General features: G+C 38.2%; 3 protein-coding genes across 8 annotated transcripts; 2 read left to right on the forward strand and 1 right to left on the reverse strand.

Annotated features, from left to right (window-relative positions):
- The first annotated feature begins 7,828 nt into the window (after positions 1-7,828).
- RALGPS1 (Ral GEF with PH domain and SH3 binding motif 1) lies at positions 7,829-104,313 on the forward strand. Of its 6 annotated transcripts, none has more exons than XM_074161348.1 (19): positions 7,829-7,949; positions 8,866-8,973; positions 11,313-11,363; positions 16,307-16,390; positions 16,882-16,971; positions 19,358-19,450; positions 21,396-21,522; positions 67,360-67,497; positions 69,063-69,156; positions 78,362-78,429; positions 91,813-91,939; positions 92,799-92,950; positions 94,175-94,226; positions 94,507-94,587; positions 96,809-96,914; positions 97,743-97,835; positions 98,009-98,114; positions 99,198-99,288; positions 101,420-101,465. In XM_074161348.1, exons 1-19 carry the CDS (start codon positions 7,893-7,895, stop codon positions 101,463-101,465), a joined length of 1,764 nt encoding a protein of 587 aa, XP_074017449.1. In that variant the 5' UTR covers positions 7,829-7,892. The 6 variants fall into 6 exon arrangements, with proteins under 6 accessions (XP_074017449.1, XP_074017445.1, XP_074017444.1 ...); XM_074161344.1 differs by having other exon boundaries at positions 7,886-7,949; positions 97,743-97,839; positions 98,034-98,114; positions 99,198-99,289; positions 100,501-104,313; XM_074161343.1 differs by having other exon boundaries at positions 7,886-7,949; positions 99,198-99,289; positions 100,501-104,313.
- Positions 28,803-50,215, reverse strand: ANGPTL2 (angiopoietin like 2). Its single transcript, XM_074161349.1, has 5 exons — positions 49,835-50,215; positions 40,808-41,663; positions 31,473-31,666; positions 30,960-31,230; positions 28,803-30,497 (listed from the first exon to the last, which is right to left on the reverse strand). The coding sequence occupies exons 2-5, from the start codon at positions 41,613-41,615 to the stop codon at positions 30,298-30,300; spliced, it is 1,473 nt and encodes a 490-aa protein (XP_074017450.1). The 5' UTR covers positions 41,616-41,663; positions 49,835-50,215; the 3' UTR covers positions 28,803-30,297.
- Positions 104,314-111,593: 7,280 nt separating the features above from the next.
- On the forward strand, positions 111,594-112,826 carry LOC141473791 (beta-1,4-galactosyltransferase galt-1-like). The gene has a single exon (XM_074161397.1). The coding sequence runs from the start codon at positions 111,594-111,596 to the stop codon at positions 112,824-112,826; it is 1,233 nt and encodes a 410-aa protein (XP_074017498.1).
- The last annotated feature ends 2,510 nt before the right edge of the window (positions 112,827-115,336 follow it).

The following is a 115,336-nucleotide window of genomic DNA, read 5'->3' on the forward strand; positions in this document are numbered from 1 at the left end:
AGCCTAATTGTTGTTTTACTACTAAACTGTTAGTAGGCAATTGTTATTTAAATCCAAGCTTTTGAATACTTTAGAATTTTTCATGTTGTACAAAATGGCCATCAAGGTCTAATGTTGAATTATTTCAAAAGAACTTTTGAAACGAAAAGAGCTTTTTCACATAAGGCATTGTGACTATTTAGACAACTCAACTGTCCAGTCTCACCCCTGTGTTTGTGCGTGCATTGTACATCATGGAAGGGCTCAGAAGGCATACAAAAGACTGCTGTTCTCTGAAGGAAGTGGGGTTCACATGGATCATTTCTGCCTTTACTGTGGGAGATGTGGTCCTTTTCCCTCTGTTTTGCTTTGGAAGAGATGAGATGGTGCTTTGAGAGGTGACACTTGACTGGACAGGGCCACTCAGAAAGTGAAGATGTAGTGTTTGAATGTACTAAGTTTTTGGGAGGGGATGCTGTCAGTCAGGAATAAAATGGTTTTACACCAGCGTTGCTCAGTGATTCTGAGATTTGTGCATTAATTTAGCAAGTATCTACAGAGCACTCAGCAGCTGCTTCTTTGATGGATTTAAAGAAATTCTCCTCTAGAAATCCATCCGGACTGGCTTGCTCTGTCACTGCAATGACAAAACAGCTGTAAATTGCTTAGACAGATTTTGAAATTTTACTTTTTTTCTGTTTTTAATATTTAAACGATGATACTAAACAAAAGAAACTTAGGGAGGTATGTAAATATCTAGATATGGAGAACAGGCAACCTATGGTTCTGGATACTGTGGTGCTAATGGCTTTTTTCTCTTCATTTAGCAACAACACAAAAAGATGGGACTTTTTCCGCCCCCTCTTACAACTCTCTGGGCTGAAGCTGCATGTGACCTAGGTGGTGATACAAGTTTCACATCAGTGGCTGAATACAAACACAGGGGCACAAGTATAACCACATTATTGTTTCATCCTGTTCTCATAATATAGTCCCATTTTCCTCTTCCAGTACAGTAACTGTGCTAACGTGTTCTGATTTGTACCATACGCCCACAGCATCCGAGGATGACTTTGTTCATGGTTCATCAAGGAAAGAAACATTCTAATGATGAACATCTGGAGGAATAGTTTTGGAACAAAGAAAGAGGAAAATGAGTGCAATGATGAAAAACAATTCAGAATTGGAGCTCTAGATGGTCTATTGTAAATGTGTCCGTAGGTTGTGGCAATTGAAGTGGAAGTGGCCAAAGTGAAGTGGAATAGTAAATTGTTGATCTTGCTGGATGTAGAAAGCAAGATTCTTTAAGTATTCTTCATTCCCTTATCTTGGTTGATGACAGCTAACCATTCTGATGTTTGATAGCAAATTCTGGAAGGTGTGTCCTCTGAGGAGTGGCTGAGGGCTCTGGGTTTATCTGGTTTGGAGAGAAGGACGCTGAGGGGCGACCTCATTGCTCTACAGCTTCCTGAGGAGGGATGTGCTGAGCTCTTCTCCATGGGATCCAGGGACAGGACATGTGGGAATGAGCAAGCAATGTGCCCTTATGGCCAAGAGGGCCAATAGTCTCCTGAGGGGTTTTAAAAAGAGCATGGCCAGCAGGTTGAGGGAGGTCATCCTCCCCATCTGTTCTGCTGTGGTAAGACCACATCTGGAGTATTGGGTACAGTTCTGGGCCCCCCAGTTCAAGAAGGGCAGGGAACTACTGGAGAAGGTCCAGCAGAGGCTACGAAGATGATGAGGGACTGGAGCATCTCCCTGCTGAGGAAAGGCTGAGAGCCCTGGGGCTGTTCGGCCTGGAGAAGACAGAGGGGGGGATCTTGTCAGTGCTTATCAAGATCTAAAGGGTAGATGTCAAGAGGATGGGGCCAGACTCTTCTCAGTGCCTGGTGACAGGACACAAGGCAACAGGCACAAACTGGAACATGGGAAGTTCCATCTCAACATGAGGAGGAACTTCTTTCCTTTGAGGGTCCCAGAGCCCTGGAACAGGCTGCCCAGAGAGGGTGTGGGGTCTCCTTCTGTGGAGATCTTCAAAACTCGCCTGGATACATCCTTGTGTGACCTGTTCTGGGTGACCCTGCTTTGACAGGGGGTTGGACTAGATGATCTCTGAAGGTCCCTTCCAAACCCTACCAATCTGTAATTGGTTCCAACATTGAGTCAAGGGAGGTTCAGACTAGCTATTAGGAAACATTTATTTACAAAGAGGGTGGTTGAACCCTGGCACAGGTGTCCTGGAGAGGTGGTCAATGCCCCACGCCTGGCATTTGGACAATGCCCTTAATACCTTACTTTAACTTTTGGTCAGCCCTAAAGTGGTCAGGCAGTTGGACCGGATGGTCCTTGTAGGTCCCTTCCAACTGAAGTACTCTATTCTAAATTTATTAAAAAAACCAACAAACAATTAAACTTGGTTGGAACCAACAAAAGTTACTATCAGTGCCCAAACAGGGCCCTAATGTTCTTAATTGTCTATGCTGAAGCAGTTGTGCAGCTAATTTAAGCTTAAGAAAGAACAGTTATCTTTTGGTAGAATACTGAAGTATGTTTTCTTAAAAGCATGGTGCAGCTGCCAGCTCATGAATTAGTGATATTTAGGAAAACCATAATGAACTAGTGAAAATAGTAAGTAAACGGGGTTTGAAATCAGCTAAGACAGTTAACTTTTGGAGCCCAGAATGGCTGCACCAGGTTTGATCAAAAGCCTGTCTAGCTTGATATTTTTTCCTCCAGCAAGAAAATCAATAAGAACAGTGGTCATCAGTGGTTGCTGACACGTTTATCCTCATATTTGCTGAGAGCAGTGTGAACAGTTAGTAACTTCTCTAGTTTGCTCTGCTAGCATTGAGAAATGAAGGCACAGGGACTTCCTTGGCCAGAGGTGGTCTCTGTACCTAAGAGTCTAAAGTGACTTTGTTGAGAGTTGGATAACTAGTAATGGGAATAAATTTATGGTCATTGTAACTGGTTATGTGCATGTTACTAACAGAAATGTAAAATTTGCGTTTCTGCTTTAGAAAATGTCACTTCTGTGCCATAGATGACAAAATTTAACAAATGCTGGTAAAATAATGGCTACAATAGTTCCTTTTGTTCTCAGTTTTGATGGTGGTGTTTTGGTTTTTGTTTCTTCCAGTTTGGTGGTTTTGCACTGTCTTCAGTTTTGCTTCAGAGAGAACTACAGGTCTAAATGGGTTTGTTAAGTTGGCAAATTGGAACAGACAGCCTCTGATGATATGTATGTTTCCATGCTGATTTATCCACTTTGTTTCTGGCCATCTATGAATGAGATGTACTGCAATGTACTTGTGAACCTTCCCTACAAGCAGATAAGGCGTTTTCTTTTTTTTAGCACTGTTTGTATAGTGCATCATTTTAATGATAAACCTGAGCGAGCTGAAAGAATTTTTAAGAAGCTAAAGCTATGACAAGAAATTATATGTCATTTTGGTGACTTTTAACCTTTTATTGCCAACATATTGAACCTTTGATGACCTTCAGAGTTTAAAAATTTTCTTTTTAATCCTACTAGAGTGAAATACTGCAAGTATGGGGGAGCAGCTTTTATATTATTTTTAATGTCTTTCTGTATGTAGTCTGACAGCCTTTTGTTAGAGTAGGCTTAGTAGTAGCTCCAGTGTTACTTAATTTGCAGGGTAATACTTTTTGCAATAGCAGGTGTGGAAATACTTCAAATCACCAGGTGATTTCATAAGACTAAAAACTGTTTCTTAGATCTGACTTGTAGGGATAATTGCTCCCTATGGCTTTTCTCAAGGCAGCGAAACAAATGGGTGTGTAGAGAAATATTTTTTCATAGTTGTGAACCTTGGAGAAACCTATGCATGTAGAAATAAACAGTGCATTTTTAACGCTTGTGTTATATTTGAAACATTTGTGGAAAAATCTATTTTGGTCCTTTTTAGAATGAAAGTGTCTAGTCTTGAAAGCTTTTTCTGCATGCTGAATGTTGAAAGGCAAACGTATGTTAGTGCTTTTAGTTACAGATATTAAAGCACTTTCATCTCTCTTTGGTTTAGTGAACTTTAAAACTTGGACTAAAACTGAGCTTGGATGGGATACAAGATCACATATGGGATTTTTCTTTCCCCTTTCAGAGCATTTTTGAGCCCCCACACGCTGGAAAGCCTAGTCAGAAAGGCGGAGAAGGAGGAGATGAGAATATTTTTGCGGCCTTGATGTACATGCCACGTTTTAAAGAAATTACATCATGAAAATTGGTTTCCACTTCAGTACCTCTAAGGACTATTAACAGGAGCAACTCCAGACCTAGAAATACTTGGCAGTCTGTTAGTGCTCAAAATATCAGTTAATTTTATCAGGACACAAGATAAAGGAAATTGCTTCTTGACTAGTTTAACTGAGGAGATTCTGGTGTTATTTGAAGCAGTTACTGGGTTTGTGTGTGCCCTTGAGCTGGTGGGAGAGTTGTTGCTGTTTGTCACGTAAGGCCTTGTAGGGTTGGCAGTGGGGTGAAGGCCTCGTCTTTCTCAAGGAAGTAAAATAAGAGGTTGGTTTTGTTCTCTGCTGCTTTTCCGGCATTTCCCAGTTTGTGTGATCAGGACAAGGTGGCCGTATCCCCGGCAGTTTGCCTGTGCCTGCTGCAGGGAGTGACGAAACAGCCCTGATCTTTGTTGTCTCCATTTTAAGGGATGGGAGCTTGAGCGGAGCTGGTGGTTCTGTGGGTGCATGGGTGGATACATGTGCAGAGGCGAACAGTTCTGCTCTCGGTGTGTATGCACATGCTGTATCTCAATAATTTTGACTAGCTGTCTGCTAGCAGCGTGCCTGAAGTGTGTGTAAGCTTTCTGCAGTGTTGCCGGTTCTTTGCACAGTGAAACAGGGGTGTGTGGCGTCTGTATTTTAACCTGTCCCAAGCAGCCAACTGAGGTTTAGTAATTAGAAATAGTCATGTAGTTTACTTCTCACCCCATAGGCGTAATATTGATTATTGAATTTGGGAGGAAAAGTTGTTCTTTCTTTTGATGACAGGTGCTTGGATTCAGCAGCCTCTTCCGCGCAGTCCTGCAGGTCTGAACCGTGTTAGCATTTTTATGCCCATCTTGGCAAGTTTTCTCTTAAGGTTCCATTTGGAGTCTCAGATCTGAATCTTGCCAGGCATCATCTACCTGGCAAAGGGAGAGGCAGATCCTGTACGAAGACTGTCTCTGTAAAGGGTAGCGGTGGATGGTGTTGAACACCGTCACCTCAGTAAGGCTTGTAAACACCCATCGCTGTCCCCTTGTCACTGAATCGGCCATTTCACTGTAGCCCTAAGGTCTGTTAATGTGTCCCTGTAAGGTCATTTACAAGGTAAGAGCAGTCTGAGATTTAAGATTATGTGCACTGTGATGATTCAATGAACATAAACTTCAAATGTATCATTATGATGTATTAGCTGACAAAATTTTCAGTGATTAAGAGCATAATGTGTTACATTGTATGTTTAACTGAAGGACTTTGGCAGGTACTGTGTCATTGGACTAATTGTCATTGGACCATTAATGAAAGTGCAGCTTTAACCTTTTAAGCTAGTAGTTAGAATGGGTGCCCAAAATGCGCCGAATACAGTATCTATGTGAAGTGTGTTTTCGCTGTGTTTGAGAGTAGAACTTGAATTTTGGTATTAGCTTTTACTTCATTACAGATAAATTCAGAGAAAGCTTGTCTCCAAACAGTATCTTCTATAGGAACAATGAATTAATTATTAAGTTTTGCAGAAATAACCAGAGGTCCAGTGTGAGGAAGGGATCAGACATATCCATTGGTGACAATTTTTTAAGTGACATGAAAAAGCCTTCTGAGCAATTTTCTGAGTTAGCCAATCTTATGGTCAAATTTTTCTTTGCTGTGTAGATTTGAAAATAAAGTCGCTTAGGATTCCCTTTGCTTCTCCTTACATAATATTTTGACCAAAAGGAACGTTTTTGTGCCTGAAAGTATCTTTTGTCATTGGGTAAGTGGTATTATTTAAAAATGTGTATGTAATTCTTTTATGAGCACCCTTGCTATCTGAATTAAGGCTATGATCTTGTCAGTTATTCATAGATTCATAGAGTGGTCCAGGCCGGAAAGGACCTCCAAAGGTCATCTAGTCCGACCTCCCCGCAGTCAGCAGGGACACCCCCAACTAGACCAGGTTGCCCAGGGCCTCGTCGAGCTTCACCTTGAATATCTCAAGGGAAGGGGCCTCAACCACCTCCCTGGGCAACCTGTTCCAGTGTTCCACCACTCTCATGGTAAAGAATTTTTTCCTAATATCCAATCTAAATCTCCCCTTCTCCAGCTTAAAACCATTGCCCCTCGTCCTGTCGCTGCAGGCCTTTGTAAACAGACCCTCCCCAGCCTTCCTGTAGGCCCCCCTCAGGTACTGGAAGGCCGCTATGAGGTCTCCCCGGAGCCTCCTTTTCTCCAAGCTAAACAACCCCAGCTCCCTCAGTCTGTCCTCATAGGAGAGGTGCTCCAGCCCCCTGATCATTTTGGTGGCCCTCCTCTGGACCCGCTCCATCAGGTCCATGTCCTTTCTATATTGAGGGCTCCAGACCTGCACACAGTACTCCAGGTGAGGTCTCACCAGAGCAGAGCAAAGTGGCAGAATCACCTCTCTGGATCTGCTGAGTTGTTCTCATTGTAGTTGTTCCTCTTTATGTACAAATTTTATTTTTCTGAATGAGATGCAACTTAATTAGATTTGTGGAATTACATATCCACCTGGGTCTATATGGTGCTTATCCTTTAGTGTATAATAATTATCACATGTCCAAGAACATGAAATCTGATTTCCTGGTACCAGGGAGATAAATATTTATAAATATTTAATAATTATCTTTGTTTAATATTCAGGAATATGCTGTCTCATAATTATTTGTGCTTTATTTCAAGATTGATGGTTCTTGTAGGTACAAGTATTACTGTTGTGATCAATGGCTTTGTTAATTCAGAACTGCAATATTGGGGGTTTTTTGATTTTTTTTTTTCTTAGTTTTTGTTAAATACTTTGTAATTTTGGAAAGGATTCTTTGATCCAAACAGGTAGAGACAGCTTCTTCGTGGTACCAGATACGCAGATTTTTTTGCAGTCCAGTCTTTTGGTTCCTGGAGAAAGCTTAAGGTATATTATGTATGTGGAGTCTGAAACCAATTTGGAATTGCATATGTCTGCTTAATCCAGTTTGGAAAAAAGTCTCACTTCAGACAGTGCTGGATTAGCCGAGATCCTTGAGGTTCATCCTTCCAACTAAGAAGGATGATGTTGGCTGATTCTCTTTTCTGGAAAACTTATGTTCTTTGGGGCTTGACACAAAATCCTTTCAGGGGCACCTGTCCGTATAGGTATTAGTGGAGGCCTAAGCAGCTGCAAATAGGATTTGCCCATTAGAAAGGTACGGTGGAACTTAAATCATCAGTTATGAGACTAATTCAAGCAATGAGCAGGGCAAAGTGAGGAAGCACCATTTTTTCAGTCAGTCAATAGCTTGGATTTCTTAAATATGTCACAGTAACCGGCAGTTTCTGGATGAATACTGCCTATCATGGACTTTATAAAAAAAAAAACTAATTTAGCATAAATGACACATAGTACACTTTTTTTCCTCCTGCATTTCTTGAGTTGATTGGAAGTGGGGGGAATAAGGACTTGGCACGACTTTAGTGATATTCAGTTATACTCCTTCACAGTTGGTACCTGAAAGAAAAGTTAGCTCCTAAGATCATCTTGTTTCTGAAGTTCTTTTCTCTGAGAAAGAACAATGAAATCTCTTGTATTGTTGGGTTTTTAAAATTTTATTTATTTATTTGCACAAATACATTTGCTTTGCAGGAATTCTGTTTTCATCATGTTGTCTCACTGGTGCTGGATGAGCTGAAACTTCCTGTGTCTTGGGGAGAGCATGTACAAAAGGAATGACCTCATGGCCAATGTGATGGTCACCTCTGCCACTCCAGAGGTACAGTTCCTTGGGTTTTGTTAGCTCCTGTATCAAAATGGAAATTTTGGCTTGTTTCAACTTTCACAGGGGCCCTTTCCACTACCAGTCATTTCAGTACTTTTTCTTATGAATGGTGCAGTATTTGACAACCAAGTAATTTTAGAACACTCCATGGTTCCGAGTGTTCAAACCTATTTTTTCATTGCTGTTGATCATGATTACTCATTTAGATTAGTTTAAAGAGCATTTTTGACCTCTAAACTCCCTAACTTAAAGCAGCTGTTTATTATTGAGTAAAGAGCAATGTAGTGTACCATCTAAATGGAGCCAGTCAGAAATATTCCAGTTGAATTTTTTATTAAATCACATTATTCCTGAAGAAAGGAAAATAAGCCACAAGTGCCTGCATCTGAGCCCTAGGACAGAAACTTCAAAAGGAAGGCAAGGCACCAATTTTTAAGGCAAGACACAGTACTGTTCTAAAGTACCCTGCAACTAACATTGGGTTAAATTTCAGGATGTGTCAGTTTTTCCTTTTTTATAATGCTATGGATAGAGCAGCATGATTTGGATCTAGCCACTCTTTACCTTGCACATTTAATTTAAAAATTTCCATTGAATATGAATCTTCAAAATCCCAACACGTTTCCTTTTGTGTGACAGCTATTTTATCTAGTCTATAATTTTAAAAATGGCTTTCCAAAGCTGGAAATTTCATAGAGCTAAAATTGTGCGTCACTATGGTTTTAGCAGAAGAGAGTTAGTTGGAAACATTCATGAACTGTGCTGAACTAAATTTTATAACGTGGCGTCTGAAGCTTTTTGAAGTTCATACATTTTCTTGTAATTTCTTAATGTTTTTACACATATTTATTTTCTGAATTTTACATGAAATTCATCATTCTGCAGATAAGCCAACTTTTTTTCTTTGCAGGGTAGTAGCAGCTCAGATTCTCTGGAAGGGCGAAGTTCAGATTATGCCAATAAAAGCTACGATGCAGTTGTATTTGATGTGTTGAAAGTAACTCCTGAGGAGTTTGCTGTAAGTAGAAATGTTATTTTTGCATTTAAGCTTGTATAATATTCAGGGCTTGCAGAATATTAAACAATACATAAGTGGTTTTTCTTAAAATATTTTAAATAAACTTCCAATGTTCTTGAAAACAAATTTCTGATCATATAAACTTTAACAAAGTAAACATGCCTTGGGATTTAATCATTCAGTACTGACCTGACACAGCATATTTGTTTTTCTGTGTAAAGCCATTTGAATTTTTTCTAGTGTTTTAGAAGCCCCTCGCATAGGTTTAAAGATATTAGTTATCCACAGTCTGATTCTTTTTTTTTTTGTAATTGAAACCACAAATTCTTATCTTTTCTGCTGAGACATCAGTTTCTCAGAAAGTTCAGTTTTTTAAAAGCAGGAAAGAAGCTTGTAGAGAGGAAACAATTTGCATTCCTTAATAACAACTTTTCAGGACTAAACTGAAAGCAGAACTGCTGTTTTGGCAAAAGTCCAATACAGTTCTTGTGCTTGGCCCCTTGTTTTTAATTTACATGTTAACTTGATGGGGCACAGGAATGAGCAAGAATGAAACCTATTGAACCAAGTTCAACGTTTTCATTAATATTCTGGGTATCAAAATGATGTTTCCCTCATTTGGCATACGGTCATTTAATACCCATTCATGAAAAAGTCTTGGAGATGTGTCTGCATTATTCCTATAAGTTTGTGACTTTGAGACACATTCTGATGATTCTTTTTCAACACTAATACAGAGTACACAGGTGAGAGCTGTTGGTAAAAATATACAAATAGATGGTTGGCAAATCTGCATCAACTCAGTTGAAAAAATGGCCTGATGCTTTTGCTCCTATTCGTCCAAGTTTGGATGATCCGTGGCCAAGGACTACCTTCAGAAATGAACAGAGCCACAATTTAGACAGGTCTGTAAAATCACACAAAAATATAGAGATGTCTTATTTTACCAGGGCAGACTGAATATTAAGTCCAAAGACAGCCCAGAATATAGTGTGCAATCTACACCATCAAAAATGAATTTGTGGTGATTTCAGAACTGTATTTATAAAGTTACCAAGTCAAGGTAAGGTTGCTTGTAACATATCAGTTACATCTCGTCAGTTTTCTATTACATTCATAATTCCTACTGCTGTTGGTTTGAGACAGATGCTTGTTGATGAGGGTCTTGATTTAATGGTACACTTTAAAAACACACACATCATTATAATAAATCTTTTAACTCTATAAAGTCCAGACTTCTAGAAGTTGCTTTTCTCTCTCCCGTTCCACTTCTAAACAAACAAACAAAAAACCCACTGACCCCCAAAGAAACCAAAAAACGAAACGTGTGTCTGTGGGACTGGTAGTGAGGCATGAAAAAGACTGAGTATAAACCCTAGTGGTGGGGCTGTTTGTTTGGCATTGATTTGTCTGTTGATGTTGATTTTAATATGGTCACACAAATTTCTAACACCAAGGCTTTCTTAGCCAGAGTAGCTATTCTCCTTGTGCCACATTAAAAGCTTTTCATTGGTTTACACTGATCCTCCTTTTTTTGTTAACGGCTCAAGTAACATTTACTACTTCTGTTCCATCCAGAGAAGCAGATAATTTCTTTTTTCAGTAAATAATAGCAACCAGTAAATTATACTTATCATTTCTTGTTACTCAAGACTGTAGTAGCCTGTTTCAGACAACTTGAAACAGTTCAGCTGGGGAGAATGAAAAAAACCCCAGGTCTGGGTTTACTGTAGTTAGTACAATTTCGTTATTGGACATCAGGGCAGAAATCTGTAGAAGATGGAATTGTTGTGTTGAATATAAATATTTAGAGAAAGGGAACGGGGCCAAGTTAAGGTCACTTCCAAATTTAGTGTGTTGTGTTCCTTTTTTAAAATTTAGGAGCAGCAGAGGAGAAATTCCCTAGTGGTAATCACCTATATAACGAAAAGACCAGCAGCTTGTCAATATTACTGAATTTTGTTTTAACCTTTTTAGTGATTTTTTTTTTTTTTTAATTGAACCCATATATTGTGAAACGAATATTAGTTCTCACACTGAAATCTTTTTGATATTTATGTCACATAATATGGCTTATAGTCAGCATTTTGAAACCTCTGCTGTGAATCTTACTAGAAGACAGTCAAGAAGTTGCAAGCAGGCATTTGTGACTGCAGCAAAAGTAAGAGAATGTGATGACGTGCTGCCACGTGGGGTGGTGGAGCTCCTCACACCAGGACTGGTCAGGTCTGGTCTAAGGGAGAAGGTGATGGTGTGGTTTGTAGTTAGTAAAGGGCGATGTAAATACATGATTGTTAGCTCTTTGTATTACATTATTTAAAATTTTATCTTTGTTGCAGAGCCAGATTACGTTGATGGATATGCCAGTGTTTAAAGCTATACAGCCTGAGGTAGGTTTTCTTAAACTATCTATTTACCTCTTTGGAGTTCAGTGCTTGAGGAAATTTAAAAAAAACATTTAAATAATGATTTTTCATTCAAAAATGCTCAACTTCCTGCACTGCACTAATATTCTTCTAGGCTTATTCCATGTTAGCACTGCAAATCTGTATCACAGCCTGATTCACTTTGACTCGTCATCTATTGCCAGAAGAGATGACTATGCTTTTCTGGAAGTCTTCCTGTCCTGCTTTGTGTTGAGTATTTCTTCAGGATAAATTTCTCATGTCAAAAATCTCTACTCTCCCTTCTGCTCCTGTTTTTCAGTTCACATCTGATTTCAGAGTTTGACTTAATGCCTCTAGTCATAACGTGTATTTTAGACTGCATCAGCTGCTTAGTAAACTTCTTAATTTGTGCTATCATGTTTAAGGTTCAGTTCTGAGGGAATAAATGAGCTCAAGCCCTTAAAAATTAATGTATTAGTGTCCTTTAATTTTTTAACCTTTTAAGAACAACACAGAAAGAACCTTGAGGCCTGTTGAGAAAAAGCAATCAAAGTTAACATAGAGATTTGAAAATCAGAAATAAGAACTTCAAAAATAAAAAATGAATGTAGTTATCAGAATATGTTAAATTTGCAGAAAAGTGATACGTTATTTCAGTGCTTTGATGAAATAAATTTATTTTTTGCAAAAGGAGCAAGAATTGCATGTTTTCAGCTTCAAGTTCTTTAGTATAAGACCATGTGCTTAGATCCATTATGGTTTATTGTCTTGTGCATAATGATGGAGTATCATTAATAAATAAAGGGAAAAAAAAAACCTGTAATATTAGTGGAACTGAATTTTTGTCAACATCAGAAAGGGCAGTCCAGTTTAGAAGATTCTTAGTAGAAGCTCAGTCCATCTATTTTGGTCACTAACAAAACAACTCGTATATTACAGTGGTTCAGAGAGATTAGCAGCTTTCTATTTTGAGGAAGTATAGGAAGGAAAATAAGAATTCATCTATCTGGTGCCTGGACTTCCTGTCAGATAAGTTAATTTTTTTTTAAGAACAGCAAGACAGCTTTGTACTGAAAACACTTTTATGCTTCTGAAATTACATGTGTTCTCCAGGCAGTCCGGGAGTCTTGTTTACCGTGGGGAATAATGGCAAATGAACAATGCAATAATAAACCAGCAATACTCATAGAAAAAAATCTGTTCACACAAAAATGTCAGTATTTACAAATAAATATCATACATACTTTTTCATGAGGAAATTTTGCTAAGAAAAACAAAATGGAGGTTTTGCCAAAAGCAGAGGTAGTATGATACCCTGAGGAGATGAGTGAATACAAAATAAAATACAAAACTGTAGATGTTCATATTTAAAGTGAATTTTGCATTTGCTTTAATTGCTATGAAATAATTGTGCCATAGAATTTTATAGCAGAACAAAATACTGATTTGCCGTTCTTTTTCTTTTCCTTTGTCATTGCTTCGTTTCACCTTTTGCAAATTTCCTGAAGTGCTACTTGGATTGATTGGCAGATAGACGTAACTTAGTGAGAAATGATCAGAAAAAAACTAATGTTGTGTTTTCAACTTCTGCTAGAATACAGTTCTGTGTATAAATAGCAGTTACCATAAACTATTAGTTTTTAACTGTATTTTCTGACTGCCATCTTATTGGAATTACCAATATAATTTAATTGTTTGTTTGCCAAAAATGAACAACTGTTTCTATTCTGAAACTCTGGTGGCTGTTGGACTATGTTTTAAAGCAAGAGTTTTAAGTCTTTTTTTTAAAGAGTTTTAAAGTCTGTGTATTTGTCAGCTACCTGCATCTTGTTATTAGGTAAGTTATTAGACTAAGAAGGAGGTTGAAATTTTCCAGTGGGGTCAAATATTGATGTGTAGTCTGTAACTGTTTGCCTTTGTTTGAGGCCTCGCAGCTGTCCCAGTTGGGTTGTTGTGTTTGTAGTTCTGTGTCCGTAACCCGGGCACCCCTTCGCCGCCTTCGAGGCCTGCAGGGTTTCAGGCAGTGGCTGGTGGCCAGGCCAGCATCTGCCATCTTACAGCGGGACTTTGCCCACCCGGGTTCCTCCTGCGCTCTCCTTGTGCTGCGCAGAAGAAGGAACAGCCAATATTCCAGTTGAAGTCTGTTTCATGACATACTTGTTTTGTTACCTCACTGAGTATGATGAAGGCAGTTACAGTCCCTGCTTTTCCTTTCATACTCGCTTGTGCAAGGTGGTCACAGTTGCTCCGCAGAATCGGCTTTTGTGTGTGGGAGCAGAGGTAAATACATGGTAGGTGAATAAGACTGAATACCTCCCGTTTCCTCCGCCAGAAAGGGGGTGTGAAAAAGCATGCAGAGGTTGAAGCAGTTTGCTGGGTGTTGCGTAGTGACACCCTCCAGGGCACAACTGCGCACGGAGGAGTCCCCTCAGGCAGTAGCCATTGTGCTGGCTGCTTCGGTGAGGTATCTGTTGCTGAATTTTGTGTTTGGGGGAAGAGCGTTATACTGGTTTTTCTTTGGGTTTTAGTCTTTAACATGAACTCATGCATGGATGAAAAGACTTACAGTTTTTGAGTACTGGTTGCCAAGTGTTTTCTCAAACACACAAACATTCTTTAAACCTAGCACTTGCTGAGACTTGTTTCTGCTTATCGATTGAGCTATTACTAAAAAATACATCTGCACATTACTTTGCAGGAGTTCAGTAAGAGGATGTCTGAGTAACAGTTCTTTGTTCTCCAGCAGAAATAACTATGCTTACATTCTAGATGTCTATGCAATTTTATTTAGTTTTTTTATTTCCAAAGTCCTGGAAATTGTCATCTCCACAAATTGCAGAGTTTTCTTGCACACTTGGTTGGAAAGTTTCTTGTGACTGAGCATTGAGGAAATTGTCTGCATCCTTCCATACAAAAAGATTAATTGTAATACTAGAACATGGTATATTTTAGCAGTATAAAAAACATTCAGCAGGGGCATGTTGGATCACTTACTCTTATCAGCCTTCCTATTCAGTCCAAATTTTAAACCTAGTTCAATGATTTTACCATGCACAAGATTTTCCATTGTTGCTCGCTAGCCTTCTGGCAACTGCTTAATATCCTTACGTTGCTGAACTCTTCCACTTTTCTGACAAATGTAAATTTTGCTGTCCCTAGTAGAGTGACTGAGATTTTTCCACATAAACATCTAATTTCCAGACTCTTAAGACCAGATGTGCACCAATCATGTGGAGGATTGGTGTCTTGACAGATGTAAATTGGCATTTTTATCTGCAGAAGGCTTAACTGCTGGAAGATTGGGATAAAAAATATGTTTGGAACTGGAAATGCTTTTCCTGGTGCTCACACAGGAACATGCAGACCTCCACACCTCGAGAGTGTGTTCCGTTTATCAGAACGTACAAAGTGCTTTTCAGAGGCAGAATTCTCTTTGGCTGACTCTGCCTTTTAGTGTGAAGGCATCTAAAGTTAATAGCGTACATTTGGAAAGTTGAACAGCATTTTGATTGAAACTGAATTCTGTGGTTCTAAAAACAGAAGAGTGATGTAGAACTGGTGTTATGGAGAACTCATTTCCAGTATGTATGCATCTACCTCTTGTCAGATCTGAATATAAAGACTGTACAGATACGGGGTAACTTGAATCTGTAGTTAAAAAGGGCCAGGCTGTCTAAATATATTTGAAACTGTCTGAAGTAACTATTGGAAAATGGACACGTTCTTTCTGGCTAGATCAAATTTGTATTTATAATTTCAAATTTCTTTTGATGCATAATTTAATACAGTTTATTTAAAGAGAAAATCATTAATCTGCTTTTTGGCTCTGCTGTTTATTTTGTACTTCCCACAGGGATTTCTACTATTTATTTTGCAGTTTAGGTGAGAGATTGTTTTGCCATAAAGCACTGGGATTTTATTATGCACTGAAATTGATTGGTTGTGGTTATGGGTATACTACAGAATTTGTGATTTTTCTTACTATTTTGAACTGGGTTGATTTTGAAGTAGTAACTGTAATGAAAGAGCATTTAAAAACTTGTTCCATATACTGTGACTGAACTATGCAGCCTACTGGCAACTTTTTGCTTTATTAGCACCAAAGTACTGATCTATATTTTCAAGTACATGCCACATTTCAGTCAAGTCTGGCTAAACTTACAGCTTAAAAAACAGCCAAAAAAGTTATCAAACCCCAAAATAAAACAAAGAGTTCTAACTCCAGCCTTCCGACCAGAAGTCCTTCAGACTTAAGACTGTTACACTCCAGCCTTTTTCAAATGATAGATTCTCTTGGTCTGAGTATTATGTACAGAGATTTTAGGTTTTTTAAAATTAGTTTGTAACTACTGTAAACAGTAACATTACAGTTCCAAAATTGTGTGCTTCCAATGCTTTAGGTCTCACATTTTAATTAAAAAATAAGTTAGAGGTTGAATATGCCAAACTGTGGTGTGTTCATGGAAGTTTTACTACTGTAATAATGAAGAAGAAGGTTACTGCCTCCAGTTGCACAGCTCAATTTTGTACTTCTAATATCGTGTATTGATATGTTTAGATTTAGCTTCAGTTTTTCGCCAGATAAGATTATATACTAGCAAGTCTCTACTCCCGTGTATGCGGATTTGCTCATACGAGGAAACCCTGGGCCAAAACAGTCAATGCAGAATGAAACTTCAGAGACATCAGTTGTGGCTGATCGCTCAGTCTCTCTGCATCTGAATATTAATAATGATGTCTATATCAGGAGAATATACAAATCACATCATTTATGTACATCTGGAAAACACAGAAGTGTTTGTTTAGACTAGTTGTCATTGAATTGGTGCCTTGGATTGATTTTAGCATTTATCTGATAGATGTTTCTGTCATGTATCAGTTTTGACACTTTAAAATGTTTTTAAACATTACTGATTTCTAAGGTAATTTTCAAACGTGTTTCCTAGGAACTAGCCAGCTGTGGATGGAATAAAAAAGAAAAACATATCCTTGCTCCAAATATTGTTGCCTTTACTAGGAGGTTTAACCAGGTAAATGATTTGATTACTGTGATGAACAGGTACTGTTTGACAGTTGTCTTTTAGTATGAAGTTAAATAGAACTACTCGTGTGAATTAGAATTTAAGAATATTTTTCTGAATGAAGATTAAGATTTTAAAATGGCAGTTCCTGTTTTCACTTGCTTTCTCCACATTTTTGTGTTGTTCGTCTAGACCATTGGCTCCTAAATATTAGTTCCTAATAATTTTTGCTGATGTGTCATTCTTTTCCTTCTTTTTCAGTGTTTCACCTGCTCATTTAGTCATCTTAGTGTTGTCTCACTTCTCTACCCACTTCTTATATCCCATGGTAATGCTTTTGGGTAATTGCAGCTATACAGATGAGAATTCATGGGATCAGAACTCTTTTCTGTCCTTACCCCATTTTCTCCCTGGAGCATCACAAAAGTTTACAAATATTTCATCTAATAAAGTAATTTTTTTTTTGTAAATAAATTCAGTTATATGTGTTTATTTTATAGGTCAGTTTTTGGGTTGTACGAGAAATATTAACAGCACAGACCTTAAAAATAAGGGCAGAAATATTGAGCCATTTTGTGAAAATAGCTAAAGTAAGTGCAAATTTCTTGTACTATCATTCAAAATCTTACTTCCTTTTTGTTTGTTTCTGTACTACTCCTGTGAACCGTTGTTGGATTACAGAGGGTAATGTTCTTTTTTAGCATATGTGCTATGTTGTATACCAGATGAATAAGATAAAGATATGACATCTGTTGTTTTGACTTGGTTAAATAAAACTACCCAGTTCAGTGTTACTCGTCTTGTACCTTTGTCCAAGTTTAAAAGTGGTTTGTCTTGTTGATGGCCAGCTTCGTGTTGTCAACACTGAACATGGTGGTTGTCCTGGTTTGAGGTAAAACAGAACCAATTTTCGTAATTTTACTTTTCCAGTTATTTTACTTTTCATTTAAGCCTCTTCTAACTGACTGAAATTAAGAGCACATTTTTCAGACAGTGTCCACTTCTAGCAGATAAGGTCTGATGTTTATAGTTAATCCCAAGAGATGGTTATGCAGAGAGGCTCCTACTTACAGCTATAACAACCAAGGCCAGCTCACTTTGTTATTTGCACTGTGGGAGGGTCAGGAGCGGAGAAGTGCGGAGGGGTGGCCCCTGTGGGGAGAAGCAGACAGGAGAGGTGACCCCAAACTGACCAACAGGGTGTTCCATCCCATCTGCATCGTGCTCAGTATAAACACTGAGGGGTCAAAGGGTCAGTCTCTTTCTTCAGTGGCCCATGTCCGAAGAGGACTCTGTCTGTTCTTCTGCCCTTGATCCCAATCCATGCATTCCTGAACCCAGATCTGGAATCCAGTTCCTGTCTGTTGCTGTGTCCCGTCTGGGACTTTCCCAGTGCTGCCAGTGACGTGATTGTCATCCTGGGAACTTGATACGGGTTTTGTATACATTGTACATGTTTCATTATTTTCTTAATAAAAAGGAAATGTATTAATACCAGTATTTCATTGAAGTAGTTTTAGTTTTCTTTTCAACTGATAAGTCTCTCCCTTATTTTCTCTCCCTCCTCTTCTGGGAAGGGAGAGGTTAAAGAGAGCATCTGTCATTCCTTTAGTGCCCAGCCCAGCCCAAACCATGACAGTTGTAAACTGTTCTGGTTTTTGTCTCCCCCCATTTTAACTTATCTTTTATGAGAAAAAGTCTCTTGCTTCTAAAACAGCTATTGTGAGACTTGTATTCTCACTTGTAATATGTAATTGCTGGTAGAAAGTACCACTGTTAAAGGTCAGTTATTTTTATGAGCTTGAGCACTGCATTTTACAAGTCATACTTAACTTTTTAAAGGATATATTTATTTGAAAAAATATTTTTCTATTTCATGACCTGTGGTCATTCTATTTTGTATGACCCTGTGTGACACTAATATTAGTAAGAAGACAACACTGGGATCAAAGGCCTTAGTGCCAATCTTATATGTGTGAAATTGTGTTTGTGTAGGTAATTAGAATAATATTTTCCATGTAATAAAGAATAATTTTTTTTTTGTATTGTGAATATTTCCAATCTGTTTACTTCGCATTTTTGTGCTTACGCAGAAGAGAATGTATCTGAATAAGTTCCTGGCACAAACGCGTAGTCCAAGTTCTAGGAGAATGGTCGGCTTGGAGTTGCTAGGTTGTTCTTAGAAATAGGAAAGTTGGGGTTTTTTTCCCATGCAAAAGGAAAGCACTGCCCTCTTTCTCTCTTTCCTTTTTTCTTTTTTTTTTTCTTTCCTTCTCTTCCCTCAATAAAATCCAAATCTTCCTCAAATGCTCCTAAGCAATGAGTAAATCAATCACTCAAGGATGAATCTAGCCTCTTTCTAAGATTTATGAAGAAGCTACGTGACAGCAGTTCTCATTTTTCTATCTTTATGAACTATGTTGTAGGAAACTTTATCATCTAAGATAGCTTTATTCCAAAGTAGTTTCTCTTTTAAGTATTTTTGAGTAATTGTCAACACAGTGAATTTAAAGTACATTGAGGTGAGAAAAATATATCCTGTAAAAGAGATTACAAAATAGAAAGTTATATTCATTCAGAAAGGGTCATCAGCATCTTTGATATTTTTGGTTTGATTAAATTTTTAATTTCCACAATTACACTAATTTTCAAGAACAACGCATCAGATAATGTTTTTATATTTCCTGTTCCTTGAAGGAACAGCCTTAGAAAATAACAAATTCAAATTAAATACAGTTTGCATTCTCACAACTGAAGTGCCTATTGTTTTGAGGGGTATATTTGGAAAATCTGCAACTTTTAAAGGGGCCTTAAGAATTTTTCACATTGGCAGGGTTGGATAATGTTGTCTGAAGTAATTTATTAAAATTTTTTTAGTTTATTAATGAAAAAATGTATTTTATTAATGCAGCTTTGAGATTAATTAATCCTGCTTCCCTTTTCAATATGCTAAAAGTTGTTATTCCCTTTTTTCAGAAGCTTTTAGAACTGAATAACCTTCATTCTCTTATGTCCGTGGTGTCGGCACTGCAAAGTGCGCCTATCTTCAGACTGACCAAAACCTGGGCTGTAAGTTACTTCTTGACCATTTGTCTTTTCTGTCTTGTTTGAATTCTGACGTTTTCTGAACTCCTCTGAATTGTCAAACTGGATGCTCTGGAAGAAGATGCTTTTATATTCTTGTTTTTATGGTACCATCATATTAGAAGCAGTGATCTGTTCTGTGAAAGCATATTTTTAAACAATCTTTTTTCCTATAAGAGTTTCCTGTTTTCCTGTCTGTTCTAGACCCCGCTGATTATATGCTCAAGAGGACTTTAGTTGATAAGTAATCTTAGAAGACTCTCGTATAGTGAGTGTATCAGTATCCCGTTATTCAAGTCATTAATACATTGCCTAAAAGGAAAGGAAGGAAAAACACCTATTACAAATACGGAAGCATTAGTTTCGTGATTATTGTACAATGCATTTCAGTTTTCATTTCTTTTAGAAATTAAAAGCATTGATCATTTAATTTTCAGAAATTTGGTCTCTTGAGGGCAGAATTTCTCATTTAAATTTAGTGTAAAATTTTCTACGTCTTTAAAGTGGAATACACAATTATAATGTAGTCCAGCTGTTTGTAACCTTTAAATATACAAAGGATTAGGTAATTCTCATTAATTTAGTATTCCATCCAACATGGATCACATTAACTGTTTGGAACTGATAAATAAAGATGGCTATACTGAACTCTTTCACCTAAGTTTGTTATGTCTTTAAAATGCCTGTAACTTCTTTATGGTTTGATTGCTCAGAATTATGCTATAGTCTAATAAAACCAGAAGTGTCTGCCATTTCAAGCAGCTTGATGAAGTTGGAACTGAAGTAGGGAAAATTGCTCACGTGTGAAACTGTGCAAGTAATTCATTGCAGGAGGTAGACCTAGAGAGGCTGAGCTCTCTGTAGGCACAGTAGTTCAGAAATACAGTGCAGTGCAGAGTTAGGGCCTCAAGGAGTTCTCAGGGCTGTTCAGAAAGAAAGGAGCAAAGCCATTCTAAAATCTTTTCGCTGTTGTACCTTTTATGTTACTTTTTATTATCTGCTGTTATTTGACTATGCTGTGGTGCACGCTGTTGCAGAGTTGCGAAGGGCCTGAGGGCTCCCATTCACAATGCTGGTTTACTGATGACTCCTGTCAAGCCTATCTGGAATGAGGCAGTTAACTCATGCAAATCCATTGCAGTATTTATTATAACAACGGGCAGACTGACAGTTCTCTAGAAACAGAAGAGCTGGGCTTATAAGCTCTGTACGAGAGTTGGAATTTTTCACAAGGAAGAGGTGTATTAAGAAATGTGCTGTGGAACAGCTGTCTGTTGTCAGAAAGTACAACTGCAAGAAGCCAGTTTACAGTGCCGTAATTCTCCACTCATTCTGACTCAGTAGGCTTTTAAAATCATCTCAAAAATATTGGTGGTGTTTCCAAGACCAGCTGAAATACAGAGTGTGTTTTTATAGCTACAGTTGCGTATTTTGTGTTTACTTTTCAGTCTGCTGTCACTATAGGATCTTTTGCATTGCTAAATATTTTTTCTGATTTTTCTCTAGTAAGTCCAGTAATAGAAAACAGAGATTTGAGTTTCATAGTGATTTACTCCCCTTACACTTTTTTCCAAAAAATTTTATTATACTTCTAATAAGTCACTGTCGAAATGGCACAATATGCATTTATGTAGAGCATTTTTCATTGCTATTTCTACTTTCAAATTCAAGAGGATTTTTAGCAATTCTGATAAACTATGAGAATGTTGGTGACTATGTAATAACATATGTTTTTCCTCTAAAAATTTAATATTGCTGAGGTTATTTAAAACTCTGAGTGATATGTGGATCCTTGATAAACTATTCAGTAATCATATTTGTTCATAGCTTAATACTTACACCGAATTGCTTTTGGTTTTTTTTTCTTAACTGGTAATGTTTACAAATATTAAAATTTTATGATCTCCTTCATTTTTTTTTTTCTATATAGCTTTTGAATCGCAAAGACAAGACCACCTTTGAGAAGTTAGACTATTTACTATCTAAGGAAGATAATTATAAAAGGACACGAGACTACATCAGAAGCTTAAAAATGGTTCCTACTATTCCATATTTAGGTGAGTGTGTACAATTACCTTATTTATCTCTAGCTCATTTTGACTGGCAAACACTAATGTGCACCTGGAGAACACTATGTATAGAAGCTATGGTTCACTTCAGTTCATATTTAGAAAAATTAGATCTGGTGGAGTTTTTTAACCTATACATTGTCAGGAATCTCTGACGTGTAGAAGTGTTGTGCATTACTGACATCTTTAATGACAAGTATGTCTTTGTTTACTGTCCTTTTGAGGTCTTCAGAATTTATAAGAGTATTGGGTTTCAGAAGTGTCTTTGAGTGCAGCATCATTTAAGACCTCGTTACTGTAGCTTTCATTTTTGCTGGACTGTGTTTTCAGATACCTTATAACTTGGTGTTTCTAAGCTGTAGTTGTTGGTTTGTGTTGGTTTCTTGTAAGTGCTTTGAAAAGAGATACAAACTGAACAGTCAGTTCAGATTATTGACTTCTCTTTTCGGAGAGAAAATTTGCTTGCATTATTCAGAGACACACTATATCATTTTCCCAATGGCTCTTTCAACTTGCAGTTCGTGCCCATTACTGAACTGTGCTAGTATTCCTGAGGGACACTGCAAAAACCTGATTCCTGTTAAGCAAGAAACATTCAGACTCAATAATGTCTTTCTAGTGATGTTTTTTTTTTTTTAAAAGAGTTAATCTAAGACATATTTAACCGTGTCTTCTGAAAGTGATATAATAGAAAAAAAAATTTACTGTAATTATTTTCTAGTGCCCAAGAAAAGGCAAATACAATGCTTTTTCTGTAGTAGTCCGCGTATGCAAAGTATGGTCCTGGTGAAGTACTTGTTTTCAACATCCTGTAAATACAACTTCCAGGAAAACATCTCTTTTAAAAAAATCAGACTAAGTCTGGAATTTCCATCACAGATAGTCAGCACAAGTCACTTATATTTGACAAAGTTATAAGCAATAGACTACACCACAAAGAGATGTCTTAAACATTTTAAACTATTGGTATAACCACAAACTGCACTTCTAATGCAACTTTTTTTTTGTCATCTAACTTCAACTAGCTTGTGCTTCAGCCACATGAACTCCACAAAATCAAATATGAAATACACTTTTATGTAAAGTAAGTAGGAATGGCTGTTATTCCTGATACAGGAATTCCAGTCAATGATCTACAATCATAGCCACACATACGAGAAGAAAATGTAAGTATTCTGGGAATGATATGTAACAGTTCTTAGAGAACTGTGTTGTGTTCCTAGAAGGCTTTTCATCATTGTGATACTTCTTACTTAACATGAGCAAACTTGACACATTCATAGAATTTCAAAAAAATATATGAGAAAAATTTTTACTTAGGCTTTTTAGCACCACAAGCTTATTTGTAGTCTTAAAGTATTCGAGGGACTACAGAAAAACCCCATCCCTTTATGTGGATGTGTAAGCACTCAAACCAATCAGTACCTTAATCTATTTTGCACTAGGCTTTTTAGACTCTTCATCCCTTTGGCTTTTTCGTTGTTTATTCTGTTGATTTAGTGCATATGCTTCAGAAGAAATCCATGGCACGTGATATTGTGTTTATTTTAAGTGGTTTGGAGATAGTTTGCTTGGGTTTTTTGTATGCCGCGCCCCCCCAAGCAAGAGGTATAGATCCATAAAGGTAAGATCCTTTCCAAATTGTCATTTGCAGAACTACTTTTATTCTTTACCAAGAGACTGTTAGAGAAGAAGAAAGATGTGCCAAACTTTGTTCACAAGTATGTTGTCATGGACAGCCTGATTTAAAAGCTGAAAATGCAGTATATTAGGTGAGGATGTAGAGGATATGAACAATTGCTGGAAATGTTTTACTTTGCTGTATTTTTATTTATGAAGTGAAAGACTGGCATAAATTCAGGACTGTAAAATTTTTATGCATTTATATACTATTTGTATGCAGCTGTCCTGCCAGTTAGTCTATTAAGCTGCCTTCATCCTTCTTTGAAGGAATGAACTTTGAGTTCAGGCTTAATTTGTTTCTGGTCGAGGTTAAAATCATAAAATTCTGTATCTTTTCTGCTAATCTTCTCTAAGGTTGTTTGCATAGGTCTGAAAACATACATGGTATGTCATGTATGCCTACATGACATACCAGAGCTCACCTCCATTAATTTCAAGCATGTTCAAAATTGTCATCTGGACACACTTCCCATATCGTGCAGCCTCTTTGCGTTCAGCCTTCCTGCGTCACAGTGTTTTTTCTAGTGGTTAGAGTTGATGGTTGCTTCTGTATTGGTTTTGTGTTTATGCTGCTTTTTGTCAGGGTTTTTTTGGCTGAAGAATAGAAGTCTTGGTAGCTTTAATGATCACTGAAAGCAGAACTTTGTTTCTTTCCTGTGAGGCTTTCTCATTACATGTGCATAAAATATACCTTATTCTTTATCTGCGTCTGTAAAGAACAATGTGTAAGTCTGGGGAGCATCTAGCTGGAGGTATGAGGGGAAACAAGGTCGTGGTTTTTCTGATGACTGTTAATGAATTTATATAGCGATAGGGACCATATGTTTTGCATGGAAAAGAAACATGCCAATAAGAATTGTCCCAGGCAGCTTCAGCATCAACTATAGTGCTGCTGTGAGCATTCCAGTTGGCTCTGAGATGTAACGTGTTCTGTTTATGTTGTGCAGCTAGGGTACTCTTGGATCCCTGAGGATTCCAGGACCCAGATTAGGTGGTGTTGTGGCCTGAGGGAAGATTTTAGAAAGCTTTTATGGTAGCTAAGCTAGGTCTTAAGCCCCAGACTTTATTACACAACATGAACATGCAGTGGGAGAATTTTAAACACTTTTCCTGAATAAAGTTGGAACAATTGCTTAAAATTTGTGCTTTGTCTGCAAGAAATATATGAGAATTAAAAAAAAAGAGTATTTGTTTCATAAAATTAAAAAATTGTATCGATATGCTTTTGGTGAAGAAAATTTTTGTAATATCCAACCTAAACCTCCAAGTGGTTTTGAGATTTTGTGTGTTCTTTGGCTTGCTTGGTCTCCACAGGCAGCACCAGTCCTACTCTCCTGTTAGAGTGGGGCATTTGTGACTTTAAGGTTTACCAGTGGGAAAACTGAGGTTTTGCTTGTGTCAAATCTTTCATTTAGCTACTAAGATGGGAAACAAAGGACTCCAGAAGTAGCAAGATCTTTTCAAATCGGACACCTGGGCATCCATAGATTACATACACTTGCTGCACTGCATTTTTCTTTTATCATGGAAGTTCTGATTCAGATTCAATTTGAATTCACACAAAAAAAACCCCAAAAAACCCAAACCAAAACAGGGAAAAAAATCAGAATTCAGAAAAGATTTAAAAAAAATATTAGAAGAGCTCAGGAAGTTTTTGGGTTGTTTTGTGAAGAAACTATGTTACATATTCATATAATGAACTATATTCTGGCTTTATTAGTAATTTAAGAGGATTCTAAGGTGAAGCTAAAAAGGGTAGCCTTTTTTAATTCACTGAACCTGAATAACTAGAATAATTAACTGCATAGACTTCCTGGGTCAGAGTCGCTGTCTTTGTATTAATGAGCCGCAACGGATTCCTCTTCCAGGAACTCATGCACTCTCTCGTCAAGCACTGCAAACTCCTTGTATCCACAGCACCCAGATCAAAAGGATTTCCTCCGCTCCATCCAGTACCACCTTCTTTTGCTAGATTTGAAGGCATTTTCTGCCTTCACTAGATAAATCCTACCTTGTTCCTTATTCAACTTCTTGAGGCTACTTCTGAGATTATGGACTTCAATCAGTATCTCTGTTGTCTTCACACTAAATCTTCAGTTATCTCTTTTCGAAAAGGAAGAGCCCTTGGATTACTTGATCATGCCTTGTACAGATGCCACTTGGCATCCTTGACAACCTTCTGTGACAGCATTTCAGTTCCATATCCTTTTTTAGGGGAAGAGAGTACACGTGTACTGCACGTAAAATTCAAGGGAAAAGTGCATGTTAGATTTATAGAGTGAGTTCAGAGAGTTTTTTGTGTTCTGTGTAATAATTCCTAAACATTCTGTTAGCCCAAAGTTTAGTAGCAATCAAAAAAGGAAGTTTTCAGGAACTGTTTATTGTAATCCCAAGATCTTGCCTTTATTTGCAATTATTTGCTCTTTTTGTTTTATATGGAAAGTTGGGACTTTGTTTTTTTACCCCTGTATGTATCACTGTCTGTGGATTTTTCATCTTCTCTCTTACTGTCCAGGCAGTCTGTCTCATAAATTCTTCTGCAGATTCTCTCAGTCAGCCCTCCTCTTTCCTTCCCTCAATTAATTAATATCAGCAGATTTTTGCTCCATTGTTCACTCCCATTTTTGGGTCACTTATGAATATGTTGAACAGCTTGAGTCCCAGTACAAATTCTTGTGAACAGTCAGCACTGCTTATGTAAAATATTTTTTTATTAAACAGAGTTGACGGCCATCACCAACAGCCATACTTAAAAAAATGTGTTGAAAAATTGATAAGAGTTATTGAAACTTCTTTGAAAGCAATTTCAGGTTTGAAGGCATGTTTAGCTTATCAAAAGAGAATATTCAAAAGGGATTTGTTTCAGAGAATAAATATCTTCTTGGAGGAGACAATATTAGGTATGGAAAAGCTTCTTTAATCTGTCTTCTTAAACAATCAAGTAGACTGATAGATCTATGTTAGGAGTAAATAGTGAATTTACAACACTGAATGAGAGCGATGCAGTCTCTGAAGATTTGCAGCGTTCTCGGGGCCTCTTGTCTCTTAGTGAAAGGCAGTCACTTAGTTATGGGGTATCAGTTCTCATTCCATCTGGGGCAGCTTGAGGTTACGTGTGAGATGTGCTGGGGAGTTAAACATCTGCTTAAGTTGACCACATACTCTGGTTTATAGAACTGGCTCACAGCCTTGTGTAAGAAATGCTTTAGTACTATCCAGTTATTGGGATATCTCTCCAAGCCAGTTTTAATTAAATTTAAAATTAAAATCTATCTGAAATGGACAAAAGTCTTACAAGCCTCATAAAAGACATAGGTAATGACAGCAAAAGGAAAAAATCTGCATGTTACTGAGTGACAGGGTTGAATCTGAAATTCCTGCGAGTGTCTAGCCAACTTCCTTCAGACTTCTTATCCTCTTGCACATGTTGTACCTCAGGTTTGGTACCTCACAGAGAGCCTCTTCCTGGTGATTGCAAAGACTATGCAGTGTTGCTGTTCCTTTAAAGTAAGGTTTTCCCTGCTTCGTAAGAGGTGCAGTTGAACCTTTGTGTAACCAGATGAGTAGAGGAGACAACTACTGGTATGTTTACAACCTCAAGCTATAATATGAGATATTAATATATTCCTTACTATGTTTTAAACTACTGTGTTAAAACATCAAGCAGTTGTTTTCTTTTCAGATAGATCTTCCAAGTTTAAAAAGAAAGAAAGAGAGAATAGCAAGGCTATGATCTGGACTGTTGGAAGCATTCAGCCACAGTGTGATCTAAGAAAAAATAGCAGTCACGTTGTTTTGAAAATTTATGGGTGCAGTGACTATCTACAGCTTTTTCCTGTCTTCACTGTAGGTAGATCATTCAGCCTCTTCAGATCGAGGCAACTTCAGCACTCTCAGTCTGTTTCTCTGTATCTCATTTCTCTTACTCAGGAAAGAGAAAGAGCCATCTTGAGCTTATGAGAGAAGTGACTGTTTTTAGATGAAGACTTTAAATTAAAATTTCTTTGTAAAGTACACCAGAGATATTTTTTTTTTTTTTTTTTTTTTGCTACTTTGGTTTTGGTCCACCCTAAGGCTATGTCTATCCTTCACCTACCTTTAGATAAGAATTCGGTGGTTTCTAATGATGCTAGTTGTGGTTTTTCTCTACCTATCTACTGTATTTCTCAGTGGTATTTAATTCTGATGCTTATTTTCCTTACAGGTTAACTATTTGAGCCTACCATTATATGGTCTGTCCTTCACCTTTCATGGAAAATAGCATCCATGAGTGCTATCATTTTAGCTGGAAGTGTGGGGAAGAGCCAAGTGCCTATGACCAGGCATTCTTTAAAAGGCTTTTTCTTGCTCATATCCTTTGCCAGGAAGGAGGGGTGCAGCACAGCTAGCTAGTCTCATTTAAGAACTTAGCTTACCTAAGTTCTTTTCTCAGATGTGGTATCTCCAGAGTTAAAACAGGTCTTCATACACTGACTTCTGTGCTTTTTCTTTTTTTAATTAAAAGGACAAGACTCTAGGTAAATCATTTGCCGTTCGGTAGAAAGGTTAAGGAATATGGTTGTTTTAGCAAAAGACTGTCAGCCTGGACATGTTGATAGGCCTGTCATGAGTGTATACCAAGGAGATACATGAAGATGTACCTGTAGCTATATCTCCTGCTAGAGAAAAGCACCTGTAATAGCTTTTCTAGGTAATGCCCCATTCTTGAGATCTGCATAATCGATACCTGAAGTTCTCTACATTCCCTCACCAAGCCAAGCATGAAGTAGCACTTAGAAGAGTATCTTGAATTTGCTGTCTTCATGCAGCCTGTGAGGTGACGTTCATAGTTGACCCATGCTTTAAAAGTGGGCAAACACCCCAGAGTAGGTAGTTACCAGTAGGATGTAGTTGTTCCAAACTAATTCATATATGGCTAATGCGTTGTTTGGCTTTCTGCCCCTGTATCTTAGCCCATTTATGTGTTGTGCTCTACCAGGATGTGCTGGGGTACATGTTACCACAGGTGGAGTATGAGCGTCACTTGAGGATATTGCTGTGCTAAAGTATTTTCAGGAAGGTTTGATTACTTAGTTATAGCACCGGTTGAATGTGCGTACACACCACACACATTGAAGAGCTCCTCTAAGGTAGATGTGAGTCTACTGTGTGTGCTTTTTTCTGACAAAACTAGTGGTTAGTTGTAGATGTCAGCAGGTATTTTACTGCCTTAATGCTACAACCCTAATTGTTAGAGCACTGTGGCCAGGCTGTAGATGCATTTAATATTTCTTACCTAAAACTTGTTTCCAGGAGTTCAGTAGATAAAAACATTGGAAGATGAAGCTTGAATACTGTTTTGAAAATTTTGCAGTTTTCATATGACCTACAAAAAGTTCTTCCTCCTTGAGATGTATGGAAATTTAGTATTTTTCTCAGTTGAAAATTGCTTTGCTTTTGATATTGCAATATTTAGACACTTCACACATGTTAATAGTAGTTGGCATATCAGAGTTGATTTGAGTCATGAAGCAGAGTGGTGTGAAATGAATTATCTATTCTTTGCTATGATTAATCTGAACTGAAACAGGATGAAATCTGAACATGTCAAAATAACATTTGTTGCTTTATTAAAGGATTACAACATTACAGGGGTAATTAATATATTAAAAACCCTACTTTCAGTTATATACAACACATGCTACATGACACGTCAGTTTAATGCACATCATACTGTAGTAAAGAAGTGATGAGGTAATAAAGGAAAAAGTGTGCAAGCATACGCACACGAATGCACAGTAAGTATCTTACAGGCCTACTGAAAAATATATTGAACTTCTAGAGGCTTTTGCTCTCCCTCTTATTATTGCATTCTTTATTTTCTTTATTCATTATATTACTGCATTCTTTAACTTATATTTTTCGTAGTAGTTGCTGTTTTGAAATGGGTGTTACAACAATCTGTTCTAGAAACATACCTCAGAAGAATATTAGAATTATCACAGTCAGAATTTCATAATTGTGATTGACCTCTAAATATAGATGAGTAAACCTATTTAATAATTTGACAGTAATATGTTATAATTGTGAAATATGGTAAATACAACTTCTCTTGGCTACAGGTAACTTCTTTATATAGTTTTCATCTACTGGCTAAGGATATTAAATAGCTTATGTATTGGTATCCATCATTTGCCTGCAAAGTTGGACAGTCCCTTTCGTTTATATCCAGACATTTCTGATTACAGAGGCTACACAGCAGGTAATGACTGAAGTCAGGTACAAAATACCATGGCAGTCGTAGTGTAGGATAACATGTTGGCTATATAGCACATTATATGGTTTAGATATGGATTATTTTCCATATGCATGTAGCTACTTCATTTTGGTAAGAAAAATCATTAGTGTTTTTAATCTAAAATATTTGAATCAGCTGTGAATTCTAATTTATAGGAGCAGATTATTAAAATGCTCAAAGTGAAGGGGAAAGACTGGGTTTATCACTACAGTAATTGTTTCAGTATCTGCTCTCAAAATCAAATTATATAGTACTAACTTTATTCATGGCAGTTAACAAAGATTAAATTAGAATTATCACACTAATGTACATATATACCAGCTACACAGTTCAAAGGATATGATTTCCTGTGTCAAATGATTGCTCATAACAATAATAATAATCATAAAACTCTTGCTGTACAGTTTGTAATATTTCCTGTATTTGAGAATATTTATACATAATATAACATACAAAAATATTTAAATGCTGTGGCAGTATTTTTACCATCCAAACTTAATTTACAGGGAAAAAAAACAGAAAGTTTATCTACAGTCCATCTAAACTGCCAGTTCTAAAAGGCTTAATATAACTACTTTTAGTACCAAGAGGTGTTATGAATGTTATGTCATTTCAGTTCCTTTTTTTCTTCAGCTTTTTTTTCCTGGAATGATTCTTGAAAATACAATATACAAGCCCTCACATCTCAGCAATAAATGTACAATATCTTACATTCCTCATTTTTGAAAAGATAATTCCAGATAATAACATCATAGATTTATGTGATTTTTAGAACAAGAAAGCAAACCAAGAGAAGAATTATTTCAGTGGAATGTATTGGGATTAGGTCTTATCATCATAACGACTTTCTTTAGTGAATACGACCCTCCCCGGAATTCAGCCCAGTACACACCATCCTGATACCGACTGCGGTAGTGTCCTCCACGGTACCAAACTCCGTTGAGATTTGAATGAGCACATGCATTGTACCACCATCCTCCCTTCTGGTAATGAGCACAATTACCTGCAAAAGAAAGCTCCAGTTCAGTCTTAGGAGCCAATGAAAAACCTCACAGCAAGCAAGCTAAGCACAAAACAATTTAATGTTTTTAACGGTGTGTTTAACATGTAGATGCCATGAGGTACAAGGTGAATTAGGCTTCTTCAGGAACCAGCTTTGTAGTTAGATTCTACTCATTAGTGTTACTCTCCCTTGCTGGAAAATTTGTTTGCATTACTGTCTCAAATAACCCTCTATAGCATATTTTACAGTTTAGTGTAAATGATAAATATTTCAATGAGAATTTGTGTTTCAGTGTTAGTACATATATGGGTTGGCATATAACTTCATAACTGACAAATCTCTGAAAATGTAATTTCTTTGTGTGTGTATCACCACAAATACTTTTCCTTTTTAAAAAAAGCAAAAAAAAAAGGGAGGGGGGAAGGGCAAAAAAAGCAAGACAACTGAAAGGGCCCCCTGTACCTGTGTATACATCGTGGTCCCGGTCCAGCGTGGTGAACTGTTTACCATTGTGCCAAGTGAAGGAATCTCCCGCATTGCCATTGTAGCGTCCCAGTCTCAACTTGTAATACTCGCTTTCTGGCTCCAGTCTGAAGCTCGCGTACTCAGCAAACACTTTGCGACCTGACCAGTCTTCCATTGTTATGAGCAGTTTGTAGTTGCCTTGATTTGTTAACCAATAAATATTTTCTAATCCGAGCCAGTATTCTCCATCTATATTACCAAATCCTTGCTGTAAAGGAAGCAAGAGAAGCATCTTAATATTGTGCATCTGTTTTAGTGGTAAATCTCGAATGCATTCTTAAGTAGAAAACCACAGTAACTTATTTTATATAGACTTCCTTTTCTGGAAGGGTGAACACACAGATTCCTTTTCAAGTAAGCTGTGGGTCAGACTCTAAAATCACCCTTTAAATTAAATGTACCAATAATTTTTAGAGGGTAAAAAACATGAAACTGCTCACTTGTCCTAACCTTGTATGTCTCCCAGTTCCTGAAAAAATTGACAGACCCATCCAGCCGTCTCTGAATGACTGTCCAGCCACCAGGGTCATGCCGTTGGTCACACCAGACCTGCATCAGCCGGTTTGTGTTCTCTGGTTTTACAAGATAGATGGAGCTTGTATCATGGCCATCTTCTAATGCTTGTAGACAGTCTCTCCAGGGCCCTGTATCAAAACAGAAGGACCACACATCAAAATGCAATTGAGGATATCTTTAACACAGGATGGTATTTGAATTGGTAGTTTTTCACAGTAGATTTGCTTCTCCTGAGTAGTGCATTTGTTTTTCCTCTTAGTGAAGGTACAGTGTCCACTAAGTGTTTTCAAACAGATTCATTTGTAACTTAACTTCTGGAACATTTCACAATGAATTACTGATAAAGGTAGATTATTTTTTTTTTACTGTTTATTTTATTGAAGGCAACTGCACTTATTACATTGATTATATCTTCAAGGAAACTAAATATGAATGACTTCATAGATATGTATCAATATTAATAATTTCCTTTTGAAAACAAAATGGTAAGTTTGACTTCAATTCTGTCTTTGAGAAATTCAGCTTTTTAGATCTACAAAAATGTCATTGGTATGGACATTAACAATGGAACCAGCAACATAAATTAAGAATGTAGGTGTTACTGTTGTCACCTTAATAAATGATAACACAAAACAGAAATTAAGATTTGTAACACAGAGTGTCCACTTATATAGTGAGAGAAACTGTAGCTAAACAGAAAGATTTTTAAAATACTTTGCATTTACAGAAATTACAGATAATGCTCTACTGTTTTCAGAAGGAGAATGCATTTTTCCTTGAGTTTAATAGAATCTATAAAGAGCTTACTCTTTTTGAAAGTATCTTTTATTCATGATTTTTAAAGAAATTTTCTCAAAGAGGAAGCTAGTTAGATTGCATTTTAATTAGTCTGAGAAATTTAGTTCTAAACAATTCAGGAGTCTGTGTGGAGATCTGCTGACAGACTCCCCCAGATTTGCTGCTGTCCTTGTGTCTTAGCAGAAGAGTGGAGTCAAGAATCCTCAGGACTAGAGACCCTTGACTTGACTTGTACACGCGCACCCTGAGGGAGGAAGGCTTGTCACATCTCCTGAGGAGAACTACTGAAGCATATGGTGCTATCAAGCGTAATTTCTCTTTGAAATTATTTCATCTACCTTTTTCATAATTCTCTGTCCAACACTGGTAATGGTAGAGCCATTACCAGTAAATGAGTTAGGGATAAATTACTTTTATAGAAGTAGCCTCAGTGTTTTGAGGGGTTGAGGTTTTTTGGGTCTTTTTAACTAGTTAATCGAAGTCAGCGTACCAGGAGGCAATCTAAGTTTTTGCTCAGTGGCCACACTGTGTTGTTCTTGTTTCCTTAGTCACATTCACTGACTGTACCTAGAGTGCTCCTTCTAAGCCCCTTCTCCATTTCTCTTGTGGCTAACTGTTCAGATTTCTGGCAATTTAGATGTAGAGAGGTGGAAAAAGACAAGTGTAATGAATGCTGGTAATTTACATTGCTCTTGTTTATCACAATGTGTATGTAGTGGCAGTTACTAAAACCAAAGAAGAGCATGTCAGTTCAAAGTCGTCATTATTGAAGAAATTCCTAAAATAGGCAAGCACAGATCTATGATCTTGTCTTCATAAAAATAAATATATAGCAGTATATGATGTAGTATTTACAGCTTTCTAATCCTGCAGCTTCTTTCTAGGCCACATGGCAATAGGGCTCTACTGCATGGTTCTTTTCTCTTGAAAGTGCTTTAAGATGAAGATAAACTATTACAAATACTTCAAAGCAGAGTTTGCTACTACTTTTCCATGACAGGTGGTTTTTTTGTCAGATACTAACTTTCCAAAATTTTGACTAAGGTGTGTAGTCCGAGATTTGTCGTCTAGCATCACAAATGAAAGTGAACACAGGACTTATGAAGAGGACTGGCCCCAGCACAGATCTCTATAGGACACCATGATTAACACTGCCTAATGAAAAAAATACTTAATAAGAGATTTTTATGGTTTATTTATGTCAGGCTCTTTCTTTGCACTCTGTAGCAGCTTAATTTAAACACCTTTGATAAGAAACCTGGTTCAGTGCTTTCTGGAAATAAATACTGATTGTGTATCAACCAGAATTCCGCCTGCATGGGCACTGAGCCCGTAAAATTTCTCTAAAAATGGTACAAAATTGGCATTACAAAAAACAAGTTGATTCTTACTCAACCCGATTGGATGATGATACATGATTCAGATTTGTTTGCTGCTTGTTCTGCTGTTCTTAGCATGTTTTCTGTCAATTACTGGAATTTTTTTCTTTTTTTGCAATGTCACATTTGCCACCTTTCATTCCTCACATACTAAGGCAATTTTTGGTGAGAGATTACACAGTAGTTAATTTTTTCATATTCCGCTTCTTTTAGAACTCGGGGAGTGTGCTTTACTTTTTGCAGTTTGATAGTATTCACTTCTTTCATTGGCTTTATAACCTCTTCCACCAACATTTCAGTTTGAGATAAATCCTCCACAGTATCCTCCTTGTCACTAACGTGTCACACAGGAACCTCAAAGTGTCCCCTCATTGAATTATCAAAATTAATTTTAGATTTTTCTACTGTTGCTTTAATTTCTCTGAGTGTATCTTTTTACCTTTCCCTATTAACTTTTAGGCTTTCTGTTCTTGATGTGTTAGAAATCAGATTTATTATGCCTTTTTTTCCTTTTGCAATTTGTTCTTAAGATTTTTAATGTGTATTTATGTTTAACCTGACTATGTTCAATACTGCTCTTTTACCGAGCTGCTCAACCATGGCAAAATTTTCTGGTCCTCTCAGTGTCTTTTTTTTTTTTTTTTTTCTTTTCTTTTGATGGATGGATAGTTCTGTATTTCCAATACAGTATCTTTATATAGTCTCTGTGGTACTTGAAAACATTTTACCTTTCCAGTTAACACTTCTAATTTGTGCATTGGTGTTGCAATATTCTGCTCTTTTGTGTCCTTTGTGTCTCCAAGTTTCTGATAGGCTATTATATCAAATCTTGTAAAGCCCCCAGCTTTCAAGGTCTTGTGGTTTTTTTGGTTTTGTTTGAGTAGTAATATTTTAGAAGCATGTATTTGTTCGGCTTGCCCTCGCACATATATATATTGACCTAACATTTCTGTGCCCTCTTTAAACAATCTGTTTTTCAGCATTTCTTACTTGAATTTTGTCCACTGCTCCTATCCGAAGATTTTATTTGCTGGTACAAAACCTGCATCACGGCACCTAAAGGATATATCAGTTCAAACTATCTGCCTCATTAAGCCATAATTATCAGTATGAATATATTGTCTGTCTTACTTATGTTATTACACATGGGTTTTTTTTGTATACTACTAATGCCTTTTTTGGAAAAAGTGTGTGGCCGTATAGAATTAGTGTACACTGTATGTTAATACTGCATTAATCTTAGCATTACTGTTTGCTGTTTATTAATTATTTATTTTTTATAATGTGCATGGGTTAAAATGTTTACCTGCAAGTTTTATCTGGTAGAGTATAATAAACTGGTTTGTGTGCATGTTTTTCTAGGAATAGTATTTTCTATAACAATTGCACAAGAAAACATACATTTCGTAATTGGTATAATTGGCTACTAAATGTTTTGTTCCCAGAAAAAGATTTGTTGGGTAAGGATGATGAATCAAATTCATTCATTTTTCGAGTTCAGCTTTCATTTGTCTTGAGTATAGTAATCTTCCAATGTCGCACTAGGAAATTTATACAAAGCAGAGTATTTTGATAGGCTATTCGTGCCAGTCCGTTTTATATAGAAAATGTAGCAGTGCTTCATATAATAGTGTTTGTCCTGTTGTGTGTAGAATTCTACGCTCTAATAAATTATTTCAGATCTACTTGAATTATTGACCCTGTAGGCTAAACTTTTTGATGTTATAAACTAAACTCTATTGTATATAAACCACATCTGCTTTTTGCATTGGCATATTAAAGCTTGTAGTTGTTACACCTTAATGCATGCAAAGTTGTTGGGGTTTGGTGTGTCACAGCCCTATATCCTACTCCAAACCTTGGGGCAGTACCTCCAAGAGAGGAATTGTTAGCGTCTCAACTAAACCATTTCATCCTGAAGTCTTTTATTAGGCTTTTAGTCTTTCAAGCTAGTCTAAGGAGAAATGTTCCTAAATAGGACTACAGAAATTTTACTTGGAATTCATATTTTGCTTAGTGAAATGGAGTTAAATACAAATGTAGTTAGTTTGAACAATCTCTGGTGTTGACATTAGGTGACTTCCTGGCTGTTTACTGACTTTTTTATTTTATTTTATTTTATTTTTTATTTTTCTGTAGAATTTCAGTGTTGTGCACATGTTCAGTGTTATGCGGGCAGAATTACACTTACACAAATTATTCTTTTGGGCATGAGCAGGAAGCAAGAATGCACAAATAAGAAGTTGAAGTAAATGATTTATGGATAAAATTGCAAATTCTTCTCCTCAGAATCAAAACCAAGTATTTTTTAAGTTTTCCTTTATTTTTGCAAAGAACCAGCAACAGGAACATTGGGGTGTTTTTTATGCATCAGAGAATAAGACTTCCTGGGAAATGCATGGATCAAAGCATGACACTTACTCATGCAGAGAAATTAACTTGTCTATTATAAAGTGTCTATCTCTCAAATTACTTTACATACAGTGATGATGCCCACATTTTGCAATGCATTCTTTCAGTTTCTTTTCTCTAGAACATTTTACTATGAGACCGGGGTTCTTTAATTTATCTACATCATGTTTTTATAATTTACTGCCAATGTTGATGTTACGCAGTCATCAGCTTTTATCATCTTAGAGGCAATAGACTGTGATTTCTCTGTTGAAATATCCAGTGCTTCAAATATTCCTAATATATTTTTAACAGGGCACTATTCTTCTATGCCTTGCCTCTCATACCTGTCACGTTATTTTGGCTAGTCGTTTCGGCTTACCTTTATGAATATGGAGAAAATCACAATACACAGTAAATCTATAATAGCAGGTAGGGAAAGACACTTCAAACGTGACAGAGAAATACTTCTAAATGGGTCTCTTGTTTTAAATCATAGTGGTAATAATGTTTTGTTCTGAAGTGCCTTGCTCTTGAGTGTCAGTGTAGGGGTATAGTGTCCTAGTACTGAATAAAGTCATTACAGAATGGGTCACTGCTCTGAAGATTTTAAATTAAAAGTGACTTATGAAGTAGGTTGTTTCAAAAATACTCACATAGAAAAAAGATGAGCACTTTATGACAAGTGATGCGTATAGAACTCGCTATAAGTTGATTAATTTCTGTGGCAGTTCTTAGGATCTCCAATTCAGATGCCTGGATTTTGACTCTGGTAAATGAGATTGTGCCATTCATATTATTGGCTGGCCAGCAATAACAGATACTGCCCTTTTTACGCCAAAAAAATCCTGGGCAGCAACTTTGTAAACTTCCTCTATAGCATATGTCCTGCTGTTACGAGAAAAGGACAGTTCTTTTACTAGATCTGTCTGGTAATTCGTGTTTTTATAATAATAAAATGTAGAACTTCTTTCTGAAATATTAGCATGCTTTACAAACAAGGCTCATCTTACCTTCCTTTGAAAAAGTGGGAGCATCCTGACTTTCAGATAGGTAGTTTTAATAAAATCACCTCTAGGGAGTCAAGCAGCCCTTGGAGGAGCAGTACCTTTGTCATCGGAACAGTGCCTGCCTGGTCCCTGCCACAAACACATGTAACCACAAATGTGCTTTAGGAGTATTGGGTGTACAGGATGGAGACGCAGCTCTATAATGAGGAGACCACACATTTACGTTATATAAATACCAGAATAGGCTTTAACTGATTGTGTGAGATGTATTATATTGCTTTGGCCTTGCACCCATCTGTGCCAAGTCGGAGAATGTGAAATAAGCTTTTAAAACTGTGTCTGTAATTTTGCTAACCCAAACCATGTAATTATTCTTCCCAACCCTGTCTTTCTGTCTTGCATCTCCTTAATTTCTGTCTTCCATCTCCTTAATTTCTGTCTTCCACAGTCATTAATTCTGTTTGGATTCTTAACAAGATTTCTCTAATCATATTTTATTTGTTGACCTTAACTTGAACAATTAAGTTGTACTAAAAAAATATTTTGTCAAGTGGGTTTTTTTAACATGTAATTAAGAAAAAGGGGGGGGACACACACATGACAGGATGGAGGACACAGGCTAGAATTCTAGAATTATCATAGAACGGTTTGGGTTGGAAGAGACCTTTAAAGGCCATCTAGTCCAACCCCCTGCAGTGAGCAGGGATGTCTTCAACTAGACCATGTTGCTGAGAGCACCGTCCAACCTGGCCTGGAATGTTTCCAGGATGGGGCAGCCACAGTTTCTCTGGGCAATCTAGGCCAGCGTCTCACTTACCACTCTCAAAATAAAGAATTTCTTCCTTGTACCTATTCTGAATCTCCCCTCTTTTAGTTCAAAACCATTACCCCTTGTGTTATCACTATGGGCCCTATTGAAAAGTCTATATCTCTCCTGTAGCACCTTTAGAGACTGGAAGGGGCTCTAAGGTCTCCCTGGAGCTTTCTCTTCTCCAGGCTGAACCCCCCCAACTCTCACAGCAGGTCTGCAGCCCTCGCAGCATCTCTGTGGCCTCCTCTGGCCCCGCTCCAACAGGTCCATGTAATTGCTCTTATGAATTGGAGGTTCACCTAATTCTGCTTTGCACTGATATTTTCACACTGCATTATATTTTACAGAAACGAGATGTCCTATTTCAAGCTCTTGCATGTCTTTTATGGATTTGGTGAGACTCAGTAGTTATACATAGTGCTTCATGGGGAACTGTAATCTTGGATCCACATAGCTTTTAATTAATTTAAAATAAGTAATACAAATCAAAGGGAAATATGAGATTTGTTGTAGAAGTGAAGTAACCTAAGTCTCACTTTCTACGCAGTTTATGTGCGTAATGAACTTAAACGTTTGGTTTTTGACACGTGTTGCCTACCTCTTCCAATGAGCTACCAACTTCCAACTATCTATCTGTTGGGAGAAGAATACAGCAGATAAAAAATATATGACAAGTTTTTGGAATTTGTTAGGGATAGGTTTTTCATAGATACTTAACATATAGACAGCAAAAAACCACAGGATTTGAATATAGGGACGAACTGATTGAAAATGTGAAATGGAAAGCAGCATAGGTGATCTTGATAGTGGAATAATAAGAGGCTGCAATTCTTAGGAAAGTGAAAAGCAAAACAAAGGAAATGAACTTAAATATAACAGGCTTCAGCAAATTCAGAGAGCATGCAGAGAAAATGCTTCCCACAGTCCAAGTGAAGAGTTTACAAGTTTGTTGAAGAGTCTCTGAGGACATTGCAATTGATTTTGCTATTGCAGAAGCCAGCTCAGGAAAATGGTAACAAACTGACCTGGCTAGATCATGACCTTTCCAGTAGCTTTGAAAGCATGAAGGAAGCTCAGACAAAGCAAATGCTAGCTCAAAATATTAGGCATAGCTGGTTGTTTGTGGGGTTTGTTGGTTTGCTTTTAGCAAAACAACATCAACAAAAAAACCCAAAACCAACAGTGTGGACAAAATGTACAAAATGAAATAAGGCTACTGGTCTGCTACTTTTTGAGGAAGGAGCGCTGTCAACAGATGAAATGGAGAAGACATTTAATATTTTTCTTCCATTTTGCTTCAGTTTTCATTGCACAGGTTGGCTATGATCAGATGATTGGTACAGCCAGGAGCTTTGGCAAAGGTTGAGAACTCAAGACAGTACAGAAAGGAGTAGATAAAATACAGGTGGATTTTTTCCAGTGGCTGGGCAGTTGTGGTGGTGGTGGGTTTTGTTTGTTTTGTGGGGTGTTGGTTGTGGGTATGAGGGGGTGGAGGGATGTTTACGTGGGTTTTTCTTAATTCACTGCAGACACCTGGCTGAAGCATCATTTATGGCATTAATTGTGGTGAGGGATTGTGTTTGAGATGTGCTTTGTGAGTGGAGAATGTTCTGGAGGATGAGGAAAAAAGTATTAAATGTTCTTTCCCAAAAAGGGGAAGAGGATACCCTGGAAATGAAAGGTTAAATAGCTTAACTTCAGTTGTTGGAAAATTACTTGAACAAATCAAACTGCTGCAAATGAGAAAACGAGAAATTAATATTAATGGATTTGTGCAGAAGAAATGTGGAACTGCTTTTTCTGATAAGTGATGTGGATAAGGGAGAAGCAGCAGATCTTATCTTAGAATCAGGGAAGGGACCTCTTGAGACGGAAACTGTCCGGAAAAGCAGCATTTTCTCAGGGTACTTCATCTAGAGGTTCTACAGGGCTGCAGGTTGGTCATGAGTCAGTGTTTTACTTTGCAAGATAGCCTTGAAATATATCCTGAGTGCAGTTCATGTGCCTTGCTCCATTTCAAGTCTTAGTTTCAGATGTCTATGGGTCCCCTATCTTTTTTCTGAAGCAAGGACATGTTGCCCACACACTGACAGACTTCTCTTGTATATGGGACACGTAATACTTGAACTATTCTTTTTAAAATATATGGGACCATGGGTGATACTGGATTCTTTACCTGTTATTTCTTTATCATGTAGATCAATTGATGTCTATATGGGATTTCAGATACCTTTCATCTTGCTTACAGCAGGATTTCTAAGACTCTCAATGAGGGCTGTATATATCCCTTACTATTCCACCACTTGCTTCCCTTTGCTCATCTCAGAGCGTAAGTGCCCTGTGTGAGGTACAGAGCAGATACGTATTACTTTTTTAGTTATGCAAGCACAAAAGTTATGCCATGCTAGATCAACAACTTGTAATAACTTCATAAATGTTTACACAAAAAGTGTCAAACCCCTTTAGATGTCATGAAATGTAGCAGTTAGGTCTTGGGCACAGGTAAATAAACTTTAGATGACTGTTGATTAGCAGGATTTTTCTGCAGCACCTTTATCTCATGCATCTCATAAATGGTGGGTTTGTCTTGGCAAAGTAACATGAGAAAAGTCTGTGGGGCTAGTGTATCTGATTCTTAGACATTCAGAATTCATTTTTTTTTGCTTTCTTTTTGTGCTTGTACTACAACATGTATATTAAAAATACACAAGATGGATACACAGACAATGTCAGAGCTAAAAAATCTCAATTAGTTCAAAATAATTCTTTTGCATTTATTTTTCTAAATAAATTCTGTCTGCATTTTTGATATTACAGTTAAAATGTTGCCTACTGCATATTAGCATAAACTAATGTAGACACGTCAATAATATTACTTACCAGACGGTTTATCTGTTGAAGTCGGAATACTAGTAACTGCAGGCATGGTTGGTAAGGTAGGTGGCAAAACCTTTAAGTTCTGATCACTCTGAATCTCATTAGTAGATATCTGGTTAGTAATGCGATTGTAAGTAGGAGGCTGGTACACTTTATTTGGTGGCTGTGGAGTTTGTGGCAGTGGCTTTATGGATGGCATTCTTTGACAGTGTTCTTCCAGTTGGGCAATTATTTGTGACTGATTATTGGCAATTGACATCAAATGTTGGTATTTGTGCTCTAAGTCTTTGTATTTGTTTGCAAGCTGCAACATATCTGCAGTTTGGTTCAAAATCTTATTCTCAAGTTGAGAAAGTTCTAAGGCGTTGTCACGTTTTCGGATAATTTCATGTAGTAACTGCATATAGAGTTGTGTGACACGAGAATTCATATTTCTGCTCTCTTTTCTTAAGAGTTTAACCTCATTAACAATCCCGCCATCCACCTCTACCAGTTGCTGGAGAGTTTCTATTTGTCTCTTTTGTTTAAGAAGTTCATTGTTAAGTAACTGTAATTCTTGTTTATTTACCCTGTTTTCAAGTAGAACTTCAGGCTCCTTAGAATTAACACAAATGGCACCTGTCACTCTCTGCTGAGGTACAATAAAGGTGTAAGTGCATTTGTCCTGCGTGTCACTGGAGCGCTTATATCTGTTCATATAAATGAATTCTTGTTCTGTTTCCTCGTCATTGCCTTCAAATTCCTGTGTTTTGCTTGCAGTAGCTCCCACAACAGCCATTAGCATTAAACAGATGAATCTTCTTGTCATCATGATCCTCTAGTTCTGGTCAAATATTCTTCTGCAAAGAACTTTTAAAATCTGTTTTAAAGTAAATTTAACAGTAAGTGACAAATAGGAATAGGAAATCAGTGCAAACTTATAACTGATAATCTTTTCTAAAACTTACAAAATATTACATAGTAACTAGTATGTCTGTGTACAAATGAGGTATTTTTCCAGTCCAGCATGAACTTAATTGGCTGAAGGGGACATCATGGGGAACAGCTGTATCATTCTATGGCCAGAACTCTATTTACTAGTTGCTAGTTTATCTAAAGCCTGCTAAGAGCCAGAAGAAACTAAGTAATAAATACCATGATTTGAAGAGTCCTTTCTTCCAGGCCAACTACCACAAAGTTTCAAAGATTGGTATTTTCATGTAAATATTAATTACATTTTCATTTCTTACAGTTACAAATCTAACCTTTAAATATAAACAGAATGTAAGTTCATATGTGCTGTTAAAAATTCTAAAAGTATCAAATAGCTCATTTGCAATATTTTGTAACTGCATGTATATTGCAGGAGATACAGCTTAGATGAAATGTATTATAATAATTATAAATTAAAAACTCTACTGCCCAGTTATCATAGGCAGTAAGATCTGTTGGTTTTCCAGACTAGTAGAATTTACAACTGGCTTATTTATTGTGACTCTCACTGGAGACATTGTCTTTTCGCTCAGCCTGGTCATTTCCCTTCATAATCCCTTCTTGGAAGGGGAGGACACATGTATGTGTGTGGTGCACAGAGATGTCCTCCAGCTATTGGAATTAGCTACGGGTGTTTACTGACACACTGCAACAGTACCCTTCTGGTGAAACAAGGCTAACTTAATTCTCAGAGCAGATTCATATTCAATGTCGAAATTTGAGGCCATAACAATCTCTTGAATCACAGAATCACAGAATCTTCTTGGTTGGAAAAATAAGTCATTACCAGAACTTTGTAGGTAACGATCATCTTGGAAACGTGAGTTTAGCATTGTCCCTGCTGCCAGCAAAGCCCTTGTCACAAGTCACTCTCTTACCAGCTGCTTCAACAGGTCTTTGGTATTGTATATTTCATAACAGCTTTTTGTTGTTGAATTTTAATAGGCGTGTATACATAACCTAATTTTCTTGAAGAAAATGCAGTATGGAGCTTTTTCAGTGTATAAAGCCTGCCTGATACCTTTTAAAACCAAGGTGGTGTTACCATCATATTTTTCTTTGCTTATGAAACATTTCACTTGGAATAACCACTCGGTGTTTAAATAACTGTCACCTTACTGCTTGGTCATCTTTGGTACAATGAAATGTTCTAAATGACATGAAATGATGATAGTAACAGCCGTGAGAAACTGGAATGAGTCCAGCGGAGCGCCGGCCACATGGATAGCTGGAGGCTGGCAGACACCATGTAGGAGGAGCAGCAGAAAGAGCTGGGTTTGTTTAGCCTCTGGGTGAGAAGGAGAAGGCTTTCTGCTGTCTTCAGCTACTGAGTGGCTGTTTGTAGAGAAGATGGATTCTTTTGGGAAGTGCACCGTGAGAGTATAATGGTCAATGGATACAAATTGCCTCAGGAAAAAATCATTTTGGGTTTTAGAAAAAAAGAATTTCACAATGAGGGTGACCAAAGACTGAAACAGTCACCCAAAGAGGTGGTGGAATCTCCATTCCCGGAAATACATAAAGTTTTATTTAGGCAAGGCTCTGAGCAGCTTAATCTAATGTTGAAATCAGCCTTGCCTTGTAAGACTCATCCGCTCTCAATTGTTCTGTGATTCTAGGCAGCTGCTGACTTTCAAGAAAATTTTTTTAGAGTGTCAAGATAATGATGGATATGCATGTTTAAATAATTATTCATACTGAGAAGAGATATGGTTGTCAGTCATTCCCATTTTTCTGTTGTTTTGAAATAAATCATAGAAGTTTCTGTAAATGCTTCTGCAAATTATTCAAACAAATGTGACCAGGACTTGATCCTTCTTAAAGTTTTTGGATATACATTTTTGCCTCAGTTTCATATTTGGAATAAACTAATTTTCATTTTGCAAATGGAAAGGAATTGGGCTTTACAGGACTTTTAAAAGAACCTTGAAAACTTGTCAGATAAGAGGTTGGAGTTTGACGTGGTTTCTGTAAGTAAAAGAACGTTATTTGGAGCCCTGGAAAATAAGGAACATAAATTCACCCCAGACAGCTTTAACTTGCATAATCAGCATTTGCACAGCAGGTCACACTTGGAAACCCTGGCAGTTTTCCAGGCCTCGTATTTCTGCACAGATGGACTGTTTTTGCAAATGTCTCTCACAAATAGGTGTAAAATGGGTTTTATTTCACTGTTTGAATTGAAATATCTTTTTCTTCTCCCTCAAAAACTTGTAATTATTGTGATCCCTGAAAAGAAACTAATTTTTTCCTCAGAGTTCACCTGTGTCTTTTTTTACAACATCTCATGTCTTTAATTGAGCACAGGATTTGGGGTGCACATCCTTTTCCAGGCTGAAGAAATATAGAGCAACTTATAACAGTTTGATTTTTCTCCGTTTTTTTAAGAACTGTTTAAGAAAAAATGGAATAGGGTTCACCAGCTTATTTTAACATATCAATTCAAACATCTTTCAAAATAGAATAGCATAGCGTATTTCTGTTGGAAGGGACCTACAAGGACCATCTGGTCCAACTGCCTGACCACTTCAGGGCTGACCAAAAGTTCAAGCAAGGTATTAAGGGCATTGTCCAAATGCCTCTAAACACTGCCAGCCATGGGGCATCAACCACCTCTCCAGGAAGCCTGTGCCAGGGTTGACCACTGTTTGTAGAAGGTGCCATCAGAGAACGACACCAGCATTTAGACCATGCTGAAATGCTCCTCTCTCATGATCCTGCCTGCATGTCACCTTTTCTAAGCTGTTTTTCCTACAAGAAAAAACATTGGAAGGAAAAGTACATTGGTGAGAGAATGCTGCTGTACAAATAGAAACAAGAACCATGCTGTCTCCAGCTGTCCATCTTCCTCTAGTCTGGTTATGCAGTGATCTCTTAAGTCTTTTATTGGCTGTATTTGTTCAGTTAAAAAAAAAAAAAAGTGTTCAGAATGAGGCCTATCTATTGCATATTGTGATGGACAACATAAACATAAGTGGCATTTCTTCTTTTCTGCAGTTGGATTCAAGTGAGGTTCATAACCAATGTGCTTGTTTGAACAACTCTCAATGATTAATCTTTCAGGAAGAAAAAAGCTTGCTGGAGAAAGTGGGGAGGGAAGCCAGAGAAACAACTTTAAGGAAAGATTTAATGCTTTTTAATATCTTCCTCTTCTTTTTCAGTAGGAGAACATCAAATTCTTAGGACATCAGAATTCCCTACCATGTGAGAGAAAGATCTTATTTATTTGATGTCTAGCACACTAGCTTTACGTTTTCTTCTGTTGTACTTTTGCCAAATAATCGCTCATACTCTTTGTACTTAATTAGTGCTGTTGCTTGCTGATTGCTCAGTTCTTCCTGGTTTGCTGGCTCAGCCCCCCACTTCCTCACTCTTTCTCCCGGTAGCTCTTCGGCAGTGGACTGGGAGGGAACTATATTCTGGGGCCATGTTTGTCCCCAGTGCAAACTTTCTCTTGGGCAGCTATAGCCTTTTCAACCTTACCATTGCACAAAACTACATTATATAAAAGCATGCTTGTAGGTTTGGTGCAAATTCTCTTAATTACTGGAAGTAGTGGATGTCTGTCTTTTATCCTCGTGCACATTCATAAAACTTAAACAAGCATACAAACAAAAAATGGGAGAAGTGAAAGAAGCCCACTTAAAAAGACAGATATGTGTCATTTTGATTAAAAATCAAATAGAACTTCTAATTAGAAAAAGTGTGGAAGTCTGAAGTAATTTCATTTCTAGATTCTGGCTGTTCGGGACTTGTGAACTCATAAAAGCACTCGTCATGGGAGTTGAGTTGGCACAAACTTTCCCTAGTGCAGATGCACCTAAACCTATGTTTACCCTAATTGGCAGTGTATATATTACTTTATTTGGGCAAAATAGTATTTTTTTCTGTTTGTCTTTTGCCAGTGTAGCTGCATCTGCATGAAGACTTTTGGCAGCATTTTTATGTGGATTATAATCATAGTATTTTTCATAGTCCTCGCCAGCATAAGAGCTTTGGTTAAAATTTCAGTTTGTAGACCAAATGTTGGCCTATCTGCATATATAACTGGAAGAAGGTAATAATAAGTTGGGTTGTTTACTCATTACTCATTCATTGTCTGCCCAACTGAGGATGTTCCCATGATCTGGTGAAAAAAGAGGAAATAAACTTTCTGAAAGGGATATCAGATGTTTCACCACTTGATTGTTCTTTCCTGTCCGTTAAAGGGAAAAAGTAAATAAAATCTTTCTTGAGCTTTGCTTTGAAATATTTTTCTATCCTGTACTCTGTCATGCTTGTATGGGACTTTTGGTTAGTCAAATTATATTACCTTTTGACTGTTGTGAATATCTTGAAATTTATACATGGTATTTCAAGATTCAAGTATTTTCCTGTCTAAAATTATACAGGTGTTTCATACCCTATTGATTAACCACTGTCATGATCCTGAAATGATAAAGGTAAAATATTTCTATGTGCAAAATATTACTGTTTGGCAAATGTTCGTTTTGTTTTTTTTTTAATCAGCTTACCTTAAGAGGAGGAATTAAAGGTATCAATGTCAGCACTATGGCCTTTTTTTTTTTTTTAAGCTACTTTTAATAAAATACACATTTCATTGTGGGTATTCCAACATGTATAGCTTTTTTCATTATTTGTTGTTTCTGATGCCATGCTTCAGAGGATCTCATTTTTACAGAATAGGCTGGTTAACTATCTCTTTCAGGTTTTATGAAATATTTTACCTATCCTTGGGATTTTTGTGTACAAAAGAGAACAAAGGTATGTTTCCATCAGATGAAAAATATAACTTGTAATAACATAATAAATTATTATGAAGCTTATTTGAAAATGCTACTAGTAGCCTTTCAGCGCTATGCCTGTTTTTTGTTGGATGAAATTTGTTCAGAAAATAGACATTTGCAGTATGTCACCTGGAAAGGTGTTTATGAAAGCCTGCATATATATTGTCAACACTGTTGCATCTAGATCTAAAGTAGTTTTGCTATATTGAGTCTTTCAACCATTGAGAGATTGGCGTCTTGTCTCCAGGAGTTTATACTATGTTCCTTTTCACCTACACATAAATGTGGAAAATAATTGCCTGGATTTTATGCCAGAATATAGATTTTGTATCTTAAATTGCATTGGTATGGGTTACTCCTACACATAAGGAACATAAAAGAACCCAGTAGGCAGTAGAGCTGCTCCTTGCTGCTGCTCTTGTTTTTCTGTGTATAGTAAGCAGTTATTAAGCCACAGGACTGTAGGTGTGAGAGCGTGATGCACTAAGCTATATAAATACAGCTTTTGTAGAAGTGATGTGTGACACTGTCTACCCTTGGACACTGCTTTACACATAAGGCAATTTTCTGTGCTAAAACTAGGATGTTACACAAAGGGATTTCTGGGAACTTCAGTAACTACTTGAATTGCAGCATAGTTGAATTTATTGCAAAGATAATTTAATTAAGAAAAAAACCACTACCAATTTGGTTTGAGGAGCTGACTCAAGCTCTGACTCCAGGGCTTATAGTCTAGAGGCTGAATTGTTAACAGCGTGGACAGGTCTCACATGCCAGAATTGAATGCACTGTCATTAAAATGATGCTTTGGAGCCTTTTTAGAAATATCCAGATAGATAAAAAACACATATATAAGAAGGATGAGATACATACTTTTCGCACAACAGTGGTATTTTCTGACATTCCCCTGATTGTTTTTGACTTAGGCATCACTGCAACTTTATTCTAAATACAGATGAGTTGGGTTTGCTGTGCTAAATCGCTGTTACAGAATTCAGCTCTGCGAGTTAATCAGTTGTTGTGTGCTGGTCATACTGAATATAGCGAGGCTATAGCAGTCAGTTGATGCGCTGGCTTTTCCTACACGCTTTATGTGCTATGGTACCTTTGTGCAGATTCCTCAAGCATTTAGACATATAAATGAATGCACCTTCTCAAAAGGTGTAGTGTTAGTTCTTACAGCATTTATTCTTGAAAAGATAAACTACTTATTTGATTGTGAATTTACACAGTTTGATAGTTGCTCATTCTAAAGAAGAAACAAAAATCTAGCAACAAATCTTCACTGTTTTGTAAATACTTATGTCTGATGTTAAAAGTGGTTTTTAGATTAGTGCAGTTTTACTTTTAAACTGGACTGTAAAAGCAAATGGAGCAATAGTGTCAAAAATGTAAAATCCTACTATGAAAAGATCAGAGGGTTTGGTTTTATTTTTTGTTAACAAACATTAGGTTTTCCTTCTGCAGGGTCCTTTGATAGTCAGCGTTTGTGAACTTAAAGTTAGCTGGCATGTCTTAGGCACCAGGCCACTAACAGCCTGGATTTCACCATACCATTGGGGTAGGATAGGTAACCATGAATTTTCTGAAGCTGCTTTCTTTCTTAGTCCCTACCCCTTCTCTCAGAGCTCACGCTCTGTTCTTACTCCTTCTCCCAAACCTTCTCTTGGATGGAATTGTATTTACTCCATCCTCTCAAATTTCCCGTGGCTCTCAGATTTAATGTGATTTATTAATTTTTGCTCTTTTCTAAGGAGAGGGACTTCCACTGGTAAAGGTTTTCTTTCAGAATTAGCTCATGGAGTTTGATTTTTAGGTGAAAATTACTGCTGTGAAAAAACTGCACACTGATTTTTTTTTTTCAGTTCTGTAAAAGGAAACAGCCATTCACAGTGAAAATGCAGCACAGAAGCGCGCGTGACACATGTATTAGGAAAAGCTTTAAAGTTTTGTTTGAAGTTTTAAGGCAAATGTAATAAGGGATAGGGAAGGGCTGACATAATAGCACGCAGTTTCAGTTATGAAAACATGATGTAAAAAGAAGTTGAAAAATTTAACTCCAAACTTATGGGGGGGTGTGATTTTGGGGGTTTTGCCACTGGTTACTCGATTCCATTGTATGCAGTGCCAGACTGACAGAAACCAATTAACTGCTTTAGATACTTTTATTATAATGCATTCTATACTCAGCTTTTCTGTCCAGTTAAAATTGTGGTGAAGTTTTGGTTCAAGCACTGGTTCATTTTTTCTTAAAAGGAAATACTTTATCACTGAGGGGAATGGATGACTAAAGCAACACTTAAGAATGAGAGTATCTTAATTTGCTCTTGGAGAATTTTTGTTTTGAAATACTATGAAGTGTTGCAAGAAACTTCTGAAGATTATGTACCTTTTGCTGCCACGTAACTTTTTTCCAAGTTTTGCCAAAAGATAGAAAATTTGTACTACTTGAACTAAACAAGCTTTCTTGATTACCAAGAATTTTAGTCATGTTGTTTGTGGATTGTTCTTTGTGCTTTACTGAAGTTCTGTCATAGATGTGGAATGTAATTATTGAAAGAGAGCACTGCTTTTGTTGTTACTTCCCTTAACAGCGGCCTCACCTTATTTTCACTTAATCCAATCACTACCAAAAAGTGCTCATACTGTGTGTGCTTATATGTGTGCATGCACATAGTACATAATCGCCCTTAAACAGATTGACACTTTAATAAGTGTGACTCATTTTGCCCATGAAAAATAGCGGTTAGATCATATTATAGTAAATATTTAATGCTTATACAAAGGTACTCAGAAATGCTAGGTTCTCTTTTAAATTGAGTTTTTGCAAAATCTTTCAAATATTTATTTTATAGACTCTGTTGAAGTTCCAGGAACTTTTGTATCTCCTTGATCAAAGATGACAGAGATTTCATAATTTTAATACAGGTAGTCCTTTAGAAAAGTTATCATAGAAATTAGTATGTCCTAGAAAGCTTGTTGAAAGGCATTTCAGCAAGTTTGAGGAAGCATGAAGCCCGAATTTACATGCAGAACTAAGATTAAAAAAAAGAGTAAATAAATTTCATTTTCTTGAAAATAATGGCAAGGCGGCTTTTCACTTCCTGGCATCCTAAAATGTCTCAGCTATCTCTACAACTATATTTTAATACGTTGTGGTGTTCCCCCCCCCCCCCCCCCCCCCCCTTTAAAACAAAGAGAAAAAAAGCAAAGAGCGGCTTGCTGCTGTACATTAGGGAGTAGTATTTTTGACAAGCTCACGTTCACTCACATGATGTCCGTCTGGCTCCGCAACCCGGTCCGTCCTTGGTGCCTGGAGGTACCAGACCAGCTGCCCGCGGTCCCTGGGCTCCTCCGCGCTCCGGCCGCTGCGCTCAGCGCCGCCCGAGCCGTGACATCTCCCCGGCCGCGGGGCTGTGCTGGGGCTCGGCCAGGAGACGACTAGAGGATGTGCAAAGTTCGTTCTTCTCTTTTTCTGCGCTTTTCTTCCTCGGGGTCGTTCACGGCTCGGCTCCCCGCGCAGACCCGCGCGTCCGCACCGCGCCGCGGCGGAGGCGCAACCGGGCGTTCTCCGGTAGGGGCTCGGCGGCTGGGACCCCGCGATCCGGGGGCGGCTGCAGCAGCCTCATTTGAACTCCAGCTTCTTTGTGGCAGACTTACATCCTGCGAGGGGGGAAAAAGGCCAAAAAAAGGCAAGCCTGCAGCGAGCTGACCCGCGCTGGTTGGACGAACGGCTGCCCCCGCCCACCGCCACCGCGGAGCGCCCGCGGCACCGCCCGCGGGGCTGCCCGCCCCGGTCCGGCCCCACCGCACGGACGGCGGGGGGCGCTGCACGGGAGCGGAGCTCTCCCCGGGGCCGGTGGTCTTCGCTCGAGGGCCGGGGCTTCCCTCCCCCTACCCCCGCCGCCGGTGCCCGTCAAGCCGCCGGGCGCAGCGCTGGGCGCTGGTTCCGCGCACTGGGACTCGATGGTGGGTCCGCGGCCGTGCGAGCGCTGGACCCGGCCGAGCAGCCGCGCGGCTGTTGATGAAGTAATTAGCGATAGTCCAAAATGAAAGCTGTTAACCGGTTATGTGTGAAACCGTTGATCTTTAGAGTTAGGGATAGATTCCGGAGATACTGTTGGAGAAATGCGGCTTCGGTTTCTTAGCTCACATGTGATGCTGGATCGTGTAACTGCGTAGGATTCGTCCCCAAAATGTCGGGGGGCGGGGGCAGGGCTACTTCCTGCTTAATCATGTTTTTACAGGGTGCTTCCTGATAGAGATGGAATATATTTCTTCGTAGACACTAAAGTAGTCTCTACTAGCTTTTACTAACTGGTCTTCTTTAATGTTAAAAAAGAGAAACAAAGCAAGGCTGCTTTATTCAGAGTAGTGCTGATATTCTCCATTTTTACCACTTCCTAGGTCATTTCTATCAGGAAAAGGCATGTTCCCCGATATAAAGGAAAATAAAAGTGTCCAAATTCAAGCAAGTTCTTAATCTAATGCAGATCGAGAATCTGTAATTTGGCTGAACACCAGTGTATTTTTTAATGTTTGCTTGGTACTCGCATTAGTAATCTAAAGCATATTTCTTATTTGATTGCCGTGAATTCTTACTGTTTCCCTACAACTTTTCTAAAAATTCGCTATTACAGAATTTTGCAGTTTTGTCTGTTGGGGAAAAAAAAAAGTTGTGCCAACTTGATAGCTGTCAGGGAGCTTTTATTTGGATGTGCTAAGTGTCCGTTAAGACACCTGAATTGTTTGGATAACGGTGTCAGCCCTTTGGGAAGGACTGAAGAGAAGAATGGGATTAGCCTTCGTGTGGGCATTCTGCTTGGAATGGGAATGCCTTTTCCTTGGACTTGTAATACTGTGGAGTTCACTGCTTTTGTTACAGGCTTGAGGCTGAATGATGTGATTTGCAAGTTTCATAGTTGTTCCATGTGCTTTTTGTACCAAGAATCTCAGAAAGCAGCTTATATTTAAATCCATGATTGGAGAGTAACAGTTCCTACAGTTACTACTAAGAGTAGAATACTAATAGCCAGTTGCTCCTGGCTGTGAAAGTTGATGGTTGTCTTCACCAGAGTAATTCAATCAGCAAGGAGTGGTCTAATGTTAGACTTGGCTTTGAGAAGTAGTGAAAATACTGTAAAACAGCTGGTCATAGAAATTAACTGAGTCAGTGATCAGAAGCTGAAGGCAAACAAAATAGATAAGAATGCACTAATCTTAAGAAGTCAAACTTTGAGAAATCAAACTGATTAGTTTTTCAGGCAGTTTGCAGTTCAGTTGCTGAATTCATTTGCCACAAGATCTTTTGAAATAAAAAATTAAAAAAAAAAAAAGTTTGTATGTGGAGGAATAGCAGGAAGAAGTGAACAGACAGATTCAGAGAAGAAACATTGTAAAGAAAAAATACCACCCAAACTTAAACAGAAAAGTGTTTATACAATATCTATCTCAGGAAGTCCCTAAACCACAGCTCACAGCTGACAGGAAGCTACATCTGGAAAACAACTATTGTACCTTTGCCTTTTTCCTATATTCTTTTTTTAAGCATTCTCTGCTCTCTGACACTGCATGAGATACGTTTAAAAATGTTGAAATGAATCACTATTACAATATTTAAACTTCTGTAATCTGTGTTTCCTGATTCATGGGAAAAGCGTTAGGAAATATTTGGGTTTGGGGGAGAAAGGAATAAATAAATAAATTAGCAGTACTCTTTACAAAATCTGATTTTTTCAGAAGGAAAGCTTTGCTAGGAAGCTTCAGACAGCTTCAGAATTTTTTAGACTGTTTCAGTGGATAAGAGAATAATTTGCACCAGTCAGAGGTGATTTGGGGCATAAATTCCTGAACATAATTCTAGCTGAATTACTGGTAACTTTTTCTTTCACACACTGGTATCTTAACTTGAAAATCGCTTGGGTTATGCTCCGCTTACTGGTCTGTTTTTCTACATTAGGCTTCATTGCTGTAGTGACAAAGGTGGAGTGATTAATTCCAGTGATCCATTAGTGTGAAGTTACTCAGGAAACAGCGTGAGATTGTTTCCTTCTTTTAGAGTTGGAATGGCTAGGTACAAAGCAATGATAATACTTCATTCCTGTCATTAAACATAGACAAGAGGAATGGCTGAAAGTGAGTTAGTTGACTTAAGCAGGTTCTTTGGTGTTCCAGGTTCCTTATCACCATGTTCCAGTATTTAAAGGGTGGCTACAAAGAAGATGGAGACTCCCTTTTTTCAAGGGGTCCCATGGAAAAGATGAGGAGTAATGGGTACAAGTTACTCCTGGGGAGATTCCAATTGGACATAAGAGGAAAATTTTTCACACTGAGAGCAACGAGCCACTGGAATAATCTCCCCAGGGAAGCGGTGGCTTCCCCAACACTGGACACTTTTGAGGTTCGGCTGGACAGGGAGCTGGGCCACCTTGCCTAGAGCGTGCTCTTGCCAAGAAAGGTTGGACCAGGTGATCCTTGGGGTCCCTTCCAACCTGTTGTTCTATGGTTCTATGAAAACTTTATAATAGAGATCAGTGACAGTCTGTGTTTGTATGTGATGCAACATGATGGTAGGCTGCTCAGTTGAGGATTCGATTTATCAAAAGGTAAGAAAGAATGGCTTTTAGGAATGTTTTTGTTTTCTCTGAAGTGCTTTAAATCAGCTGTCAGACTGAAAAGTCAGTTCACTGAAATTGTATTGCTTTAATTTCCTTTAAAACTTGTGAATTTTTAACCATGCTGAAATGTCACTGTAGAAGTACTAGTATTTCCAGCTGTCTGCCAAGCGTTAGAAAATGCCTGTCATATTGAGTCACTATTATATCAGGACTGATGTTACCCATTAGTTTAGTTTAAAGTCTCTTTGGAGAACAAGGCTCTATACAAATAAACACTGCCATGGTAGACCTGAGAAACCATGGGAAGGTTAATTAAGTTTGAAAAGGCCAGTCTATATCTGTAACACTCACGGAAGTAATACCACTGCAATTAAAAGCATTGGCACTTTTGTTAGTGATGTATCTCCTTCCACAGAAAGACTATTTCTTTATTTCTAGAAAAAATTCAAAGCTGTATAGAAAAATATTAAATATGAAAAATGAAGTGCAGTTTAATGGTTTAAGTTGGCAGAGCGCTCTGCCTGAGGTAAATGCTTCAGTGTCAAGCTTTTGATTAAAGAAACAAATTCCAATTACTGTTCTGATTAGCAAATGAAGCTCAGGAAAATAAAAACTTTAATTCAGAACTACTCAGTGAATTACACTCAATTTACAAATAGTTTGTGGAATACTAAACTCACATTTTTTACTAATTTATTATTTGGTGAAAAATAATTAATTAACTCCAAGCTTACTCTTTCTTATTTAATGGTTATTAATATTTAAAAGAATTTAAGATAGATTGCACACTTTGAGACATGCATTTATGTTGTGTTTTGGCTTTTTTCTTAAGACTCAGGACACAAAATAGATATGACTGAGATTGTATAATGCTTACGTTTTTCTATCTCATTTGTGGATAGAGCTATAATAAGGAACAGGCTGTTGTCACACACTTGGACCAGGGAAAAGATTGATTCTTTCTAAACTCATCCAAGAACTCGAATGCTCACAGCTTCCAGTTTACCAGCTTTCTCAGAGAAAACTTCAGTGAAAAGGAAGTCAGGGTTTTTTTCTGTTTTACACATCCAGTGATTCTTCAGTGGGCTGCCTTATATTTATTTTCCCTTCTGTTTATTTATCATAATCTTTTAACACATGATAACACTACAGCATAGCATCTAGTGTAAGATACTTTCGAATGTCTCAAAGTAATTAAAGATCTTCATTTCAGAATGTACGAATGTATGCAGGTTGTTAAGGTCAAGAGAACGAGCAAAAATGCTTAGTAGAAAGGAAGCAAGCTGTTACACAGCCTGGAAAGGACTTTTGTGTTTTAACTGTGAATCTTTTGTTTAATAGGGTTTTCTAAAGACTGATTTACTGACTAAAAATATTTAATTATAGAGGTAATAAGTGACAAGAGAACAGCTCTTCTTGTACTATTGACTGTAAGACACAGATGTGGGCTTCAGGCCGAAGTGTCTGGTGGCTGTATGAGTATTTCCTCCTCTCTTACAGCTTTCATTAATGGGACGGTCCTAACTCAGGAGCTAAGTCAGGTCCAGGTACACGATACATTTTGTGTGGCCAAAGTGAGACCAGGAACAATTTATGAACCACCCAAGTGAGTAGCTCGGGGAAGCTCTTGGTAAAACTTACTATTATTGATTTGATGCATCTTTTTTGTTTTATGTAAGTCTCTGTTAAATGTTGGTTTTAATTGATACTGATTACAGCTTTTCTGTAACAGTTGTTTCCAATTGCATCGTCTTGTTTGCCATGAAGCAAAATAATTTTCAGAACGTTCACTCCAATTATTTAATTATTTGGGGTTTTCTGTTTGATTAAAGGAAGTAGAGTTGTATATCAGTGTATATAGAGTTGTATATTAATATGGTTTTGAACCCATGAGGTACATTTGCCTGAATGATCCCTAAGTTTTATTTGGGTGAATACCGTCTACACTGAAAACTTACTGAAGTAGTTGTTTCAGCAAACATCTCAATTTGGATGTGATCATTCTTGAGGAATGCTGGGCCTGTAATAGACTCTCTGTTCCAGAGTAAATATTCCAAAATAGTTTGTCTATGCTTTCCAGGTATAGACAGGCCCAGAGTGTTAATGCTACCCTCCTGGTTCTGAAACCAGAAAAGAGAGAAATTGATGTTTGTAGTAAGCATGCTCCTGGTTATTGGAATGAGAAGAAGGTAGTTAGTGTTTGTTTCAGTTAAGAAGTTACAGATGATCTGGAAAACAGGCTGGTACAGAGCATCAGCGGAGTTTTGTTTGATACATTGCTATTTCAAATCAAAAAATAAAAACGCTTCGCCTCATTGTAATTTTGCATTTGTGTGTGTGATGCTGATGCCAAGTTGTGGAGAGCTGGCATCAGATAGAAGTGATAAACCTGGCCACAGTCCCGCTTCAACTGTCCTATGAGCGAGGCTGCTGGCTTGGCCGCTGTGCCGGCAGGATGTGTTACAGATCACATGTTGGTGCCTTGGCAAAGAGTTGTCTTCAGTTGTTTTTAGAGTACTCCACGTCCTACCCAGGTTAACCAGTATATATACACTTGGGTTTGTAGAAAAATTTTCCAGCCCTTAGTCCATGGAAAATATCCAGTCTTTTTGAAACCAATGATACCACAAAACTGTTGGCTTTTCTGACTATGAGCTAATCTCCCAAGAATGGTGTCTCTGGTTTTACAGACTGCTGACTGTAGGGATTTGGACTTTCTACCGCTTAGTTAATTGATAAGTTGCTTTCTCTCTGTCCTCTGCTTTATTTAGTATGATAAAACCACAGTACTGTATGTGGGAAAAGGCTTTCATAAATATAGCTGACTACAAATTGGAAACGTATTTTTGTCTCTTCTGGTTTTCCTATCAACCCAGTGTCATCATTCAACTTTTGAGGAGAAAAAAGGGAAAATAGTTTCTTTCCATAGGTTTGCTTCTGTTATGCGTGCCAGTTACTGCGTGACTTGTAGACGCTGCTTCCTGTGCTAAAAGAATGCTCCATGCCCAGACATCTGCTACACCACAGCCTGGGCGCATTCAGGGCTTCGGGGCTGGGAATGTCTTTAGAAAGCGTACGTGATGATAAGTAAGGAACTAAATTTATTCATTAAAACATATAATTTTTTTTTCTCCTCTTACAGCATGTGGTTGTCACAGCAACAGTACAATTTACCAAACAAATGTGGAAGATTATTCTAGTACTTGATCAAAATGTTAAGCAAGGATAACAAATTGAAGTTCTCAGGCTAATCTGAAGTACTTCCCCATCAGCTAATTATTCTTTGTTGCAAAGTAGTGAATGTGTGACTAACAGAAATACCATATAGCAGCTGTTTCTTAACTTACTTGCATTTGCAGAATTGCACCGACCCTTAACAGAGCACTGTGCACGAATGTTTGTGTTAGGTATGCAGTAGTGACGTTCTTTAACCCCTTAATTTTGGGTTTATTAGCCCCTACTATTTCACAGAATAGCTTTATATTCATTACAAAAGAGATAAAAAAGAAAAAAGACAATTGAGAATGATGAAAGTTTTCAATCTTTATCTGCACTGATTTTTTAGGATCAGTTTTGCAACAGTGTGTATTTGTGAAACAACTTTGGGTACTGTAAGTCTTGTGCCTGCAAATTGTTGTAAACCCCCAAAAGAGATTTGAAATTCTGAATTGTTAAGTGGTGCTACTACTACAGGCTGCACGGTGTTGCATATGTTCTATAAGGAATTTAAACCTCACTTTTGTTAAGTCTTGCCAGTCATAATATTTATTTTCATGAGGTCTTTCTGACAAGGAAACACTGTCTCTCTCACTGAACTCGTGAATAATACTAGAAACATAGAAATCTGTGACAGAACAGAAAATGGTAACCCAGGTTTTTTTTTACTTCCAGGCAAATGCCTTAGAAAACAGTTTTCCATTTGTCTCCACTACTGCAGTTAAAGTAATGCCATCCCAGCTTTTCTTATTGGTATAACTTTGTGCATGTGACTGAAAGAATTCTGTCTTTCATAGTGTATTGTGTCAGTCTTTCTTAATGAGAAACAAATCACACACCATACCTGTTCATGAAAATTTTAAAGCTTATATGCTTCAGCTAAGGTTCATCAGAATTGGGTGAAGCTGGATAACCACTGATTTCAGAAGGCAGGGAATTATTTTTCGTGTGTTGTTAGTACCCATCAACTCCAAAGTATGCATATTTATTGCCTGCCTCAGTGCTATTTCCTCTTTCTCAGAAGCCTTGAGTATTGAACAAAGAAATAATAGGAAAAACTTAACTGTGAATCAAGATACAAATATACAGTCTTAGGTTTACATCCTGCTGAACACTGCAGTTCTCCATAAATACTTTTTCAACAAAATTTAGCCTTGGAAGTTGTTGTCTGGTGGATGGAGCACTTGAAATGCATAATCTGAGTGGCATTGACTACTACATTTCAAGGTCACTTTTTTGTTGTACTTCAGTTTCCCTGTCTTTAAATTGTCAGTAATATTACTGCTTTGTTTGAGCCCTAGAGTGAAAATTTAAGAACTAGGTATTATAGCTCTTTTTGCCAATTTGAAAATAAGCTTTATACAGTGTGATTTCCATTGATAAATTTAGTTCTGGGTTATTTGGCCATGCTTTTCCTTGGTCTGTGTTATTATTTCCATGATACCATAAACTAATGAATACTGTGTTGTCCGCACACAATATCCAGCTGCAAAATTAGTTCTAGTAACAATGGAGAAAAGTCAGTATCACTGGAAAATGTTTGGCCTGTGGAAGCAGCTGCCCATGAGCTCACCCTCTGGAAAATATCCTGATGGCTTCACATCTTAGAGAGCTTTTTTCAGTGCACAGTAGCACAAATGTAAGCCAAGGTTTGAAAAGCTAGTGCTGTGTGTTTTCTTTGGCATGTGGCAACCCCAAGCCTTTCCTTTGAGAAGCAGGTCTTGAAGTCTTTTGCTGAAGGGAATAATTTTGTGATTCCTCTGAGCAAAACGAACTGATTCTCAATCTATTACTATTATCACATCATATATAAAGAAGAGTTCAAAGTGCCACTGCCCAGATGAAGGCTGGTAACGCTAAAAAAAAAAAATCAAGAAACTAGTCATCCTTCTTGCTTTAAAAGGAGAGAGGGAGAGGAACATCATTGAAAAGGAGTAGCTTGATGTGTGTTTACAAAGAATGTGTTCTGTTACGAGCATGTTAAATTCAGTTTAATTTTTTATTGGCATCCATCAGTTCAGTTTCTTTCTTCCTGCACCACACTACCCGCAAAAAGCCCATTTCCTTTCACTTTTATTTGGAATTTACAGGACCTATGCTAGCTCCCCTTCCCCCCCATCCTTTTTGTTGTTCGTGTTTCTTGTTGGTCCTTATCTCTGTTTCCTGAAAAATTACTGTTTGACCTGAAGAAATGCTTACGACTGCTGTTACAGATTGAGAGGGTGTTTATACACGTACCCTTGATATCAGTGAGAATAGCTGCAAACTTGCTCAAAATAGCTGGAAAGCAGCCTTGAGCCAGGCTGCTATAAGACATGTTGCAGCATAGAGACTCTGAGCAAGCAGAATCTTTACAGCCTTTACTCTAACTACATTTTGATGTGGCACTGGACAAGAGGGGATAGTGAAGAGCTGCTACATGGAGTCTAAATCTAGGTGGGGTCCCCTGGTTGTGGAGAAATCTTGGTGACTTGGTCTGGTTTTACTGAACATCGGAAATTGGGGTCCTTTCCTTCACTCTCAGTGTGAGGAGCAGGGTCCGTGTTGGCAGTGTTTAAATCTTAGTAATGCTCTGGTGTTGGGTGGTGGGTGAAGCAGCTCCCAGTATGGTTGGACCCTTTGTAAAAGTACATTCAGAAGAGCTGAAAATAGTAATCGGGGTTTGGGTTGTTGGTTTTCCCCCCTAAAATGTAAGCAAGACTGGGATATGGAAACAGAGCAGATATAAGCAGGACCAAGGTGCTCTTTATGTTTATCCAGCTTATGTTTCTCTGGTGTGACATGTGAAATCTAATATGAGAGCTGAAATCTGAGAGATTTGGAATCTACTATGAGGTGTAATAAACTAGTGTGTGTGTGTCCATAACTTTCACAAGAGTGAGAGCGGACACAGGAAGAGCAGGTCTTGCTGATCTTGACAAAGTGGAGGAAATTGTCTTCTAAACAAATGAAGTCTTTTTTTTTCTTTTTTTTTTTTTTTTTCTCTCTGCTTGTGTATATACTTTGTTAATCCAGGCGTTCTTATAACAGCAAAGACTAGTTGGATCCAAACCGAGAACGGACAGTGAGCAAATGGAATGAGCTTACAGGAGAGGGACAAGCTGTGTTCACGCCACACTGGGGAAAACCTTGTGCCCAAAGAAGAGAGGATTTCTGCTAGGTTATTTTTTGAACAGTCGAGCTCAGGTCATTCAATAGGATACTTATGGAGTAGACGTACGTGCAGTTCACTCACTGGCTTGGCAGAGACTGACAGTTTTCATGCAAAGCTGAGGAAATACAGGGATGTGGAAGCTAGGCAACATGTAAGGAGCGATAAATGGAAAGAATAATGCTGTAGGATTTTTAACATAAAGTTAGCAGCGAGCACCAGCAACCATCAGAAATAACTCTTGTTATAGTTATCAGTAGGCAATCTATTGGGGAATTATCTTTGAACTCTTAGATTTAAAATATTGTCCATGACAATGTATAAATGTACAAAACTAACCATGCTGGCCTTTTCAGGTAATATTCTTAAGTGAAAATCTAACTTTCTGCAGTTTCCAAGCATGTGGACAGAGACAAAAATATACTGCTGTCGGTAAGTTAACAGAACTGTACTCAAAGCATACTGAGGTAGCAAACTCAAGCACTCCCTCTTCCTTTAAATGTCACTCATCTTTTGGCTTGGGATGTTATTGTAGTTGAGAGAAGTAGAAGCATATCAGCATATTTAATCCATAGGTCCAGAACCCCACACTACTAATACAGATTACAAAAATGGAGGGTATTTTTGTTAGAAAATAGAACAAATAAAGCAATTATTGAAAACATATATAACTTTTAATGATACAGAGATCTGGCTTTCTAGAGAATGTGTAGAGATTGAAATGAAGACAAATTCAGAATAGTTTGTAGAAGGTGCTTTTTGGAATCAAGCAACAAATAATCCAGGTGGTACTTAAGTTAAAAGCATTAAGATAGTCTGAGTCATATGAACCTTTCCTTTATAAACTATACGCATATCTACGAGATATATTACTTCTTCAGGAGAGAGCGTTTTTAATATGGGAAGAAGTTTTGTAATGGGCTGGTCTGGGGCAGTGAAGGAAGTGAGACTGTAAAACCTGACCTGATTTCTAAGCATCTTTTTTCTGTGTTTTCACGCCAATGTGACTGGAAATTCCAGATGGTTTGTATGTTGTTCTGTTGTTAATCCAACTCTATTCCACTCATTTATAAGGACTAAACATCCTTTTTTGTTTTGGTGGGGTTATCAAGTTACCTTTGGCCACTGGAGCACTCTCTTATCTGTCATGGCAGTGGGTCTGACAGGGATATGGTTGTTTCTTAGTCCAAATTCACAGACTGAGGGGGTGGCTTGAGAGACTGTTTACTCATGGCCTTATGGTTTCCTAGCAAAGCATTAACAGTTCATAACGAACTGAGTTTGTTCTTGCTTATCACTGCCTCTATGTCTGTTTCTTCATTTTTCAGTGACAGTTCATATAATGTCTTCAGCCATTCCTCCCTAAGCAGTAAAAGGATTTTCCAGAATGCATGAATGAATAGGCTAAAAATTAAAGAAATTTGGTAGGCACTTGCGGCCTGGCTAATGCTGGACGACATAACCCAGTGTGACCCAATGAGCCACTTATTTGTCAAGGTGGCAGAGATCTGAAGAAACAGATATGAAGCAAGCACAGCACTAGCGGAAAAAGTCTTGCAAGGGATTTCCATAAACTATTCCTAAGTCTCAGAGCAGAAACATTAATGGAGGTCTTCCAGACAGCACTTGAGATATGCAAAATTCCACAGCAAGACTGAATCTGACCTCTGTAATAATGAAGTATGGGGTGCATTCAACATGTGAATGAGATTTTGCTCATGCAAATACTGTGTACTTACTGAAATCTAACAAAATTGCCAGATCTGCCTTATTTTTCATAGGCTGTAAAGAAGAAAACCTTAGTAAGCCACATGGCTTTTCTTAAACTTGCTAGACTATTGCTGGTGGTCTGTATCTTAGAGTTCTACGTGATAGTAATGAGACATTACTGGAGAACACGGAAATGATTTAATTTCAGGAAAGAATCTCCAGTCTTCCCAGATGGAAATCCTATTTCCAGGGTTTTGGGTTGTTTGATTTTTTTTAATCCAAGTTTGAGGCATACTTACTACCAAGAGATTACATGAAAAAAATCTGTTTTCACTGCACAAACTTAATACACTTCTAAAGATCTGATTATTACAAGTATTAATGCAAGCACACTGAAATTCTCTCAGGAGTGTGTTGCTTAGGTGGGCTCCATAGTCGCTTTCCTTCCCTTTTAAAAAATTACACTTGACTAGCATAGTTGCATTTCCTGTTGTTTGCGTAGCTGGAATTTATTGAAAAAATGTAATGTTCTAAAGCTAGAAGAGTGAAAGTGAGCCAGCTAGCTATTTTCCTGAAAATAAGAGTGCTTTTTTCAAGGCAGGGCAAGAAAATGTGGGGCAGAGGGGGAGTCATTAATTATAAACATGCTGAAAAACAGTATGGAAAATCTAATGTGGAAATACGGTGATTTTTATGCTGCCCAAGTTATTTTGCTGCTCAAAAGAGTGTTCCTTTCTTTGTTATGCAGCAAAGAAGCACTAACTTCCTTGCAGAGCTCATAGAATAGGAATATATTAAATTGAATTCTGCCTTTTAGCTGACCCTAAATGTTTGAGCACTCCTTTTAAAAAGAAATCAGCCTGAGATAATGTTTTTGACACACTGCAGCAGTAGCCACAGTGATCCCAAATGGAGCACACACCAGGATTTCTATTAGGGCTGTTTGGACACAACGTTCACAGCAGACTCAGTACATTTTGTACAGCATTTTCTCCCTGCATTCATAAACGGTTTCACTTCCAGGACTACTGGGGTCAGTAAAAGTTTTGTTAATGACATCTGAGACTAGGAGATTATGCTGTTTGTCTTTTTAACTAAATTACAGAGCCAAAAAATAGCAGCACTCAGCCAGGCAAAGATGTCCATGTTGCTTGTTTTTTCTACTGCGAGTCATCTTACAGCGAATTTTCTCAATACTGACTGTAAAAAAATATTTAATCTGTATATCGTGCACACTTTCAAAAGATACTGCATTTGCTAATACAGTAACCCTCCTTCTCAGGCTTTGGAAATAAAAATTATCTCTTTGAAGGAAAAAATTTGGGTTTTAAATATTAGGAGCCTTCAGGCTTCAACAGAAGTGGAAGAGCAAATAGCACAGGAATATCAAGTCTCTGAGCCCTCTGGCAATCAAGTAGTGATATAGGACAATCTATACTAATCTGCAGTCTGAGCAGAATACCCTTACACAAAAATCTTTTCTCTAATAGGTGTTTCATTTTGGGCTGCTTTCTAACTTAAGAGGAAATAAAAACATCTTTCGTATGTATTTTCAGAACTGGAGTAACAACTGTAAACTTGCAATGCTTTTGTGCTCAGCCTTATATAAATGGTAAAAAGATGTTCCTGAAAAGTGATGGTTGTTTTTGGAAAGGATAAAACGTGTCGGGTTCCGTCCTCCCTGCAGAGCTTCGCAGGTGGGTTCTGCCCGAGACCGTCCCGTGCGTGTCGGCGAGCGCGGGAAGCGCTGGGACGTTGGTGCGGATACAGCACCATTCCCCTGCAGAACCAGGACCTTACCCTGCTTTCCTGGGGGAGTTCTCAGCTGAGTTTGGTGGGGGAAAGGGAAACAACAGTAAACAATGGGGGAGATACCAGTAGTGCTCTTACTTAGGCCAGAGAATTTCGGTAGTAGGTTGCTTACATTCACTTGATAATGGATTTGCTGAAAATCCAGAAAGGTTCCAGTATGTCAAGTTCTCAGACTGACTTACCGTTTTCTTACTGAAAAGGTTTTGTGGAGCTGGTTTAATTTTCTATTTTATGATGTTGTTTGGAACATGCAATTTTTCTGTTCTTACTCAGTTTTTTAAACTGGTAATTTTAATGCTGTAAAAGAACCTGTGTTAGGTTCTAGGTTTCACCCTTTAATCAGATGAAAAAATTTTTGTGCTGTGCATGAGTGTGTTAGTGCATTTACTTCTGTGCAATAGAATTTCCCGTTTGTTAGTCTCCTGATTTTATTTGGATCAAAATGAAGGACAGTTATCCAGCCCTGTGGGTCAAATTCATTATTTTTACTACACATTTTGTTGTAAGGGAGGGGCAGCTTATAAAAAAGACAGGCCGTATTCTTCTCAGAGGTTCACAGCAAAAGGACAAGAGGGAATAATCACAAGTTGTAACATTGGAAATTAAAACTGGATATAAATAGAAAGAAAAGATACTATTAGAGTGGTTAAGGAGCACTGGATTAAGTTGATCAGAGTCTCTATCCCTACACTTCTAAGGCTCTTGGCAACCTTTTCCAGCTTTGGTGAAGCCCAGTTTTGAGCAGGAGATTGGACTAGATTGACCTCTGGAGGTCCCTTCTGACCAAAGTTATCCTGTGATTATTTGTGCCAGCACAAAGCATGCATAAAATCCCACCAGATTGGAATTCTATGATTCTAATTCTTCTCAAAAAAAATACCATTGTACTGCTATAAAAAGGTCTTAGAGAGTTTGTAGATGTAACATGTTTTTGCAAACATTGATCTCATCATTCTTCTTTTCTGAGTTTAATTTCACCCACCTTCTTTCCAGAGTGAGATCAGAAAAGGAATTATCTATGTGAATTAATAATATTACGAAGTAAAAATAAATGTTATTGGGATAGAACTTTAATTTTGGGAATTCCGGGAATGTTTCCAGAAAGTATTATATCTAGTTAGTCCAGAAAGAGCGAAGTTATCATTCACAGGAAATACTGGTTTTTACCTGAAACAATTAATGTTTGTGTAATATTTAGCTTATAGTAAAACAGATCACTTAGTATCTCCTAGTACATAAGGTGGTTTGCAAACACACAGAGCACGCTTCTTACCCCCATCCCTAACACATACATAGGGGATTAATACAGTCTTTGTTTCTTTAATCTGCTTCTTTTCTTCTACCAGTTGAATTAGCACCCAAAAAAACTATAAAACCAGGACCTACATCAGGTTACCTTTCTGGGATCGCAATGCTGTGTTTGAGCTGTTAGAGGTTTTAGTTTGGTTTTGATTTATTCTGTGATTTGGAGGAAGGTGTTTCGGGGGATGTTTTGGGATGATGTGGCTGTTGAGTCAGACTTCTGCGATGCTGTTGTAATACTCTAATATTATAATTAATGTTTGTATTCTGTGATGTTTTAAGACATTTTTCCATAGTCCATAGGAATTGAAAATTATAAATCTTAGTTTATTGTGGCAAGTATCCGAAAGCATATTCTGATAGTGCTGTTGCTGAACCATTAAAAGAATATGTGAATTGAATGCTAAGGTGAAATGTTGAAAAAGCTGCAGTTTACAAAGCTGTCTCAAGGGCTCCTGCGTTACAGTTGCCAGGTGCTGTTGTTTCCCGTGGATTCTGCCTCAATAGAAACTTCTTACAGCACAGTTTTGGAATGATTCTATTTCAGCTCTAACAGAAGATTAGAATATTTCTACTTGTTTTTAAATAAAAATGTTCTTGATGGAATATGATCTGTTGCTAACTAATGTTTGACATTGATAGCCATGAAATTTTAAGATATGCAGAGAAAGGGGCTGATGAGAGTGGATTTTAATAGAGCTTTGTCTCAAAATAGGTAAATAATATCTGGCTACAAAATATAGTTTGACCATGTTTGTATCAGCTCAAAAAAACTGACTAACGTGTCTCCACCTTTAGCTAGCAGTTGTCTTTACATGATGTGTGAAAATCAGATAAAGGACTAATGCTTTGAGCTGTCTCCCTTGGTCCAAGCTTTCATGCTACCTGGAGTGCTTACTAGAATCATAACAAGTGACAGGCATTGTTGTGCACAGTGTGGTTTTGTTTGTTTGTTTTTCAGTTCATACAGAATCATTGAGTTTTGAGATGCAAAAAGATTTATTTCGTCCTGCCAGAACTCATTTATATTCTGCTTTAAGTTGGCTGTGTAAACTGTTTTCCTTTTTGAAATGCACATCCAGCAGAATCTGATCTGCACTCCATTTTAACAGTAGAAGAATACTGAAGACTGTATATAAAAGATTTCTACTGTAAGTGGTATTACAGTATTTGAGCTGCAACCACTTTGTTATTATTTATCACTACTGGCAATGGCTTTGTGTAAATTTTGTATAAATTGCTTTTAAACCTGTGTTCAAAGTTACATGATTACAAATTTAAGCACTTGTTATTTCCTGCAGATTGAGTGTGCAGTTGTGGGATTTTTTTTAATAAAAAAAAGTAAAACCTATGTTAAGAACGGAGGAAGCTGCACTTTCTTGTATTGTCTTCTTGGGTATTGTCTTCTTGGCTGTCGCATGGCTCCATGAAGAGGCAAAAGAGCAGCAAGTCTCCTTTATATAGTGATTGCTCTCCCTTACGTCAGGGGGTCTCAGTCACAGAGTGTCCCTGTGGCCAAGGACACGCTGGAGCTGACAAAGGGTATTGCTGTACCTCTGCCTCAGCAGACTGCCTCTTCCGCTTCCCTGGGAGATGAAGTACTGTGCATTACGGCTTTGTTCCTTCATATGATCGGCACGCGAGGCCTGATCAAAAGAGACAGAAATCCTTAAAAAAAATAGCGAGAAATCCTAAAATAAATTAATTTTACACACACACTTAGAGCCTCTGTACTCCTTCCCTGTATTCATACAATTGAGAAACTAAAACTGATTAAAGTATCCTCACAAAAGGCAAGAGTGTAACTCTTCCTCCTCTTCATTTAAATGCATTCAGTTAGTTACTGAAGTAAATCGATGAGCCTTGCATTATGCTTTCATAGGAGCTTTCATGAGCTTTGCAGGACTGTGTTGCAGAACTGCCTTTCAGTTTTCCAAAGTTAAAAACTAAAACTTTTGAGACAATTTCAGTGATGATTCAGTTCTCTCAAACTTGGTGCTTGCATACTGTATGTACTTCCCAGTCAGTATTTTTCCCTTTGTTTGTGATTGCTTTCTGACAGTTCTAGGGCTGTAAAAGAAGCCCCCTACAAATCGTAATGGTATGTGTGAAACCGAATGGCATGTATTGGTAAAAAGCAGTTGGGTACCATGCAAGAAATGTTATGCTGTATCATTAATTAATTTCAGCCTTAAGCCTGCCTTTTTCTTTCTTACACAACTTCTGAAGGTAAAGTACATACAACAGAGACTAACTCTGCAAAGTACCCACCTGCAAACATTGGGTATAGGTATATTTTTTATGATGATGATAGCTGACATCATGCCACATGTGACTTGGGTATATAATATGCTTATTTACCAACCAGAGATGCCGTTTCATCTAGTCAGCCAGTGCTTTGGAAGAGTGCAGTATAAATAAGCACAATCAGCATTTTTGGCAACTGTCAATAATCACCGTTTTTCTGTATTTACTGGGAAATACAGGCCTAGGCAAATAACCATGACATTTTTTTCAATTAAGAAATGCATAAATAAAAACCTTTTCCTTATGCTTTTTTAAACCATCACATAATCAAAACCTAAATAACATCTCCTGTTGTCTTTTCGCAAATGCAGCCTGGAGCCTCTGCCAAAGCATGCAGCAGTTCCTCCATGTAGTAAATCCCGGCGGAGCTGGAAGGCACAGTAGTGCCAGACTCTGCTCGCCATGGCCAGAGGCTGCCTGTCCCTGCTCACTCCTTTTTTAGTTCCTTGTTATGGTCCTACAAGTTGCTTATAGTAGACATTAGCCTATATAAGAACACACGAGCAAAATCTTTTCTGTCCTTTTTTCAGAGGTGCTGTAGAACTTAAGCACTCCTTTGTTTAATGGGCCCAGACCACAGTGGTGGCAAATAGTTGGTGGCTGTTAATATTTGTTAAAAATTACGCAACTGTTTATGTTTGAAACACTAGATCAATTCATTGATTGATTTGTCTGTTTCAGGAATTTATCTCTTGGATTTAATCTACATTGATTCTGCATATCCCGCTTCAGGCAGCATTATGGAGAATGAACAAAGATCCAATCAGATGAACAATATTCTCCGAATAATAGCTGATCTGCAAGTCTCCTGTAACTATGGTTGGTAAATTCTGTTATACCTATTAAGCCTTAACTAAATAACTTATCTGCTAGAGTTGAACCCTAATAAATGATGTAGCTTCTACTCTGTGCAGTTTCAGTCTTACGGGTAAATTAGGCAAATAAGCATGTATTCTAAATTGTAAGAGCTATAACAAGTTGTGCAGAGTTTACTGCTACACGTGGACTACAAATGGTGTGCCTTCAAGTACAGGTATTGCATTTGGGTTATATTTTGTTTCCACTAAAGGCAAAGAGAATTATCTCTTTCCTTTCTTTTGCAGTAAATATGATGTCTTTGGAGTGTAGAATGTGTTAATCATATTATCACTCTATAGTTAATGACCTGATGAGATGTTTACAAAACGAAATACAAATTGTGTGTTAAGCTTTTCCATATACCTCATTTGCTGATGAAGTGAGGAACATGAGGGGGCTGCTTCGTTTTGTTAACAGGGTTTTATTGCCAAATTCATTTCTGCAATTTTAGCCTGTTATTGAAGCCTTGTATCAAGAAATGTGCTGGTTTTGTGGTCTTGACGAATATTCAGCGTACTGTTGGTGACCTAGCATGACTTTTCATTGCTTAAACATGGAACAAGCTGGAAAACCTTGAGAGCAGCTGTACAATTAAACAAATTAAGAACAATTTTATGCTACAGTTTCGGGGAGTTTTGAATAGAAAAAAAATAAATGTTAGATTGTGAGAAAATGAGGTGAGAAATTACTTGTGTATGCTTAAGTATCCAACCGTTGCCCTTTGTTATCAACTTCTAAGTATTAGAAAATATTTAAAGGTAGGGACTAGGCATATTAATGATTCTGAATAGCTAGATTATTCAGATATCATGTTCTTCTTGTGAGTTTCATTTTGTCTCAAAGAAACCCTATTATTTCACTGATGCTTTTTACAATTTTGGCAGCTGCTTGCATTGCTATGCGTTAATTTTGAGTGCTTTTGTTAAGATCAGAATGAAAATTAAAATATGGCCTCAAAGAAACAATATTCTGGAATAATGGGTGTCTTTAAAACAGTTCTCTTTATGAGAGCATAAAAGTTAAATTAGATACTAGAAAGCATGTTCCTGTCCATGGACCATGCATTAAAGGAATTTTCTGTCATTCTGAACTCAGTGTCTTTCTTTCTTTCTTGGTATTCAGTATTGCAATTTTTAAGTCTCATCACTTCATGTTCATACGAGAATCACTAACAGCCATGGCTGCAGGCATTTATTTCCCCCAAAACAATGAGCATAAAATTCAAGCAGGTTTTGCAACAAATAACTATTTTCTACTTGTGAGACAGCATATAGTAAAATCCGCAAGCTTCCATGGTGATGAAAGGCAGCTGTGTTTTCTTTAACAACTGAGCATCACTTTTGCTCAGACAAATCTTTAACATCTTCTTTGAGTCAAAGTAATATTTCTGCCTGGTTTATTCTTTTGGAAGGTTCAGATTCTGTGTTTCTGTTAAGATAACCATGACAACCAGAAAAAAAAAAGTCATTTTGGATGACGTGAATGTTAATTTCTTTTTTTCTTTTTCTTTTTCGAACACTCGACAGATCATCTTACCACACTGCCCCATGTGCAAAAGTATTTGAAGTCTGTCCGTTACATTGAAGAACTTCAGAAATTTGTAGAAGATGACAATTATAAGTAAGTACAGTTCTTTTCTTCAAGTTTTGGGGAACTTGATGGAACGATGACTTGGCTGTTAGTTTGATTAAGAGTTGAACAAAAAGCCATTGCCTGAAGATGTTTTGGGGTTTGTCTGGTGTTCTTAATGTTTTATTAATGGAGCTGATAATACCAAGATGCCTGAGTAATATGCAGAATGACTGTCTTCCTTCATGTCTCCAACCAGAATTTCCAAACTGAAATATCTTTGTAAAAGTTGAAAGTGGATGAAAATCTAGTCTTTGTTCTAGTACATGATGGTTTCATTCTGGGGATTTTGTTCAGGAACCCTAAAGCCATTTCCAAGATGTCCAGGATTGACTCTATGCTATTGTAAATAATACATAAAAAACATCTTCCGGTTTCAAATCGCTGTTTTTAATAAGCTGGTACTTAAGATATAAACCTGACAATTTGGGGGGTTTAAACATGTTAAAGCATCGCTTACAAAAGAGGTGGAGAAGAGCCAACCCGTGCAATGGTGTGAAATAGGCAGCATAGAGCGTATTAGTGAGTATGTGAATGTGCTCCAGTTAAAGGAGAGGATAATCCCTGGCCAATAGTTCTGAAAGAACTAGCACATTAAGTCATAGGTCTAGTAGCTAAGGTTTCAAATAGCTCAACCAAGGTAGATGCAACGCTATATAATTAGCTATTGGCAAGTATAGTAGCTCTATTTAAGTGAGCAGAATTAAAAGTATTCAAGGCAACCAGATGTTCAGTAATATGATGGTAGTATAAAAGATTTTAGACGATGTTTTGGAGAGTAAGGTTGTTAATGAACTTCTTTAAAACCAGCCTTGTTACTAGTTTAATTAAATACTTCAGTTAAGAACTTTGTCTCAGAATGTGTGTATACTTACACCATATGCTAATAAAAGAGTGTTGGAAGGGTTCATCAAAGTAGAATATGATTTGGATATCACAAAGGATGAATCAGATCACCCGGTGACTAAAATGATAGCAACACAAAAATCAAAACATTATATATTTATTCGACCAATAATTATGGTGTTGATCATTAGATGTCTGTCAGAAGTGAGATATAGCCATGAAAAGACAAATTCATCCCTACTCCCTGTCAAATATAGTGCTTCTATAAAAACTTAGATTGTTAATACTGCTTCAAAAGGAGACCTTATATGGAGTACTGTATGCAATTCTGGCCAAATGCCCTTAGGGTGCATTTAAAAAAATGCTGGTGCAATTGGGTGAATGAAGTCTGTCTTGTAACGCCAGACTTGAAGAACTAGGTTTGGCTTTAGCCTAGAAAAGGAGAAGTTTAGTGATAGAATCACTATGTATAAACACAATTGGGAGAAATTAGGGAGGATAAAAAGCAATTTAAACTAAATTGTAATGGTAGCACAAGGATAAATGAAAACAAAAATTTAGAAGCTAAATGTTGAAATGTGGTTCCTAACTATCAGAATGATGGAATTCTGGAACAGCTTCTTAATCGGAGTAGCGAGACAAATAATTGAATAAGTTTAAGTTAAAACTTGACCAGTTAATGAAGTGAAAGCTACCAGCTAGCATTTGTGAAAGAAAAGAGCAGATTCAGTGAATCAGAAGGCTGTGTATTACCAGTGTGGGGTCATGTCCATATGATCATGAAGAGTGACCTCCCCTAGCAATTCTACATTTCTCTGCGATTATAGCTGATGCAAAATCCTACTGAGACAGTTCAGGAAAAAAAAAGCGTCACCATAACAGAGACAAAACCCCACATGTTAGAGCATAGCGCGAGTCAAGCGATTTATCTTTCTGATTTTGAATGTAACTGCAATTGGTGATACCTCCAGCTGCCAAAGTTGTTCCACTCTAGTTCAGGCCACTGTGCATACAGCGCTATTCCTCTACCAAATCTGTGAAACGGATTCTTGCAATGTGTGTGTGTGTAGCTTTGCTTTTCCTGAAAGAGTAATTCTAAAAGTAAAACCATTCAGACAAGGTATTCTTTTGGAACTTCTCCGAGTATTATCAGGACATACATCAAATGCAGCAAAAACATCCAAATCTGTCCCCTTGCTTAGGGTAAACTTCAGCACAGGGTAGTTCACTGCCAAAGATCATACTTGGCTGTGGTGTAATGGGTTTGTGCTTTTGTGTCTGGTTGATACCAGATACTAAGAATAGTGCGGTTTCTGTAGGAAAATTATTTGGAAAAAAAGTATGTGTTTGTACGATGTTAGCAAAGTTTATCTGCTTCATGGAATTAGAATTCCTGCCAGAGTACTGATGATAGAACGCGTATGTTCTTCCTTTTCTCAGTCTCATGACATTGTGTATGTTTCACAAACAGAGATGAGTTGTGCAGCAGATGCACATGGAACGTTAACATTGCTCACAGGCTTTTGAAAAGGTCGGGCAGTCCAAGACTTGTCCTAAGGGTAGTCTGAGATTTAAATCTCAGTGTTAAAATTTAGCAAATGGTCATTATTTACTAATTTACCACGTCTCTATGCTTCATTAAGTTGCGAACACAGAGCAAAATTAAACTTAGTAATTGATAAAGGTGAAGAATCGTAGTAAGTATAGGCTTTACAGCCCCTGGATTGAATTCCAGACACTGGTCATGTTGCTTAATTTGATTTTTAGGTGGAGTTTCCTGATGATGCATCAATGTTAATGTTATATATCCAATAGCTTTCATGAACTGTGATATCTTAGCCAAAATAGATTAAACAAGTGGTTTCTATAAGTATGTGATACTATAACATAATATTTGGGAAAAAAAGTAATGAGTAATTCCAGTTTAAATTTGAAAATCATTTTAACCAGCAGCCAGCCTTGCTGATAATGATGGAAGGTATTTGATGTATCTTAAAGATCATTTATTACTTTTGATTTAGTTATTGGTGAGAATATTTCAATCAAATTTAGCAGTTTTCTTTCTAAGCTTCACTATGGCAGGGAAAAACTGGACTGAAGTCACAAGAGGTATTAAAAAGAGGGAAAGCTTTGATTCTTAGCATAGTAAAGTTGCTGCAGTTTATATACATTGGAGAACTTTGACCTTTTTCTACCATGTTTGTTTCATCAGAATAAAGCTTTAATTTAAAGTTTGTATTCATCAAAACTCATCATAACTATCCTCTTCCATCTTTGTATTTGATAAGAAGATTTTGGATATTTGCTTTTGTGTTTTCCTCTCAGTTTTCCCTAATGTATCTTCAGTTTCATAGCATTTTCTGGTCCCATGCCAGAAGAAACTGTAAGCCTTAAAAAGGCAGAGAGTACTAAGTTTTTATAGTCAGAAAGAGTCTCCTCTCTCTTTCTCTTTCCAGTGACTGCTCTTTTTGAGCCAGGGACAGCGTTAGTGTGCTCTGAAGAGATGTGTGCTTGACCCTTGGCAGGGAGAACAGAAGTATCTCGGTACCAGGCTGTCAGGGAGAGAAGTTAGATAGTTGCCCTAAAATGTATTGGCAGGATCCCAGCACACGTTTTGCCAAATGAGAACCTCAATTACACTGAAAAGGAAAATTTGGCAGCCACTTCATATAAACAAAGCTTTTCTCTACAATTTTTTGTGCCAGTTCAATTGCTTGCTTTAGGTTCGTGCTTGTCAGCAAGTAAGTGCGCTCCAGAAAACCCCTGGCAATGATGTCATATCCTAAAAATAATAGATCTTTCTTGCTCAGCCCATATACTGTTTTCTGCAGAAGCTGAGAAATTATAACATTTGCTGGTTACAAGACTAAGGGGGCAAAAATAGGACCTAAAGCATCAGGATTCCTTCCAGTTATACCCAAACTGTGTTGCTAATCATGGTGATCTCAGGGCATCACTGCAGCCAGTGGGCTTCAGAGACACCGTCATGCAGCTGCTACAGGACCTTCCTCCTCCAGGAGTGCAAGAAGTGAGGTGAGAGTGCTTGTCCCATACTTGTCCCCAGGTTTGCAGTTTTTCCCTGAGCTGGACAGCACTGTCCAAACTTTGTGGCACCATGTCCCATCCTTTCCAAACCTGCCATGCCCTGAAGCCGTTCCAAAACATTTTTTTTTTTTTTGCTGACCTTTTGGTATCATTAGGTCAGGTCTGGTTTTCTCCACAGTTGTTCTTTTTGTAAAGCCAGTTTGAAGACTATTATTTGTTTTGGACAAGACAGTCAGGATTGGAATGCCATTCTGTAGACTACTATCTATACACATGATTCAGTTCTTCAGGGCATGTTAGGCAAGACACTGATATTCCTTACAGAAACATCAGTTCAAATTTACATTCAGATAAGCAGGATGCTATGGGAAAGCATCCAAGAGAAATTAATAGGCAATTAAAACATTACACTGACTCCTAACAATGATGGCGCTATAAAAATGCCAGCTGCACCATAATGTTTTCAGTCTTACGGTAACAGGAATTATATGGCAGATGCTTAAAATACTAGTGCTTAAAACAGTGAACCTTGGCCACAGTCTATCTTAAATAGGCCTCCCAGGCAGCTTTATTCCCTGGACCTTTTCCACCAAGAATTATTGTCGCAGGGAGGCGTAGGGGGAAACCTTCACCGTTAGTTTGAGATTTCTAACGATCCAGTGGCTGTAGGATCAACAGCCGCAGCTGTGACTTGGCTGCCTCTTCCACGGCACGTTCTCAGGGACGGTGAAGCTTCCAGAAACTGTTGGACCTACTGTTTAAGTGCAACACAGACAACCCAAAATGGTCCAGATTTGTACACAAATACTGGTCAGAAATGCCCTGAGTGACATCTTTGAGGACTGCACTGCTTTATTGCAACTTAGATCTTCCTTATCTCAAGAAAGATGAATAAGTTTTGTTCAAGCTCCTCATGGAGCAGCTAAATTTCTTGTTCATGTAAAGCTAATCTCTGTCTTATTTCACTTGCTTAATATTAGGAGAATTGAGTAAAAGTGGCTTTACTGTCCCAGCAGTAGTTTCACCTGTACTGGAGAGCATACTCCCATGAAATATAACTGTGTTCAAGACTGGCTACCTATTTTATTTTCTGCATTATGTTAGGTTCCTCTTTGCCTGCTTATCAGGAATGTCACTCTTAAATGAGCTATATGGCAGCACTTAGTGGCAGAGTGTTATCTAAGACTAGGTTGGGATAGAGGTCTAGCTTACTTTACAGAGTATACCGGCCCTAATGTGCTGCAGAAAATATTTGGAATATCGACCTTTTAAAAAAAAAAAAAAAAAAAAAGAATTGTTTAAATCATCTTTTTACTATCCAAGAATGAAGCCTTCACATACTCCCCCTGTGCCTTGTTCTTTAAAAGCTTTGTCTTAATTCCCAAAGGTAAATTGATGGTTTGTTAATTCAGTGAATCTCTATGATGATTTTTTTCCTAGAGATTTTACTTCGAGTTTTTGTTTCACCTTAGGTTGTTAAGACTAACTCCTCAGGTTTGGAATTTCTGTTTCTAATGTATGTTCAGTTGTTCATGGGCAGTTTCTGAGCTTGATATCTGGGATTTATCCTGGCATGTCTCTTAGCTGAACTCCTGCTGTACAATTTGGGAATGTTGAAATATCATGTGTCAGCACTTAAACCTTTCACTAAGACTAGGCTTCCTCACCATGGTTTTGAAAAGAATTCCTGAAAAAAAATACTGTAACAGTGCTATGATATTGGATGAATATAGTGACTTACAAGATAAATTTCTGATCATATACAGGTGCAAACACAAAAAAGAGAATGTCTTTATGAGTTATGAGTGGTTTGTTAGGCATGCTGGAGCAAAGCTAGTTTTTTACTTGTAGTAATACTAGTGAGTATCACTGTGAGAATGTAGCTTGGGAGGTGGTGGATGTGATGACGGATGTCGGCTGTGAGCGCCCCGGGCGTCAGAGTCTGCACAGACTGTGGGTGGCGTCACACGCAGCCTCGGAGGGGTGTCACAGGGTGCTGCCCCCGCAAGTGCGGCTCCCGCTGCCACTCTCACCACAGGCACGCCGAACCGGCCACGGGCACACTGAACCAGCCCAGGGCATGTGAGCACGCATGTGCACATCTGTGGCCGGGGCTTCTCAGTGGAAAACGCATCATCAGAGGAACTGCAAAAACGAATTTGGGTGGTGACAAACAAGCCAAGACTGGTTCAAACCGTACTGACTGTCAGTAGCTCTTCTTTGAAATAAAAATGGTTTTGATTGTTTCCAGCGTTCTGCAGGAGCGAGGGAAGAGGAGAGAAGGTGGTCCAGGAATGTCATCTACTTTTCAGGATATATTCCCTTTTCTCATACTTTATTTTAAATATTTTGTTAAACATGTCAGCATGAATATTTTATATTTACCAAAACTCAAATTTAGGCTAATATTTATTTGTCGTTCTTTTAATACATCCTGTATTTTCCTAAGTTGAAGAGCTAAATTGCAGTTTTGTTATTTTGAAAACATTGCAGAATTGTGGCATTGTTGAAGTCAATGACCAAACTGTCAGAGATTTAGCAAGGGCTAAGGTTTCAGAGTGTACTTTAACATAACCAAACAGATAAACAGTATTATCTAGCGTTACATTTTCTAGAGAGTTGACCAGTGGAGAGTGGTGTAATCTCATTTTATAGCACTGGAGACTCAGTTGTTGCTCTGTCAGTGAACTTCTAAGTGCAGCACGCACCACAGGTGCTTTCTAGATTGTATAATGATGCTGTGCCTCTTTCTAAAACCCTGTTAAAAGCATGGAGTTGTTAGGTCTTACTTCCTGCTGTTATCTTCCCCTCTTCTTTACAAGAAGATTTTTAAACAGAAAGAGAGAAATCGTATAATACAACTAGTTGGATGGAAGTTGATCTTACTTGCTTTTGTGAGATGCTCTGGTCACTGAGGAAGGTATGAGTGCTCTTGGCTTAACTCTGAGAGCAGGTGCTGGCATTCCCCTTATGTTCATGTTCGCAGGCAGTATTTCACCTTTGCTGTTTTCAAACATGTAAGAGTTGTACGAGGTCTTGGCGCCTAATCACAGTGAGCTAATTAAGTTGATACAATATGTAAAGTTGAACAAGTGATTTGTGAGGTAGTCTTGCCACAGTTGCTCTGAAAATAGCTGATTCTGGAAATGGTTATGTGAAATGATGGACTGGACATGCTTAGTGAGCACAATTCAGTTGAACGTGCTTAAGAATGAGAGTCTAGTCTGTAATCCTTACATATAGATGTAAATTCCTTTTAGTCTAACAAAGCAAGAAATTTTCAGGGGGAATGCATTACAAATCACATCATTGTAAAAGGGAGAAGCTATTTGCTTACACGGACTGAACTGCAGTCGTATCTTTTGCAATGGGCTTGTTAGACAAATGCTTCCACAGTGACCAAATAAATTGTGGCTGTTGCCACAGGGTGCTAATAAAACTTGAGTTATTTATTTGATAACAGGATAAGGAAAGAGCATCAGAGATGAGTTCCTCAAAGCCGGCAGAAACTAAGGCATGCAGTTGCCGGCTGTGGGGAAGGGTAGGTAACAGCTGCCTTGTACAGAAGGCAGAAATAAGCAGTTGTGTGGCAGTGACAGGTTAGCAGGAGAAGGGGTGTCTGTGTCTGTTTGGAGAACAACTGTTATGTGAAACAAGTTGAAATGAGTGTTCTGTTTTACATAAGGACTTTGGGTCATCAAATATGAGCTAACCCAGGGTAATGAGCTTAGTACTCATATTTCTCAATATATGTAAATAGCATGGTCCTATAGGAGATTCTTGAAACCAAGAATGTTTTTTTTAAAAGCTTTCTGCACACAAAAATCAAACTCACAGCATGGGAACAATAAGCCCCTAATAAAATAAGGAACAGGTTAGCCTCAAAAATGAACAGAGGAGTAACTACTGCGCAAGGGATGCAACTGGAACATTCCTACGGGAAGATAAATTCACACAGTAGAGCGCTATTTACTGGGAAAGACTTCATTAAGTATTTTTGCCATTTTTCCATACTGAAAGGCATTCCCATATGATTAACATTTGAATTGTGCAGTAAGTTATATTATTGTAACTTTCTCATTGTTGGCTTCCAGGAGGGGCATGTTGCCGCTTCCTGGTCATGGAAATCGTGTTGACAGAAAGAAGAGAAAGTCTGGAAAGGAATGATTCCTGACCTACTTGAAAATCATTACTTTGGGTAGTTAAAAGAGTCTAGTACTCTTAGAAGAATAGAAACTCTGAAACGTGAAAAGGGACCATAGGCTTGTTAACTAACTTCACAATAAAACACATTTGTCAATGTTTGAATTCTGTGGAGAATGGACTGGAAGTTATTCCCCATAAAACTCTGTGTACATGGCAGACATGGCAGTGAGGGAAGTGACAGTGAAGCCATACGTGGTATTTTGAAATGCTCTCATAGGTTCCTCCCCACTGCCCCTTTGCATGTTTTTATCTAAAGTTAAGAAGACTTTCACTGGTGTTTGTGCACAGCAGAGCACTGCAGTCTGTAGCTTGAAACCTTCACAGCTTTGTTGTGTGTTTAATGCTGTGCAATGATAGCGGTTGTTTCTTTTGGTTTTATATCTATTCCATTAAAATTTACTTAACGTTGTAGTCCTCCGTGCCTTTTTGTCAAACTGGTGCAGAACAGGACCCATGAATGTCAAGTTAAGAGTGCATAAATTTGAGAGGTGGCAGAAGTCGTATGCACTGGAAGATGAAGACGTGTTGGAGTGCTGAGATAAGGCAACAGTGAGTGCATCGTGAAACACATGGAGTGAGGCAGAGGGGCAACTTTCTTCTAATTATCTTCTTTTGCTATTGAGCATTGGTCACTTTACCCACTTATGCTCCCTTTCTATAAGTCATAGTAACTAATATTTCTTAATTGCTATTTCTGAGTGCACATTTCCACATGATAACAGAGTAAATTCACCTTTCATGCACAGAGGGAATATATTGTTTGCTATTAGATTTTTATCTAAATTTACTAACTTTTGGAGGGTTTTTTTTCAGGTGACAGACTATATGAACTTAAATCTTTACACCGACAGAGAGTATAAAATAACAATTTTCATTTCTGTTTTCATAGACTTCCCTCAGTTGTTTTTTTTCTTGGATCTAACAGGTAGTGATTTACTTTTAAAAATGTATCGTTTTGTTACATAACAAAATAAATAACTACACTTCCAACAAAGTAAAATTCCTGCTTACCACTGCCAAAATAATACTTTCTTCAGTTTCTTTCAACTTTTATTGAGAAATTTTTTTTGTTAATTTCTCTGAAAACTTGTTTTTCCAGATTATCATTAAGAATTGAGCCAGGTAGCAGCTCTCCTCGACTGGTTTCCTCCAAAGAAGATCTTGCAGGTATAAAACTTCATTTGAAAATTTGAGTAAGGAAATAATTTTAATTACAGAAATCCTCCACTGAAATATAAGGGAAATCCCATTTCATATCAGAGGTGTTTTGGAGGAATTAGTCAGTTTCAGATGTGGGCTTTTATTGCAATTGCAGAATTACCTGTAGTCATCTGTAAGGGCTGTCAGAGAATTGATCCCTTTCCACACATATGCCCAGTTTCAGAACATCCTTGATCTGGAACGCACTCCTCTGATAGTTGTAAAAGATTTGATTTTTTGCAGATCTCTACCTAGTCAGCTTGTACTTGAGTTAGCACTGTTCTTTTTGTTAATTAGGATTCTTCCTTTATGGTATTCACCCTCAGAGGTTCTTACAGTAACAAATTATATCCTACATATTAAGATTGATTTCACACATATCAGCATTCATTTGACTAGGCAAAACAAATCCATTGATCTTAAATGAATTAAAACAATTTGATTTCAGAAGTAAGACTTAATTTGCAGAGATTGTAGAGGAGGGATGTACTGTTATTTGCCTTTCTGGAGAACAGGTTTACCTGTATGGCAGAGAGGAGCGTTTTTAAGATGATTTATTAGTAGGCTTCACATTTTTAATACGTAGAATAAAATCTATTGGACTTTCCTCTGCTGAGATTAAAAACCCAGCTACAACACAATACGTCTAAAGTTGATCCCTGGAGCCGACCCTTGCTGATTGCTGAGGTTGTCAGTGTCGATTCTGAGTCTCCCTCGTTACCACACCACGTCTGCTGAGGACGGGGATTCCTTGCGGCGCTGCTGTGAGCTGCTTTGTCCAGAAGCCAGACCTGGTAACTCAGAGGGCATTATCAGTAGCACGAGTCATCAATAAATATTGGTGACTTGAATATAAACAATTGCAGTTTGAGGGATAACACAGGGTGGTTGTTAGCATTGGAACAGAAATTAGATTGTGTGATTTTTTTACAAATGCTTGCATTTTCATTATTATTTAATAAACGAAGAAGGAAGAGCCCCCTTTCAGTACAAATGAATCACTGCAGTGAATAGCATAGGAAATTCTCCTTTAAGGTTTCTGTATGAACTGACACAAATTTGAGACAATTTCATTGTGTAAAGCAGGAAGACAAAAGATTTGTATGGCTTTTAGCAACAGCTAAAAAACTACAGTACTGTCTGTAAGCTGACCAAAACAAGTCTGCTGTACCAACACAGTTTATTTCAACGAGCAGACTAAACAAACATCAGACTATGTGAAATGTACTTACTACTATAGGAGCCGGTATTGCAAAAGCTGTTTTATTTTAATCTCTTAAACTTGAATGGCCAATTTTTTCTCTTATTATGTTAAACCATGTGTGAATATAAAAAACCCAAAGGGTCCAGACCACGTTTGACAAGCAATTTCATTTGGCATTCAAAATGTCTTTTCTTCTCACCAAATGAGACAGGGACAAATTCAATGAAAGAGAGAAAGAAAAAGGAAGATGCTGAATATGAAAGGAGAAAAATAAATACTGGTGGTTTTCTTCCACCTCCCAGCTCTTCACGTTGGCTGCTGTGAAACCCTAAGTGTCAAACGGCCAGTCATTTATAGGGACCCTCTCGTTGGTCCCAGGATCATGAATGCTGTTCCCAGAGTCAGATACAGATTTGATCTGGTCCTCAGTCCATACAGTTCTGAGGAAAAAGGAGCAAAATCTGTAGAAATAAGAAGTTGGAAGAAAGCATTTCTTCAGGAAGGCGCTCTCCCCCTCCCCCCTCAGTGCTCAGTACTATTAATTGCTGTGTAAAATATAAGTCATTCACAGGACTGGGTAAGTTCAAAAGGAGTTCTTAATTAACACTCTGTTCATACAGACGTGTACTGAGTCTGGCTGGGCTGGAGTTGTCTTTCCCCCTCGCGCTGTGCTGGTGGCTCACAAGGCGTTGATGGGGCAGCAGTGGTTTGGCTGCCACTGAGCAGGTCCCACGGTGTCAGGGCTGCCCTCCCACCCCCAAAGGGGCCAGCAGGCTGGAGGGGACATGGCCAGGACAGCTGACCCCAGCTGACCCAAGAGATGGTCCATATTGTATGATGTGTTCAGCAGTAAAAGCTAAGGGGGGAGGGGACATTCATTATTAAGGCATTTGTCTTCTGAAACAATCGCTGCAAGTGCTGAGGCCCTTCTTCCCAGGCAGTGGCTGGACATTCCCTGCTGATGGGAAGTAGAGGACAAATTAGTTTTTGTTTTCCTTTGCGTCCGCACACAGCCTTTACTTTTCTTTATTAAACTGCCTTATCTCAGCAGCCAGCATATCATGCAATATTTGATTTTGCTTTTCTGAGGATTTGCTTTTTCATACTTGAAATTTAAAACTAAGTAATTGCCTCTCATATGGTTATATTTTACATATGTAAAGCAGACACTCAAGTGAACTTTTTTGTTTTCTGGCTTTCACTTTGTATTGCTCACATTCAAATGCTTTACACTGGGGTTTTGATGTTAACATTTCATTAGGATGATTGTGGAAGTTCTAACTTCTGTCATAGCAGCATAGTATGTGATCGTCACCAATAGTCTGTAATTCTTAATCAAAGGCTTAGAGTTTATTACAGCTGTAATGGAAGGCAATTAAAAATGCAGTTTCAAAGTTGGAAACAACAACTTTGAACTCTCCTGAGCCAGGCAACTAACATGGCTGTATACTGCAGTGAGCTAGCTGGAGTCCACAAATATTGATTGGGACAATATTCAGTAGAACCTACTCAGTTGAATCACAGAATCACAGAATGGTTTGGGTTGGAAGGGAACTTACAGCCCATCCAGTCCCACCCCCTGCCCTGGGCAGGGACACCTCCCACCAGACCCGGTTGCTCAAAGCCCCATCCAACCTGGCCTTGAACCCCTCCAGGGAGGGGGCAGCCACAGCTTCTCTGGGCAACCAGAGTATGGGATTGTATCTGGCAGTATTAGGAAAGGATGAACTTTCACCTCTGAATCTGCAGTGCCCCTGTATGGTCTGTAAAGTTGCTTTATTCAGTGTGAGAATTAATATGACGACTAGAAATCAAGTCTTGAGTCATTCCTGTTGCTCCATTCTTCTGTTAGTATTTCCTTCGAAAGCTTGACGCACTTGTGGACTGCTGTATTTCTTGCTCAGCCAGAGAGCTCTCACTCACTGCCTGTTCAACAGTGAATGCCACCAGCACTTTGTAATACCACATGAATTTTCCAGTGACCTGCATCTATGTGGCTGCAAAAATGCTACTAAAGGGAATCCAGTGTACTTTATTGAAAAAAGCAAATTAATTCCTGGAGAAGGTTAGTTAAGTAAGTTAGCAGGAATTCAAATTTAAATTTAACTAAGCATGAAGGCAATAATTTATTGTTTATTTCACAACATTACTAAATAGAAATATAGCTAAAATACTCAAATATCAGTAATGAGATACTTGAGCATGAAGAATTAAAAATAGCACATTCAAAGATATTTGAGTCAACTTTATTTGGATTCAAATTATAGTTTGAAATTATTTCCACTTCAGACATTGTGTGTCCGGAGTAAATCCTTTGCAATCGGCAAGCTATAATGATAAGAGATGATCTCAAAATAGTTTAGGCAGTAGTTTAATGTTCCAGTCAATAGTTTAAAGCATAGGAATCTGAATATAGTGATTTTAAGGTAAAAATAAAGGTTCTTGGCCTGTAAGGGCAGTCATTAGTTCAGTTCTTCTGATAGTCAAAAAGTGAATGTGGTACTCGTAGCAGTAAGTCTTGTTCAGTTCTGCGTGTGACATTCTGCCTCCTTATAGGTTGCCGTCTGTTTCCAAACATGGAGAAAAAGCTCGATATCATGGTGATAATTCCAAAGTCTGTAATGGACTTAAGTGCAGGGAATAGTGTCTTCTTCATGTCCTAAAGTACAATTACTTGTACCGATGGTGGAAATGGATTTTTCTTCCCAGCATTGTGACTTTGTCTTCTATACAAGTATGCTCTAGGCAGGGACATTGTGGGCTTCTTTTTTGCCCCTTAAAGTATCTTCATGAGTGTGAGGCTCAACAAAAACAGTTAAATCCTTCAATATTTCTGTTTGTAAAGTACTGGAGAAAACCATGTGTCCGTTTTCCACTTCGTTTGCCAACTGGTTTTCCAGTAAATTTGAACAGGAGGCAGACATCTGATTAAAGTGAATGTCTCACAACAAGCTATGTTTGGTATATTAGTGGCTAAGATGGTCTCATTTAATTGCCAAATGCTTATATAATTGTGAATAGTGCTTTCACAGCAAGATTTCATGCCTTCCATAACGCTGCAGATTGCAAGTAGCATTTAAAAAGGAGCTTTAAACAGTTTAATTGTATGCTTTCAGGAACTCCGTGATTCACACAACTTCCTTGGCAGCAACTTAAGTCTGTTCATTCTGCCTTGCTATGGTTTGAGAGAGAAAGACAGTCGCTGGAGAGCTTATAGCACACTGACTGTTCACAGTTTCCAGCTGAATTAGCTGTTAAAGACATCTGTGTTCCTGCAGTGTCGGCTAGGAGGTGCCCAGCATTTATGGTACAGCTATTAGACAGATTGTTCTGGAAGGTATAACTCAATACATTTTCCCAGAACAAAAGAAAAGATTTAATATGATCCATGGTAAATAAGTTAGCCTTCTAAGCAACTGAAGTTCCTTAGAATTTGCACACCAAGTGTAGCTCAGTCTAGAAAATTTTATGTGTGTTCTTTATCATCCTAATGTTGTTTTGAAAAGTTCAGGGTGCAGTGCTAATCAGAATATAAAAAATGGTTACTTGTTCTCTGAAAAATACTATGTTTATCCTGTCTTGGAAAACTATATTAAAAGATAAAATAATGTTAAAATAATTACCTTATCCAGAAAATTATATCTAATACTAAGTGACTCAAAGACTTGTGTTCACGATTCTGTGATTTTTCATGAACCCTTTCATCAAAGTCAGCACTTAGAAGTCCTTTTTAGTGACAGCTGGGCCTCAGCTGTGGGCAGCCCTTATTTTGGGGGTTTTGTTATGCAATAGTCAGGGATGGACCCTCACCCCCTTCTTTTTTTTCCAAGTAGGTCTTGGTATAATTCTTGAGAGGAGAATAAGTAGACCAGAGGTTTTATGTTACCGCCCTACTAGGAATCTGGAGTAATTAATCTGGAACAGGTGTATTCTCTTTTGTTATTGGGGTAAAATTCAGTCCATTGTCCAGCTTTGAGAGCTGCTAAAGAACTCTTAGTATTTATTTTAATTAATTAGAAGCAGTAGGTTTATTGGATGTAAAGTATGTGATATATAGGAGTAAAAAATGTAGAAAATGTGGAAACAGAAGGAAGCAAGACTGAGATGTTTGCACATTTGTAACGCTCTGGAAGTAGGTGTACTACACTAGTGACGTCTGTACAGCAGCCCCAGCATTTTAGAATGAAAAAATCCCACACCATCATTTTCCATGTAAACACTGAGTTGACATTTAGTTTTGCCATTTGTTTTACTGGTTGCTTTGGCAACTAATAAATAGTTTGTGTTAAGTGCTTTAGCAGCCAATTGTTCTGTGGAAATGAGGATTGTCTAATCCTTCTGCAAGTGCTTGGTTATTGCTTCATGTGCTTGGTGTCTGCTTTTCTTATACTGTACTTAAGATAGAAATGGAAGAACTAAGTTTTCTTCACAAAAGTTTACAGACTATCCAGAAGACTTTGTGCGTTAGTTTCAAACTTGTAGTTATTTCCAATCTCTTCTTCTGGGATACTTTCCCTACAAATTTTTACAAATCATTTGAGCATTTTTGAAAAAAAATTAATACCAGACAAATGTGTGGGATTCACATGTTCTCAACCACTATGAACAACATGCCCACTATGTGGGCACCGTGCACTGTGTTTTTTTTTCTTAACAGACCAAAGGTTCACAAAAATTGAAGAATATTCTGTCAAAGCAAATATAAAGTTATCAGGGAGAGAATGATCATGCACAGTTTTTAACTTTATCACTTTCTATTACTTCCTCTGACTTCCTTACCAAACAAGTCTCTTTAATGTCCTAGTTTACTGATGCATATTCTAACTAGCAAGCTATTGCTCCCTAGGAATGTTAGGAACATATAAAACAGCTAGAGGACAAGGGGCCTTTCTGCTCTTTTTTTTTCTGTCCTCATTCTTCAGAGCAGTCACCTGAAATGCTTTCTGCAAAAATTATTTTATTGATGGATTGGTTAATGTATTTTGTTGAACCCAAACTTCAGAGTTTCCCTGCGGTGGTGCTCTCACAGTGGGTATGTCATCCGAGCTCAGGCAGTGCCCACCAGATTGAGCTGCTAGAATTCAACATTTTTGCTGAAGTGTAAGTCAGGGTTTTGCACATTCCACTGGTACAGTGTAAGTAACACAAATGCTGATGATTAGTGATTCCCTAGAAGCAACACCTGAAGTGTATTTCATTTTCACCTGTGTGTGAAAGTATCACCTCTGTTCAGGAACCATTTGAAGGAAATACACTCAAGTGTGCTTATTATACAGTCAGCAAGCATTAGAATTATTTATAATGTAAGACTGTAAATAATGATAATAAATAATAATAATGTAAAAAAATATATTACGCTCTAAGTACATGAGAAATACGGTTAGTTGTACTTGATCTTGATAGAATGGCACAGACAAAAGTGCCCCAGGTTTCTGGTGCACTTGTCTGGTTTGCTGTTGTCCTTGCTAAATACGTTAAACTTGTGATCTTGCCTGCAATGTAATGGCATCTTTCACTGCATTATTAACACATTTCTACAGTCCTACTCTGGGAGATACTGGATTGAGTACTACTGGGCAAACTCCTCTAGGGTCCCTTTTGTATGTTTTGACGCATCATATATTAACATCAACAAACTCCCCACTGTGTCCACATCACTTAATTGGTCCCTTTCTGGTAATTCTAGCAAAAAAAGTAAGCCAAAATTGAATGGTCCAAGAAGATTGAACTACTTCCTCACACATGCACGCAGGTTTTTCTTAACAGCAATGGAGTTAGGGTGAATGGAGCTGTGCCTGCTGAAGCTGTATTTGCCCATTAAGGGACATCGGTACCCTAAGATAACCCAGCATGATTCACTGTTACACTTAAATTTATGGGAAGAAAAAGTATAATTTAATACGCGCAATGTGAGTGAAAGTTCTCTCTTTCATAATTGTTGCTATTGGTAGACATTACAAAAGATTGGTATACTTGTTAGTGTTTATTCCCTCACTGCAAACCATGCTTTTGGAATTAACCTTTAAATTAGTGGAATTTGTAGATTAAAAATATAAAGTCTGGAATGAAACAGTGAACTAATCTTTTCCTTCCTGTGATATTTCTAGAATTAGAAATTCTCGATTGCCAAAGTAGACAGACTAATATTCTATACCAATTATTGTCCTTAGAGTAAAAAAAAAAATAATGCACTGCGGAATAAGGTTTCCAAATGGCTTTTTATAAACATGTCTGTACCTTTTACTGTTACGTAGAGTGGAGGTGGAGATTAGAATGGGACAGTATTACAGCAGCAAGGATCACATGGCAGAAATATAAAGTCCTATTTATGTTCCCTTTATTCCCAGGGCATGGTGTTAGAAATGCTTTGTAGTCCTTTTGAAAAAAAGAGTACTTTCCTTCAGTAACCAAAATCATCTTCCTGACCTCTGCAGCAAGTCCTTTGCATACTGGTTCCAAAGAGAGCGGGCAGACTTGGGGAGCACAGGGGGTGCAGCCAAAGGCTCTGATTCTTGTTCTTAGTTTGCTCTTGTCTGAGAAGCAGCCATAATATCTCTCTTGCATGTTGTATGCGTTAGTAGGCTTTAGTTGAATTGTAAAGTAATACTCTGAAAATTAAAACTATGCTTTTACAATAGCCATCATTCTAGATTTTTTTTTTTTTTCACTCTTGATTCTGTGCACAAAATTCTTCTTAAGTTCTTTATTGTGTGTTTTGTAAGGGTGTTTTGTAAGTACGTCTTTGTATTTGAAAGTTTTAATTATCACCCACTGACTTTGGTTACAATGGCAACAGAACAGTAAAAATTTACAGTGAAGATTTAACTAGAGAGTCTGTGGCTTGGAATGTCTTTATTAAGTTTTAGAAACAGAGACGGTAAGTATCAGTTTTACTTCTTAGCTGCTCACCAAAAAATACTAAATAGTTGAGACTGTTTTACCTTCCTAAAAAATCACTCCGTTTGCAACTCAGTTTTCTGTTTGGATGCCAACTATTGGTTTATTGATAGATTTTTAGTGTAGAAAAATTGTGAACTGTAACTCCTTCACCCTGTTGCTTTTTTTAAAAGCTCTGGAGACTGTAAATGTTCACATGTTCTACTGAAGGATTGCAAAAGTAACATTCATTTATAACGTTTGAAGGATTATTCATGGAAAAATTATGCAAAGGAAAAAACAGTGAGATCCTTTGGGATATGTGTAAACTTTTCCAAATGTTCTTGCCACAGATCTTTGAGCAGCACTCAGCTCACTCTGATGAAGTTGTCTCACGTTCCCTAACGCAAACAAATTTTTAATAATGTTTTAATATTTTTATACATTATTTTTGTGCATGTCAGCATGGTCTTGAAAATGATGCTGAGAAATAATGAAAACCAAACTAACCCTTGTTCATGCCAGCTGACTGGAAAATCCTGCTAAGAGTGCTTTGTCTCCATGAAAGGCAAAATAACAGAATAGCAATCATGGTAACAGTATGCACTAGGAATGGAGCCAGGGGAGTAAAGAGGAGAGTTAGCAGTAGCAGATGACTTCACTTATTGGAAAAAAAAGGAGGCAAAATAACTCAATCTCAAATGAATTTAAATACTGGAATTTTGTTATCAGCAGTATCAGGCAGAGCTTCCCCAGCTAATTGCTCAGCAGTCTGGTATGTCCATAAACATCCCTCGGTCTGTGCAGTTTTCATCAGTATCTCACTGCTTGCCCTCTTTGGCATCCTCCTTGGCACAGCCTCTCTTGTCTCTTACCCCTCTGCAGAAATGAGGTCATCTCCCCCATGCCCCATAACTCACGCTGACACCCTCTGCGCCCCAGGCATCTTGCTGAACCCAGCCTGCCCCACAGCACTCTGAACCTCACCATTCTTCTGCACAGACGCTTGACAGCAGAGCAGATGCAAAGACTTCCTAAAGGGTTTTAAGCTCGAATTTTTACCTTAGAGCAGGCTTACCAGAGCCGAACTATATATATTTCCTTCTGTTGGCTTGGAGGTGAGGAAGATGCAGAACTACGTAGAAAATGGCCACTCCAGACAGAGTAGCACCAACACAGCTCTGATACTTGTCTGCATCTCATCCCACAAAGCATTCTGTTTTCTGTCATCCACATCTACACTGAAGGCACCTGACTAGGAATAAGGCCGTTACCTCCTTTCACAGGACCGATGAAAGCAATTGCGATTGCCACGTAGAACAGCAAGGAAGCCAGGCAGGAACTGTTGCATTGCATTATAAGGCTCCTGTACCTATTTCCACAAATTCTGTCACCCATGACACAACTCACCTTAGCCAGGCAATACTTTAACCTGAAGTCTGACCCTATAATGTTATTTTCGATCTGAGATAAGCAGTCTTTTTAGACACATTACATCATTCAGCATTTTTTTATCAACTTTTTTCTGTTTTGAAACTGTCCAGGTAATAAAAGCTCTTGCTAAAATGAAGTTATAATGATCAATCTTTAAATATTTTTGTATTTTATTTGTATTAGTGCAAATTTCACTTCATGCTTCCTAAATCACGGAATCATAGAATGGTTCGGGTTGGAAGGGACCTTAAAGCCCACCCAGTGCCACCCCCTGCCCTGGGCAGGAACACCTCCCACCAGACCAGACCAGATTGCACAAAGCCCCGTCCAACCTGGCCTTGAACCCCTCCAGGGAGGGGACAGCCACAGCTTCTCTGGGCAACCTGGGCCAGGGTCTAACCACCCTCACAGCAAAGAATTTCTTCCTGAAAGAAGAAAGGGTCTAGTTTCCAAAAACAAGGGAGCGTAGAGTGGAAAATCCCAAAGCACTATCTTTTTTGGTAGACAACATCTCTTATTTTGTGTAGGTTTTGATAGCAGTAACATTTGAACCCATAAACATTTTAAAATACCTCGAGTCAAATCCAGCTGACTTTGATTTTGTAATGGCTTGATTGTGTCAGCACAAGACTTGTTATTTTGCTGTTCTTTCTCTAGATAAAGTAGTTTTGGTGCAGTCTCCATGCTTTGCTTCAGTGAATGTTGTCTTAGAATCAAATTGATCGAACAGCCTTACTGCTTTCAGCTCTGTGACCTCCATGGTGAGCAACTTAAACCTTTAAACTCCTATGTATTAGAAAAGTTACCAGTTATTTTGACATGTGGCATAGCGTATGTGTGAAAAAGCACTGCACCGTACTGGTGCTCATTTAGAGCTGTGCCTTGAGATTGCTACTGTTTTACAGGCTGTAGTTTCAACAGTTTGTTAAGCCTAATATTTCAGTAGCTCTCAGTGAACTATAACGTCATCCACTTAAAATGACTTAATGTAAGTCAGGATTTAGAACTGACACCAGAGAGAAAGAGCTGAATGACAGAACAGGAAGCAATAGAAAACTGAACCCATCCTGCAGCCAAATTATGGGACAAGTAGAGACTTAATGCATTGCAAGCTGTGATGGGAACCTCAGAGTGGCCACATTAACACTGAAGTTTATGCTGAGTTTCAGGCTAAACTCTTGCTGATACATGCTCACAATCTTCAGGAAAATTCTCTTTCAGCTGCCACTATCTTCGCACTGGATCTCAGTTCCAATATATTTTAAGCTTCTTAGCAGGTAGTAAACACCTCAGTACTCCTAAGTATTTTACTGTTCACAAGTTGAAAAAAAAATCTGATGGAAAGGCACTATAAACAAAGCATGTAGAAAGAACTGCTTTTTGTGAACCTAGTTCATCAGAAGAGTTGGAGGTTTTCAAATACAAGAACTTGGAATAATTACTTCTGAATGCATTTGGTTTTTCTCTGCATAAATTTTAAGAATTCATAACGAAAACTTGTGGTAAAAGACTTCAGGGAAATGTATGTTCTTGCTAGCAATGCAACAGACAAGATTTTCAGACCTAATGGTGAAATACTAATTCAAACAGTTATACACTAAACTAGTCACCACCTCATTTCACTGGGATTCATACTCTTTATATTCTAACTTGTGCGTAGCCTCCACAGCAGAAGAGGAAGATGAACCCTGTTGTTCTAGGGAAAAAGCTTCCAATGTCATCTTACAGCCCAAATGCAGCAAAATTTTGATTGAAAATGCAGCAGAACATTGTACTCAGCCCTCTTCCAGCCTCAGAGACGTATGGTTCTGGTTGAATCTCTGGATGAAGTAATGATTAAAAGTATGCTTTTCTAAATCTGCACATGGCCTTTAAGCATAAGACTTTCTCTGAAGCCACATATGCCAGTGACTCCTGCTCCTGTGTCGTGTTCCACAAATTCTCCATTGTGTGATGGAAAGACAGGCAGGCAAAACCACTGTCCTGTCTAGCATGGTATATAGGAGTAAGGTAGAAAACAGGGTTACAAACTGTTTTCTCTTTTTGTTCTCCACTAAATTGGTGATCTGATGCATTATATTACTGGAGGTTCCTCTAATGAACTCATTTCCCCTCTCTGTTACTAGAAGCAGTTTCCTCTTTCTGTTTGTCTTGAGGCTCCTTTCATTGCTAATTAAACAGCACAATGAACCGTTTGCTCAAATGTGCAGAACACTGTGTGGATGAGATTTTCCCCCTTACTGCTAGGGAAAACCTTTGCAGTTCTTCATAGTAATGACCTAGTTCATAATAAAATTCCTGGCTCTTAGGCTATGGGGAAATAAAAATACAAGTAATTTGGAATTGATTCCTGTGTTTCGTACAACTTCATGTAAGTCTATATTGCAGAGTGGGTATGGATAGTAAAGCATCTTGCATCTATTTGCATTATTTTTTGCCTCTTACTGGACAAACTCATTACCGGTTCTCCTGTTTCTTCTTGTATCTCATGAATCCTCAGTTCAAGGCAGAAGAAATTGATGAGTAACTTCTGTTCTTGGGGAGAGATTGAGTAGCTTGTATAGCAGATAGAATCATAGGATATCTCCAGTTGGAAGGGACCTGTAAGGATCATCGAGTCCAACTCCCTGCTCCTTGCAGGACTACCTAAAACTCAATTATATTACTAAGAGTGTTGTCCAGATGCTCCTCGTCCTCTGACAGGCCTGGTGCTGTGACCACTTCCCTGGGTCCCTGTTCCAGTGACCATCCACCCTCTCAGAACCATTTCTGTTACACACGTACTTTCACATCCTGTTGGGGTTTTGTTTCAGATTTTTTGCTATTTCTGTTGTCACTAATTTGAGGCCAGATGCTTTTGTGAGGATTCTGATGGTAGTTGTATGTGGTTTTTCACATCACAAAGTCTCTGTCTCTGTTGACCTCCTGGTGGTGGTTTAGGCTAGAGGCCAGAAGCCGGCTGAGCTAAAGTCGCTGGAGACTCCAAGAAATGGTTCCTGTGATGCAGGGGGATGTCTGTCTCGCTGCTACCTGAGCTGTACTGTCTGGAGATGGATATGGGGCAGGCAGCTGCTTTCATGACCACTGTTCCCACTTCTGTCATAAGCACCAATGCCAAAACTAAATGTTTAAAAGTGAAATCTCAACTGTTTGTTGTGAAGCCAGGAATAGCCATGCATTCACTGAGGATGATGATAAGACGTGTTGTTCTCCCCTGTATTGCAAAGTTTGCTGCCAGCCTTTTGTGAACAGCATCAAGGAACTGGAAGAAGAACAGCTTGTTCATGTTTTCCATGAGGCCTCATAAAATCTGTAAAGTGAGAGGAAAAATAATTGCAGTGAGACATGTCATAGATGATTGAGAAGTACTGCATCTGTCTGGCCATTAGATACATGAAAAGCCCCTGCTTTCTCTTACATGCTCAAGCAGTGAGTCAGTATGAGCAGATTGTTTACAGTTTATTCACAACATGGAGTTGTGAACAAAATTCAAAACATGTGTGAGCATTCCTGCTCACACCCGAAGTACAAACTGACTTACGGCTCTGCATATTGCACTTTGGCACATCCAGCTGTTGTAAGGGTGCCAAGACTTTTTGTAGGAGTTCATTGTTAGAAGTATGTGCAAAGCTGTTTTAAAAATTACTTCCAGACATTCAAGAATATAGAGATGAATTCATAACAGAAATGGATGATGTAGCCCTAGTGTTCAAGAAACGGTTCTTCCAGAAATGGTGCATCTGTAACAATTCATTTAAATCAGTGGCTGAACACACCAGCCCATGAAATGTCTGGGTTTTGCATCAGTTCAATGTTGAACGATCTCTGTCTTTTAGGTCCATCCGATGTGTCAGCGATTCTGAAGTTCAGCAGGAGACCCACGTGCCCTGATGCCTCGGTGGCCGCGAGTCTCCCCACGCCCCCGGTGCCGAGGCACAGGAAGAGTCACAGCCTGGGAAACAAGTGGGTGCTCTGGAGGGTTTCACCCTTGGGCAGTTTTGTGCCTCACAAAGGTTTAGGATAGCGACAGAACACTCTGGTATTTGTCCCCTCCGTTATCTTGTATGGCAAGAGTGCTTCAGGCTTTATTCTCTAGAATGTTTATTCTCTAGATTTTCTCTTGATGCTTGGTTATTTTTGCCAGACTGTGGCAGTACTTGAAAGCTGTGTATCCACCTTGGTCTGTGGATTCCTGGTGTGCATAACTGATTTTTTCTTTTTTATTTTTAAACATCTTTTTAATACATCTAAGGAAACATAGTAGTTGCTTGGCATGCCTTATCGTTCAGGAAGGTTGTGACCTTTTGCGCTGTTTTACCTAGGTAATATGGATTAGAAACATTTTTCTCTGCCATTTACCCAGCTAAGTGAGAGCACCTGCTCCCAGTCAAAGTTTCAGCATCTACCAAATTTCACAGTCAGGGAAAAAAGTTCACGTGACTTCTCCAGGATCCTAGAGCATTGGTGTGTTAGTTCAGTTCAGAGAGGGACCACTGAGCAGGGCCTTAGCAGGGCTCTGCTTTTTCTGTTGTTCTTCCTTTGCCTCTGCCAAGGGTGTTCAGGTTTTGTATGGAGAGAAGTAAAAAAAATTTACCACCTGCAGAAATTTAATAATTATTACTTACAAAGACCACTAAAATCTGAAACTTGTTTTGGGAGTCAAGGAGCATCTGTACAGCAGAGGGGAAGTGTGAGCAGTAGCGTTTAATTGCCTGCTACTTGATAAGCTATCGATAAGGCAGAGGCTGGGTGAAGTATCAGGAGCCAAGGGCTGCTGTTAGATGCCGGACGAGGGGTTTTGCCTTGTTCTCCCGTTTTCCAGCATGATGTGCCAGTTCAGCGTGGTGGAGAGCAAAAGTGCCACCTTCCCGACGGAGCGTCCGCGCCACCTCCTGGATGACAGCGTCCTGGAGCCCCACAGCCCGCCCCGCGGCCACCCCCGCAGCAGCCTGCTCGCCAACGGCCTCTCCAGAGGTAGGGGGGGCTGGCACTCCCGCGGGCGGTCCCGGCGGTCCGGGGACCCGCACAGATAGCCTAGAGCAGGGAGTGAGGCCAGGACTGCTCCGTTCCGTGGAGAAGGCGGACCAGAAGTGCTTGGTCTCGGCTTGCCCCGGATACTGCTGATGGGTTTGTAAAAGTGGCAGGAAGGGAGATTGCCTTCCTGTGTGCTCTATGGGACACAGAGAGTTTGTCAGCTTTCACCAGAAAAAAAAAAAAAGTGCTACTGAAAAGTGGGCATATATTTTGAAAGTTACCTTTTGACAAATGAAAATTTAACAACATGTTTTAGAAGATGGGAGAATAGTTCAGCTGTGCTCTCTGAGACTTCAAAAGAAACATAAAATAAACTTGTGAAAGAGGATGATGACCATTGCATTGTGGTCACTATAATTAATACAATAATTATTATAATCAAAACAAAGTGGCCAAGAGTTTGTGTTCTAAGTATGAAAAAGCCACTTTTAAGTGACTCAGGCTACTTGTGGAATAGGAAATACACTGTGAAGGATAGCAGGTTACTTGACCAAGAAGAGTTTGACACTGAGATATCTTTGAACTTCTGAAAATACAGGCATAGCTCAATGTGTTAGACTGAGCATTAGAAGATCAGCCCTGGGCAAATTAAAACTGTGAGCTAACTAGCTGTGCCAGGGAAGGAGAGACAAATCAGTCACGGACTTGGAGGAGAAATAGGGACTATCATTGTGAATACCATGGTATTGATTAGTTACAGCTCCTGGCAGTAGCATTACAGCTGGCATATCCTCTGTTACAGGTGTGCTTGCTTGTTGAAAAAAAAAATTGATATCATGTCTAATAACTTTAATTGACTTACAGATGTTGTGGTAGAAATATTGTCTTACAGAGTAACTGAATTTTGTGTTCATTAAGTGCTCAGCTTTTGAATGAAAAGCAATATAATAGAAATTAATGTAACATGTAGATGTCTGGTATTTAAACGCAACAGTAACGATGACTTCGTTCACCAGTGAGATTTTATAAATGGGAAGGCTCATGTAAGCCTCTTCCAATTTTAGGTTTTACCGTGAACTCTAAAGACTTCAAATTTGAAACATGATATGAGTAAGCAATTTCCATGGCGCTATAAAAAGATTATTCTGGTGATCCACATACATTGGCTTTGTATTTTCCCTTGGGTGGTTTTCTTACTCCTTCTCTGTACTACTCTTTTTCTAGATAGCAGTGAAAGCTCAGAATTTAGTGAGGAGCTGCCGTCAGGGCTTGAAAGGTGAGTTAGTCTTCATGTACACTCACTGAGCACTCTACAGGCTTAGCTAAGAAATTCACGAATGATCCCTAAGCCCTAAATCAATAGTTGTTTTTATCAAATTACTGATTAGTTAGGAAAAAATGGCAAACTTTTTGAAATAAAGCACTGTGAAGTTATTGTGGTTTTCTTCCCATGGACCTGAAAAGATTGGGAACTATCTCTGTCATGTTTACCAAACCCTAACTGTTGAAGTCTCAGACTAGAATTTCCCTCATCAGATATTTGCATTCACGAACAGGGGTCGTTTATATGCCACGCTGGGGCCTAACTGGAGGGTACCGATCCGGAATTCTCCTAGGAGTCGAAGCTGTGTCTACAGGTACAGTTCAGGGTCTGCCTTGCTCAGTGTATGATGCTAAACTTTCATTTGGGTCTCTACGCTTTCCTAGCGTAATGTATTTTCTGTCCAAAAGTATCCTTGTATGACCGTATCAACTCATGGTAGTCTTCCCCTCCTACTTTTAAAAATTCCTATTAATGCTAATTCAGGGATATGGCCCGTTCAGATGAAATTCAGTTTAGCTATTGATTTAAATAATTATATCTGCTTCCATATTGTGGAAAACTGTTGTTTACTTTGGGTTTATGACATTGCAGAAGCAGGTTTGTCATGAAGGCCATCTTTGCCTTCTGTGACAAATAATGATGTTAGAAGGATACCTTCTTGACCCTTTCTCACAATTTACTTCCTGGTTTGAAGGGCAGCTACCCATAACATCTCTTTGGGTCAGAGGGCTATAGTATGATGTGTTGATGTTGTAAAGCAAAGAACTGTTAGCTTGGACCCCGAGTAAGAGAGGGGACATCTGCAATGCTGTATGAGGCGGGCAGTCCCAGCATTGCTAGTCCCTAAGACAGGGACTTTCAGAAACAAGTAATCCATTTACAGCCCAAAGAGAGGTGATGTAGAAAATTATACATAGTTAGGGGGATAAAAATCATTCATTACATCCATTCCTGATGTGGACTTCATAAATTCTGTGATAGTGGGAGTGAAGGAGTACATATGAACAAGTGAAGAAGTACATATGTGAAGTGAAGGAGTACATATGAACAGTAAAGAAAATAGGGCCCTGAAACCGTATTCTGTAAATATAGAGATTTAGTTGGAGTTTAAATCTAGGCAGTTTTTATTTTGTATAAATGAGTTTGCTTTAGCCCTTGTAGAAGTGTTTGATATAATGTGTAAGTTCAGCTGTTTTACTTGAGCTGGTAACATCTGATAGCAGCACAAGTTAGAAGAAGTTAGACAGGAATAAAAGTGCATACATTATAAATAAGCAAAGGAATAAATTCTGGAACAATATTTCAACTATTATACCTGTTTCTGGAAAATACACTCTTAATGTGTCCATGGTAGACTTGTTTCAAAACTTATACAAGCTAGAAATATAAAATATAAGAAGATAAAAATGTGAGAAGTCTATTAAATCCACAAAGTAGAATTATTCCCTAAAATACATTTCTTACACTTATACACTGTCAAGTAATTCTGACGTTTGCATTCATTCTTTCTTTTCTGGAATCTTTTACTGCTTTTATCAGAACACTAGAACTGGCAAGAATACACACTAGTGCAGGGAAGGCAATTCCGTTTAATCGAAGAAGACGCACCTGCCAGTCTGAGGGGCTGTTCTTGCAGTTTGAGGGTGTTGCTGTGTGTATCACTTCCACTGGTGTGTGCTTATATGACGCCCTCATACTCGTTCATAGACAGAATAGTGTTCCTCTCACAACTGAGTGGTAGGTCATATGCATGTCCTTTGCCTTGTATTCATTATTAGACGTGATTTAGTTGGCTCTGGTAAACTTCATTGGTCCTTATAAGAATAGCGGGACTGTGATCACCGGGCGATGGAAAGAGGTTGGCAGCAGATAATTCTAACAGATCGTCACCTGCCAATCAGTCTTTGGTTGTTATGTTCTTAATGGCTGTTCACATTTCTAACTTTGCCTGTACTTGGGTTCTTTCAGTTGTAGCACTTTCTCACTGTTATATGTAGGAAGCTCTATGTTTGTCCTGGGAAAGGAAAAAAATTATTTTAATCACTGTACAATAAATTTTTGGCATTGTTACATAGTTTTCCCAAGTTTTTTCCAATTAGCCAAGGTAATTTCCTACATTCTTTTATGATAGCTAAAGTTTATTTTAAGATAAAATTACATTTGTGAGAGCTCTTACTGCCAAACTTTTAATCCATAATTTTCCAGAAATCCAGCTAATTTCTGTAATTTGCCAGAAGAAAATAGAAAATTGTCTGTTTTCCCTATGACTTTGGGCCTCAATATTTATTCTGTTTTGTTATATTTTTTCATGTCAAGGCCCCAGAATGGAACCTTTTGTTGATTTTTTTTTTTCAAAGATCCTGGTTCCTATTTGATGTCTAGGTTTGGAAAATACATATTATAGAGTCAAGTGTCAGATGATACAATACGTGTAAGGCAATACAGGAAAAATATATTTAGAGCTAAATTACATTGCTTGCTTCTTGTCCTTATTTGTCTGCTCAAATGCATATGGCAATGTTTTGTCTCTCTAGCCCAGCAGGGGCTTGCAGCTGCACATTAGGTAGTTCCACAGGAGTCATTACCATGGAAGGTCCATTAAGAAGAAAAACATTGCTCAAAGAAGGCAAGAAACCTACTGTAAGTGATTCTAACTCTAATTCTTCCTGTGATTCTTATTCAGTAGTGGCTGTCTTAATTTCCAGGATTAGGTTAAAACTGCAGCTTGATACCACGCACAAGACAATGTTCCTTGTTATTATCAATTGTAAAGTCATTTTCTGTTCAAAGTTTTAACTGTGTTATAACAGGGTTGTAACCTTTGTATGTCCTTTGATCTACAGCATTTTTGCTTCTCCCTGCATTTGCAAGTAATGTCTCTAGGTTGTGACAGCAGAGCGAGAGTAAAGCAGCTCTATAAATCCACATGCATTTCTGTGAGGGCAGAAATTTAGTACCGTGGTGAAATGGGAAGGCTGCAGGGCTTCCACTCATAGCATCAAAGCCATGGGAATTCATACTTAAGCTAAATTCACAGGTTTCACATGGCTCTGGTCCTACACATTTGGAATTTTTTTTTGTTTTGTAGAGCTCATTGATATTTTTGATGTGCAACTACTGTTCAGTGCTAAAAGATTTGAAGAATTGCAGAGATGTCATCTCAATAAATTTTATTGATCAAATGCAGCAGTCTAAGATCTGTCCAGTAGAAGGCAGCACACTATTTTGCTGTGAAGCAATCAGTCCTGATATATTTATGAGCTACCCAAGTAAGATGGATTGTATTCACAGCCAACCATCCAATTTAGGTAGCTGGGCTGATTTACACTAGGAGACACTCTATCTATAAACTCTCCATTCCTTGCTTCTGAAATTAACTTTGCTAGCACTCGGACTTGCTTGTGAATAGTTTTTTGAAATGTTGGAGATACGCAGAGTTTTTCCTAATTTTTTTCCTTTCTGATTCAGCTCTCCTCATGGACTAGATACTGGGTTATGCTTTCAGGATCAACTCTTCTGTACTTCGGAGCAAAATCTTTAAGGGGCACTGACAGAAAACATGTAAGTGTTAAATTTGTTCTATAAACAAGAACTGTGTGTTCATAAGCAGATCTGGAAGGGTGTTTGAAGTGTACCTGCTGTTCCAGGCTGAGCCAATGTCTGCACAACTTTTACAGTCAAAAGTTAATCCCTAGTACGGTCTCAGCTGTGACTGACTTGTCTGTCTCTTCCAGTATAAATCTACACCTGGTAAAAAAGTCTCCATTGTGGGCTGGATGGTGGCACTGCCTGATGACCCTGAGCATCCTGATATTTTCCAGCTAAATAACCCTGACAAAGGTAGATGTTGCAGGATGGACATTATCTCCATTATATTTCTGTGACAGGAAGTAGATTAATCTCTATTAATGAGTTTGTAGATTACAGAACTTGCAGTGGCACTCATATAAAAGACTGAAGAGGGAGATTTTCAATATAGAATTTTCAAGGGAGGGTACAGATTAAATTGAACATATTTCTGTAATATGCTGTGGTGCTTCTGTGGTGCCTACAGAGGTCTTGCTGTATCTTGACAGTTACTATAAGTTTTGTAGAAGTTGCCCAACCAGTATGAGATTGCTGCATGTCCATGGCCTGCATACCCTGATCTCCAAGCTTCTGAATAGCTTTCTTAAAATTGGTCAGTATCAAATCTTGACTTACACTGAGGCCAATTGGAATATTATGAAGATTCTTCAAACATCAAACCATGCACCAAAAAAAGCCTTTTATGTAATTATTAATTACTTTTTAATAATTAATTTTGAACTGCAATACCTCTTCCGCCTTCATTAAACTTCAAAAACTTCAAAAGATTAGAAAGCCCCTAGAGTTATTTTGCACTTTGAGTGGTTACATAAAGATTTTTGAGGCTTCCTTCACTTTTCACGTTTTCAACTTTGGTGGTGGACATGGATTTGCATCAGCTGTGTGAAGTGCATCTCTTGGGTCTTGACTAAAATGCACAAAGTACTTGATTGCACAAAGCAATTTACAAAATAATGAGGCATAGAGGAAACTTGAGATAGGACATTGAAGAAAACTAAGTTCACAAATACCAAAAACGCTCATAAGAAGTTTGGCAATAACCACAACAGCCTCAGTGAGAAGGGAGCCAGGAGTAAGTTGGATGTGACCTAAGTGGTCTTTCCTGTGGCTGTAATTTGGCCTCACTTTGCTGTGCAGGCCACGTATGTTCTCATACTCCCTCCACCCAAGGACTGCTGGATAAAATTATATGAGCAACATCGTCTTTGAGTATTTGAGATGCAAATTAATTTAACAGTTTACTTCAGGACTTTGGCTTCTGAGCAGAAATTAGAATCCCTTGAAATTGCAAAATTTGTCTGCAAATTCAGAGCCTTTGATTTTCTTATTTTATAGGCAATGTTTACAAGTTCCAGACTGGTTCAAGATTTCATGCAATATTATGGCATAAGCATTTGGATGATGCATGCAAAAGCAACAAGCCTCAGGTAAGGTTGTGAAACTTATTTCTAGCCACTTTTTCATATTTTCCAGAAAATCCTTACTAGAAAAGATACCTCTTTTCAATCTGTGCGCACACACCATCCTGTGGGGACAGACATAATTCCTCATTTTGTACATTGACCCATTTTTTCAATGGGAGGAATAAAAATTATTTAAAACTACAGAATTTCCACCAAATCAGGATTTGTGCAGGTCTAGCTATAGCTTTGGTTACCTTAACAGCATTATAACCTCTACACTTACTGCTTCAAGTGAGGTAACCCCATCCCTGCTTCAGAATGGGCTTTCTCGATGACCCAGAAAGCAAATATGCTAGCATTCAGAGGGCTGGAGCCTCTCTGCTGTGAGGACAGGCTGGGGGTTGTTCAGGAGCAGAGATGGCTCCAGGGAGACCTTATAGCGGCCTTCCAGTGCCTGAAGGGGGCCTACAGGAGAGATGGGGAGGGACTCTTTATCAGGGAGTGTAGTGATAGGACGAGGGGTAACGGTTTTAAACTGAAAGAGGGGAGATTGAGATGAGATCTCGAAGAAGAAATTCTTTGCTGTGAGGGTGGTGAGACCCTGGCCCAGGTTGCCCAGAGGAGCTGTGGCTGCCCCATCCCTGGAGGAGTTCAAGGCCAGGTTGGACAGGGCTTTGAGCAAGCTGGTCTGGGAGGTGTCCCTGCCCAGGGCAGGGGGTGGCACTGGGTGGGCTTTAAGGTCCCTTCCAACCCAAACCATTCTATGATTCTGTGATTCTGTGATTTACATGACTAGATCTGTAAGTGCCATTGAAGAGTGTCCTATGAAATGTGATGTTTGTCCTTTATATAGCAGCCTCATTCTTCTCTTGTGGAAAATGTGCATTCTTAAAAGGATTTCCAAAGGTTATGTTAACAAGATGCTGATCCGTATAGGACCTAAAACAGGATGCAGCTTGGGAATCTTCTTTACACACACACATTCTACCCGTGCATACTGATGACTTATTAGAATACTTTGGCTGGATTTAGTTCATGAATAGAAAAATCATTTGAGTTTTTATCTTTCCTTTCAGTTATGGGGTTAGCCCTCTTTTGGGCCTGGTTGGAACTGATCACACTTTTCACATCGGACCATAAATGATCAGCCCACTCTATTTTCTAACCTTGCAGTTTCCCAGTGCCATAATAGGCTCAGAGGGGTTATACTGCTGAAAATTTACAATCTTTTCCAGGTACCTGCTAATCTAATGTCATTCGAATAATTTGCTCTCCTGCCTGGTGCAACTTCAAGTGCCAAACTGAAGAAACAGGCTGTTGTTCTCTAAGGAGGAAGAGAATGGTTTTCCTGACATGAGCCAGCCACAAATATTTCAGCACTTTCCTACATAACTTGAAAGTGATTCTGACACAGCTTTTAAAAGCAGAAAGTGAATGTTGTCCTTAGGACCATATATAGTCTCATGCACTGAGTGAACGCAGACAAGTTAGATGGACAGAAGATGAATCCTGACTCCTGCGGGATCCTGGAGCCCTCAACTTTTTGTGGTTGGAGACTGCCATGAACTGATGTTTGACCACAAACTAGGCATCGTATCTTCTGCCTGTTCTTTTTTAAACAGTTCTTTTTATTGTTAAGCTGCTTTGTGTGACTGAATAATATTTGGCCCATGTTGGGTTTCAATTCTTTCTAATGCACAGAATGATTGACAGTGTTAACTGGCTGCGAAGTGTCAATTAGAATAGAAAATTGTGGAACAACATTTTTATAATCTAAGTGCACTGAGTTGCTTGGCAATGTGGCTGCCTCAGATTTTGTATCAAATCTCTGGACATTCTGCTGTTCACATTTGAGCTATTTGGGAAAAATGTATTTTGGCACAGGACAGTTGGTTTTCTTTTCATTCAGTTACGTTACTCGGGAACACTCTGACAATGGATTTAAGGCTGTTAAATTTATGTTGTGCTAAAGGTCATCTTTCATTCTCTTACTAGTGGCATAGTTGCTTGCAAGTTTGGGGTTTTTTTTCAGTCTGAGTGTTGTTCATCTTAAATCCCGTGGTAGAGGGAAGCAGATAATTGGGCGTCGTGTATCACATGGCCCTGGCTCCTCAGAATGATTCCATGTCATTGTCTCTGTTCCGTCTTCCTGTGGATGTCTCAGCTCCACTCAATTCCAGAACATGATGCACCTTTATGACACAACTACTGGCCCATGGCACTGCTATTATGAAGTCATGATGGCACTGAAAGCTTGGCAAGACCGTCTGACTGTGGAGCAAGTACAAAGCAGCTTCCACACCAGCGTCCAGAGAACAACAAAAAAAGCATGTAACTGAGCCTCCTCCTCTGACAGAACTCTCTCTACTTCCATGTCTGTATCCCTGCTGTGTTCTACCACCCCTGTGATCAGGGGCCTTCTGTTCCCATGCTAAGTACAGCATTTTTTCTGTTTGAAATTCTTTTGCCATAAGGCATCAGTATTCAGACTTCATCAATGACCAAAAAACTTCTTCAGAGTTTCCTAAGATGAGGAGAAATAGAGGAGAAATTTGCAAGCCAACCTCTCGCTTACAAACCATGAAAAAAATGGAAGTCAGTTTAATTGAACAGAGCCTGTATTAGAACAAACTAATTAGGCATTAGGAGTATTTATTTTGTGGACTTGCATGTTTTTCTAAATTTTGATTTTGAAACTTCTCCAACAACAACTACAAAAGAATACCTGTATTGTTAAATGTAGGTCAGCTGTAACTTTTGTGTTATTTTAAGTGTTATGTTACAATCCTGAGAATGAAGCCTAATTCCTACCAGCTTTTCAAGAAACCAGTTCCTGATGACAACTGCATTTAGATCCCAGGGCACGTGAAAGTGTATGTGAAGTTGACAAAGTTTCTTTGATAGCTCAGGAGTTGTGTGAAAAGAGTGGTAATGCAAAATACACGTATATCTTTTTTTCTCCTTTTTTGCTAAATTAAGGCAACTTTGAACTAGGAAAACCATCAGTATCTGCAAGGGCAGAGCATCCAATACCATTAGAGACGGTGTAGAAGCTTTTGAATGTAAAATCCTGTCACTAGTAAATGACTTCAGACTGTTAGAATATGATATAATCTGAATTATTCTGAACCTGTGGACTTTTGTGATTAGTTATCAATGAGATTATTCATGAAGATGCGTTACGTGGACTGCCATTTCAGTGAATGTGCCACCTATGACCACTTGTATTGTGTGTTACTGGCCTTCATAGGGTTTGAACCATGTGCAGAACAGTGACCAAAATGGTGATGCACTAACCAAAACAGAACTGTTCAAGTCAAGAGGGTTTTTTTGAAGTTACTTTATTAGTAGCCTTTTCCCCTTAAAAGGGAATAACCTGATCTGTCTTCAATATAAGCTAAATTTAAAATGGAACACTTATTGACATGAAATGTTTTAGAAGCATGTAAATACCTCCTCATTTCTAATGTGATGTGGTGGAAGTGAACACAGATGAGGATTCCTGACATTTTTTCCAGCGTATTGCAATTGAGATAAAATAATGGGTGTTGTAACAACTTCCAGTTATGTTTAACAAGCCTCCCTTGGAAAGAACAATAACTGCTGACTGATACAGTAGCAATAGAATGAGCCTGTATACACTTAGAATTTAATGGCTTTTGGAATGTAAGGGTCTCTAAAGTGTTAAATATATTATTGTATGTACAAGAGGTAGAGCATTGTAGGCTTCAAAAAATACACTTTTACTCAAAATTATGAGCCATAGAGCCTGTAAGAGAAGTTACAAAAGGGTCTGTTTTCAATTGCTTGTAAAACAAATTCCCAAACAGAAAGGAAGCCACTTTGCCAGAAACCATGATGTGCCCCAGAACAGCATGGCATGAATGAAAGGCGGTATTTATGAGTGATTCAGATACTCAAGTCATTTCTCACTGTCAGAAGATGAATCTGTGGAGAAATTAAACCCTTCAATCCTACTCAGTCCTCAAACTCAAATCCTATTCAAAACCTTGGAATTTGGAACTACGTCAAAAGTAGCTTGAATTCCCTCACAGTACTATAATTTGAATGTAAAAAGGATTATATAGAAGAAAGATGAACATAGCAAATGTTTTACACAATAGTCACGTAAACATCTTTTCAGTATAGCACAGTTGTGAAATTGCTGCACAATATTAAAAAAAAATCAGAAAGATGGCAGTGTAAGAATATTATTAAAATACCTTATGGCAATTTAAAATTAGTTTTTAAATATTAAAGTTTGTAGCTGCTGATTTGAGGTTTTATGCTGTCATTTGGTACCATTTGCTGCCATCTGGTACTTTTAATGTGAATTGAAAGCTGCTATTGAAATACAACATACTGCATATCAGTAGCAGTATTTTTACAGCATTTTCACAAAAATACCTCAAACCATACAAGTTTTCATCCATCAAAGAGAATAACTGCAATAGTTGTGTAAAATTAAACGTTATCTCAGAATTACTATTTTCAGAATTGTGAAGATACAAAATGTACGTAGGCAATATTACTAATTTATTAATGTGCAATTTTTATGTAATTCAGTGCCAAAATGCATGTTTTTCCAAATAGCACTAAAATGAGGCAAAGAAAGTAGTTTTCAAATTGCAACTTATTTGTCACATTATAATGGAAACCAATTTCAACATTTTGGTTTGTTTTGTGTGAAAACTGTTGCACTATTTTTGGCTGTATTTTCCAGCAGTTCACTGCATGCCATTTGTGTAAGGATTCTTTCTATAATTGTTGTGACCTGTCTCACCCATAATAACCCTGGCGTTGGAATCTAGGTTTTTGGACAAGTATTTTGTTACCTCAGTCTTGTATCAAGTTGCTGTATTTTTCAGTTTGTTACATTGAGAATGATTGTTTCACTAATTAAATACTTTAATGTAAAAAAAAAGTTTGTTTACTTCAACAGCAATTGCATTTGGTTGTATGTTTAAAAATGTGCAGAGTATGTATGCTGTTAACAATAAAATATTCTGAAAAAGAATAGTAGAGGTATAAAAGGAACGTTTTAGCTCAAAGGCAGCAAGCATGTTTTATTTGTGAATGAATATGTACAGTTGAACAGACTTTATAGTGCACAGTGTGTAGCCATTTAAGAGTAAAAATACTGCACAGTCTAGACTTCTAACAGAAACTTGAAAAACCCTCCAAATTTGCAGTTCTTTCAAGTGGGATTTGGAAAGTCCAAAGAAGTAGAGACAAACCTATCCTGTTGTTTTCCTAAGAAGTGTGTTTTATCGCTGCCAATCTTGCATGTTGACTTGGATAGCAAAGTAAATTTCTTTGCATTTACCATTAAACTTTATTTACACACTTGGATTCTCAGCTCCACCCACTGAAATCAAGAGGAAAAAATCCTGTTCTGGCCACTGTTCATCCACTACTAAAATGGTGTGCCCTGCATTACAGCATATCAGTGTAGATGTATGTAGTAATATCTTCTGGTATTAAAATCTGAAATTTGCTTTCTTATTTCAGTGATGAAATCAAGGTTCAGTCAGAACCTTGAACCACCAGGCATATCTGGCAGCGACAGCCTGGCAATCGGATGTTCAGTGGAACTTCCTCTTTGAAAAGATTAACGTGGAAATGTTGACCAGTGTCTATCTTCTTTGATAACTTCCCTTCTTACGTGTATCTTTTTTCTCTCCATCCCCACATGTAAGAAACCAGGAAAAGAGGGCAAGTGTCTGTCTTTAAGTGAACCCTTTGTCTCCCTTACCTGTCTCTGACCTTCATTGTTTCTCTCTTCCCTTTACTAGGCAGAATAAACAGAAACACTCAGTGAGCTTTCCATTTCCACAGAAACACTGAAAACTTGTCAGTGTATTTCAGGATGTTTTTTTAAGGTCTTCAAACATTCCTCTCTTTCTAGTTCATTAACAACTAGTGCAGCCACCACGGAAAGCTGGGCCGGGAAAGAGGGACGTTATCGGTACAAAGTCCAATTGACAACTGCCTGGTTCCTTCCCATTGCCTACACGAAGTCACAAGGGATTAGACTGGGAGACTTACTGACTCCCACTCTTCCTTCAGCTTGATCATCTCCTGACATCACAACAGGGGCCAGAAGAAGAGTCCTCATAGAATGGAGATTTCACTGAAGAAACTGGAAGTCAAAGGTAAGTATAGAAGTTTGGAGTCACCTCCATCTCTGAGGTGACACAGTTCCAATAGAAAAGGAGAAGAGGACTCCAGCCATGAGCACAAGCCCTTTGGAAAATCCATAGTATCTGGAGCAAATTGATGTAGCTGTGGTGTTGCAGTACAGTTTTCTGAAAGTAAATGTCAAGCCTTAAAGATGAAAGCCCTTTTTTCTAATATTTGTTTGGTTTGTCGTGGTGGTGGTGGTTTGGTGGTTTTTGCTTTCTCTTTAAGTAACTGGCTTATGTGATGAGTATATATGTTGAGTTCTTGTTCCTCAGTTAGAAAGGAAGTATCTTTCTAAAGCATTGTCCGGGCCTTGTGGGCACTAATTGCCCTAATGGCCCTGACCAGCCCCGCCTGGGCTCCCCACACCCTTCCTCCCCCAGAAGCCCATTGAAGCTCAGCTCTGGGCCCTCAGCCCCCCCAAGCTGTGCTGCGCGGGGCTCAGGCCCCACGGCCCAAATGTCATTTGCTCAACATGGGAATGTCATCTTACATGAAGTGAGTCTTTGCCAACGTAAGTGCCTTTGAACAAAGCAGTACAATAAGTATCTCTTACCAACTCCACACAGATGGGAAGAGCAGCGCGAGAAACAGAGAAGGTCTTGATGCTGTGTAAGCACTGGTCAACAGTAACTAAAATACCAGTGTGTGTCACAAATCCAAAGTACAGTACCCTGTGAGCTACTATGAAGAAAATTAACCCTGTCCCAGCTAAAACAAGTACTGTGTGAAAGACAAAAAGTTGAAATAACATTTTTTTAATGTTGTCATGCAATTTTTATTTTTCCTGCTCTATTTGTTTTCAAAGGACACAAACTCTAATTGTTTTCAATAGGAGAAATTTGGCTTAGGGATGTACAGCAGATTATAACAGAGAAGTTTATAAATGGGCAGGAAAATGTGCAGTTTGTCAGTTCTAATGGCACAAATTAAGTATATGGCAACACTGTCTATTGGTCTGGCTTACCTTCTTTGTATTTAGAATAGAAATGGCCAGCTTAATTTTTTTAGAGTAATATTTTACAAATAATGGAATAATTCTGCCCTCAATCCTTCAAACAATATGCTTTGGAATTTGGATTGTGTAAGAAAGGAAGGGCTCTGGTGTTTTAAAAAGTCTTATTGAAAAAGATAAGCTATCAAAAGATTAGCAACAGAAAATCTAGGTAAGGATGGTAAATGATTGTCAGTCTTTGGAATTTTTATTTTTATTTAAGCACCAGTGGTTTGTGGTGTTACTTTTGGCGAAAAGCATAAAGCAGAGGATAGAAAACAACTTTTTCCAAAAATAATAAATTAATAGGGCTATTTGTTAGTGGTGGCTTTTTAGTAAGGCACTGGATAAACCACGGATTAGGCTGTTTTTCTACCACTGAATCTAATACTGCATGTTAGTGACTGAAACTTTGCAGTCACCTCTCATCAGTTGCCCCCTTTCCTCTCCCTGGACCAGGAGATAAAGTAACAAGCTGAGAGTTTTCAAGAATTAAATGCAATGTAGACATTGTGAAGTTACTGAAATGAGCAGCATAAACGGTATTCAGCTGTCTCAATGCAAAGAAAACAAACTACAAAGGAAGGCCACAATGTAGATAACGTGGGGGAGATTAATAATAACCTAGGAGTGGCTCTTGAGCTAAATTAGCAGTTTGTTCCACCTTTTAGTGAGGACAGTGCTAGTTGTGGAGGGTTAAAGAAAGATGATGGAAAAGAAGGTCTGAAAATAGAAGTTGTACAGCAAAGGTGAAAGCAAAATTCCAGTTGGAAGGTGATACTGAATAATTTCCATTCCAAAATTCTAAGAAGACAGGCAAGCTACTGAAGAACCTGTAACGAGTGTTTACTAAGTGTGTGGTGAACGTAGTGGTACCTGTGGCAAAAGAGGGCACCAGCAATTCCTTGGTTCAGGAAGGGGGGAAAAAAGGGTATATGCAAGCTTTTAAGTGCAGTCTTGGTCCTTACGAGGTTTTAGAAAGACTACCACAAAAGAAATACTGAGAAATGTGATCAATTTGAGCAACCTGATCTAGTGAAAGATATCCCTGCCTGTGGCAGGGGGTTGGAACTAGATGGTCTTTAAAGGTCCCATCCAACGCAAACCATTCGATGATTCTCTGCTTCGATCTGGGACAAGAGCTCTTTATTATTACCTTCCTGCAGAGGAAAACAGGTTGTGTAACTGCGCTTGGCTGGGAGACTGGGTAGGTGTATTAATCTTCAGCTGATGACAAGCTCAGATGTATCTGTGCAGTGTGATGCATCTGCAAAAAATATAATCCTAGCATATGCTAAGAAAGAAAATTTCCAACAATTGTGAGGGTTTATCACTGCCACATACAAATGGACAAGATTTCTGGTCTCCTGTGCTAGAGATTCATTGGAGCTGGGCCAGCTGCACTGAAGCAAGTGGTCAAGGAAGAGTATTTCTTAGGAGATGGTATTAGAACAGCCTGTCTTGTGTAAGGAAACAGGAACAACTCAGAAGACTAGGAGGTGATGTGACTGCAGTTCATAAATGCAACAGGGCAGAAGAAAAGCTTTTTGCTATTAAGGGGTATACTGAAAAAGAACAAACTGATGCAAAGTAGCTGTAGATACCATTAGCTAAATATAGTATTAAAGCAAATCTGCATAACTTGTATTCATGTTCTACTTGAATAGTAATTGAAATTAAAATAAAAATATAAATATAAATGTAGTGTTCCTCATTAATCTGACTACATATCTGAGTTAATTTCAGAGGATGAAAATTCATGAGTCGTGTTGGGAAACCATGAACTTCACTCCTCAAATAATTACATATTTATTTTCTTTAAGATTCTGTGTTCTGATGTGTCTCGAGTTCTATATTTTGCTCTTTTTCTCTGCTTCTAGAACCTGCTGGTGTGTCAGATCTCCCCCACAGTTCCTCATCAGAATCTGTATTTACCTATATAAATTAGGCCTATAGTACTAAAGAAATGATTGCCTAAGAAATACAGATACTTAGTATATTTCTCCGGTTCTGTTTAAGTGTGTGTGTGAGCTGTGGATATATTGATATGCAGGATTCATTTCCAGAAGGAAACTTAAGTGGCCTTAAAAAAAATCACCCCAGCACCTAGGTTCGATTTGCTTCAACAACTCCACACTCAAGTTTATAATTTAAATTAGGTCTTGGGAGGCAACTGTATGCCTTGCTCAAGAGAGGGAAAACTTGTTTTTCTGGTAGGTGTGGCTGCTGTTCCTGACATTAAAGAACACCAACCATCTAAAATAAAATGTGTCGGCAAACGTCTTAGGTAACGTACCAGCATTTTTTCCCTCAGTATGTTTTATATTGAACAATTCTTGCGATTTATCTTAGAAATATTTAAGTTTTTATCTGGTTAGAATAAATAACTTGTAGGTTACACCTTAGCAAAAACTAAATGGAGGGCTGAACAGAACTTCACTCAGCTATCTGCTTTAAAAGGTACTTTTTTCTTTCAAATGTTCAGTGTTCAAAACACAGTTGAAAAGATATATATATATTATCATTCATTATTTATAGCTAGAAAAAGCAGAAGAAATAACAGGTACTAAATTAATTGTATTATTTAATGTTGACATGTTTTAAGATTTCTTTAGTAAAAACTATTTATTCTATAAGGCTGAACAATATTTTAAGTCATAAATAGATAAAACTGAGGAAAAAGTGTTCAATCTGACCTACTCTTTGTTGTAAGAATGCTAAAATACGTAACAACCTGGGAATAAGAATGCTCAGAGGAAAATTTTTTGTCTGACTTTAGAATGTTTAGTAAAAAGACTTGCAAAGTTGGAGTTGTTCTTAGTCACAAAAGCAGAAAGCTGTAGGACAGTAGCAGGCTCTCACCATGTGTTTGCAGTTCTGCTCCAAATTGTAAGGACTTCTGGGGGCGATTCTGCGTTTCGGAGACAGAAGAGTCAGTGTCTGCTGGTGTTCTGCTTTGTGCCTGGTGCCATGTAGTGAGATTTCTGGTGCCCTATGACAGTTCTAGTCTGTAAACCAATTTCTTGGTAGCTGGGAAAGGTTGCTATAAATCACATCAGCCTTGGTTAATGGGGCATATTTAACATATGGTATGTTGTGAACATAGTTCTTCTTACTTTGCTTTTCCAGGGAAGAGCAATTGTGAAAATATTGCATGTTACTCTGAAGACATGTGCAATTATTTTTTGCCTAAACTCAGTTGAGGTTCAGAAGCTAGATTGCTGTATTCAGAAACTAAATTTTACTGGTTGGGAAATACTGCGTTTAAGCAGAAAACCAGACCCTCGGGGAATTTTTCAAAGTAATTGGTGAAGTTGCCAGTGAATTTAGGCACTTCAAAGTTATGAAGCTGCTAATTATGATATCTGGAACAAAACTATGGACTTGGATTCTTTCTAGATATGAATATTCCTTACTTTTCTTTGAAAATGCTAGTTTTCTTGTCCATCACAAAACAGTATTGAGATAGAGGCTCTCAAATTAGCTTTACACAATGCGTGAAATGGGGAAAAAAAAAAGTGTGAAATATTAGGTTTAATTATTATTTTAGAATAGACTGACTAATATGCTTTGGAAAAAATATGGTTAGATATTTAGCATGTGCACACTCTCTGAAGATACCTAGATTACTAAGTACTTAAGCAAGTGATTTTATTAAGAGTCTTGAGAAGTAAATGAAAGGACGGGAAATAGGAGAATCTTCCAATATCTGCTACGCTTAACAACATTGCTATCTGTTTTAGCTATAAAATATATACCTAGAAATTTGGGTCTTTTAATGATATGATTTTTCTTTCTCAGCAGCTGGCTTTGTGCAGCAATGGCATGCCTACTAGAAACGTTTTCTTCATCTTGTGTGATAGAATCATAGTTTATTCCATCTTGGCATTTTACCCCACACTTCTCACTGGCAGTCAGAGACACTCTCTTCTACTAGTCCCATTTTCTGATCAAACATGAATTTGATTAATCTGGGCGCTCTTCTTCCAAGAATCTCTGTGGTACAAGCAGTCTTTGAAGAGACTTGCTGTCACCTCACTGCTTCATATCTGGATGCCTAAAGATGAGTTTGTAGAGGAAACTTTCATCTGAGCCCCATTTGCAGAAGTTACTGCTGGAGAGTGCCCTGAGCTCCCTGTCAGGCATTAACACTTGCAAGGAAACGTGCTGCTAATGATTTTGGCCACCCAGGTGCCCAGGGGATGCCAATCCGTTCCTGCAGATGCCCAAACCATGCCAGGAGCTGAGCCAGATTAATGCAGTGTGAGGGGGCCCAGATCTCCAGCGAGCACAGTGTGAGGTGACCTTCCCTGCAAGCCCTGCCCTGTACAGTGCTAAGCAGGGGAGAGCTGATAACTGAGAATAAGTTTTATACCCCCATAGATTTCACCTGTCTTCTGCTGAGTTGTGTGAATTGATCTTCCCCTGTATGTATTGTCCCATCTGGTGAACTGCAAGTTAGGGAATTTTTGCATTAGAGGTTGTGTCTGGACCATCATGTACAATCCCCAATTGCCATATTTTTTATGAAATTGATTAATTCTGTATACATTTAATTTATATATCTGCCCCTACCTTGTCTGTGAACAGTCTTGTTGAGGGGTTTTTTTGGTGTATAATTTACCTACACACTAGGTAGGGGAGAAAAAAAAAAGGGGGGTTGTTTTGATTTTAAAATTACTGCCTAATTATTTAATTGGATGTTCTAAAATTTGGATTACAGAAAATAATGAATAATGGCTCCTTGTTCTCCTGTATATAGGCCTCTATCGTATTCTCTCACAGAACCCTCCATGTACTGAAACTGTTCCACACGTTTGACATATAGAGGCATTCTGTGTCACGTACAGTATTATCCATCCCATTAAAGGTGTGTTCTGTGATTGATTTTTCATAAAAGCACAGTAGCTGGCTCTCCAATTAAGTCAGTGCAGACTGAAAGAGATTTGCTCCCCATCTTGCTTGTGAAATTCTTGAGCAATGATCATAAGTCAGTATTATCTCATATTACATATTTTCTTTTCTGCAGATGCGGCAGCATAAAGTGCAAGGACAAAGAAATTTACATCCACATTAGATACATTCAAAATGTTGTGTGGAGGGAAAAAATCTTACTTTGCTGCTGCTGTGTGCATTATTACTCTAACATCAATGGTCACACTTTCTTATCTTAGGTTACAGAAACTTTCTCACCTGCCAAAAATAATTCAAGAAGGTAGTAGATGTAGAGGGAAAATTACCAATAGCACAATAACAGCATTAAAAGATAACAGAACTTTTATTATATCCCCATACTTTGATGACAGAGAAAGCAAAGTCACTCGTGTGATCGGGATTGTGCACCATAAAGAAGTAAAACAACTATACTGTTGGTTCTGCTGTCAGCCCAATGGAAAGATATATGTATCAAAAGCAAAAATTGATATTCATTCAGATAGGTTTGGATTCCCTTACGGTGCAACAGATATAGTTTGTTTGGAACCTGAAAACTGCGATCCAACACACATATCGATTCATCAGTCTCCACATGGAAATATTGACCAGCTGCCAAGGTTTGAAATTAGAAACCGCAAGGCTGAGACCTTTTCTGTTGACTTCACTGTGTGCATCTCTGCCATGTTTGGAAATTACAACAACGTCTTGCAGTTTATACAAAGTGTAGAAATGTACAAGATTCTTGGGGTACAGAAAGTGGTGATCTACAAGAACAACTGCAGCCATCTGATGGAAAAAGTCTTAAAGTTTTATGTGGAAGAAGGAACCGTAGAGATAATTCCCTGGCCAATAAACTCACACCTCAAGGTTTCTTCTGAATGGCAGTTCATGCAAGATGGAACACATATTGGCTACTATGGACAAATCACAGCGCTAAATGACTGTATATACCGTAACATGCAGAGGAGCAAGTTTGTGATTCTTAATGATGTTGATGAAATAATTCTTCCCCTTACACACCCAGACTGGAAAACAATGATGAGCAGTCTTCAGAAGCAAAACCCAGGGACTGGTGTTTTCCTCTTTGAGAACCATATCTTCCCAGAAACCATGTCTACTCACATGTTCAACATTTCGTCCTGGAATACTGTGCCGGGTGTTAACATATTACAGCATGTTCACAGAGAGCCTGACAGGAAAGATGTAATCAATCCCAGGAAAATGATAATTGATCCACGAAAGGTGATTCAGACTTCAGTCCACTCTGTCCTACGCGCTTATGGGAACAGTGTGAGCGTTCCCATGGATGTTGCCCTCATTTATCACTGTCGGGTACCCCTTCAAGGAAACCTTCCCCAAGAATCCCTCATCAAGGATACAACACTGTGGAGATATAACTCATCATTAATCATGAATGTTAACAAGGTGCTAAGTCAAACCGTACTGTAAGCTCAAAAGTGAAACCTCGGTTGTAAGGAGGGAAAGTGGAGAGCTTCCCCTACCACGGAGAGGCAGAGGATATAATTTAAAGATCACGGTAAAATCACTTCCACTTGAAGTTTACATCTTACAGAGATTTAGAGCAGCCCTTTTTTGTACTGTACAAAGGCAAATGCATTTGATTTGTGAACTGAGACATGGTACCTGGTAAGGGTCCACTCCTGTAAGCGATCAGTGCTGCTCCACCTGTAAGTGATCAAGTGCTGAATTGGGTTCATCAGGTAAAGCCTCTACTGCAACTTTGTTAGATGTGAGAGCTGTGGCATAGTGAGAAGATTGCTCTTTTGCATGCTTATAGCTATGAACGGTCATTATTCAAGGCCTAGGAAGTGACCATGCAGAAATTAGAAAGTTAATATACCAATATCCAGCTTTCTCTCTCTTTCTTTTCCCGTCTTCATATATGTTTTAGCTAGTACAGTGAACCTGTAAACTACCTGAAGAAGGAATGAGTTGATTTTTGGTTATTTGTATGTCTGAAGTACTTGGTGGATAAAAAAATATAGCTGTGCTTAGTGGTGCCTATTAAAAGATGGCTTGGGACAGCATCTCCCAGATGAAGAGCTGCATTGGCATTAATGCTGTAAACAGTTATAATCACAGAGGCAGGATAAGAAAACACACCAGCTGTAGCACTGGAACTGTCACTTGTTAGAGCTATTTTGTTAGAGGTTCCTTTGTCTTAAGGAACCTGGGAATTTGTAGCAGAGCCATGAGTCATTTAGTGATACCAAGGATCAATGCAGATAGTATTACCTCTTCTGGAAAATGTAAAATGAGTTTGTTTTCAATTAAAAAAAAAAATAAAAAATTAGTATTTCTCAACTGATTCAAATAAAGTCAAAGGCTATACACATTTTTCGACTTACGTACAAAACGTACAACTACAGTCACTAGTATTAAAGGTAACATTGCTTAATTCTTGCAGTTTGTATGTCACTCTTTGGGTACAAAATTTGTATGCACCAAGTTGAGTAAAAGGTAAACAAATGCACTGTGACAAATATTGATCAAAATCTACTAGTTTCAATTGTAAAAAAAACCAAACCCTTTATATTACTGGAAATTGCATTTGTTAAAAGTGGTGATGTATTGTAGCACTGAACACAAAACTGCTGGAGTTCTGCTGATCCAAATGACTGCAACTTGGGGTTTGAGACATGTAAGTTTAAGAAGAGTGATCCCTCTTTTGTTACCCACAGCTGTACTGAATTACTTAAGTGGCAAGAGCTGAGTCATGTTGCAAAGCTTTAAAGCAGAGGCAAGATACAGACTGATACTGAAGAAAAAGAGAGTTTTGTGAACTGAAAAGTAAGGCTATTTCCAGGGGGATGGATGAACAACTACTTAAAATACATAATAGTTTGGGGTTTTTTTTCTGGCCTTGAAACCTCATAACAAGGTGTTTCTTCATTCAGAAAAATTGGACATCAGGTGGATTTTACTCGTTTATGCGACGGGTAAGTTGAATTATGATGCTTCCTTATGTAGCTGTAAGGGTACAGAAGCTGTATCTTTTCTAACCTCTATCTCAAAATAGTGCTAGGTAAGTTATTAACTTGTGCTCAAGGGTCAGATGGAAAGCAAACAAAAACCATTTGCTCACCGTAGTTTCACAATTCCAGTAATATTTTTTCTGTCTGGTGAGCCGTACTGATGTGGTAATGTATTAGAACATTATTAGAATGTATGTATATAGAACATACATTAGCATGTACGAAGGGACATCAGGGGGCAGTGGGAGTCTGACACTTCAGTATGTGTGACAGCAGGTATGCTTTTTTAAATTTCTACACCAGTGTCATGTTTTCATTCCTTCGTCTGTTTTGTGGTGGCACATACCTATGCACTTAAGGAGCTCTGTCATTAGTGGTTAGTAGTATTGGCTAGCAAATGTCCAGGGAAGTGTTCAAGAGACACTCTGTAAATAACTGTTTGATAATTGTATTTATAATAATCATCACCTGCTATGTAACAGGCTAAACATTTCTAAAATTAAAAGGGTAGAAGAGCAGTGCAGTATGTATTGGATGCTTCTCATTATGCTTTTCTGCTTGCATACTCTGGACAATGCAGGAAAGGAGAATTTAGAGTTCTTAATTTGTTTAAAAATTTCTGCAACTTGTGAAATACTTGTGGCAGAATCCCTTTCCAGCTACCACTTCACAGCTTTTAACAATTTGCTTCACAGTGGCAGCAGCATCTCTCAAAGTCTATCAACAAACTCTGGCAGCTGCATTAACATCAAAGGGGTTTGCTACAGTGGTGCTACCTTGCATGGCAAGAGGTCCATTCAGAATGCTAGAGTCATGTAGTTTAGAAGGGGCATCTGGAAGTCCAACTCCCTGCTAAAAGCAGGGTATGGTCGCATGGTTTGCTCAGGACTTTGTCTCTCTGGGCAAAACGGTTCATTCTTCAACTACCCTCACAGTGAAGAAGAGAGTTGGAATTTCCATTGG

The sequence above is a fragment of the Numenius arquata genome, chromosome 19 (assembly GCF_964106895.1).
Source record: "Numenius arquata chromosome 19, bNumArq3.hap1.1, whole genome shotgun sequence".
NCBI classification, from domain to species: Eukaryota; Metazoa; Chordata; class Aves; order Charadriiformes; family Scolopacidae; genus Numenius; species Numenius arquata.

What these genes read in the sequence shown, in the direction of transcription:
- LOC141473791 (XM_074161397.1), top strand. Translation starts at nt 111,594, where the DNA reads ATGGTCACACTTTCTTATCTTAGGTTACAGAAACTTTCTCACCTGCCA.
- ANGPTL2 (XM_074161349.1), bottom strand. Translation starts at nt 41,615, where the DNA reads ATGATGACAAGAAGATTCATCTGTTTAATGCTAATGGCTGTTGTGGGA. An exon ending in GGAACTGGGAGACATACAAG is followed by an intron (nt 31,231 to 31,472) that starts GTTAGGACAAGT and finishes CTTCCTTTACAG; the next exon opens with CAAGGATTTGGTAATATAGA. An exon ending in GGACCACGATGTATACACAG is followed by an intron (nt 30,498 to 30,959) that starts GTACAGGGGGCC and finishes TTTCTTTTGCAG; the next exon opens with GTAATTGTGCTCATTACCAG.
- RALGPS1 (XM_074161348.1), top strand. Translation starts at nt 7,893, where the DNA reads ATGTACAAAAGGAATGACCTCATGGCCAATGTGATGGTCACCTCTGCC. An exon ending in TTAAAGCTATACAGCCTGAG is followed by an intron (nt 11,364 to 16,306) that starts GTAGGTTTTCTT and finishes CGTGTTTCCTAG; the next exon opens with GAACTAGCCAGCTGTGGATG. An exon ending in TGCAAAAGCAACAAGCCTCA is followed by an intron (nt 99,289 to 101,419) that starts GGTAAGGTTGTG and finishes CGTCTTCCTGTG; the next exon opens with GATGTCTCAGCTCCACTCAA.